The sequence below is a fragment of the Equus asinus genome, chromosome 22 (assembly GCF_041296235.1).
Source record: "Equus asinus isolate D_3611 breed Donkey chromosome 22, EquAss-T2T_v2, whole genome shotgun sequence".
Lineage (NCBI taxonomy): Eukaryota > Metazoa > Chordata > Mammalia > Perissodactyla > Equidae > Equus > Equus asinus.
In genome coordinates, this window is record NC_091811.1 from 32,695,601 (window position 1) to 32,839,779 (window position 144,179).

The window sequence follows — 144,179 nt, forward strand, 5'->3', positions numbered from 1 at the left end:
CAACAGAAAAAGTCAACCCCACAGAACAGAAATTCAATTTCCAGAGAAAAGTGTGAACTCAAAAAAACTCTCTTTATTCGTAATAGGCAAAAATGTCATCCATCTGTGGATGCATCCAGAAACCATTATATTAAGTGAAAATTACCAAGCACAAGATCCCATTTACACAGAAAGGGAAGTGGGCTGACTGAAAAGGAAACAGGAGAACTCTCTTGGGGTGAGGGAAATAAATGTTCCTTATCTTGGTTACACGATTGAATCTATTTGTCAAAACTCCTTGAACTGTACACTTACAATAAATTAGTTTTACTGAATGTAAATTACACCTCATTAGATTTTTAATATGTAGGGATACATACTAGGTTATTAACATGGATTGGGAAGGATGTGATGGGGAAGAAGAGAAAGTCAGGCAAAAAGGTAAAAAATAAAACCATTCTATTTAAAAATTGTATGATCCCATTTATGCATTTATGAAAAATGATATCCGTACGCATAAAAAAGCTTGTCAGCTATCCAATTCTGCAACACTGCAAGCCAATATTTGCATCCTTGGCATGTTCAAATTCAGTGGCAGAGCAGGAGATGAAAGCCAGATGGTAATGGATTATGGAAGAGGAGGAGGAGGAAGTGGGACAGGGAGCGTAGCAAATTCACAAAGTGTTGGTTAAATTGTGTAGTTTACCCTTTGGGGCAGCAATGAAGAATGAAAGAGATGTGAGGGATGCTGTAAATACTGCAAGTGGCCTCAGGATATTTCCAAGAGTAAGTCCCAGCCAGTGTGCTTAAAATGATCATGTTTCTGAGAGAATCCACACATAGGGGAACAGCAGCAGCTCTTGGGGCAACAGAGGGTGACACTGGTTTTTCTGGAAGAAGCCAGTCTTGACATGGGCTGATTGTGTTTCAAAGGCAGCCCGCAGGAACAAATGGCCCGTGTGAGCAGACAGACAGCAAGCCTGAGTGGTTAAAGAAACTCCAGCTTTTCTGGAAGTCAGCCTGGGCCACTGTTGAGTATACAACTGTTCGTACCAAAATGAAGATAGTGCCACCTGGCTAGTTTTAATTAGTAATAATGTATACGCACAGAATATGGCACAAAACACGTACTCAGTGAGTGATACAGTTATATAATTATGCCCCTGCCTAGATAGGACTCTGAATCATACTAGGCAATCACAAAATAGCTGTTGGATGGATGGACGGACGGATGAATAAAACTATGAACAAATAGTCAATTCCAGTGAACTATCTATTTTCCCTGGACAGAGCTTAAACATCCTTTCCTCTGGAAAGCTACCTTCATCCCAGGCTACAAGCATTTTCTCACTTAATAGTAGAGGTTTCAGAGCCAGATTGCCTGTGCTTGAATTTCCACTCGACCACTCCCTGTACCTTTGGGCAAATCGCATAAACTCTCTACTCAGCTTCCTCAACTATAAAATGGGGCTTTACAATAGTACCTATCTCACAGGGTTTCTGTACAGATTAAAAGGGTTAGCACAAAAATATATTTATTAGGCTGCCTGGCACATAGTAAGCATTCAATAAACATTAGCAATTGTTCTAATACTACATACCACATTTTACAAATTATTTACTTGTGTAGCCATTGAAAATAAGCTCCATGAGAGCAGGAACTTAGGCGTGTTCTGTTCACTGCCTATCACTGTGCCCTGGCATTCAATAAATGGTTGTTGAATGAATACCTACCTACCAAAATGCCACAATTACATATAAATATGTATCTTTTTTTTCCTCAAAATTAAGACAGGGCCTTGCAAACAGTAGCTACACCACAGACATTTGTTGACTGAAGGAATGAATGGAGATGAACAGATGGAAAGTGATTTCAGACTACAGACAGTACCACATCGAGGAGGCAAAAAAGCGATTTAGGTACATTCCACTTCATCTTTATAAACTTTTTATTTAAAAAATAAAATTATAAACAAAATACAGAAAAATATTGACACCTGTGATAACAAGGAAATGACTCCTAATCTTTAGAGCAGTTTGTTATCGTGGAAGAGCAAAACCATGAGTTTTATAAAGAAATTTTATTGTGCAAAGGAGGAATGTACTTTTCAAGGTTCATTTATAACAGGTATTTGGCATTGACCAAAAAAGTATTTCTAAGTATACATTCATCATTTTGTAGCATATTTACATTCAAGTTACGTTTTCAAATTCTATGCCAAATACAGTCTAACTCACCTTCAAAAATCCCTAAGATATTACTAGAATTCTGCTTATTTGATGGGAGTGCAGTATGATTTTATTAGAAAATAATTTTATATTCCTACCAGATCACTTATATTTTAACTACTTCAACAAAATTCACTGACCTTTTCTTCCCAGCTGAAGTCAAGCCTCTTCTAGACAATGAAACACTAACTGAAGTTTGGCCAGTAACAAAGTTACATGGTAATTTTTTTCTTGCCTCCTTAGAGACATTATTAAAACTTTGAACAGAGGGACACTGGCTCTGATAAATTACTTTTCCGTTTACAGTAGTTAGGACATATTACAGATATAAACTGCAGAATTTTCACTTCTTTTGCTGAACCACTTTCCCTTCCAGTTGTTACCAAATTCCTCATCAAAAGAAAACACGTTTGGAAACCCACATACTCTTCTGAAAACTTTTCTCCATTTTCCCCACACATTCCTCAAATCAGATTATTTATTTATTAACAATTTGTGAATTTCTTGCTTGGTTTGTCTAAATTACACTAGGGTAGCTATCCTAATTTGCTGATAATCTTACCATTTCATCTTTTAAATTAGGATGTTATTAAAATCAACATAAATTACAAATAGCTTCCATCTTTGCTATGGTTCTCTGAGAAATTTATCTGACCTTATCGCAGGGTCGAGATTCCATGGGGCCTGACTGTCTAGGCTTGGCAAAGAAAACATCAAGATTCGAAAATTCCATGCCTCCAAGAGATTCCAGACAAATCAAATCCACCCATAATTCTTTCTTAATTATCTCCAATTAAGTTCATTTTTTAAAGTCTAGTAAGAAAATTAATGACAAAACCATGGAGACAGATGGATTTCATTTAGCTGAGCTCTTTCTCATTTTCTTCAGGTCGTAACTTCTCCTCCGGTACACGCTGGCTGGCAGTTGGCAGCGGGCTGCTGCGTTGACACCACTTCTAACTCAGATTCACGAGCAAAGACCACTGCATCACCACTTACGTTTATCAGACACTGTGCCTATAAGAACGACAGGACATGTTCCGTCACAAACTCAACAATATGCTCGTATTCTTCTGTTAGACTAGGTGCGGTCCTGTATAGCCGTAAAAGCACAGGCTTATAAGTCATTAGAGAAAAGATAGACAAACCAATAGAAACAATGAGCAAAGGATTAGAAGGTAATTCATAGGAAAGAAAACTCAAAAAACCATTAATACAGTTATTTAATTGCGTAAAGGAATCTTTAACAATTTTAAGTAAGTTATTATGTTAACAAAACTGATAAAAGAAATGTATCCTAAAATTTAACCTAAGCAACACTCCTTTGCCCCCATTAACAGAATTATATTAATTAGAAATAAACAGTGTGGTCCCATCATGGCACTTGGAACTGGAGACCATCACAGTCCAAACTAGAGAGCATCTAACTCTCCTCGTCAGCCATCACTGCACAGTCAAGCATGGCTTAACCACGGGCACACGTTCTGAGAAATGTTTTGTTAGGTGACTTCACCATTGTGCAAACATTACAGAGTGTACTGAAGAGGAACAAAATTTGCCACCCCAAAATATGTCTCCTTAACATGAGGATTATTTTAGGCTGATTATTTTTAAGAAACAAAAGACTCACAAAGTTTTTCTTGTTACCTCCCCCTTAACTGCCTAAAAGAATTCAGATTAAAAAAAGTCTGTCTCAAGAAGTGAGCTATCACCTTAGCATACCAAGAACTAGATGGTACACAGGGAGGAACCTAGAGAAGCCTGTTTGTTGGGGCTCCCCTCTGTGTTCTTCTGTTTCTGTGTGGTCAAACACTTGTTTTCCAAAAGTCTGCTCCTTTTCACCTTCTGTGAATTGCCTTCCTTCCCTTTGAAGTCCTTGACTCTCCCCACTCCCAACATCTTTTGTCTTTAGAGAGGATGATATGTAAAGTGAGAGCTTCAGCCATTTTTGGAGAGTAACTCAGGTTTCCTGGGTTTCTCCCATGTACATATGTTATCAAACTTTTGTTGGTTTTCTCTTGTTAATCTGTCTCATGTCAATTTAATGCTTAGATGAGCCAGAAGAAACTAGAAGGGTAAAGGAAAATTTCTTCCTTTCCTACAGTACTTACACAAACTAGATGGTATAGCCTACTAAACACCTGGGCCTTATGGTACTAATCTTACGGGACCACTGTCACATACGTGGTCCGTCACTGCCCGAAAAGTTGTTGTGTGACGTATGACTGTATTCCAAAGACCCACCAAGAAGATGGTGGAAACAGTAACTTCCAGAGGCATTTAAGAATAATAACTAGTCACCTGGGATGTAAAAACAGCATCTGACCTATGTATGACCATGGTTATTAATAAATTCATTAACATGTTTTAAGAATCTAGAATCAAAGACCTCTGAAGAGTAATTCTCTTTTGGGACGGAGGGTGGAGGTGGAAAGAGCATGGGAGAAATTCAAAGCCTCCCCCACCAGAGATTTTTAACTACATCTCACCTGGTTTTTATTTGGATTCTCCATGAAGACACACTGCTTCATTATGTAGGAGACAACAGCATTCCCTCCTAATGCAGCGACATGAGCTCGCACCATTGCAAACACTTCAGCAATGAAAGCATGGAGAAACCCACTGACTCCTCCCTCCTAAACAGTAATGCACAAGAAAATCAAACTATGCACATGTGCACATGAATGTAGATAACATGTCAAAGAATATGTATTAAAACACCTTAAATGGTCTTAATATAATGGATGATAATTTTAATTTCCTTCATAATGGAGATTTGCTGCATGAATGAACAAACCAACCAAGCTTTACTGAGCAGGTATCTATGACACAGATTACTATCCTTACTCTACAGATGATGAAATTGAAGCTCAGAGAATCTGTAATACGCCCATGACTAGCTATGATCACAGAGCTAGTAAATAAACGGCAGGGGAAGAATTCAAACTGTTCCTCCATCTTCACCATCTCCCTCTATCAAATTGTTCCCATCATCATTCAGATAAACTGATGGTAAATATAAACAATGAAACTTCTCTGTATCCACATCTGCCATTCTGAACCATGTTCCAGTCACATTTGGTTCACTGTTTTTCAGAGGGAGAAAATGATAGAGCTAAATTACATAAACTATCCTCATAGACATCTATCTATAATATAGTCCCTTGCTGTTTATAAATGTAAACTTTTAAAAATTGCTACTTAAATATATCTCAGGCAAATAACTACTGAGAAAACAAAGCTGTTCTTTCAGGGCTATTTGAAACCTCGAATCAAACATAAATAAATCTGTTTTATTTACCATACGATAAGGATGTGGAATTTCTAATAATAAGTGGGTTTAAACCCAACATAATTCTTGTGATAATACTAGCTACTATATCAAATTTGATAAGTGTAATCTAGAATCAATCCAGATTACTGAAAAAAATTGCGTGTTACTTTTAGTAAAAACTAACAATTTGAAACCTGTTTGGTTTTGTTACTAATATCTTTAATCAGAGAAAATTCACAAAAACAATGAAATAACATGTATAAAATTACCTCACGAAGAGAAGTGGTTTCCCGAATAAAAAACATGTTGATTATTCCAAGATATTTAGTTATTTTTGCTCCCGGAATGAAAGAAAGAGGTGTCATCTTAACCACCCCAACTGTAGAATTTGCACAAGGTGCGGCAGAACGATTCCGGAAATTTCCTTCACCCATTGGACTTGTTTTTTCAACTGTCACAGCTAAAATCAGAGAAAGAGAGAAAAGCCTCAAGATCAGACGTGGATAACTCAGTTACTCCCTAAGGTTTCCAAAGAAGTGGTGACAACATTCAGCTCTCTGTGAGGCTAAGCCATGTCACGAAAGAAAAGAAATGCTCATGCACCGCATGCAATTAAAAAGAGAGAAAGAAAAACAGAAGAGGAGATGCTGGGATGGAAGTCTTTTGGAAGAAAAATGGCATTCCTGCAAAAGAAAATGTTGATGCGGTGTAGCCACACACACAATGATCGTTACAAAGTGAAGACAAAGAAAAAGCGGTACAGCATTCAAAATTATCTGCTGGAGGAACAAATTATTACAAAGAGAGTGTGAAAGTTGTTACATTTCCCAGTGCAGTTTTTTCCATCTTTTTCAGAAGACTTCATCATTGTCAACTTGTAGATAAACCTTATGTTAACTAGTTACAATAGGTTCCTTTCCCAAACCTTTTTGATCAAACTCATAATTTTAAAAACTTAACAAATGATCCTGGCTGTCTAAAAGTTGTTTATAAAATAACATAAATAATAATAGCTACTGCTTGTCAAATAACTACTATAAGCCAGAATATATATATCTAATTCTTACAACAACGCAGCAACATAGGTATTATCATCCCCATTTTGCACATGAGGAAACTGAGGGGCAGAGAAGTTAAATAACTTGCCCAAGGTCACACAGCTGTTAAAATGGCACTTCTAGGATTCAAAACCAGATCTGGCTGGTTCCATATCCTGTGAGTCTTTTCTCTAAAACATAGCTCCTTCCCTTTAATATACTGTAAACTCTTTCACTCAAATACGTTTACCTCAAAGTCTACCAAAACACATGGAGTATAAAGAACATATAAGTAATGATCCTGATTCTAGCCGTGAGATAAGAGTTAAGCACTTTCTCTCTGGAAATCTCTCGTTTTCTTAGCCCTCTGGTGTCACTCTCAGGAAACTGACATGCCATATACTACATGTACCTTGGGTCCTGGAAGTCTCTTCAACAAGATAGCTCATAATTTCCTTCCATTAGAAGGACATAATATCTATTTATATACTTTTAAGAATACCTTCACAAAAAGTAAAATTTTAGAACACAATTCTACCGTTAAAATGAACAAATCTAAAGGCATTTCAGTAACTTTTGCTAAGTGACCATTAGAATCTGCAGCTTTCACACTCCAATACATGGCTGATTGGCAATGTTATTACTGGGAGTAAGGTCTAGCCTTCCCCACTGGGAAATCAGGGATACGCTTCTCAGATCATAACGTGGTAGAAACATCCGCCTACTTGTCTTAATTGATCCGCGCCTTATGGTCTGAGCTTTCAGTTTAATGAGCTCTATCCAGCTGCTGCATCTGTCTGCAAAGGAACTGTAATCAACTGACGTTGCTGAAAACACAGACAGAAAACAAAAGAAAAAACAAAGAAAAAATATGGATGACGTCTCTTACTCGTCATAACACTCCTTTTGATGATGTAATTTAACTGTAACTTAGAAAAAGAATGGTCCTTTTCAAGTCAGGTAAGAGAGATAGTAAAGAGTCAAGCTTTAGACACTGATTTGTCCAAAACCAGGTTCTCAGTTAGTGGCTGAGCGCTTTTGGTGATGTCACAGTGGTGTGCTCTCTGACGGGGAATCAAAGTGGGGTCTAATGGAAATAGTGAAAGGACCATACACTGTATTTTAACCAACTTTATTTCCCATTCTTTGTACTTTAGAATGTTTTAGCTGCTTATATTTCAGGACTTTAACTTACAATCCAAACTTTGTGAATAATTCCCTTCCCTAGTTTTACCCTAAAATCAAAAATAAAAATAATGCGAATCAAATGTGGAAGAACATATGAAAAAAAAAACCACCAGTTGACTTATCTTTTTAAAAATACCTTCTTTCTACCATCAGTAACAGGAAAGCCAAAGGGTCCTTTTTTTCAATGTTCTGTTTCCATGCCAGACTGGCACCAAAGCTTCTGATAATATGGGGATGGGGAGGTGGGGGGTGAGCCTCATAAGTTTTCCTTTTAAAAAGAACTTTTACTACTACTAAGCTGAAAAAATAAAGAGCTAAATTTTATTTTTAGAAACTTTGAAACTATTAAAATCCTAAAAAATTTGAATATTACTTTAATAAATATTTTTAAGACACATTCTAACTACAATAAAGGCACAGTTTGGTGTCTATTCCACTGTCCAGTGCATTTCTCCAATGTCTGTATGTTTATGCACCACCACACTAGAATTTCACACCTTTGGTGACTATTTGCTTAATGAGACAAACTCACCTCTCTGTGCAGCTGGTATACCTGAGTTAGAACTTGCACTCTCCAGGTGTTCTAATAAGACAATATGAACAACATTAGCTTGGATGCTAAGGACAAGCCAGTATCTCTTCTTTGCTGTTTGTTAATACTCTCTATAACCCAGATGAACAGACGGAAATCTTTACAGCTTCATTATAAAAGCAAACCAAATAGAAGTATTTAGGTTTCAAATGCAGTTTCTATTGAAATACGACAACTAGCTCGGTTAACAAATACCATGCCAAGGAAGACTACTTGTTACTCTAACACAAAGAGAGTTTCAGAAACTTTACAGACACGAGAAAATATAAACACAGGAACAATTGTTAGTAGGATGAAAGCAGGATGTGGGAAAACTGAACAGAGAAAAGGGTCAATGTATTGGGAAGAAAATCTGAAATGAAACACGGAAGGGCAATACTTGTGGGGAGAAGAGCCAGTGAGATTAAAAATTAGACAAGGCAATAGCCTGTGTCTCAGAGATGAACACAAGCTGCTTACTAACTGTACCCTCCCCTCACCACCAACCTCTTCATTCAAGGACTTCACTACCAACAGCTCCCTCTGGTGGTATCAAGACTTTATGGAACTAAAAAGCGACTGCTCTCCACAGAAATAACCAGGAATCCCAACTAAATCACTCCCTCTCCAGCAACCTCATCAAAGCAGCATCCAGAATTTTCCCTGTATTTTATATTTTTATTATAGATACCTGAGGTATTGTACAAATTTAAACAGTACTATAAAAAAATTTCATAATCTATTTCTAATGCTCAGGCTCTACCCACACAAGCATATTTGAATGTTTGTTTCAAAGAATTTTTTAACTGAAGGAATAGTTACCAAGTTAGAAACAACTCATCAAAAACACTGAGAATAACTTGAGTCAGCCAGTTTTCTAAAAAATTTATCAACTAAGTAAATATATATTTTTGTCTCTGCCTAATGTGTTGATCTTTCGGTAATAGTCTTAAATGAATAAAAATTATACTTTTCAAAAATAAAATTTGTACAGAACGTTTCTGCTACTTGGGTACAACGGAAGTATGTCCCACACCCCCTCCCCATTTTTATAAAGCAAGTGACCATAAGCCAACACTGGAGAGAGTACGATGGTTAATATTCCTCTTACATACACAGAGTTGTTGAATAAAAAGGGATCACTAGGTAGTCCATAAAATGTAAGGGTACCATGCTGTGGACGTGCCCTGACCATCATGCCCTCACACTGTACATTTAGACGGGAGAGTCTTCCTAATTCAGGATCCTGAGGGGCACTGGAAGCCTAAAAGGAGATAGAACCTACAGGAAGAAGACCAAAAGAGAACCGACATTCCAAGGTTTATCAGATCTCTAGCAACCTCAGCACCGAAACAGACCCAGTGCAGAAGCTGGGAGAGCAAATGGCCTACCCTAGGCTTACAAATCCCAGGAGGGTCCCAGGGCTCTCCTGAGCAGTATTAGGCTTGGTGAGTACAGACTTATAGAAAATACAGTCAGCATTAGGAATTCTGTAAAAATTTAAAAAATGCAGGGATAGAAGGGAAAAGCTAAAAAAAAAAGTGAAAATTACTAAAATGAAATTATCTTCTACACTTCCATATTACCTAGATAACATGGAATTCCCCAGTAGCAGCTGTATATAATGGCGAATGCCCACAAAAAGAGCTGAAATATGTAGAAAGAATCTGCTCCCATGTATAAATATATCAAGTGAAAAAACAAAGGTACACAATGATCCACAAAATATTTGTATTTTGCTTGTTTGTTGTTTTTTATGGGTTTTTTTGGTGAAGAAGATTGGCCCTGAGCTAACATCTGCGCCAGTCTTCCTCTATTTTTTATGTGGGACACCTGCCACAGCATGGCTTGATGAGTGGTGTAGGTCCACACCTGTGATCTGAATCCACAAACCCAGGCCACCAAAGCAGAGTGTGTGAACTTGGCCACTACACCACCAGGTCAGCTCCAAATATCTGTGTTTTTTTAAAAAAAAAAAAAGGCTAAACAGACTATCTTTGCAGAGTAGACAATAAGCTGTTAAAAATAGCTCTTTCTTGGGAAGGGAAATGAAGGGAGCTTTATTTTGGACTATTTGATTTTTTTTGTAAGATTTGAATTTTTCATAATGTACATTTATTACTTTTCCCGAAAAATTTTACAAAGGGTGGAGCACAGAGGGGAAAAAGTGAGGGAAAATGTTTATCCCCTGCCCTCAAATATGAATGTATTGGAATTAAAATCCGAAAAAACCAAGTTTTTAAATTGGAGACATATTTAAGAGAAAGTTGAAGGGAGAAGATTTTTGACCTCACTTAAGGAGACCAGGGTCATCTTCTAACATGCCTGCTATAATCTCAACTTTCCTCTCAGAGAAAAGGCCCAAGATGAGCTGGTCCTGGCAGCAGATGAGCATCGGCACCTCAGACTCGTCTGAATACCTCAACCATCTAACGACCTCCGACTGTCAGCTCCTTCTGATTACTGTCTGGCTTCCCAGGTAATAGGCTTTTCAAAAGAGAAGGTACTACAGATACAAGCCGTCTAGCTCACTGACAAATTAGTAATTCCAGTTAAAAAGAAATAAACAAATGCAAACACAATCTCTAAGCCAATACTGAAAAAAAGACAACCTATTTCATACTCGAGGCAAAAAGCTCATTGAAAGTCTTTCGGGCTTCGTTGAGGAGCTAACGCTCAGTGTGGGCCATTTGCGTATCTATGCGGAAGAGTTCAAACACTTCTTATGGTAGGTCCCCATTCGGACTGCAAAGTATCTAGACCAAGCCACACAGCAGCCCACTCCTCTGACGATCTCCTTTCCCACTGAACACAGGAAAAAGACGATTGTGCTTTTTTAAGTCACCAGTAAGTGATAACCCTGTTATCCCCAAACAAAGAACCCTAGAAAGTGAGCGAGGCAAACAGAATATGCAGTTTATTCTCTTAGGATATTCTAGCAATACTTAACAAGTCCTAGTGGTGTGGGGAGATGGACTAACCTAGGTTAAAGTCAGTTTGGTGGCAATGAGCATATTGATGACAAACAGAAAAAAAATGTGGCAAGGATTCTTCCTCCCTCAATTATACATGCTCCTACGCTTCTAAAGTTTGAGACCTCTCCATTCTCCTAAATCATTTGTCATAACCAATGACAAAGGTATTATCAAGCTATGAGAAAGTTCTACACTGACCACTAACTCTTCTGACAACTTATTCACTGTGTAGCATTAGCATTTACAGATAATCTTTGCTCTGAACACAGTCATGCGACACATAATGACATTTCGGTCAATGATGGACTGCATATATGATGGTGGTCCTATAAGATTAGTACCATACAGCCTAGGTGTGTAGAAGGTTCTACCATTTAGGTTTGTGTAAGCACACTCTAGGATGTTCACACAACGAAGAAATCGCCCAACAAAGCATTTCTCAGAATGTATCCCCATTATTAAGCAACGCATGACTGTAAATAAAAAATATTTGAGACAATCTTATTTGGTCATCTTAAGAAAATTACTAAAACTAAAAAAATTCCTGCAAATTCTGAAAAGATTCTCTGGTAGATTAAAATACAATATTATAGTTAAAAATAATTAAGGCATAGATAAAAGATATAAATAGCTTCAATTTGGATAGTCTACTAGGGGAAAAAATTCAACTATAATACACAGATAATATATACCTTAGATGACAAAGACAATTAGCTTCTCTATTTGGATCATTAAAGCTTCCAACTAAAGGTGTACAACCTCCTAAGCCGCTTGTCTCTCTTCTTCAATCCCTACCTGTGTTTCCCTGTCTGGTTCCAGGCAGCCACTCCTCCTCTCACTCCCATTCTTTCTATCTTCTCTTTCAAATCATCCCTGTTTTCTCCCAGTAACCCCATTCAATTTTCTTTGCTTTTTACTCCCTCTTCCTCTGACTCTGGATTTCACTGTCTCCAAGCTGCCTTGGAGAAGCGAGGATTCCTTATTCCTACTTCCCCATCAATTCTCTTTCCCTCCTTCCTTCCCATTTCTTGGATGAGTTTTTCAATCATTTCCCACTCTTCAGTTTCTGTTTTCCTCTCATTCTCCTTCCCCTTGGCATCTCCCTCCTTTCAGGACCTCCTAGTGTTTGTTGTGGCCGTCAATAACATGGAGAACTTTAGCGTTTCTTATTGTCACTACCATTTGGCCATAGGACTAAATAAATATATTAAAACAAAAGAGAGAGAGAGAGAGAGAAAACAGACATGCAATGAACTGTTAATACACAAAGATATTTTTAGTCAGTATAAAGAATTATATATACTTGTAAGAATTCAGAATCATTAGTTGGCAGGAAAAAATAAAAACTAACTTTTGTAGTTTCTATAGATTTATATTTCTAATTGCTAGTTTAAAATTTGAGGCAAGTCACTGTAATTTAACAACTTAAACTATCTTTTAAAATCAAATTTGGTTTAACAAAAAGTAACTCATATCACCTACAATAAAAATAAAGATAAAAAACTTCAAATGTAGATACCTAATTATGTACTACAATGCATTGAGGGGATAAGCCAATTTGTTTTCTTTTATACTGAAACCCAGAATTTGACCTATGCTTGTCACATCAGTCAGCAGCTGCTTAATGAAAAGAGTACTCCTGCCAGCCTACAGCTTACGCCATTGAACATCAGGCTATCAGCCCAGTGTACAGCAAATGAAAGAGGAACAAGCTGGGTAAAAAAAACTTGTCTTCTATACAGTTTCATTCAACAGTATATAAAACTAAAATTGCCTTAACTAAGCCTTTTTAAAGCCTTAAATTCTCAGAATCTTAATGAAAACTATTATCCTATTATAGATTAGATTTATAAAGTATTTGATATATATTTATAAGGGTATATGATTGACACACCTTTGCCTAATATAAGTTCTTAAGCCCCACAATATGGTGTCTATTATCTCGAGATTTAGGTCTTTAGACATGTATCTAAAGTAATATACTAACCTTTTATAACAATTACATGCATAAAATCTATTTGGAAATTAACTACAGTCTATGAGAAAAATCACACTGATTTTCTTAATCAGATTATATTCACTCAGATTCCCTATTTTTACTATATTTGCTATATCTCTTTTGGTCTCTATTTTTTTTAAAGTCTCTTGAACACCACTTCAGAATAAAGTGGTAAATACTCAGAAAACTGAAGTGTAGACATTAATGATGAGGAAAAAACATGGAAGTGGTACATAAAGTCTATTATAGCCACCTTTTTTCTCATAACACAGCCTCATATGAAAATAAGTAATTTATGTTGATGCCACATCACCTATGTTCCTCATAGTATTCATCAAAGAATTTTGATGACCTTCACATGATACTGTTCTTTAAGAAATCACTCAGGCTCAGCATCTTTTAATATTTCAAATCAGAAAAATTAAGCTAACTAGCAAGGTAACACCAAACCAACCATAAATTTGAGACATACATCAAACTATTTTGTTACCTTGAGAAACAAAACCAAATATAACAAAAGATGGAAGGAAAAAATTGAACGTGGATGGACAATTCAGGCCCAGGCTTACTCTACACAGTTAATTAGGATTCATGTAATTGAAGCATCTTTTCTTCATGTAATAGTCATTCATTTTCAATAACATGAAAAGATAAGGAAAGGTTTATCTACAAGTGAAAAGATGGAAGTATTAAACATACTGTGCATAGCTCTTGAAACCTCTCTGTCAACATGAAAGGAAATGAAAAATTTTAATAAATCATCCTGCTTGTCATAAGAACATTAAAAAGAATTTGAATTCAAAGTTTTCAGAATTAAAAAAAGAAAAGGCTCTATCAACTTAGCTAACTGACCTAACAAAACTATAAAAACTATATATTTATTTACTTAGTATCAGTAGTTGACTTTTAAGCCTCTTGTGGTTGCATATAAGAAAGCAGAGAAGTTTTTTGAATATTTATTCCTAACACTCTTACCTTTCTCTCTCCTGTCTGTTGCCTCTAAAGTGCTAAGCTTAACTTTTTCCAAATATTTCTATTCTCTATTCACAGCCTCCCTTCATGTTACAATGCTTAATTACTACATTGATACTAAAACATTCTATTACTACATTCTTCAGACATTTTCAAAACCCATTCTATTGTCAAACCTTCTGAAACACTTTGAGATAACTTTTCATATATATTTAGTATAGCCCATGTCCTCCTGAAAAGACTTGAGGGAGCAAAGACAATAAATAAGCATGCAACATAAACAACAATTTACAAAACTATTTACGAAAAGGTACAGATAAACTGTTGAGTGTTCATGCAATAGTCAAGGAAAAGCACATAGGTTTTGTAGTTCAACACTTAGGATGAAAAGTTTCATATATATTAATATTAGATGTGATGATGTTGATCGTTATGAAGATGATGGTAATGATGATGATAAAGGTGGCATGATCTGATTCAGTGGTTTTCAAACTTTTTAAAATCCTTCCTTCCAACAAAATCACATACTGTATAGAGACCAACAAGTAAAAGCACACTGAATCGAAGCTGCTCTAGCTCTGAGGCAGGGGCCCAAAGACCTGTCCTATCACTTCCCCACCCTCCTCCGCTCCCTTCCCACCCTTCCTCCTAGAAGACCATGAGGCACCTCTGAAGAAACTCTATGGCTTGGAGGAGCAGAGTTTACAAATTATTGGTTTAACTGATTTGAAGCTATTGGGAAAATTTTATCAATTTAATTAACAGAAGCTCAGTATGTCTCAGGTATAATTTAGCTTTTATGTTTTTAATAACAGGAACATGTTAATAATTGAAGGACCATGAACTATAGAAACCCAAGGAACCAGAGAATTTTAAAGACCACAGAGAATCTTAATCCTTTTGAATTTTACAGATGAGGAACCGAGGCTTAACTGGCTTAATTAGAGGCTAATTGGGCCAAGTTCTCCGACTTTATCAGTAGTAGAACTGAGAAGAGAACCCAGGTCTGTTGCTTTATTACGCCAGCTCAGGGCCCCTCTCCACGCTCCTTCAATGAACTGCAAATATTTTACTATTGTTCACATACGACTTATTCCTCTCAAATTCTTCTTTCCTTGTTCCTCAGATCACAGAGTATCATTTGTACAAAATACACTCATGACCACAATAAGCACTTGTTATAATAACCTTGGAAAACATTTTGAAAGCTACTGGAGAAACTATAAGTTATCAACTGTAAGAGTTTAAATCTAATCTTCTACAGAATTCAGTAGCTATTAACAACACGGTAAAACTGAGCTAATAGGGGCTCCAAATCCACAAATACATATTCCTATGGCTTGGCAATTGACCAAATCTTTTTTGTTGCTAATTGGGTTTTTGGTTTTGACTTTTTCCCCCCTGCCTCCACCCTCAACCCTGACCTCCCCCTCCACCCAGCCCTGTCCCTTGCAGGGTAAGGACACATGCAATGATACCTAAAAGTGGTTTGGAACTAACTCTGTGTGAAACAGAAGTTTCTGTATAAAGCCGGTGTTTTAAAAAAGAAAAAAAATTCTGTCTAGTCAGTTCAAGGAAGATCTTGACAGTTCTGCTTTTTATTCTGGAAGTTATTGTTAATTCATAAATCTGAACTGAGATTATCTTTGGATTTGATTTTTCCTCTCTATTCATTCTTTCAAGGAATTGAGGTATGCTAAAGTTCTCTATGGAGTTCTAAACTAGAATTTTAACTCAGAAGAAAAGGAAAGAGGTTACCAAGTTAGAAAGCTCAGAATCTGAAAGTAGCTTATCTTTTCTTCTTGAAAACATGAAACAGGATCTTTATCTACACAGATGAGCCTTGCGCTGATTTAGTAAAGACTCTATTGACATATATGCAATGTGAATATAAAACAATTCTGTATTATAACTAATTTGGTTATAACTTAGAAAGATAAAATAATTAACAAGTAGAAATCATAATTTCACTTGTATTATAAAATGTAAAACTTAGAAAAGCTAATTTGATTTTAAATAACAAATACATCATTTCTCAGAATAAAGAATTTAGGAAAAAACACAAATTACATTTATTATATATGTGATGCTATAAAACAAGGTACAGCAATTCTGGAAATTTTCATAATAAAAACTGTACTGAAATAAGAAAAGAAATGGAAAAAACTACCTCCCATTTTTCTCGAAAGATTGTACAGATCTAAGTAAATTTACTGCTATTCAGTTAAGGGACAATTATTTTGCATTTGAAAAAAATGGCAGCATCCTGTAAGTACATAACAATGTTTCTCAATTATAACCAAGGCACCAAAAGACAGAAAGTTCATCCTTTTCTCATTGTACTGCCCCCACCCAAAACCTGTCTACATATCTTCTGAAGAAAATAAGTATTGTGTTGTCTACGAAAACCCAAAAATTTTTGTAAAGGTTTGATTGTTGCTGGAAAAAAATTTACTGAATAGAATATAAATATAAACTATACCATGTGGGAACAGGAACTTTGGGAAATCCAAACCTCTGAAAATAAAATTTAACACATTTGAGGAAGAAGAAGGGAATATCATATGAAAAATCACCTTATTATGATGAGATTACTCGAGAAATTAAAATGAGACGAACATTACTCTCCCCCCGTTATGAACATGAAGAAATATACAATGAGGAAATGAAGAAGAAATCCTCATCCCAAGATTAAGTAAGACTGCCTGCGATGAAGAAGCAAGTGCAAGGAACCAGACACTAGGATTTGTGTTTGCATTTCCCTTGCTTAACCAACCTTTAGCTGGTGGAAAAGGATGAGAAGGAAGTGAATCTGAACAGAGTTCCAGTGGAAACTGCAGAAGTTCTTCATTATCTGTAGAGGCTTGGGAGGCAAGAAAAACACTAGTTATTTAGTAATGATCTATTATTAATTTTTTAAAAATTAAGAATCTGGGATAACAGACATATTCCCCCCCAAATCCAATTTATTCTGGTTATTTTCTCTTTGGTCTCTCCATGGGGACCCCTCACCTGTATGGTGTTGAGAGTGATGCTATCTTCCCTGGCAAGACTGTTGTGAGATTTAGAAAGGATAATGTGTAAATCTCTTAGCACAGTGCCTTGCAAATAATAAGCACCCAATAATTATTATTATTATCCTACTCTTGGTACCATACTAGTTTCTATGATACTTAAATCAGTTATTATCTATCTTTTTTGATAAATATCCTAACACATAATCATTTAATACACCTATCTGACAGTAATTCAATGCTATACATCTAGAATGTAATCAACTTAAAAAATTTCAGATCAATCATGAATATTCTATTTAGCCAAATACACTATTTCCCTCTCCTTTTTTTCAAAACAGATACATGGTTCCTAATAATTTGGGTTTGTTTGGAATATATTAAGAATGGCACTTCCTAAATCTTACTGGATAAAGGACAACTCTGAGAATCTGCTGAATATTAAGGGAACTTTCCCGAGAAAAATACATGATACATTAGTAGGTTCTCAAATGCCTTAAGGACCTCCTCAGAGATCCTAGGATAGGAACCTCTAAATTACTGCAGAATTAAGCTATAACCTAAGTCTAAAAACCAGTAGCATTCTCTATGTAAATATACCAGTCAACTACGTATTCACGTGTGAAAAATATCGAGTCAGCCATATGCATATCCACACAGTTATTTTGACAAAGATAAGCAGAAAAGTGGCACTATCTCTTCAAGAAATAAGTCATTTATTTCCTCTATCTATCCTCTATATGTTATCACTGAACGATAAATGTAGATAGACATGAACTATGCTCCCAACCATCACAGGTTTACCTCTTTGCAGTGACTTCTCAACATGTGCTTTAGTGGTCTGTAAAGCCTGATTTTTGTCAAAAGTTATTGCAACTGCTGTGACCGTAACCTAGAATCAGAGAAACAATGATCAGCAAAACAACCATTGCCCAAAGAAGCTTCCCGCAAATCTTCTTCAGCACCATGGAACAACTTAGACTAATTGGCTAATTTGCCCTTCCTGCTTAAGATTCTCAAGAACGACACATAAACTCAGATATTCAGACTACAACTAAGTCCAACATTTACACCTGAATCTAGATATTCCAGAAAGAGCTCAAGAACCTTCTCTAAACAATGGGACTCGAGGAACCCCACAGGAGGACACATGCAGTTCTGTGTGTATACCTATGTATACATTCGCTAGAGCACACATGTGACTCCACCTTCAGATAACCGGAGTTCAGAAAGATGAAACACATACGGTCTGATTCACACTAATACAGTTAAAAAGATTTTGAAGTAAAACAGCTTATACTTATTTAATTACAGTAAATTTATAATATTAAAACAGATCAGATAAAAGCTAAAATCTTCCTTAATGGTAGACTGAATCTTAATTACCTGAATTAACTCATCTTCAGGCAGGGATACTGTAAAATTTACATGGCAAAGGCAGCAGGGGATCATCGACCGTAGTTTAAAATACAGGCTCTAGACAACAGAAAATATTAGTATCATCACTTCTGTTAATTTAAAAATTTATAAAAACTAATTTTTTAATGCACATTCTAGAAAATGGAAGTTGAAAAGATCAAAACAAAGCTGGTCCACTTCTGTTTTGTCTATTCTCATATTAAGAATACATTTTTCATATTTAAGCAGACAATAAGATTAAATCATATTTATCACTAAGTCATAAAAAATAATCTAAGAAAAAGGTTTTTTCATACATACATATGCAATAGATGTTTCTGAAGTTTAAAGCTATAACACTTAAAATATATTTCTTTTACAGTATGCTATATTAACATGGAGAGGACAATTTTAGCATTTTACCTGATAGCAGAGTTAAGATTGACATGTAAATAAAAATAATCCAGCCCACAACTCTGTAAGGTAGTCCAGACAATATATACACTTTTCTTCTTTTAATTTCATGATTCTTAGAGTTTTAACCAAAATATAGTTATTCAGAAGGTTCCTACCTTGAGCAAATTTTCACAGAGGTCATTAAAGTTCTTATTGAGGGCTTGATTAGTCAGGTTAAGGCTGCTTAACCGGATTACTCTTACTGATGTGAACATCTAAATACAGAGAGACATAATAGCAGTTATTTTATTATTTTTAACTGAAAACTGTAACAGTTAATAGAACTGCCAAGAACGAAAAATAATAACTAATGTGGTATGAAAAAGGATAACATTTCAATTGCAATAAGGAGGTCAAAAGGAAAACACATATTAAGAAGGAACTTGCTAAAGTCAAGTATGTTTTATTTGCTTAAAATTAAGAATGACATGTTTACCTGTATTTCAGATGTCCAATTATTTATACCAGGCATAATTTCTGTATTACAACTATAAAAGCCTGCCAAAATAAATTATAGTTAAAATATATGATAATATTTCATTTGGTTTTGAGTTAAAGAATAACATTTTTCAATTACTACATGAAGTTCTAACTGTAAGATCCATTCATTCTTTTTCCCTAAAACTCTATACCTTCAGGAAACTTTAGACCATCTTATTAAATTATCAGGTTTTTTTAAATGTATAAACAGAAAAGGATTTATTAAAAATCAGTTCATCTAAGTTCTAACATAAATATTTTTAAACTGTATGTTCTCAGCCTTGGAGCAGCAAAGCACCTAACAGGATGTGACACTGATAAAGTCTTTAAAGTCTATAAAGTAAGTACTATAATAATTATGAACTAAAATACTGATATGCAAAACTAGTCTCATCTCAAAGATAATTTTCTTCTGTTCACCTGAAGGAGGAGGAACATCAGTAAGTAGAGAATGTACATCTTCCATAGCATCTGTGTCATCAATCTGAAAATAAAAGGATTAAATCACTACATAAGTAGTAAATATATAATCATTTCAAGTTTTTAAAAATAATTTTTAGTTACTATATAGAAAACATAAGAGTCAAGGAAAAGTAGAGCCATTTTCCCCTAAGTTAAAGTATAAAACTTGAAAAAAATTTTTTTAACATCTGTACATTTCTCCACAGTAATAATTACAAACACTTCTAAATGAAATATTTTACATTATGAAGTATACTGAGTTGGAAAAAAAAAACCAAGCCTTTTCTCAAGCTGTTATGAGGGTATGTCTCAAAAGACTTAACAAAGATACCGTAAGCAATCAGTATCTCTATTTGTTAAATTAATGGCGTACAATTAAAAAAAACAATCTTTTGACTAAATACAGAACTGCTTTAAACTAGAATTGAGTAGGGATAAATTTAAAAGCATGTCTAAAAACGGTAAGTCCAAATCCTCTATTTCTTACATCACAATATTCCATCGTGAATAATAAATAGTGAAAATATCCAACTGGACATTATTGACATTCATCTGTACACTGGGGGTCTAAGTCCTGACTCACACACTCTAAGCATCCCCCCCACATCACCCTTGGATGTTCCAGAACCACTTCCACTTCACTTTAGCTACCCACAGTCACAGCCATACCTCAACCCACTATTCCCCAAAACACTCCACACCCAGATGTCAAGTATACTCAACTACAGTCCCTTCTCTTACTGAATGTACACCTTGCCCTCAGTCTTTCACCCACATCTGCAGCACTTCTGCTCTCTACTTAGCCAGGATCCCAGGATCAGAAATAACCAATAATGCTCTAGATCAAACTTCTGGTAATGCTAAAAATCACCTGGAGAGTTTGTCAAACAGATTCCTGGGCCCTACCCTGAAATTTTCATTTACTAGGTCTGAAGTAGGGGCCCCAGAATTTGCATTTCTTACAAGCTCCCAGACCGTGCTGAGGCTACAGGTAGTCACAGCACACTTTAAGTAGCCAAGTAACCCGGAACTCTTTACCTCCTGAACCTGACGTATTCTTTCCCCAACCTCCACTTCCTTCCATTCTCAGTCTGTAGAAAAACATGAGAAGGCACAAATCCGTACGGTTTGAGATTTTTTTACAAATTAACACCCTCATCTCAGGTAAGCCCTGTGTATCTCCCATGGCTGACATCCTGATCACATTCATGGGCACCGTTCTAGACTCTTCCAACCTCCAATCCCATCCCAATATAATTCTACCATTAGTTCCTGCTTTACTGAGATCAAAGCATCTGATTTCTTCTCTCAACTGCTACCTTACCACAACATTTCTGAGTATCCTCATTTATTTTCTTTTCCTTCAATATCAAAGGAAGATCATTTATCTCTTTCAAAGCTCACCATTCTACAGGGGAGGGCAGGGGAGCCGATCTGGGAGGGAGCAGGCAGGCTCCATAAACCTTTCATGCCACATTTCTTCTCCAGAGACGTTAGTTCTGAGTATGTTTTTATAATGCAAGTTCATTTATAGCTTCTGAATTCAGAAAACGTTACACCCAGAAGTCACAGTGCTTACATTATTATAATACATGTAAAAATGTTATAATTATAGTAACATGTTATAACATATAAAGCAGGTAATAATTATAGTAAGTGAAAGAAGCATACTTTAATTTATTTAAATTCATTCAGGCTTACGAAAATAGCTCCAAGAGTTTAACATTATTTTAATTTTGTTTCAACCCATACATTATTTTTTCCAGAACCATCTCCATTATTGTATCAGTAATCTGGTATTACTAATATTACAAAAAATTACTGGTATTACAAAAAAATATTACCAAGATCGATATTTTCAGGTTTGCTGTAATTTCTATAATAAAATATTCTTTGTTATTTATAGCAGTTATAATGATACAAAAGTATCACATCAATTTAGGATTTGATGGTAAAAATGTACACCTTATCTTCCAAAAACTCTAAGAAATTAGTCCAATGCAATAATACCTCCAAAACAAAAGCATCTTTTTTCCCATGTGAAAGGTCCAATTCCGTAACTTCATCAGAGCTTTCTGATTGAGATCTTAAAAGTCTTGAGCGTTGTCTAGGTTCTGGAATGGGCGATCCTATAATCTCTTCAGATATCTCCTGAAAGACATGTAACTGCTCTGTACCATATAAGACTGTCTTTTTTAGTTTGTTTTTTGGGGTTTTTCTTTTTGGTAAACTGCAATCTTTTCATATTTTTCATTGAGGTATAAGTGACATATAACATTATATTAGTTTCAGGTGTACAACAAAATGATTCGATATTTGTATACTTCAGTTTGGTTTTAAATTTTTATATTAATAGACAATTACCCGTGGGGGAAAAAAGTTTGTAAAATATATTCACAGTCTATAATGATACCCTTTATAACTCTAACTAACTTTTTATAGAGTACATAGGAACTTCCTTTGATTGATAATAGCAGCCTTGAAACACTAATCCAGAAACTTCATACTGTCACAGACACAGAACGCAATACTGACATCTAGTGTACAGAGAAGACACTAAAATGAATAGGGAATCGGCAGTCCTTCCAGCTCGGAAAGTATTTTCTACTCAGTGTTTAAAAGTCCTAATAGCTCATAAAGAACTAAAGATTTATGTCCCCAAATAGGATTCTACTCTTTTATATCTTTCCTTATCCAGTGGTAACTTTTCAAAGCTCCACACAGTAAAATATAGAATATGATAAATGTATGTATATGTATGTATACATAATACATATATTATGCATGTATTTGCTGTGCAACTTACTAAGCTAAACAAACTTTGGCAGTTACAATAACGATCTTTTAGAGGTAAGTGTATGATGAAATCTTATATGGGTCTGTGAGCTTTCCCCTATTCCACAGCCAAAGAGTAGAGCTAACTAGAGGTTCTAAATATCTGTTGGCCACAAGGAATATCGGGAGAATGTGGATATGTGAGCACAAATGCAAAAGGCATAGCCTATTGTTGGCGTAACAAAGCTATCTTTTTAAAAAACAAGGAAATTATAAGAAAACGTTTTTTAAAAACATAGCTTTAAATGTTCATTGCTAGTACATACATTACAAAAGACTACCACCAGTTTCATAACAGCTATCTATGCATTACTTTCACATCCATTTGTTTTATTTGCACTCCAAATTAACTTGCCCTACACAAATTTGACAGGGAGCCTACTATAATGACTATAAAATGAGAAAGAACTGCAGTTCAGAGGGAAAGCAGTTTGCTGGGTTTGAAAACTAGCAAGTGAGGAACCTGTCTAGAGCACTTCTTTTGACTCTGAGTGAAACGTCCTTCCCACTAGATTTCACCTTTCTTTTTGTAACTTTACAGTAGTTTAAAATTCAGTTATGCCTCTGTTGACTGTATCATGGACCTAATAAATTAACTTTCTGGCATTTAATATATTTTAGATTCATACCAAGGTTTTATCTCTGATACTGTTATTCTAAAAGTTCTGCACCTTATTTTGATACCTTTGCTTGACAGAATTATCTCCATTTAAGTGGTACTACACTACTGCATTAGAAACATCTTGGGGGGCTGGCCCCGTGGCCGAGTGGTTAAGTTTGCGTGCTCTGCTGCGGCGGCCCAGGGTTTCGCTGGTTCAGATCCTGGGTGTGGACATGGCACTGCTCGTCACGTTGAGGCGGCGTCCCACGTGCCACAACTGAAGGACCTACAACTAAGGTATACAACTATGTACCGGGGCTATTTGGGGAGATAAAGCAGGAAAAAAAAAAAAAGATTGGCAACAGTTGTTAGCTCAGGTGCCGATCTTTAAAAAAAAAAAAAAGAAATATCTTTCAATGTATTGAGAAAAATAATCAAGCAATAGCATTCACTCCAGCTGGGGCACCTTCCTAAGAGAAGGAACACTCTGACCCACATTTTCAAGGTGGGAATATGTTGTTTTAGAAAATTGAAAAGACAGAACTGTAATCTGAGTAGTGGCCTGGTACACTGACTTTGTCAAACAAATTCTGAGATGTTAAGCTAAAAGACTGTAATAAGTCAGTATCGAAATAAGGAAAGACAGTAGAAGGTTCATAAGTTGATTACTCCTTTTTGCGGAAATACAGTCATATAATCAACACATGAAATCCATATATGCTGAAATCTTAAAAATCATAACAGATTTATTCCCTCCTCTGAAATGTACTACTAAAATAGGAGAAGTTCAAATAAATTACTGGATGAAGTAATTTAACTCACATTCTGATTTAAATACGTCTCTGTCTTCAAGGGGCTCACATTATAGTAAAGGAAGACAGACATGTAAAAAACAAGCACAATAATATGTAATAGGCACTAAACAGAAGCACATACAGCTACAACAGCAACACAATGGAACAGGGTCAATTCTTCCTATGGGAGGCCAGGAGGGAAGAATAGAGCTGATAAATACTGTTGAGCAAAAGCATTCGGCTCATGTCAATAGAACAGATAAATGGAGCCCTAACACATAGCTTTGCAAATTCTTCTCCCCAACAGGCATAAACACTGTTAGTAGATGTTCAAATATCAAAACATAATTAAACAAGAAAAACAATGTATTGCAAACAACGTACTGCAAACAGTCTACTGTGTTGTGTGAAAAGCTTTTACAAAGGCTATTTAAGTATTAATATATTAACACATCAACTTTTTTTTTTTGAGGAAGATTAGCCCTGAGCTAACATCTGCTGCCAATCCTCCTCTTTTTGCTGAGGAAGACTGGCCCTGAGCTAACATCCATGCCCATCTTCCCCTATTTCATGTGGGACGCCTGCCACAGCATGGCTTGACAAGCAGTGCACAGGTCCACACCTGGGATCTGAACCAGCAAACCCTGGGTCGCCAAAGCAGAACGTGCACACTTAACCACTGCGCCACCAGGCCGGCCCCCACATCAACTTTTTCAGATGTTCTATATCAGCACAATAGAAATACAAAGCAAGCCTCATAAGTAATAAAATAAAAAAAGAAACAAATAGAATAAACTTCAATAAAATATTTCATTTAACTCAATATATCCAAAATATTACATTTTCAACATGTAATCAATATAAAAAATATTCATGTGGCATTTTACATTCTTTTTCATATTAAGTCTTCAAAATCCGGTGTATACAGTATTTTACTTACAGCACATCTCAATTGAGACCAGGCGCATATCGAGTGCTCAATAGCTACATGTAGCCAGTGTCTACCACACAGAACAGTGTAGCTCTAGGTTATATCCTTAAAATTCCTCCCAGCTTAACACTTTGCTAGAAAGCTATAAATCTGAAGCTAGAACTCAGATCCACTGTTCCAGAAGACCAAAATTCAATAGTATATATAAAATAAAATAAACAACGTTATTCAAACACTTTCCTTTTGTATAATATTTCCTTTTGAAATACTGTTTCAGAAGTACTTCATTATCAGAGACTCCTAAAACAAATAGTTTCTTTCTCACTCTAACACATCTTTCTTTCAATTCAGACCACACCTCTAAGGCATCCGTAGGGTAAGAGGCATTGTTATACCAACTGGACACTTGGGCAGAGACTGACTATGGAAATGACTGGTAGGAATATTGTAAGAAAGCAGCTGAAACTGAAAAACTCTGTATTCTATCACATTTTTACCATAGATAAGCAATCTTCCTTTTTACTAAAAAAGAACATTTTAAGCCATTTATTTAGTCATAGTATTTATCAAGAGGCTACTACTAAGAGGAACTGTTCTAGGCATTAGGAATATACAGCTTTGATGGAGCTTCATTCTACTGGGTGTAACAAGCAACAGACAAAAATCAAAAACATATCTCTGTGTACACACACATACAGAGATAAGAGAAACAGAAAATAATAAAACACTGAAGGGGGATAGGAAGTATCAAAAATTGATGGGAGAGTTACAACTTTTAAATAGGATGGTCAGAGTCAGTCTCCCTAAAAGAGACATTTGAGCACAGACGTAGAGGGAGGTGAGAGAATGAGTAATGAGAAGAGCAAATCTAAACAGTAAAAAAATATCTTTTATGTCCCAAATAAGATAAACTAAAAATACACTAACATCTAAACAATAACTTACGTATTCATAACGTAGACTTATCTTACTTACCGGAGGATTGATTTCATATAACTCTTTATTCTTAGCAATCGTGTCATTTATCTTCTTTTGCATATGAGATATATGCTGTTCATATGAACCATCATTAGGAGTCTTCCCAGCAATCTGAATACCACCAGGAGTTGGTAAAGCTGCTAAATAGACACCTGTAGCCGACTTGTAAAAATAATGGGGAAATAATCAGAAAAAATATCTGAAGAATAACAGTCCTGAAGTTTTCATATTTATTAATGTGGTCTTTGCCCTATAGGAAAAAGAGTTAGCATCAGTGTAAGCATAGGTCACATGTGGAAGGGCACAGAGAAACATTAACCAGGAACGGGGTTAGTTGCTTCCGGCTAGAAGCCCAGGTAGATTTACTTTTCACTGCATAGCCAACTGCACTTTAAAATGTTTACTCATGATTGTAAAAAATAAATTACATTGAAAAAACAGCTTAGAAAAAAAGATAAAAAGTTGTTAGAAAGTAAATTTTTCATGAATGAGTAATTTACCTTTAAAATGTAGAAGTAAAAGGGAAACTTTTTTTTTTTTTTTTGGAGTAAGATTAGCCCTCAGCTAACTACTGCCAGTCCTCCTCTTTTTGCTGAGGAAGCCTGGCTCTGAGCTGACATCCGTGCCCATCTTCCTCTAGTTTATACGTGGGACGCCTACCACAGCATGGCTGCCAAGCAGTGCCATGTCCGCACCCGGGATCCGAACCAGCGAACCCCGGGCCGCCGAGAAGCGGAACGTGCGAACTTCGCTGCGCCACCGGGCCGGCCCCATAAAAGGGAAACTTTTTGCAAAGCAAGTAAATAAACTGAAGTTCAGGAGATAGGAAACTTACTCAAGATCACACTGTCAGTAAAGGTGGAGAAGAGATGTGAACTTGTTTCTCACTCCAAAACACAAGAACTTTTCACTATCTCACCCTACCTCCATAATGACCAAGGAAGAAAACTTTACTTGATACAGATTTCTTTTAAATATTTAATCAAATGACTATTAATTTCTGACTCTGTAATAGTACTGCATGCCATTAGTGCTTGAAAACTATTAGGGGAAATACAAAACAAGATAACACACACATACACAGACTTATGTGCGCTTATGTATAAACATGTTTATCCCAGCAAAGCAAAAAATATATATAGAAGCATAAACATCAAATTGTGAACATCAAAGGAGTGGAACAGGGAAAAGAGAAGATGATTCTCCTAATTCTAGATATTTGTGTATTTTGAATTGAGTTATTATTATTTTTAAATTAATCAACTGCCAATTTTGTAAAAGTTCATCCTAAAAAGGGTATGATACTCTATGATGAAGTCTGCACAGTAGATGAAAGTGATCCTCAGACGCTCTCTCTTGGTTTGTTTTTTAGTGTCCCTGACTGCACCAATGACCCAGTCTCTGATGCCCATCCTCAGAATGCCCTCTGCACCACATGAAGCCTTAGTGCACCATCTCCAACACTTTCTTAACTGCATTCACTAGAGGCAACAACCCAGAATGGCTGAGAACACAGACTCTGGGACTAGATAAGCCTGGGTTTGAAATTAAGTTCCAGTACATGTAACCATATCACTCTGGACAGGTCTTAACCTGTCACAGCACCCATTTTCTCCTCTTGTAAAGTGAAGATATTATATTCCTTCCGAAGTAGCATGTGCCGGATACCCAGTGGGCACTCATCAGAGATTAACCATCATGGAAGCTACTCTTGGGACTCTGAGATTTAAGTGCACAAGCTAAAACAGAGCACAAAGATCCAAATCTCAAACAGCTGTAATTAGTGTCACTAGTGATCAAGAAGGAAAAGATTAGTAAGAATCAGAAAAGGTGGCATTTGAGGCAGGCAGGAAGAATTATACCAGGATCACAAACTAGCTTCCTGGGACTCAACCCTCAGAAGAGTTTGATACAGTTGGCACAGTGTTTTTTAAACCTCTGAGTTTGAATCAAGCTCTTAGTTCCCATAGACACCTACCAATAAGTATCATTTTATATTCATCCCAAATTACATATTTATATTATGTCCTCACTTAAGCAAGTTTTTAGATGAATGAATTATAATGAACACTATTTTCCCACAAGTTAATCTAAATATCAAATACCTTAATATAAATCAGATTACTTTCATTAATTATCACAAATTTCTCCTGTTAAAAAACTGTGATTACCAAATTAGTTTATCATCATCACACATATAGAAATTTACATATCTGCTCTTATAGAAAGAAACAGATGAAGCAGGAAACAATTTAGCATACCGAGAAAAATACTACATATTAGCATACTACAAATGCATACCGAGAAAAAGAATCCAAGTTCCATAAATTTTTTTGCTTTTTCTCCCCAAATCCCCCCAGTACACATTTGTATATTTTTTTTAGTTGTGGGTCCTTCTAGTTGTGGCATGTGGGACACCGCCTCAACATGACCTGATGAGCCGTGCTATGTCCTCGCCCAGGATCCAAACCGGCGAAATCCTGGGCCAAGGAAGCGGAGCCCGGGAACTTAACCACTCAGCCACGGGGCGGCTCCCTATAAATTTCTTAAAATGAAATTTCTACACATGTCTCAGAAAGATGGCAGAGAATTTCAAGAGGAAAAGTGCGAGTGACATAGACAAAAATGTTGGCTAGCAAAGTGTCTACAATATGAGATTTCCATAAATATTATTGATCAGATTTCATCTGATCGATATCTATTTTGCAGGCATCTAGTTCCCCAGGTTTCAGGCTACTTATAAAGGCAAATCTCACTTTCCCCATTGACAACTTTCTTAAGTCAGAACTTATTTTCTAACAAGCTAAGGTGAACATGGAGCTGAGATAAAGAGCTTTTCACTGCCTCACAATTTATCAGCACTTAAGAAACATGGTATCTCATTGCACATTCCATTACAGACCACAGGTGCCCGTTATGATGAAACTTAACTCTCTGTCCAACAGTAGACAGTGTCTCACATGTATTGCTTTATTTTCTCCATTAAAACTAAAGATTGTTTTAGCACAGTGGTCCACCCCCTCAGGAGTGATTTTGCCCCCTGAGGACATCTGGTAATGTCTGCAGACATTTTTGGTTGTCACACTGGAGGGAAGCTATTAGCACCCAGCGGACAGAGGCCAAGGATGCTGCTAAACATCCTACAATGAACAAGGCAGCCCCTACAACAAAGAGTTACCCAGCCCTAAATGTCAACAGTGCCAAGGAGAAACCCTGTCTTAGCAATGTATAAACAATAATCAAGTCCAGAACAATGGAGGTCAACTTACTAAACAAACCATACATGATAATTTTTAGAAATCTGACTATTGAGGTTACGGTCAGAATATAAAAATATAATAATAATATAAATGTAAATAAATAATTTCATATAATAATTAATTTAAAATAATATAATTGATAATACTTTTATAATAAATATAAAAATAAAATATCTGAAAGCCTATCATCAGATTTTTTACTTCCTAAAATGTCTCCAATCCTTAAAGGTCTTGATGCCAGTTTCTTTAGGTAAGTCTTTTGAAAACACTGTGAATTAAATGAAATCGAATCTACTACAACTACAGGAATTGCAAAACAAAACCGAAACATCTAAACTTACCGCTAAGCCCATCAACATATTTTCACCCACTGTGATCTGAATTCTCAGTCCAAATAAAGCGTTCATTCCTTTGAGTTTTAGTTTATTCATTAGCTGAGTATGCACTTCATATTCCATAAATGGCAACAGATTACTGATAGCTGTGGCATTTGCTTCTGCCTGTGCTTTCTTTTTTAAGCGACACAACCTGTTAAGGAAAATAATTTAGACAGTGAATGGTGTTCTTGGTACCATCTTAAGAAATGTCCAATTTATAAAGCTTTCCAAAAGTGTGCTTGATAAAACATTTCGTTATTTCAAATGGGCTTATTAAGTTATATCAACAATCTTCCATTTTTTTACTGTCTATACTTTTGCTAAAAGTTCTATTTCAATAAACAAAAAGGAAAAAAATCTCAAAATCTCTAGAAATGAAATAAATACTGATCAAAATTACTAGAGAATATAATTTAAAATCTTAGGTTTCATAACTCCATGTGATCATATAATGGATGGATAGCAGGAAAAAAAAGTTAATTTACTCATTAAAAGAATAGAAACTTACTTGAGCATCTACCACATGCCAGGCATGGTCTGGGTGGTGGGTACTAAGCAATGAACAAAACACCAAGTGCCTGTTCTCATGGTTACATTCCAGTGGAGGAGAGTGGGGTGGGAATGAACAAAGACACGAAGTAAGCTCAGAGTGTGTTTAAGAATCAGGTGTCTGAAGAAAATAAACCAGGAAAAGTGAGGGATAAACTAGCAAGAAGGCCTCACAGGTGAGCTGGGGTCTTAATGACATGATGGAACTGGGAGAGCTGGAGAAAGACAATTACAGAATGCAGCTCGCACATTAGAAGAACCAAAAGGAGACGTAGCTAAAGTGAAGAGAACAAGGGTGAGAGTGCAGCTAAGGGGCACGACCATGATAGGGTCATATGGGTCATGGTAAGCAGTTTGATCTTAATCTACCAGCAATGGGAAACCCCAGATAGGTTTCAAGTAGTAACATGATCCAATATACATCTTAGGACATCATTTATATTGCTACAAAGAGAATGAAATAAAATGACAAATATGGTATGGGGATGGTAGACAAGAGGCTATTTAGGTGAGAGACAATGAGAGCTAGTAGTAGTTCTCAAACTTTAGCTTACATCAGAATCACCCAGAGGGCTTGTTAAAAAACAATTACTGGGCACCATCCCCTGAATTTTTGATTCAATAGGTCTGAGGTGAGGCAGGAGAATTTGCATTTCTATAAATTCCCATGAGGATGGTGATGCTATTGGTCTAGGGACCACACTCTGAGAACCGCTGATGGAGCTAACCTCATCCTCCCTAAAACAAAAATAAATTAAATTAATTATATATTTTTAAAAATCTTCCCAAAAGCATCACAGACAAGGGCAAAGGGGTATAAACATAAGGAGGGAGTATGAGGAAGTTCTTTTGTGGTGGGGAACAGTTCTGTGTCTTGACTGTAGTGGTGGTTACACAAATCTATTTGTGGGATAAAACTGCATAGTACTATACATGTACACGCAAATACATAAATGAATGCAAATTTAAAAAATTGTAAAAACTGAATAAAGTCTGTAGTATAGTTAACAGAATTATACCAATGTCAATTTCTAGTTGATACTCAACTACAGCTGTATGAGATGTCACCAATGGGGAAAGCTGGGTGAAGGGTACATAGGACTCTTTGTACCATTTTTGCAACTTCCTGTGAGCCTATCAGAGTCAAAGGAAACAAAATGACAAACAAAAACCAGCAGAAACAACAGAAAACAAAGAGATTTCAGATATTAAAATCATCAGTTACAGAATCAGTCACATGATATTAGATTTGAAAAAGAACAAAATAAAACTTCTAGAAATAAAAAACAGATTGCCAAAAATTAAAAACCCCAATTATTAGGCTTAATAGCTTATTAGAAACAGCTGAAGAGAGAATTAAAGATTTGAAATATAGATATAAAGTATCCAAAATACAGCACAGAGAAACAAAAAGACAGAAAATACAGAAAAGAGAGTAACAGACATAGGGGAAGCAGTGAGAAAGTCTAACATATTTTAAATCGGAGTATCAAGAAGAGAGGACATGAAACACAGGAAAACTAATATATAAAAATTTCCTAAAACACATGAAAAATACCAATTTACAGATTTAAGAAACCTTCAATTATATATTCAAAGACTATTTAATTGTTATATATATTCAAATATATAACAATTAGGATAAAGAGAACTCCATACCTAACACTTCATAATGAAACTGCAGGAAACCAAAGACAAATAGAATAGCTCACACACAGCCTAAGGAAAAAAATAAGCTATCTTCAAAGGAACATCAGTTAGTCTAATAGGTTACTTTTCAACAGTAGCAAAGAAAGGCAAAAGGCAGTGGAAGCATATCTTCAACATGCTGAAAGAAAATAACTGCCAGCCCAAAATATCTTTTAAAGATAAAACAAATACATTTTCAGACAAGCAAAAATAGTTCACCACCAGCAGATCCACCAAAAGAAATACTAAAGAATATACCTCAGGCAAAAGAAAAACCACCCCAAATGGAAGGTCTAAGATGCAAGAGGGAATGAAAGCAAAATAAATGGATTAGAAATATATTTTTGAATAAAATTCAGTACGACTTTGTAATAGATTTGATGTGGGGAGGTTAGGAAAGAGGACAGTATCAAAGAATACCATATTTGGAATGAAGAACTGGATAAAGCAAGGTACTATTTATTAAAATAGAGAAGGCTAATATGAAAGAAGTGGGGAAAATCAGCAATTAGATTTGGAACAAGTATGACATGCCTATGACACATCAAAATGGGATATGAAATAGACAGGTAAGTATATGGGTCTGAAGCTCAGAAGAAAGTTCTAGACTGGAGTTATAAATTTGGGACTCACAGACATATAGATAGCAGACAGACCTATAGGAATTGATGAGTTCAACTAGGGAAAGAGCTTTGAGAAGAGGTCCAGATCCATGGCGCTCAAGGATCAAGAAATGAGGAGGAATCAACAGGGAGACTGAAGATTATACATAAAGGCAGGAAAAAGCAGAAAGTGTAGAATTTGAAGTCAAAGGAAGTTCAGGAAGGAGAAAACCATCAACTGTGTGACTACTGCTGAGATGCCAAGTAAGATGAGGACAGAAATACTCAATGGACTTGGTAACCTGGCAGTGGTTAGTGACCTAGACAGCTATAGCTGTTTCCTGTATGCCTACCACAATTTAGTGTTTCCTACTTTAGTACATTTTAAAAGGAACTCAACAGCTAAATGAAGTAGTAAAAGAAACACTACATAGCATTGTTCTTTAAAAGAAAAAAAGTCAATTTCCAAAACGTCTTGCGTATTCAATGTCATTAAAGCATACCGAGTCACATCCTAGCCTGCAATAGGTTAATTAATGATCCTCATAATAATAAACATTTGTACAGAATTTAAATGTTTAAAACTGCCTTTGTTATAAATTTGTTATAAACTTGAGTTTTATAAAGAGGATATTTTTCCTCCCAATTTTCCGTACAGTAAAATGTAAGGTTCAGCTGGAACTGTCCAACCTGCCCAGGGTCACAGGTAGGAAACTGTGGAGCAGATATTTGAAAATACGTCTGCTTGACTCCATTACCCATCCTCTTCCAGGGACCCCAAATGTTGCTTCCACAAACATACCTTGCTTGAATAAGACAACCTTTTCCAATAACTGTTGCATCTGTCGGAAGGTCTATAGTTGTAAAGAGAACATCAGGAACTTTTTGTTTCCTGCAGTTATAGCAATATGTGAGATGAGCTGGAAATGGCATGTTCAGTTCATCATATGGGATATGGCAAAATCCACAGCCTGCAGGCAAATTTTCTTCTAGCCTATATGAATACATGAAGAAAAAAAATACAGCATTCTTGAAAATTCTATGCATTTCTTCAAAAACAGAGATTGCGTATACAGTACTTGTATACAATTGACACAACTTCTACCACAGCAGGTTCTAAGAGTACTATTGTGACTGATAAAAATTACCAATGACCATCAGGGTCTGGCTCCATGGCCGAGTGGTTAAGTTCTCACACTCTGCTTTGGCAGCCTGGGGTTCACCAGTTTGGATCTTGGGCACAGACCTACACACCACTCATCAAGCCATGCTGTGGCAGCATCCCACATAAAAGAACTAGAATGACCTACAGCTAGAATATACAACTATGTACTGGGCTTTGGGGAAAAAAAAAAGAGAGAGAGAAAGATTGGAAACAGATGTTAGTTCAGGGCCAATCTTCCTTACCAAAAAAAGCATACTTTAAAAAAAAAAAAAAAAAGAATTACCAACGACCATAAAATCAGAACCATATGCTTTCCTATGAGAGAAAAGGCTTATACAAGGAGAAAGTCATCTTGCATCAATTCATATGTTTGATGACTTAGCACCTGATAAAAACTACTATTATCCCGGTTTTTTTCTTTGGGATATAACACAAAAAGAAATGGTTAGACAATAAGGGTGACATTTTCCTACTGTCTGACCAATATACCACAAATATAATCACAAAAAAATGCCCATGAAAAAAAATTTTTCAACTACACAACCTAACAATTTGAAAAAAATTTATCATTAAAAAAATAAATCCTTTAAGAATAAAAAAAAGTAAGTCAAATACAGATATACTCTAAAATTTCTAATTTCCAATGACTGTTTTAATAATTCTTAGAAACCAAAACACCTGTTTCATAAACGACACACATATCATAATTAAACCACAAATGAACAACCCACAACCTTCCCCTTCATTGTAAAATGTTTGTTGTTAACATGCTGTTCGTGAATTCCTTTTAGAATGATTAAGCATTTTTTCACTCATTAAATCTGAGGAAATCGGGAGAATAAGAATGCAAATAGAAGGAAGCTCCATGGAGAACTCCAGATTTTCACACAATCACAAGTCCTAGGGTTCTGGAAGATGTGGGTTCTCAGTTCTCTCTAACCTAAAGCAATCCTTTAGAAGCTGAAACACGGCAAGCAGACAAATTAAAGAGGAGAAAGGAAACTCACCCCATACCTACTAGGAGTCAGGCTTTCTGCAGAGTCTTTATATACATTATTTCACTGAATTTTCACAATAACCTTCTAAATCAAATTAAATTACTCCCAAATATTACTCTTTTATTGTTGAGATGGCATTCTGATATATTAGAAGTAACAGGGAAATCAGACAGATCTGAGTAGAGCTGTGTGACCCTGAGTAAGTTATTTAACCTCTCAGAGCCTCTTCTACAAAACTGGAATCACAATTTTATAGGGTTTTTTTGTGAGGTTAAGTAAGAAAACTATGGCTTAACACACACCCCCCTCCCAATCTAATGCCAGCAGACAACAACAAACACCAGGTCCACGTGACCTGAAACCAACCAGAGACACGAAGTAACTTGCTCAGTCACATTAAGTACTAAGTAGCACACCTCAGATCTTAATGCCAGTTTGTTTGAATCCAAAGCCCATGTGTTACAAGGGAGCACAAAAGGATGAAAACTGGGGCAATTTTTAACTAAACACCTCATGGAAATTTGAACGTAAGTGGTGCGACATCATAAGGCTTAAAAAATAAAAGTATTAAAATGTATGAAAGCATTCGAAATGTGAAATGTACAAAAGGGATTGCCTCTGAAGAGTGAGATCATAGGGAATTCTCTCTTCCTTCTACTCTCCTGTATTTTTCAAATTTTCTCTAGTAAGCCCTAATCATTTTACAGCAGGAAAAAAAAGGACATTTTCCTCTTTTACAAATAGGGATGATATCTGCGGCATCAGACTGCCATGGAAGAGAGTTCACTGTACCCATTCAAGCACAATACCAAAACAGCTGCCTGGGAAAGGTCATTTCTATCTACTCAAGAATGAAATCTACTGATATGGCTGAGACCTACATTGTGGCACCGGGGTAACTCACTGGCAAAGTCAGTTTTCTCAAGAGAACATTCCAATTGTTTAATATTCTTGAAAACGTCCCACCTTCGCTTTCCTATTCATGATGACTTTTAATGTTCTGGAATATATTATGATCAAAATCCACTTTTTAATACTGACAAAAGAAGAAACTGACCAATGTCTTCTATGTGCCTACCAGACCTAAAAGATCTTTTTTATATAGAGACTTGCAAACTTATACTAAATTTGATCACATAGAGAATTTTTTTTGCTTTCTTCCTTAATGTATATTAATATAGTAATACTGGAAAAAAAAGCAAACATGCATACTGTGGGATAAGGAGTAATTAAAATTTATATTATCTGGGTGGAGTCTTGTACCAAACTAATGGTTTTCTGTCTATATATTTGATAATTTCACCTGTTTATGGAAAGCATTTTTGACATTTATAGAAGCTAACAGATTAAAGGGACCAATAATCAATCAAAAAGTAATCTCATTTTATCTAATGCTTTCACTTTCTCGTTCTCTTTCCAAACATTAAAGTCACACTTCACTTTCCATGAAGCTTTTTATATGTCATTTCGGTACAAAATAGTGTTTTGATTGTTTTGCAAATTAAGAATTTTCCCTATAAAAATTGTTTCATGGGCTTTTTCTGTTTTGGAGGTAAGACAAAGGGAAAGGAAAGTAAGAGAAAAAGCAAATAAAAGAAATTATTTCTATAGTATAACAAACAAAAGATGTATACTTCAAATGCTTCAATTGGTAGTCATACATGTCACTTATCAAGATACCAGAAGTCAAACTGTGCCATACGGTGCAGAACCCAATCCGTCTCTGTTGCTGTGGGTTAGGTGAAAACCAGCAAAGCGCCTGGTCCTGATTTCTACCCTGCACCACTGGAACCCACCCTCCGAGAGAAGAACTAGCCCAGCTCTGGGAGAAAAACAGTCATCCTCTCCCTTCTCTGCTCTTATGGACAACAAGCCAGGCTGCCATGACAACCTCTGTTCCAAACAGCCCTCCACGGTGCCGTCCTGCAGGAATCTAGGGTTCAGGACCGCCGCTGTGCCGGACGCAGACAAAATACAGACCTCTTCACTACAAGAGAAAAAACGTAAACACGTTAACAATTTCAGGCAATCCAACTGTGGCAAATGTTAAATATCAAAGTGTTACAAGGGTGACAATTTAACTTCAAGTTAGACTGTACTAAATATTAATAATATCACAGGCTTACCTCCTAAACCTAGAAAATAGAAGTAATGTAACGTTATTAAAATGGGGAGGGTAAGAATTCTTTAGTACTTAAAAATTGTAAAAGATAAAGTATAATATTAATGACAATAGATTCCTTTAAAATTGGTAAAGCTGATAAAGACTGGAATGTTTCAAAATAACACTAGTTACAAACAACATTGTTGAATCCAGCAATAACCCATTTGATACTCATATTAAATTTTATTAAAATTATTCTAAAAGCACAACTATGCACTTATCTATATTGCTATAGCTGAATTTAAACAATAATGAAAAGGTAATCTGAAACAAATAATATCCAAAATATACTAAATGGAGTTTACGTTATTATATGTATGATAAAAACTGATTTTGAAAAGAATTCTTTGAAACTCTTTATGATATATCACCCAATCCGAAAGCCAAAAAATTAAACAATCAACACAATTATTGAATGAGATCACCCAAAGCAAATGAGAAAAGTAGGGGCCAAGGGATGAAATGCTGGAAACAAAGTGCAAATGGACCAGAAGCCTAAGAGGGCATGAAGGAAATGGACACTTGATCTGTAACTGAATAGAGAGAGGCCAGGCTGAAAATGTTTAAGTGGGCACTGAGAACATGAGGAGGAATAACAGGGAGCCACTGAAGGCGTGGAATCGAGGAGCTATAAGAGCAGAAGTGAATTTTAAGAAGTTTAATCCAGTAATAGTATGTAGGATGGGTTAGAACAGAAAAAAATAGTGAAGACTGGATTTAAAGACAAAGATTTTTTGAAGTCTAGAGGAAAAAAAGGAGTTTGTGTCAGATTAATTGACACTTCTAAGTGAAATTAATTGGATTCATCTCTGTGGACTCCTGCATCTGTGACCCATCTCCAGCCACACTGAACCTACAGCTCTGGCTGCTCCAGGTGCTATTCTTTTAGCCTTGACACTCTCCCTATGCCTCTTCCTTTATACATCCCGACTCATCCCCGAGACTCAGTTCAAGCTTCAGTTACTTCATTAATCCTTTCTTCCAACCTTACTTCTAACCTCCAACCCTCTGGGATCCCAAAACATCTTGGGATATCTCTATCATATAATGTATTACACTTGTCATAATTTTCCAGTAGAATGTGAATCTGATGGCCCATATCTCTAGGACCTGAAAGTGTATGACATTAAATCCATGAATGCGACCAGACTATGTACTGAGGATAAGCATAACAAAGGTGGTAGTTTAACAAGAGTAGAACAGCTACAATGGGAACAGAACAGTTCAAGAGTATAATACATGGTCTGCAAAGGAAACAAAGGGCCCTCAGAAGATGAAATAGCTTGGCTCTGTAATGTCCACATTTACTACAGTCAAATCATTTTTCTCTAACAATAATGATCAACACAAGTGCAAGAGAATTATCCATGTAATAGCTGGCAGTAAGAATTATCTTCTTACTGTTTCTAGATGACATCTGCTATAAACTTTTGAAGAGGCTGAAAGTAGGGTTCAAGGATGGCAGAGAGCAAATCAAGTCAGAACCCAAGTAAGGAACTGGGAAACCTCTTGGTTAAGTTAAGGGCCAAAACAAACCAACTGTAAATAAGCAAATAGGATGGGTGAAAAAATACTAAGTTGTGATCCGAGAGTGAAATTTCATAGTTCCAAATTTTTAAAGAGGAACAGTTATTTCAAGAAATAACGAAGTACAAAATATGGCTGAAAGTCAAGTGAGGACAGAGGACTTGAGAATGAGAAAGCACAATGCCAGGCTGTCAGAAGAGAATCGTGTAACTGGAGGAGATGGCAGAGAAGTAATTAAGGAAGGCAGGAGAATGTTTTGGAGGTAGAAAAGTCTGAACTGTGGAATGCATGGACTTTAAAGGCGGAGAGGGTGTTCAAATGAAAGGTAGGAAAAACAGGAGTCGAGAACTAAGAGTATGAGGTCTCTTCCTAATTTCACAAAGTTAGGAAGGATGACTTGTTGGCAGGAGAAAGTTAAGTTACAATTAGTAAAGGAAGGCAAAAAGAGTTTACAGACAAACTTTAAAGACACATGGCAATTCATTTACAGTAGATCAAGGGTTTTAAAGATCTGAAAGGAAGAAGTCAGAAGAGTCAGTATTATATTCTCACTTAATCCCTCAATAACCTTAATTGACAGGTGGCTATTATCTCCATTTCAATGTATACATTGAGGCTCAGAGAAGTAGACCAACTTTCCCAAAGTTTCACAGCAATTAAGTGGCAAAAATGGCGTATGAACCTCAGTCTGATGTACTTTAAAATCCATGCTCCTGGATCACTCTACTATTCTTCTTTTCTCTATATTTGCACAAAGCTTTTCCTCTTTCAGTTGACAATCTGTAAATTACACCATCTAGAAAATCAAGTTGTTATTATCATTTACCAGATGCTAGTTGATTCACTGTAGCCCACTACAGCATGACAGCCTAAAGCTTTAGCATGTGACTTTATTTCTTGTCTGATTTCTGCCCACCACGCATCTCGAGTTTCTGGTTCATCTGAAAAATAAATTTTAAATCAGTTCACTACTCAACAGCACATTGTCTGGATGAACAAGAAATGCTTAAAATAAATATACTCCGGAAGGCAAAGAAATACTGTTCTACAGCAGATTTTAAACTTCACAACTTTAAAATGCTCCTTCTCAAAAATTTCAACATCTTAATGTAATGCTACTTCTCAAAATGTTTAACGTTTTAAACTTGATTGCCAGAAAATAAATCACCTAGTTCTATTGGCTTTATTACTTTAAGGGACACCAACAGGGATGTATTTTAGTAAATACTACTTAAAATGGAGACCCAGAGTTTCCAGATTTTAAGCTTAAAGTGAGAGGATATCTTATGTCTCACCTCACTGAGTGAAGACTTTATGAGTCATATTCATAATTTAATTTAAATTCTGATTTCATTTCCTGGTACCTGTTTTTTATAACCCACTATATTCTGGGTTCTTTCCAAGGCAAAGATTTGTCGATGTTAAAGAAGAGAAGCCATCTATAGGACCCAACCTTCTAAAGAAATGTGGGTCCTAAAGCAAAGTGACAAGAAATAAAGGGACTAACCAATTCAAAATAAAGAAAGCAAATACATTTAAAAGATTAATACAAATATTTTGGTTAACGTATGTAAGGACAAATTTCAGATAGAAGACTATAACTCTATGTATGGCTCTGTAATGAAGAAAATGCCTTAGAATCACAGAATTGTATTAGATTATCATAGAGGAGTCCAATATTGCTTGTAATGGAGCATTATAAATGGAGCATCTGTCACATATACTTCCTAATCACTCGCATTTGGCTGCAAATTACTGGTGAACAGCAGCTGCAAATTATAGTAACTTTTTATGTGCAAAGATGCTAAAAAGAGAAGCAGTCTATAATCAGCATATCATAATTTGGTTTTTTTGTGGCCAATTCCGTCTGGGAAGAATCTGAGATTAAAAAAACTTACTCGACTCTATACAGGATGCTAAGTTCTTATTGTAAATTTTCCACATAAAAGGCACTATTAAAACTGAAAATCAATCCAAAAACTTCCTTTTTTGAATTTCAGTATATATCCACTTACAAATATGTTTTCCAAAATAAGTAGAATAAGTAGAATTATACTCACTAGGAAAATACTGCAGACAGCAAAGTAAAGAAAAGTTACAAGGCTTGTGATAGCTCACATTCCTATGATGTGATTTTGTTTCCCCCACAAGGAGGAGATCAGCAAAAGGGAGAAATGAGCAGATAAAAGCCAGAACTACAAATGACGCCAGCCAGTTCTTGAATTAAAGTTTTGGATCCAAGACAGAGCTACCCTAAAACTTTCTTTCAGAAGAAAAGAAAGAAATGCAGACTCCAGGAAACTGAGGAAAAGATCAAAGTATGAGATAAAATGAAGAGAGAGAAATAGAAAAGACTACAATACGGTGTTAGCAATCAATATTATGAATTAAGAAATGTGTGAGGCAATTAAGTGGCCCTATTTTGCACATACTCGCTCAAGTTAAAGCATTTCTTCATATTCCTAACTGAAATATAGACAGTAACAGCACAAATACACTTGCAAATCCATGCTCTCTGTTTCTTTTAGGACATATATGTTTCCAGACCAATTCGGACATCTATTTAACATCATCCTTTCCTAATAGGGAATTTTTATATCATAAAGCAAACTTTCATTTAAGTAGTTGCTAAATCTATCAAATTATTTATGATCCTTTGAAAAGAGACATAAAAAAATAATAGAAACATATCTCAGTTTAGAAAATAATTACTATCCTGAAAAACTGTAAAATAAGCAGTCTAACTTTTCTTAAATTCACTAGTAAAACCTGCTATTTACTTTTTACACTGTTCTGGAAGTTTAAAATAGTATTTGCTAAAGCAAATAACTGTATACTATGTTTATATAAAAGTAGATTTTTCTCACGTTAGGTCTGCCTACATCTGTGCCACAAGTAATACATGGTAGCTTTTCTGTTTTAAAACGAATTTTACAGGAAGTAATCCATAACATTATTTTTTAAGTTAGCAAAAAAATGGAGGAAGCTAGTTATTTTAAGTTCAAGATATACTTATTTAGAAATGGCCAGCATGTTCTAAATTGAAAAGTATGTAATAATAATTACTATGAGATACATGTAACCACATAGAATACAAAGTTTACTTACATCAAACTTACCTTGGTATAACACATAAAATAATCAGATAATTAAACCAAACACTATGAAAGAATAAGTGGCTGATTAAAAAAAAAAAAAGCTGAATGCAGCGCAAGTGGAGCATTCATATTCTTCTGACAAGTTCACAAGCAGCCTTTGACACGTGAGCCACACACCGCACATGGGGATGCCATCGTTATAGTAATAAAGTATTTACAAGATTAATAAAAGCTAAAGAGTTACATAACATGGCAGCTAGGGAAGCAAATGGCATATGTCCACACTCTGAAGAATTTCTTAAATTTGGTTTTTGGCTAAAGCAAAAGCTCAAAGAACAAAGGGTTTTGCAAAGCAGATTCAGCAGACAAGAGCCAGAAACAGTGGATATTCGGGCGCATGCTTGGATCAGGTGACAGTACAGACTGAAAACTATGGCAGCTCACTGAAATGAGTTACAGAAAGTAATGGCCCTAGATTCTAGGTGAAAGCAAGGCAAGCATACAGTAGGGAGCACTGGATCACAAACTAGGAATTGGATTAACAATAATTATCTACAACTGTAAGCAAGAAGCCAAAGGATGAATTTTTTGGCTATTAAATTTAGGGCTTAATTAAAAAAAATTAAGATTAATCAATTTATTTAATATTAAAGAAAAATTAAATTTATCTTCAAATCCTTATTATACTTAGGCCAGAGCTGAGCCAGAGAACATTCAAGTAGTAATTATGATTCAGACTAACTCGTTACAACTGAAAATTCAGAAATATCACAGCATTTAATCTCCATAATGGAACTTCTGAACCTTAAAAACTGCTAACCACATCTTACAGGAAACGCATGAGTGAATTTGAATTGTTTTATTCACCCTACAAAGTCAAAACTGAGGATCTACGACACTTACATAAAAGGCAAAACAAAGAGTCTGGCTTAAAAATTTATGGCAACAGTCCATGCCATAATGAAACTGGATACAATTTAGTCATTTGAAAGATAGACAGCTGAGATGTGAGGGTCCCAATTAATAAATATTTCAGAGATGTCAAGAAAAAAATATCTTCCCTTTAAAATACCAGGCTCCTCCCAATAACCTATAGAATTATTTATAATTATAAAAAGATATTTTAGGATAGATTAAAATTTATTTTATACAAATTATATTTCACACTATTTTATGTTTTTCTTCTATGGGTCAAAACTCTTCTTAGATAATATCACAAATCTTTTAATATATTCTTTTTAATTGTAGGCATGAACTGAGATCTCCATCAATACCTCACTGGTGCCTCTTTTAGGGGTAACATCAGCATGCTTGGGTTGACATCACAATTAACTTATTTTACTACTGTTACTTTTCTAGAGCATGGCCATAGCTTGATATCTTGCCATCTTTTTAGCATTTTATCTTGCTTCTGAAATACATGTAGAACTGGTAAAGATGCCTAAAAGAACTGTAATAGTCTATATCTCAGAAAGTAAAGAAGTAAACAACTCAACATAATATGCCTTTATAAAACTTAATCCCGTTGAGATTCTAGGCAATCACACACTTGTCACTAAGAAACACTGACTACCTGAAGTGTTAAATTTAGTTCTATTTTTAAATAGCTCTGGGAGAGAATAACTCTGCCCTTGAGAATCTGTAAATCTGTGAAAGAAAAAAAGGAAATGGATAGTTATTCAATCTAATTTTCAAAGGAACAAGGAGATAAAGTGTTAACCAGGATCAAATGAAGGTTTTTAACACAATGACAGTCTATCTAGTTAATGGACAGCATAAAAAGTTACATTCTCAAATACCTGAAAGTACTGTTCTAGCCCAAAACAACCTTTTGAAGAAGATAAATTTCCCCTAATGAAATAGAAATTAGACAGTTCAGGTTCAAGGGAGTATACAACCTCAAACTGGGTGGGGGTTCAGTACCAGAACCAGGAAGAAGAGCTTCATCACAGAGGGAGTGACGTGCAAATTCAGAACAGACATCAAGACAAAGTAATTTGGGACGTTAGGATGGTAGCTGGAATATAATCCACGTTGGATCAAACTGGAGTCTTCACTATTTAGGAAAAAAGTAAGATATGTAATCTACTCCTTAATTGTGAAATTTCACTCTTTATATATATATAATGTATCTGGAGACCAGTTACATGACAGAGAGAAAATTATATATTACATTTACATGTTACGTTATAATAATGCAATGAATATCCAGTTACATTTTATATATAATACATCAAGAGTGAAATTTCACAATTAAGAAGATTACATATCTGACTTCTTTGTACAGATAGTAAAGAATGGGTAGTAATGAATATCCAGTTACATTATATAAAGAAAGAAAATTATATATTACTTTTACATGTTATATTTTATAGAAAGAAAAGCTCACATATCATATATGCTACATTTATGCCTTCTTGAATTCTATGTATCTACTTCCTGAAAACCTTATTAAAATGCTGAAAACCAAAAACTGCTTAACTACTTTAGGCTTAGTTTTGCACATCTCTCATGAGTACCTCTCAGATGGAGTAAAAACAATTGCTGAGATCATCAGTAGAATTCAAGTTCCAAGGAAGCTTATATCCATTTAACTAATACACACACACAAACAGTGCAAAATCATGTAACAAATAGTCTAGACTGGGGATGTACACAGAGTGTCTGCCTGGCTGACCAGTGGTGTTCCCGATCCCCGACACTGTGCTCAACACATGGTAGGCATGCCACAAACATCCACCGAATAAAAGGTTTTTACTTAAAACTAGAAAAAAACCCCACCTTGGACATTCAGATTGATATGTATATTCTATAAATATTTCCTTACACATCACCTGACACATTTTGTTAAAATTAAATATTTTAAAGTAATAATTATACTCATTTTTCTAGGTTTTAGCTATTAATTTTTGTCCCCCAAATAATTTGAATTTTCTAAACAACTATAATTCTGATAACTAACTAAAAGGAGGAATATTTTCTAAATTCGGACCACTAATCTAAAGTTTGCTTTATCACTAGCAAAAGTTTATTATAAGATTGAGAAAATCTTAAGTACGTGTCATAAAATCTACAATCTGTCTAAAAAATATACAAAAACTTTTTAAAATACTCTCAAAAACAAAAGAAAAGTTATCCAGTTTTAAACAACCTGTTTTACTAACTTGGGACTTCAAACATTCACTCTTAAAAATATTGTCTGAGTTTGGAAGCTATTTCAAACCAGTGCTTTTCAAACTGTATTATATAACTACTTTATATTGCCCCTTGTCACTTCCTGAAAAAATATCTAAGTTGACAAGCATCCTATACAAAGAAAGAACAACAAATTTTCCTCAACTACACTGAGACTACTGCTAACTAAAAAATCTATGTACGAGCCATTCAGAAATATTTTTACTGATAAACTCAGGGAAAAAAAGAAGATCATAGCCATGTGGAAAACAATGAGCTAGCATTATTAAAATTTACTCTTAAAATATTTCTTACAACTCCACTTTCAAAGAGACTTGAGTTTCCAAAAGAGAGGACTCAATTGCTCGCTGGGATTTTAAACTTTTGAATACGTGGAATAATCATGATCTTTCTCTCTCTCTCAGCTCAAAGTTGCCAATAGCCTGTTTCACTCGCCACATTCCAGTAATTACCAAGTAATTACCTGTCGATTTTACATTCTAAATATTTTGTAAATTTATGGTTAAGACTGTAAGCCCTGAAGCCAGAGTAGTAAGGTTCAAATTTTGGCTCAGCCATTTCCTAATTTACCTTGGGAAAATTGCTGTTTTGTTTTGCTAATCTACAAAATAGGAACAGGGTGTACCTTAGAGTTGTGTTCTGACAATTAAATGACCTAGTACCACAGAACACTTAGAAAAGTGCCTGGCACACAGCAAGTGCTCTATAAACGTTAGCTCTCCTATCACCACCAAATCCTAGGTCACTTATCTGGCCAGGACTACTGCAGTCTACTAACTAGTCTCCTTGTCTCTAGTATTGCTGCCTTTAAATCCATTCTCTATCCTATAGTCAATGATCTAATGCAAATGTGACAACGGGCTATCGGTCTTATTCCTATGCCCCTCCAACGCCTGCCATGTCACACACGATATTTGTAAATGCTGCACCTGCACCCTCCTTCCTAGCAGCAAGACTCATCTTATCTTTCTCAAAGCCTGTCACCAGGCCTGAAACCTAAGAAGTAAGATAAGAAAAGGTTTAGAGTGAGATGTGTGTTAGTCAGATGATAGAACAATCTTGGAAAGTGGAAAAGGCAAAAGTTAAACCTTATAGACATAGTAAAGACTTTGTCCATGTAAGCAGAAGTACAGAATTTGGCAAGGAGAAACATAGTTGAGGAAGTAGTATATCTTGCCATCATTTAAAATAACAAGGTTTCAACTCCTTAAACTATTAATGATCAAGGTTTCAACTCCTTAAATTATTAATGATCAATCTGCCCTCAATGTCCTTTTTCTATATAATTACTTTTCTCTTCCCACTACAATAATCCGCCTATGTTTTAAAAGTATATTTATTTTTATTAAATGAATCCAGTAAGGTATTTTCAATTTATCACTAAAAATCAAGTATAAAGCATTACATTAAAAATGATTCTTTTGGGGCCGTCCCGGTGGTGCAGCGGTTAAGTGCGCACGTTCTGCTTTGGCGGCCGGGGGTTCATGGGTTCGGATCCCGGGTGAGGACATGGCGCCGTGTGGCAAGCCATGCTGTGGTAGGCGTCCCACATATAAAGTAGAGGAAGATGGGCACGGATGTTAGCTCAGTGGCAGTCTTCTTCAGCAAAAAGAGGAGGATTGGCAGATGTTGTTAGCTCACGGCTTATCTTCCTTGGAAAAAAAGGATTATTTTCCTTCTAAGCAATGTGATACACGCTGGCAAAAACTTGGATAGGAAATAGAGGTGATTTCCCTAAAGATTTACCAATTGATGTTGGTCTAAATCTGCCAAGTTGGGGCCTGATGCAAGTGTTTACTAGACTGAATTCAGGTAAATCTGCATGATGAACATGAGTTACTTCATAGTCAAGCATGCATTACTTACATCAGAACTTACATCCTGGACTCCTAAGAACAAAAAGTTTATAATATTGAAAAGATTATGAGATATTATCTAAAACGCAGAGCCTCTTGGAGTTTCTGTTCTTGTTTTTCTGTAAATAGATATACTTTCTGACACAAAGAACTGAAAAAGTTCTAAATTCTAAAATGCAAATAACGTAAAAGTTCAGACATTTATATTATTAAGAGAATATGCTTTTATCAAAAAAAGAATTGGCTTTGACTCTAAACCACATCATCAGCTGTAACATTATCTTAGTTTAGTTTCCTTAAAAGCTACAAACTATATCCATATGAAATTACTAAAAAAGAATAATTGTATTTTCGTGTGGAAGGGGAAGGAAGAAAGCTTATAAAAACTATTAATCTCCCAAAAGTCGTTTTTACTTACCAAATTTTGGAACACTTCTAGAATTATACACAAAATTCTAATAGTTATGCTTTTAGAGTATTTATAGAACACTAAATGCATTATATTCAAATCTAAAGTGAAGTTTAAGTATACTTTAAGATTATCAAACGAGTTATTTAATACTTATAATACATTTAACAACTAGTATTTCCTTAATCGTAAAGCTAATGCCTATGTCACTTTCCTGACACGAAAAAACTGTCCAAAACTATTTAAAATTATCATTCTGAAAGTTAATCATCTAACAAAAGCCATTTGTAATTTAGGATATTTCTATGGTTTTGATTAGTTCACTTTAGTTAACACATTTTAATATTTGCATTTCCATGGAAATTACAAATTACATGTATTGCAGAATGTAGCTGTATAACTGAATTGACATTAAAACTATTTAATCTACAACATTTCTAAAAACTTCACTGAGCTGCCATAATTTTTGTCAGCATATGTAGTACTGAATGACCATTAAAATACCTGAATTGAAACTATTCCAGTCTAGCAGTTTGTAAGATCTTGTGTTACTCATAATTCCGACAAAGGCTGAGTTCAAAACAGCAAATTAGTAGATCAGTTTTAGGTGCAGAATAGTAGGAAAAAAAACAAAAAGCACTACAAACAAGAACACAATTGACAACACCACTCGACAGGAACTGGAAAGACACAGACAGCAGAGTTAATAAGAAGTAGAAATAGAAAGGAAAGGAGGAGCATGCTATCATAATCTAACATTAACTAAAGTCTATTATTTAAGATAAATTACCTTGATTTTTAAAACTACCCCATTCTTTCCCTTATGATCCTGTTGGCTTAATACTTAACAAAAAAGGAAGTTCTAAAACAAATAACTCCAAAATAATAATCCATAGAGTTAGCAGGTGGTAGTGGTTTTAAAATAAGACTTTTTTCCTTCTACACTCAGTGTGAAATGAAAGTTTCCCATATTCAGTAGTCAAAAAATAGCTGTAAGATTCATTTGAAAGTGCAAATACAGCTCTTTTAACATTAGCACATGCATCTCAGTCCCTAAGTTTCTCTCAGCAGAGTTAACTCGGTGTCATAAAGTCAACACATTATCAGTATGGTAGATGCTAATCGAGAGCGTTGTTTTGTTTTAATGTTCAACTTTTCTCAACAAATTGAAATTTTTCCACAAATAATTTTTAAGGGGCTTGTAGATTAATAAAATGTCCTTAAGAAAATGTTCCTTTTTAATGCCTAATACATATATAAAACAATCTAAAGAATGTGATATTTATATCAAAATAATGCAATGTTGGAACCATTAGAACATATAAATTGATTTGTATTTAACTGAAAATAAAACAAAACTAAAATATAACTTATACACCATTACAAGCATTTACATGTATATGACCATAATCTTTTGGGAAATAGTCCATTAGTAACTGAGAATTTCTACAGGTGAAGTGAAAAAATATTCTGAAAGGGGAAGAAAGGAAGAGAATGGAAAAGCTGGTAATTACAATACACAAACGTAGTTTGTAATAAGGATTCCTATTTTCTTCCCAGGCCTGGATTCTTACATTTCTTACACAGCTAGAATAAACTGACAAATATGAATAACACCCAAAAGTCGCTTTTAAAAAAGTAAGGCAACTTTAAATACAGCTCTCTACTTAAACTTATTTAAGTAACCTTCACTTGTTCTCCCAGACTCTACAGCTTACTCAGAGTACATGGAAGCAACAATAAAAGTGAAATGCTTTCAGGAAACAGAAGACATCACCAACAATTGAATATATTTGTGAAACTATTGTTGGAGCTATTATACCAGTGGGTGTCATCTATCAAAATATTTGAGTCAATGGTCCATGGAAACATGGGTAACTAGCCTTGGGTCACACAGTTAATGTCAGGTATCTTAAAGCAGTATTTCCTTGCACTTTCCAAATAATTCAAGTTCCTAAACACAAAGCTGTGGAACTTGGTATAGCCTTCAAGGTCTCAATACATTAAACTGCTAACAGTCTAAATTTGTCTTTAATTACTACAGAATATACAAATACTACATGAAGAAAATATCTTAAATTGACCAGAAAAATAAGGAAGAGGGAAAAAAAATAATAAACCACAGAAGAAAAAGAGAAGACTGATGCTTACAAGATGCATTTGCTCAGCTTCAGTGAGATAATCCTAGCTAGTACTGCTTTTCTGAAATCCCATTCAGGGTCTAAAAAAATTCCATTCTGTTTCTCTGTAATTATTAACTCAAATGACATCAAACCACAGGGCATAGATTAAATTTTTTTAAGTCTTTTAAATGGTAACGCTCTGTAACCTCAAAATCACTATCCGCAATGTTTTGCATACAGTAATTTCAAAGCATTTTACTCTTCTTATAGCTGTTAGTACAAGCTTCAGGAAGAGGTTACTGGAAGTGACAATTTAAAATTTTAAAAACTATATATATATGTGTGTATATGTATATATGCCAAATAAGAATACTAATATAACTTCAGGTTTAAGGTATGTCATGAAAATAGTAAGTGACCGGAGCAAGTTACTGGGCATCTAATCAATGAGAGATACAAGAGCACATTCCATACAGCAAGTTCCTACTACACTTATCACGCTTATTTTAGATTTGGAAAAATCACCAAAGCATTTCTCATCCAAGGGCCTGAAATTATTGGGACTTTGATGCCTTTCCTCCTTTACAAACATGGCCCCATGTTTTAAAGAAGAGAGCCTGTTTTAAAGAAGAGAGCCACTATTTTTACTTGTCCACTTATATAGAACACACAGCTACATAAAAGAAACTGAGGAACCACAGACAGCAGCTTTTTAAAAAATTCTTTGATATTCTACACAATGTTTACAATTACATTTTAAAAGAATGCTTCTTTTAGGAACAAGGAAGTTACTCAAATAATCTATAAAGAGTTACTGCTAGCAAAACAAATTAACTTAACATCTTAATGGCCACAATGGTCAAATTATAATATTTGTTATCTGCCTGGGTCAAAGAAAACAGCTGACCCAAAAGTTTCTTAAGGATCCCTCAAAGTGATACCCTAGCCAAAAACGAATGAAAATTTGTTTTGTATAAAAAAGTAACTAAAATCTACTTCTACTTAGTTTATTTTTAATTACGATTACTGCAAATGTCTTAAAGCAACATGTGCCAGTTTATATCTTCTTTTTCATTTCTCTTTTCAGATAGATTTGGCTTAAAAAAACAACATTATAAAAATCATGTTTAATAATCACCATTTACGTAAATGAAACACGGAAAACAAACTTCTAAAGAACATACCAGGATTGTGGATACGATCCAAAAGCTTCACAGAGCGTGCACTAACAACGCCCCCAACGTGCACGAGAAATCCAGGGGGAAACGCCGTCAAGGTGAAAAATGGAAATTCCTAGTAGAAAGAACGAGGGAAAAATACAACTCACCATGTGCAGAGTACAAAAAATATGCTTATTAAAAACCTTGTCATAACGAAACGAATTCTATCCCTTAACAATAGGTGACCAATTACATATTATACATGCTCTGTAATTAAAAGTTTCTTTGGATGTTGAGAATTCTAAATCCATTTTCCCATATATAATCATGTTATTCAAAATCCGAACACTCTTTTCATCAATTCTCAATGAGAAAAAAAGTTCTCAGAGTTCCAGTTTGAGATATCTGAACACACTCCTCTTTCCTCTCTCAAAGTCCTACTCTGACGCAACTTAACAATGAGATGAGGGATTCCCAGCCCCCTACCCCATATCTACTTCTCAATGGGGTAGACTCCCCCTCACACACACACCCAACTCCAGGCTACTGGTAAAGACTCTGAAGGCCTGGGGCAAGAGACCTAAAAGAATGTGGGACTGAGGGAGTGAAGGGGAGAGGATGAGCACTGTGGGTTAGGAGATGTGCAGAAAGGTGAAGCTAAGGGCAAATACCAAGTTGAGGTGGGTAGAGAATCGCTGTGTGGATTATTTACTCTATCAACATCAGGCCAGCAGGAGAAAATGTAAGCACACAAATGTATATTAAGAAGGGGAGAGGGAATACAATTCCACAAGTTCTTCCAAGCTTATTCTCCCCTTTTCTCTCAAGGACATCAATCCCATCAATTTAAAGACAAAGACAAGCATGCAAGAGAGAAATGGTAGAGAAAGGAAATTTACTGAAATAGCAGCCAGGAAGAAAGGGGAGCTCCTGTGGCTGTACAAATATAGAGGCCTCTCAAATTACACAAATTGGGTGCAAGTAAGGGAAACTTAGTATCTGACTTGTCTGGCTGCAAGATTAATGTAGCCCACTTAACCAGAAGTCACTTACCAGTAGCCTCAGCTATTCAGAACATAACTGAGAACTGGAAAATAAGCAAAACAGGGCTCTCAGCAGTCAAAAGAACTGTTACAGTTCCAAGTACTAAAGTTTATGTACTTCATTCATAAAAGATCCCCACAGATCATATTCATACAATTATATATAGTAATTATAAATATATAGCTTTAGGAACATATTCTAAAATCTATCATTATCTTTTTTTCTGGACCACAGCAGATTAAATGCAGCAAATAAAAGCTGGGAGATAAAGAGATACTGAATAGTACTAGAAGCAGGCACATTAAAAGCAGCAAGATTACTGACTGGCTGCTTAAAGCATGGAGAATACGAACTCACCAAAGCATAGTTCACAAAGCATAGCAACTTGGAGCCATTTAACACAAAAGCAAACAGTCCTGCACACCTCAGTAACCCATGAAGATACACTATAAAATATATATATGTATATGTGTATAAATATATACACACACATATATTTAGAAATAAATTCAGTTAGAATTTAAAAGTAATCTTTAAATTAACAAGGGCAAGAAAAACCTAGGCTATGTGAAAAAAAGTAAAAAAGCAGTCTATGAAAGTGGATAGGCAGAGCCAGCCCTGATGGCCTAGTGGTTAAAGTTTGGTGCTGTAGCCCAGGTTTGGTTCCCAGTCACAGGACCACACCACTTGTCTGTCAGTAGCCATGCTGTGGTGGTGGCTCACAGAGAAGGACTTACAACTAGAATACACAACTATGCACTGGGGCTTTGGGGAGGAAAAGCCAAACAAAAAGAAAAATGAGGAAGATCGGCCACAGATGGTAGCTCAGGGTGAATCTTCCCCAGTTAAAAAAAAAAAAATGGTTAAGTTTGGTCCAGCTGATAGGCAGAGGGAAAGGAGGAGAAGGGAGAGGACGGGAGGGGAATTTCACTTAGATGTATTATAAAATGTTTAGTCAAAATGCCTCCTTATTTCCATCTAAACTTTTTAAATATAAGTTTTAAATGAGAAATGTACAGGTAAGCTTATCTTCTCAGAAAGTTAAGTATTAATAAGTCTGGTCTTTAAGTTTTTTTTCAATTTTAAGAACACAAGTTTTAAAAGTTCCTCAAAATACTGAAGCATACTATAAAAAAGCATTTTACATTTAATCTTTATACTTAACCATTTTAAATATTCTGGACAAAACTCACTGAAAATAAAACTCTTTAAAGCTAAATGGAAAGCAGTACCTCCTTCTAAAACTGAGAAATAAATTAGGTAAAATTAGATATTGGAAAATGTCCTCATATAAGACTTTAGGTAAGTATGAAAAATCAAATCTAAATGATCTCTCTATTGGGAATCCTTAACTCCTCTCCCCAAATCTGAGAAGATGGGATAAAGGGACGAGAGCGGAAGCATCCCACTGGGGGTAGAAGTAACAGAAAAAGAGCCAGCAGCCCACTCTGCCAACTTCAACTCTGTCCTACATGTCCCCAGTTTATCTAACAGCTCACCCACACACTTTAACACTCAAAATTTAACCTGGAGTAAATAAAAACAGCAGTTATTCAACCAAAACTACGGCTTCAGACAACGCTCTCAGAAGGGCTACTACCGACACCTACAGCCCACTGTTCAAACTCCTACCATCTCCACTATCAACACCAGCAACTACTATGGTGTACTTACAATGTGCCAGGCCCTGTGCAGTGTCTTGAAACTATCCTTCATAATCTTTACCATACGCTGAGAGGGAGGTACTATTATCTCCACGTTTTAGGTGAAAAAATGAGGTCAAGAGGGCCTAGAGTCTTTCTCAGCAATAAACTTATCATCTGGTGAAAACACTGAGTTAAGTCAATTTTAATCTCTAGTCTATTACTATCCCTGATGAATCCACAGGTTCTCTTCCATTGAAAAGGACAGCTTCCTTAAGATCAGCCCAAGCACACACTACTTTCAATGCCTAGATGAGAATTTCAGGAACTGTAGAAGACATTTTCTCTGGGAAGTCCTTATATTTAAAGTACCTTGCCTTCTGCTACCAAGGTAAGACTTCATAACTTGATGCTTTGACATTAAGCCAAGTGCATGCAGCATAAATCCATTTAATAGCATGTGCTCAGAGACAGGCTAGTTGAAAAATCTGAGGGGCTGGCCAGGTGGCACAGCAGTTAGGTTTGCACGTTCCGCTTTGGCAATCCAGGGGTTTGCTGGTTTGGATCCCGGGCGCGGACCTATACACCGCTTGGCAAGCCATGCTGTGGCAGGAGTCCCACATATAAAGTAGAGGAAGATGGGCAAGGATGTTAGCTGAGGGCCAGTCTTCCTTGGCAAAAAAGAGGAGGATTGGTGGCAGATGTTAGCTCAGAGCTAATCTTCCTCAAAAAAAAAAAAAAACAAAAATCTGAGAGCACAATGAGAATATTTTTTTTAAGGTTTAAATAGGATTTTTCTCAAAGATACTTAGTTTATTTTTTAATCAAATATTCTTTTTATTATCCCAAGAGACCAGAGTAAACTTCCTAGATAAGAAACTCCATGCCAGATTCCTACCATGATTTATTGTATAATTTTACCCCACTTCTAAAAAAGTTCATAATTTATCAAGAGTTTGCTTTACATCAATGTTTGCCAAAGTGTGTTCCTTACTAACAGGTTTTTTAAATGGAAAACTCCCTGGTAAAATACATTTGGAAAATACTAGATTAAATTATGTCAATTGGGTTTCTCTCTTGAAGAAAAATATACATCCCAGAATTTAAAAAGTAACTTCATTTTTCTTACAGGTGAAAGAAGAATCATTGAAAAGTAAATCTATTTGCTTTACATTAAATAGTTCATAGGCAGAACCTAAATCTAAATAAAACTTTTATCTCCATTCCTCATCTCCCAATAATCTAACACCTATTACCAAGATCTTGTCAATTTATTTTTTAATGTTTTTGTGAAAGAAAAAAAAAAATTTATTTTTGAGAACTGCTACGTGAATAACCCATTTAAATAAAAGATGTTGGACAAATAGTTTCTCTTTTCCTCAGGAAGAAAAAGCCAAAGAATTTTATTAAGGGTGACAAGGGGTAGAAATGAGTATTTTAAAAATGAATATGAATATTTAAAAAATTAATATAAATATTTTTAAATGATATAAGTAGATCATGTGTTCAGCTGGATCTAGTGTTCAACTTGGCAGAGATAAGGGATATCTGAATATATATGAGAAGAATTCTTCATAGTTCTGTACAAAATTTTTCCAAAACAAAGCCATACTAATGGCAGCCGTAGGCGAATGGGGAAGCCAAAGATGATAATGCTTTTTCCATTTATTATGTACACAGGGTAGAGAGGTGGTCCCAGAAACTCAGCTAACTGCTGCTGCAAGGTTAGGTAACTTACATGTATTGCCCACTCAGGTTTTACAAAGTTGTAAGTGGAAACTGTAGTTTGCCACACCTCTGCTGTTAATTCCATGAAGATTATCTGGTAATGCATGCCCAATGCGTTAACATGTCCAAACTTTTAAGAACGTTTAAAAGCATATTTGAAAGTATAAACTTTATCCATACTAAATCCAAAACAATTTCCACTGATTAGTATTTTTTCCTTTTAAAGCTAGATGCTTTTAAAAGTTCTTAGTACAGAGAGTAAAGTCACAGGCACAACATATAGGCAAAATCTCATTCTATCAAATGTTAAGACAACCCAAGTTTTCCTGTTCATGTGAATTCGAACAATCTAATTAGATTACAGGAAATATTCCTAGTGTAAGGGACTCTGTAGAAAATGTAAAACTGGGAGGAGGGAGGAGATAAGAGCATTCTGACCTAAAAAATAACTGGACACACACACTTTCACTCTACCCTCTTCTTCATGTTTTTAGTCTTTCTCTGTATTTGAGTTCAATGGAGGGTTTGAATGCTTAGCGGGGCTTTTTGATGGCAGTAGTTGGCATGCCTGCAAGTGCGAGAGCAGATGAAAGGCAGTTACTGCTTGATAGGGTCTAAAGCAAAGACCTGGGACCAGCTAAATCATCACTCTGCTGAGTTCAGCTCTGCTCTCCCCAGCCTTGTCTAGAAGGCCAGGAGTGCATACACAGACACTTTGAGCACAAGGAAAGAAAGTCTAATAAAAAAAATGGTTGTATTATTTATAATAATAGGATCTGAAAAACACTATTCTCAAAAGCCAACCTCTAGAAAAGAAATACTTTTGTTTTATAAAATGCCTTCTTTTACAGGTATTTGCTATGTTTCATCTTTTTTTGTAAATGCTAGTGTAAAATGCAACATGTAAAATAAAATTCTGTAAACGCTTATAACTTCCAAATGAGACATAATGAAAGCTATGGAACTGTGCCTTAAAATAACTAACATGACATATAAAATCATGCACTGTATTAGTTAAGTAGAAAAAAGAAAACGAGCCTCATAGAGCTACTAAATCAAAAAAAAAAAAACACATTACGAAAAGAAAAAAAGCTGGCAACATTTGTTAAAAGCTTAAATAAAACTTAAATGATCAAGATTAAAACTAGAAAAGCTACCAATACAATAGGCTTTCACACGTTCAGAAACATACCCGCCTTCTACAGAACCTATGAGGTGATCCTCCCTTAGCAATGAAGTTTATACAAAAAAAAAAAAGAAAAATCATCCAAAAACTTTATTCATTTCCCATGTAACATATTTAACTAAACATTAAACTTACAATAATTAAAAGAGATTTATTCACATACTGAATAACTATATTATTTATGTTAATCTGTAGAAATATGGAATCTGTGCACTTCTTGGCCAGTGATGAAAATAATCTCAGCAAATAAGTATATTAATAAAGTAAGGAATTATTTTTAATATATTACAACTAAAACGTTTTTCTGGAAAAAGTATCTCCTTTTATATAACATTAATGTAAAATTAGAAATGATTTTACTATGCAAAGGATATTTCCAAATAAACTGTTTCTAATAATAGATAATAGATAATAATAGATAATAAGATTGGAGGACAAAACAAAAATGATTATAGAATTATTCCAAATTAAAAATAATGATTCATAATAAAATATTCATCAATAAATAACACGGAAGCATGATAATAAAATCCTATTAACAGTGTAAGAATAAAGAAGGTTGAGAGACTCTTACCCTCTGTTCCAATGCTGACTGGGTCTGTTGTCTTAAAAGGGCTTTAAATGGCCCCCCTTCTTTTCCAGCACTACCACTTCCCATTCCTACAGAACATCAGTACATAAAGAACAACCAAAAAACAACTATAGAAACAAAGTTGAATTGCATTCATCTTCACATATATCATGAGTCAAAATCTGTTACTATAATCCAAACATTTAAAACATTCGGGATACAACTAAACACATATTTTACTCTATTTTATTCACAAAGTTTTCTTTAGAAGCAAGACGTCAAAGTCTTACTGATTGCAGCTAGTTTTAGACTTAGTCTAAAAGTTATTTTAAAAATTATGTTGTATATTATTTTTGTATAATATTCAGTTTTTGAAAGTTGAGTCTTCTAACAAAAAATAATCAAGATAACACCAATTACTTACTATGCTAACAATTTAAGAATAAGAGAAATATTAAATGTTCTTTTACAAGTAAATATAGAGAGGAAAACATTAATTGTGCTTTCTTAAAATATTCTAAAATTCTCTAAATAGCATGAATTTTAGGCAAGTGTGAAATATAGTCAAACCTATTTTCTGATAACTTCCCATCCCTACACGTAAGACTCATGAAAAACAGTATTCATTTTCATAGTTTTCAACACTCATTTGCAAAAATCAACATAAAATTTTTTTAAAAAACTAAAAGTCACGGACAGATAATAGACACACCACAAATGTACAAAGTTATGGATGAAAGAATTATATTTCCCAAGCTCTTAGATGTATTTTTTAAAGTCTTGATTTTAAATTTCTTTCCCTACCTTATTTTATTCTTTTGATAATACCAATAGACCAACTATGGTCAAAGGATTATAGAAAGCAGGGGACAGGTGAGAAGTCAGTGCTCCACAGACTAGAGTTAACAGTTCAATCCCACCCTTTCGAAACTGAAGCTACATACAGTCAGATTTACTACAGTGGCTTAAAAAAGGAACTAATTTACTTTTACATTTTTAGCTGTTCTTGGATAAGGAAACAAAGGTTAGCATGTGTATAGTCTCATTCTGTTCTTTAAAAATAAAAAATAAATTTTTCTTGTAGTAACCTACACATGATTTTTAGAGACTATACAATACTAAACAGAAATGAAACTAAGATCTTCATATGAAGCATATTGAAAGCCGTAAAATAAAACGTAGTTTCGCAGAGATAAATGAAATATCAGAAAATACAGCAGAATAATTTGTAAATTAAGGTAATGGGCATAAAAAAATGAATAATGAAAGAATATCACAAAAATGAGACTTAAACTGATTCAAACAGAATAATTTACTAATGTAACCATATGGTTTAGCAACATAATGGTACAGGTCCAACGTGAATGGAGCTGGTGTGAAGGGAAAGAAAGTAAAGTATCTAAAACAGAAACTCTAGTAATAAAAAGTTAATAATTAATGGAAATATACAGATTTATGTTCTCAGATATATAATTTTTTAATACATAAAATAATTTTAGCAAAATATTCATAATTATCCATCAAGTAATCCTCAATCATGTCTTCATGATAATTCTCATCATTTAACTCTGTCTGCCAATAAGAAAACAAGAAGTACATCTTGTGTAAAATACCCAATATTTCTTTATAGTATGAACTAATTAATTTCTTTTAAAATGACTTAAAATACAGGGATTAAAAAGCTGACATAATGTAATCCTACCAGAAGCAGCCAGGAACAGCTCTTCACTGAAAGAAACACTTTTCCTCAGAACTGGGCTGACAAGGCTAGAATGATGAGGGGGGAGGCTAGATTCCGAGAGGAGGAGACAGGACTTTTTAAGATGAAGGGACCCACAAGAGAGAGAGGGGGAGCTGGGACACAGGTAAATCCTAGGCCCTTGTGGGTAAGGTGCTGTGGAGGAAAGTAGCAGAGAAAAGATGCAGATTCAGAAGATGACCAGAAAATGCAGGATAAGGAAAGCAATGATGAAGCAAAACATAACAGTAAAAATGAATTTTAAAATGCATACACAAATTACACTAAGCATATGAAGTCATTAGCAAGACCATCTATTCAGCATAATATAAATAAAAGGCACAGTCTAAAATTCAACAAAACCTTTACAAATTTTACATTCATTAAAAATTTTTAAATTACTAAATAGGATTTTATTCAATTCTAATCACTTCCAGCTGATTTCTTAAAAACACTTAAATTACCCTCCTTTTTTTGCTTAAGAATGTGTAAGATTAAAATGTAACACATTTTACACATTTTTAAGGCTAGAAACTGGTTGCCTCAAATATCAACACTTATTTGAACTGGTAAAACACATATCACTTATGAGTATTTTAACTGAATATCCACAACAAAAAAACAAACAGTACCACATTAAGCAGTCGTTATTATTAATTTTAAATAAATAAAATAGTAACTTCTTTCTGTTCAGCTTCGAGATATATGTTAACACTTTTCTCTTTTCTCTAACATTTTCAATACTCAAATATGACACAGTACTGACTGCATTTTACATAGATTTGAGTACTTAAGGGTCAAATACCCTTTGGATCACAAAAACTATACATGGCTAAAAGCCTGACTAAAAAAAGTAAAAATTAGCTTGAGTCAGGTGTCAAAACAATATCCTAACATGAGCATTCTAAAATCCTACTTCTACTAGTTGAGTACTTGGGAAAAAAATAGCAAAGTAAAACCCTGTAAAATGTCAAAAACTAAAATCTACAGAAATAACTCAGTATGAAATTTTTTAAAAACGAGACCTAGTTAAAAAACAAGTGATAGTTTTAACTACAAATAGAAAAACTTTCTCAGTCTCAGCTTGATTAAGTTTATTCTATTTTTGGCTCCCCAGTTTACATATAATAAATCAATCATACACAGCTTCTCTAGTCTCAGGATTTCTCAAGAGACTGATTTCGTATACAGGTAAATTAGAAGGCAGAGAATCATGAAATATATGATGAATTAAAGTTTGAGAAATTTTAGAACAATCATAATTTTGCCATTTTAAATCTCCACGAGAAATAGGAATGCTGCTCAGGAGTATTCAAAGATATTTAGGGACTCATGACAAGGTCAAAGGACTAAAAATTGCTAATATCCTATAAATATGCTACTGAGGTAGTGAATAATTACAGGCAAAACAAAATAATTTATTTAGAGGCAGCTTATAAATACAGAAATACATGAGAATAATGCCTCTATTGTAAAGGAACTTTTCTTTTCTTTTTTTAGATTTTATTTTTCCTTTTTTCTCCCCAAAGCCCCCTGGTACATAGTTGTGTATTTTTAGTTGTGGGTCCTTCTAGTTGTGGCATGTGGGACGCCACCTCAGCATGGCCCAATGAGCAGCGCCATGTCCACACCCAGGATCCAAACCGGTGAAACCCTGGGCCACTGAAGCGGAGCGCGCAGACCTAACCACTCGGCCACAGGGCCAGCCCCCTAAAGGAATTTTTAAAAACTAAAACTCTGGAGCTACAAAATAAAATGCAAAGAAGTTTTCACTGATAATACAACTGATTGCCTACTAGAAAGCTAAGGGAAGAAACATCTGGTTGAGTTAATTTATTACTTGACAATCTTCTTTAGGTTTGGCCTTTTTGGTGAATTAAAGAAAAAGAAATAGAAAGACCAAGGAAATACTTTCAAAAATTTGTCTGTGCTATAGCAATGGAAAATAAAGACAAGAATATTGCAAAGTGGCCTGCAATATACAAATAAACAGCCAGTGCACAAAGTCTCAAAAATATTTTCAAGAAAAATTATTCTTCAAATACTATCCTGTCTTTCTTGTTTCGATTGTCATGAATTTCAAGGCCAGAATCTCATTCTTTATTTAAAAAAAAAAAACACTTCACTACAATTTGAATGGTTCAGTTTTTATGACATGAATATGGTTAAGATGCCACATTCCAAAGCATCCATTACTATCAAATATCACATTATTTTTAGATGTTATTCATAATCACGTATATGTAAAAATAAAGCTTTTCTCTTCAAAGAATTAGGTATTTATAATTATCTTCTTTATATTTTGTGACATTTATAAAAATAGATATTAAATCTACAGGCTTTTTTTTAACATCCTTTCTTTACTTTGGAAGTAACACTGGTTCTAGAATTAGATTTCTTTTTATTATTTTCATAAAATCTGGAGTCATTTTATAAACTTCTTGTCTAGCACAAAAATAAGGTTATTAAACATGATAAATTAAAAATAACACAAACAAGAACTATGCAAAGTGTTTTCATCAATCTGGAGAGGAAACTGCCAGACAAAATCATTTACAAAAATTGCAAACTATTAATTTTTAGACATTTTATTTATTTTTTCTTAAGAATAATAATTTATTGATTTAAATAAGCTAATTCTGCTTTCGGGAGTATGAAATTAATTTGACTTTTTTATCAATTTTTTTATCATAAAACATATAAAAACTCACAGAGATTATCAAAATACAAATAAGAAAGGGAAAATTATAAATTTAATACACTGAGAAATATGCAAGAATAAGTAAAAATGCTATTTTATAACCTAGAGAGTAAGCCTAGCAAAACCAAACATTTTAAATAACAAGAAGTTAGCAAATAAATAGATATATGTACTTCAATATAACCATTTCAGTAGTTCTTAAGATTTTTTTCATAATAAAATCTTAGAATTAAATTCAGAAATGGAAAGAAACAATGAACTCAAAAATGCTTATACTGTATGAGGAAGCAGATTGCAAGCTACTAGTGTTACTTTCTATTCAAATGCTTTAAGATGTTATTCCTTTTAATGTGAGCATGAAATGAAAAACGTCTACATGCAAAAAAACATCTTTGACTTTACATCTATCCTACCATTAAATCAACAAATGTAGATCTCTGAGCAAGGAAATTTCTGAACTGTACAAAATGTTCATATTTTAATTGTAGTAACTGAAAATGATCAGCATTTACATTATCTTTTAACTTAAATGCCAAAAACAGGAAGAAAGGCTTGGATGGAAAGCCAATAACGAACAGAAACAAATTTGAAAAGAAAAGACAAAAAAAAAGATGGGTGGAAGCGCCTTACCAGTTTTGGGTGTCAAACTCAAATCTGTGTCAGAAGAAGAGGACTGTCGACTGTAGGACTTGGAAGGTGAAAAGGAATAGGTTTGGTTTTTCAGAGGGGTTGAGGGTCCTGATGAGTGAGTATTGGGATTGGGATCTTCATTGAAGGGAATCCTGCCAGAAGAAGGTGGAGAAATATTAAGTAATCATGTGCCAAGGACTTGACAGAAGGCAGCATGATCCAAACACCAGGAAAGTATTGGGGCAGGGCCAGCAGTCATTTCTTAAGTGTGGAGCTGGGTCTGAGGCCAAAGACAACCAAATGCTGTTTAACCATTCATCATTCTCCAGATAAATAATTATCTGCATTGAAACAGTTAATAAGCCAAGTTAAAAAGCAAAAAAGCATGAAATGACAGACTAAGGGGGTAAAAAATATTAAAAGGAGAAATAAACGAAAAGAATAAATACGTGACTAAAAACATTTTCAAATAAACAATGCTCTTTTAAGTTACGAAAGAAAAAATGATGACTGTAAATGGTGTGTGTAAATATTCACAATCGTTTTTATATTTGCACACACACATAATCTTCCAAAGAAAAATATGTTTCCTTATCCTATAGCAACAAGAGTGCCACAGCTAAAAACAGAGCAGAGTGGAAAATGAATACAGCTACACAGAAACAACTGCATTTGATGCAGAATAGTCGCTTACCTGTTTTCCAATAGTTCTCTTCCACAGAATCAAACAGACCCTACTGTAACAGGTTTTGTACATAAAGAAAATGAGCAAATCAGAAGCTTTGGGATCTACTTCATTTAGAATCCAATGATCAATTTCATTTCTAGCCAAATGCAGAAATAATGGCAGAAACACACACTGGAGGAGCCTCCTAAAAACTCACAGTACATGTACACAAGATAGGGTCCTTAGAGGGTCTATGGAAGAGACTTTGGAAGCCAGAAGAACACTTTCACTTCCACGTAGTTAGAGCCTCTGTGGCGCCTAAATACAGTGTTTCTTCACTGCGGCTGGACTTCAAGTGAGAAAAGGAGGAAGCAAAGACTCATGGTATCTGCCTGCACTACCTGCCTGCCTGCCCTCGGCAGCCACTCTGCCCGTGGTCTGCCTTCCCCAGCTCGGGAGTCTGAGCAGTCTCGTACCAGTATAGATGAGAGTGGGAACAGACACAGAGAAGTTCTGAGTAAGTCGTGAGCCAGTAGCAGTGTGAATTGGGCTGTTGTGAGTCGAGCGGCATCCATGGCTTGGAGGGTGAACCAGCGGAGACCTGAGGGAATTTGTGGTCAAAGTGGAAGAAAAGAACACAATACATACAACAGAGAGCAAAGTTATGTTAAAATAATTTCAAAGGACCTTTAGTTAAGGAAGAGGAATTATTTCTCAATCCCTAGCATGCAAAAAACAAGTTGCAATTAAAAAAGAATAGCTCAATATTAATTTGTTAGGATAGAGTTATAGTTTTAAAGGACCAGATTAATAAATTAGGACTGTAAGAAAAAGAGCAAGCAGAATAGTCAGTGGAATTAAATAAGAAAAAGACTAAGATTCGGATTTTAAGTTGCTTTAAAATGTTATTATTTTGATCACCATAGAGCTTCTAGATGGTATTTTAGAGAGAAAACACTCATAAAAGGGAAAAGCCACATATAAAGTTCTTATATTACCTTTGAAACTGAGATATGAATAATTGCTGATATAATTAATTACATTTTTCAACGAAGAAAGTTTAACTAACAGGACTGTTTCTGTCTAGAATCTCAACACAGGGGCACTTAACAATATGAAAAATGACAGCATAAAGAGAGATGAGTGAACTGAATGGATATAAGCAGACAGAAACATTCCAGTATTTCCGGACACCAAGTACTTAGCTCAAAACCAGGTTACACTGGGAACAAAACAAAGCAAGGGGACACTGCTTTAAAAACACACCAATACCAATGTACATGTTTTTTGTCCAGCTCTCAAACAGAATATATTATTTAAACATAAACAGAACTTACCATTTAAACTACATTCTGAACTGAAATTTTGTAAGATACAACTTACACATCCTACAAGGACCATATCTACGCACATGTAGATATATTTGGATCAGATACACTAATAAATATTCATACACAACATTTAAATTTTTCACAAAGAAATCTGGCTAAAGGGCATAGTTACATTGGAGGGAAAAAAAAAGGTCAATTATATAACTAAGAATCCTGGACTTCATATTAGCAGTTATTTCACTGTGCAATGCCTTTGCTTACACACAAGGAGGGGGAAAGAATCACATGTGAATACATTCTGAAAAACTACCATTTTTTTTAGAATTCAAATTAAAAGCAGGCCAAGAGCCCAACTCTTCTTGTCCTTTTCTTTTCTATTCCCAGTGGCCATTTCCAACAATCACAATTGGTCAAGGTTCAAACATAAGCTATCATTAATTGGCAGTAATGGTCTTTCATAGAGTCCACAGACTACTTTCTGAAAATATCACTGATTTTACATAGGACAAATGTTTCTGCTTTTGCTGCTAGTTTAAATTAAAAATGTGCTTAATATAACTGATGAAAGTCAAATATCTCATTGGTGACTTATTAATATTCAAACAACTGAGTGAGGTTTTCATTTTTGGTTTTTCTTTCTCTGTTGAAGTGACTAATGGAGTTTCTAAAAAGTCTAAGGACCAATGCTGTAGAAAAGAGAAATTACACCTAATGTCTATTAGAAAGAACTTTTCTTTTTAAAGTAGAGAAGCAATAAATCATATTTAAAAGCACTTCTACCATCAAGATAGTTCAGCTACAAAACACCCAAGAGATTTATACTATGCATTACTAAACATCTAAAAGAAAAAAAACAAACTAATAGAGTAGAACGTACCATTAATAAAGGTAAAATAAAATGAACATTGTAAATTGTTCACATTATGATATCAAATTAAAATCCAAATACACTGGAGCATCACCATAATGAATTCTTGGAGTTCTAGTTCTCATCAACCTTGCAGGAAAGGTTGCCTTACCATAATACCTTAGTGGTATTTCTAATATTAAATCCATTCAGATGGGAACATAATCCAGACTACCTTTTATCAAATCTCTGTCTAGAATCAACAATGTTATAATTAAATACCAGAATAATTATAATCAGCTGAATCATAAAACAATTTTAAACTAGCACCCAAATTGATTCATTATCAACAATACAAAGAAGCTGGTTGAAATAAAGCAGCCTGAGTATTGAGGGTTTGTTTTTTTTTAATAACATGACTTAGATAGTAAGATGCCATTCAGAAAATCTTAATGAAGCAACTTAAATGCTTCACGGTGTGAATCTTTGACAGTTTAAGGCAATGGCTACAACAAAATGAAAAAGGAGAAAACTTACACAATCCCAGAAGATTTACATTAATGGAACTCTTCCTGAATGCAGGCAAAATGTATTCCCCTACTATCCACACAGCATTCTGAGACACCAACACGTAATATAGCTTTCTCGTTCCGCTAAGTAATTTTGTGAAAAGAGGAAAACTTCAGACAACACAGCTGCAAAAGCCAGGCCCCTTGAGGCAGTGCAGATAAAGCTGGAGGGGGGCAGGAGAAGGAGGAACCCAGGCCTTTACTTAAATTTGCTATGCTAAGAGAAAAAAAATCTGAATCCCTCAAAAAGTTACCTGCAATCTGACTTTACCCACAGCAGCAGGCAGTTCATATCTTTTTAAGACATATTTTAAATGGAATATAAAGCAAATTCACTCTTCAATTTATTTAAAAAATTATTTCACTTGTCAATGTATTTCCAAATAAAATTAGGCAATATATGTAACCCTGTACTCCTTCTTGCGACTAAAATTTAATCCAAATAACTAAAGCCAGCAGAAAGGAAATAATTAAACAAAAACAAAAAGCTTAAGACAAACAGAAAAAATTCATTCTAAAAAAGATTGTTTAATGGGACCGGCCCCGTGGCGGAGTGGTTAAGTTTGCATGCTCTGCTTCGGCAGCCCAGGGTTTCACTGGTTCGGATCCTGGGCGCAGACATGGCACTGCTCATCAGGCCACACTGAGTCGGCGTCCCACATGCCACAACTACAGCGACCCACAACTAAAATATACAACTGTGTACTGGGGCGATTTGGGGAGAAAAAAGCAGGGAAAAAAAAAAGATTGGTAACAGTTGTTAGCTCAGATGTCAATCTTTTTTTTAAAAAAAAAAAAGGGTTGTCTTGTAAACATTCCATGGCCAAGAATCCTGTATTTCCTTTGTTAATTAAGATCACTGGTTTAGTGCTATTAAAAAAAAAAAAGATTGTTTTAAAAAAAAGATGGTGATTGCTTTCTAGTCAACCTCTCCTGACTACTGCTGAAGTGGGAAACATTTCTGGTTTTCTGACTACAGAATTCTGACTCTCTGATGATACAGAGCAGGGGTCAGCAAACTACACAGTACAGGCCAAATCCATCCTGCCATGTTTTGTAAATAAGTCTTACTGGAACACAGCCACACTCTTATTTGCATACTTCTGATGGCTGCTTTCACACAACAGCAGAGTTGAGTAGTTGCTGTTAGCAAAGACAATTATTTTACCTGTACCTTCTAGTCATTTACAGAATGTTTGTTGACTTCTGATCTAGAAGAATCTCTAGATCAATGGTTCTTAATGAAAGTATTAATGGCACTGAGTGTGGAACAAGTCGTCTTATGCAGTCAAGCATCACTTAACCACAGGGATACGTTCCCAGAAATGTCATTAGACTATATCGTCATTGTGTGAACATCACAGAGTGTACTTACACAAACCGAGATGGTATAGCCTACTACACACCTAGGCTTTATGGTACTAATCTTATGGGACCACCATTGTATACACGGTCCATCGTTGACTAAAATGTTGCTATGCGGTGCATGACCATACAGAGTTGTCCCTTGCTGTATAGGATAGTCAGCACTTCCAGTCCCCAACAGGATTGTCCCTCTCATCTCACTCATGACAGAAAATTTTCGTTTCAAACATTCCCTGTTGACAGTACCACCACGTTTAGAATTCCTGCCTTAGACACAAATGATGACACATAAGCCAAATCCAGTCAACAGAAGTGTTCTGTTGGATCACACATACTTTTTAAAAAAATGTATGAGTCAGGGGCCACCCCTGTGGCCGAGTAGTTAAAGTTCTGTGTGCTCCACTTCGAGGGCCCAGGTTTGGATCCTGGGTGCAGACCTATACCACTCATCAGCCATGCTGTGGAGGCATCCCACATACAAAGCACAGGAAGATTGCCACAGATGTTAGCTCAGGGCTAATCTTCCTCAAGCAAAAAAAAGAGGATTGGCAATGGATGTTAGCTAAGGGTAACTCTTCCTCACAAAATAAATAAATAAGTAAATAAATAAAAATAAAAAATGTATGAGTCTAAATTCCTTTAGATCAAGAGTAGCAAACTGCTTATTTTAGTCAACAGAGATAGAGATTATATATATGATCAGTACCTGAAATATTTACCATCTGGCCTTTTATAGAAAAGTCTGTAAAACCAGCTTTACTCAGTCTCCAGTATTCCCTATTTAATTATACCCCACTATTTTATTTATATAAACAGCTTGGCCTCTGTAGACATCTGAGAATGAAACCCCTGCACAAGTCAATCTTTCCGGCCTTCTATACTATGTTGCTAATAATAAGCCTAACTGGATTATCAGGTATAGAGTTTTAAGCATTCTCCAAGAGAATTAGTAAAATTCCACACAATGCATAAACATTCATTTATGCCTTAGATATACAGTTCTAAAGATCTGGAATGAGTTTAATTTTACATTGCTTAATTTGAATTTCATTATCAAGACAGTATAAATAAAATATTAGGAATATCTAAATAATTTTAAGCTTTCAGTTTTGACAGTCATCTCTGATAAGAACAATCACCAGAGAACCAAATGTACATTGAACAAATCTACTAAAATGTTTCAAATCCAATGAAAATGTATAGGTTAAAAGATAAAAAGCTCCATAAGAACAATTCATTGATTCATACTTACTCCTTCATTTCTTTGGATGGGGAATTACATGCAGGAAGAAACGCTGCTGGGCTACTTAATTTATCCAGTGTACACGCTGTTCCTATGGCTCGTACCACTAACCCAGATTCGCCTTCCAGATCAAAACACTGTAAGTACCCAACAACCGCATTTCCTCTCATTTCAAGCACTTTCAAGCCAATCTTCCTCTGCAGTTCACCTGCAAAAAAGGGAAGAAAACTCATTCTGCTTCATATTGCCACATAACATAATACAAAGCTGGAAATGGCAGTAACAGAAAAGAGTCCAAAAAATCATAGGTTTTTAGAACATGAAGGGAAGCTAAAAGATGATCTGCCTTCTACTTTTAGGGAGGTAAGACTATTAGCAACATTTTACCAATGTGGCAAGTAAGGTTCACTCATTCATGCATTCATTTACCAAGTAATTTTTGGATGTGTACTTTGTACCTGGCATTCTTCCTTTCTAAGTGCTAGAGATGCAGAGATGAACAAGAAAGATAAAGCCCCAATTCTAGTGGAGTTTACATAACAGTTGGAGAAACAGACAAAAAACAAGTAAACAATATAAATAGTACATATAATATAAATATAACATATAGAATATATAGCATATAATATATTCTAATTGTAATATATAATACATTATATATGATATCACATAATACAAATATGTAGACTACAAACATAACATATAATTAAATATACTATATTAAATGACATTTAAACTTATATTAAATATAATTAATATAAGTATTAAGATATTTATATTTTTCTATTTAAAATATATAAATTTATTATATATAAATACATTTATACTTATTAAATATAACATTTACACTTATTTATTGTCTGATACATATGTGTGAGAGTGTGTGTTCATATATACACACTCACATATATATAAATATAAATTTTAGACAGTAAATAAGTTCTTCAAAGACAAACAAAGAAAAGTAATGAGGTAAGAGTGGCGGGAAGGGTAGAAGGAGCTACAACTTGTCAGAGAAGGACCATGAAAAGACAACATTAGAACAAAAAGCATTAGAGTGATGACCTGAGTTCTGATCACAAATAAATGCTAGAGAGGAGAAAACTAGAGCCCGTTTCCAACCTCCTTGCTCTGGGCACTTTCCACTAGGCCACTTCATGAGCACAACTTCCTTTACTACCTAGTTAAGAAGAACTATAAGATGCTGATTCAGATTTCTTCTTGTTCTAAAATGGCAATTCAGGGGGATGGGGCCAGAAGTAAGGAATCAGTCGCTTACAATTCAGTCTTCGTTGTCAAATTTCAGGTGGCATGTCAAAAGGAAGCGAAAAATTTGGGAACATTAAGTCATCAGTAATGACACTATCTTTTTTAAATACCTGACATTAAAGAAATGAGTCTCTGTCTGGCCTCATTTGACGCCCTTGGTGTACGAATTCGATCAATCCATTGATATTCCGGGTCTTCATTGACTACAAGTTCTTCTACAAACCCATGAATTATCACAGCTCTATAGCACTTTGGAATAGATGTTGCTGTTAAAAAAAAAAAGTCTGTTATGCTTCTACTTATCACAAGGTGAAATTCAATTTTTAAGAAATGTACAATTAAGCTCTTACCTTTAGGATACAAGTTACAAGAACATCTTTTACTGTGATAATCTCAATATAATTATAATACTTCCAATCAAACAGTCGTCTAAGTTCCATTTTATTCTTAGAAATAATCATTTTCTCTCATGGAGACTCTCACCTTTCTCATGTAAGCATAGTAGACATAAATTGCATGTTTATAATTTAGAAAACAGCTATAGACTATGTTAAAAACCTTTCAACACAAAGTTTAAGAAATCAGTCAGCTAGATGATTATTACATAAATAGGTAGAAGGCAGATAATGCATACAAAAAACTTTAATTATTCAAAGGGCTTTGAAAAAGTTCTTCGGTACACCACGTACTGCAGCCTCAAAAATCAAATGACCTTTCTGACATATCTGAGGAGCCATACAGCCCTCAGTTTCTAATAATCCATGGTATATGGCCAACTGGTTCAGCCGTTACTACTTAACAGACTCATTTAACACAAAAAAACCCCAAATGTCACTGGATTTATATAAGATCTGGTCAGATTCAAAAAGAGGAGAACCTGAGAACACCTACACCAAACTAGTCTCTTATAATAGACATTCGTGCCTTGAAGCTAACTCAACTACCTAGGAGTCTGCAACCCTATTAATCCAGGCTGGCTATGAATTGCCCAGATCTGCCCAATTCTGACCCGTAGCATTTCACAGTATTCTCGGGACTCCATACCTGTAGGAGCCTATGTCATTTTGGATAGCACCACAGTGCCTGGCTATCATGCTCTGCTCCTACCTTTCAGTGTCCTATACTAGAGGATATACCACTGGATTTTTCTCTCTTTTTTTGATAGCCACACAAAGTTTAATATAGTTACATCTTTTACATATTTGACAAAAGTAGTTTGTTCTAATTTATGAACGAAAAATTTAATAGTAATAAAATATTAATCTCTGTGAAAGTAATACGACAAATATGTGAAAATTGTCTTAGAGCTTGTTTTTCATTGCTGTTGATCTACTGGTACAGAAGTGAAGTCTGCATTAGATGAGTAAAGCTTCTCCATAAGTTGGTGCCCAATAATTCTGCTTTTTTAAGGCCACCGGAGACTTCTGCAAGTTACAAACCCATCCACCACAAACGGCTCCACACCTGTACTGTCTGGTTTTAGACAGCCCACTTGAATTAAGTCTAAATTTGCTACAAACGTAGCCTCATCAAATCTGTTTCCCCAAATGTAGACATTAGAGAGTGTGGGATTTGTTTCCGTTGATTAAGAAAGTGCAACAAGTCCTCCTCCCTCTCTGTTGTGGCTGATGACTGACGACCAGCTGACATCAAGATAGTGCCCGCCACTGTTCAGATACAGGACATCACCTGTTTCGTACCACAATTTTTTATATCATGCTTACACACGTGTAGCTCCACAAGGCAGTGATTTTCTTTCAACATGTGGCCTAGATGAACACTGGGCTCTTCTTGTTTGCCACATAGTATAGGTCGGTTAGGTTTATGCCCTTAATTGTTTGGTTTTGAGTTAGGACTGTAGCAAATGCTATCACACTTTCCATTCCCAGATCACAGTCACCCAGACACGTCATTTCTCTAAGGATGAATTAATTTGTAGCACTACAGGAAAAAAAATCCCACCTTTATTTTTCATTTTGTTTCCAGTCATTCATGGGTATTTCAGAATGGTATTCTTAAGGAATGCTTTAATTTTTAATCAATTCTCCAGCTTCAGACCCAATAATATTAAACAGAAGGTTTAAGTAAATGAGATTAAGTTGTTTTATTAATATACAGACTCTTCTATAAAAGCCTGGAAAGAATCCAAAAATCGCCACTTCTTACTCTTTCTACTGGCATTAAGCGACTGCTACCAGCAACGTTTCATGGGATTCTTTCCGGTCACGTTCATAGGTGGGATGGAGGCTGCAGCAGGGGCTGGAGAAGGGGCAGCACCAGGGGCAGGAGGGGGAAAGGCCAGCCTGGCACAGCCTCCTCCTGGCCTCTGGTGGTGTTGTCATGATAACCACATGCATGCATGCCCCATTGGATTTTTCTAAGAAAAATTTCTATAAACTTGTAAAAAATTAGATATCATTTACTTTAAAATCAGATAAATGGTCCCTAGAGCTACAGTAATTGTTTCTGAAAAATTAACAATTTTCTCTTTGGCATTAAAACCAAAGTATAATAGGTTTTCCATTAGCCTTCTGAAATATTAATTTGATTTTCCATATTTAACAATTATTAAATTTCTAAGTAAGTAATAAAATGTATTTACTTACTGCAAAAGAATTTGACTCCACAGGACGACTGCCTAAATCGATTTAAATCATTAAAGAGGTCTACTTTGACAACTACATTGATTTCTCCACGGATACCTATAATTACAAAAGGAAAATCAAGTTTCTACTGTTAGAAAATAAAGTACAATTAAATAATCAAGCAAATAAGTGCCAATTAATGATTTCAAAATAATGGATCAATCATAACAGCAATGCTCAACTTGCTTCCCAGTTACTTTGATTCTAAGTGGGTTTCTTTATTACATTTTCTGAAGAACATGTATGCATTAGAGAATGAATAATTTTCATTTTTACAACAAGTCTCCAATTATTTGAACCAAGACTAACCGGAAAGGAGTCCCATTGAAATTGAGGAGGATGATGATGACGATGACAATGACATTTGCTGAGCACTGATAACGTTCTAAGTGCTTTACACGTGGTAGCGCACAGTGCTCACACAACCCAGTAAGGGAACTTCTGTAGTAGTATCATCCCCATTTTATAGAGGAAGAAATTAAAGTTTAATAAAAGATAACTAATTTACATAGTATCATTAGCTAGTAAGTGGTGGAGCCAGGATTAAAAGTCAGATCTTTATTATCCCAGAGTAAATATTCTTCACAAGTAATGTAAGAACCCAATTTAACACAAAAGAGGTTTTATTCTTTACAACAAATATAATCAGTTAAAGTAAGCTAACTAAGAAATTCCAAGAATAAAAGTTTATCAGAAAATATCCTAACAAATAAAAATGACCCAGGCCCTATCTCTAAACATTTACTAAATATTTTCGCTTGACCATCCTGACTTCATGTCAGATTCATGCTTATGAAGGAAGATCTTATAAGAAGAGTGACCTGTTCATTTACCCACTGAAATAATACAAGAAAATTATGTTACTAACAAGGGGCCCATATAACATATTAAACCAACTATAAACAATATTTAATATAAAAGGTTCAGAAAATTCATTCACTCTTATAGCCACTGCCTTTAATCCAAGCCCAGATTAATTCTCCAGTGGCTTTTTTTTACTGGTAATGTAACATTTGACTGGATTTTATTTCCTGATTACAAAGATAATACATATATTATAATACATATACCATAGAAAATATGGAAAAAAGCAAAAGAGGAAAATTAGTATTACAGTCCAGAAATGAAACTATCCAAGGATAAACATCTCAGTATGTGTTCTGCCCATTTACCCAATAACATCATATACATGCAATTCTTTTGTTTCTAAACCATTCGGGATCATCTTATGATGTTTTATAATCTGAATTTTGCAATTCTTAATTTATCATGCACATTTCCTGATGCCACTGTATTCTGAAAATATGCTTTTTGCTCTGGCTGTATAATTTATGGTCAATATATGCTCTAATGTAAGTAAATCTTGCTTTCCATTTTAGACATTAGTAAATAATAACAGAAGGTAAATAATGTCACAATAAATATACATAAATCTCAGCAAATATCTTATTTTCTTATAAAAAACTACTATCAATGGAATTGCCAGGTCAAAAATGTAAAATAGGCAGAAAGATGCAAGACTGTAGAGAGAAGCGCCTGCCAGTTCCTTATGGGTCCATGTGCCATTCTAAAGAGACAGCATATTTTTAGACTAGCTGTTCTCAAACGTTTTGATCGCAGGACCCCTTTACAATCCTAAAAATGCCTGAGGACTTCAAAGAGTTTTTGTTTATGTGGATGATATGTATCAATATTTACCATATTATAAATTAAAATTGAAATTGAAAAAAATATTTACTTACTAAATTTAAATAATAAATCCATTTATGTTAATATAAATAATATTTTTTAATAAAAACTATTTTGAAAAACAAAAAGAAATTTAGTGATAACAGTGATAAGAGTGGCACTGTGTTACCTTTTTGCAAATCTCTATAATGTCTAGCTTAATGGAATACAGTTAGATTCTCATTTCTGTTCTACATTCAGTGTATGGTAACATACATCATAAAAGTTCTAGAAAACTCCATTGTACACTTGTAAGAGTGGCAAATGACATATAAGTATTCTGCTGAAAACAGTTCTCATTTCACCTCACAGAATCTGTGAAAGTATCTCAGGGACCCATAGGTATCCCCAGACCACACTTTGAAAACCCTGCTTCAGGTAACAAAAAGCCTTTGAAGAATTTTAAGCAGAGAAATATCAATATTGTCTATTTGAAAATGTGTTTTACAAACACAGAGTACCAATACTAGATCATTTTTAAATAATGGATTCACTTACTATATTGTACAAATTTAGCAGGCATTATTTCAAATTATGTTGAGAAGTGTAACAATTCTACCAATGATATTTTACTACTACGTGTCTATTAAAAAGACGACATCTTTTAAAGATACATACTTCAAAACCACTAAGCATAACACAAAAGTCTTAGGATAAATTTAAAAGGTGGTGATTTATCTTCTTAAAATACACTCCTTACCATGTATGGTGTCATAAATTGGAAACCATCCCGAGATGACTGTTGCAGCTTCACTGTAGAGTAAAGGGTCGATATCAATGTAGACTTTACCAATGGCATCATTCGCACTGTAGGTATCATGGTCAAGAACTGTGATCTGTAGAGGTTCGTCCTGTAAATCTTCATCATCCACCTAAAAGTATACCTTAACATTAAATCTTATCATTCAAAAATCTTCGCTACCATAAATGTATACACACACCAAATGTAAAGGATTACTTATTTCTGGAAAAAAGAAAACCTTATAGATTTATCTCTAAGCACAAAGGTAGAGGGATTAATATACATAGAAAAAGTTATAACTCTTTGCTACAGTTAAAGCTATAAAAAAAAAAGCTATAGTTTACCTCCAAGCACAAAATTAAGATGATGAACACACAAAAAGTATTAGGTTTTAATTCCTTTTTCTACATATAATCCTGTGTTTTACTACCCTACCAATGGTATCCAGCAAAAATGCTTAAGGAATGTCATAATAGAGTCCACATATCATATACAGAGAATAAGGATGCTAATAAGCACAATGACACCATAATTTCTAAGGACAATGTCAGAGAATAAAACTGTAAGCAAAACTAACATACTATTTGTAAGAGAAAACAATTTAAGTCCATGAAATAAATGTCTACCCTCTCTCCTTTTATTTACTTATTATCAAGTACTTACCATGTGCCAAGCACTGTGCAAAAGAGAGACTGCAATGGACTGAATGTCTGTGTCCCCCCAAAATTCATATATTGAAGCCCTAATCCGCAATAGGATGGTATTTGGAGACGGAGCCTTTAAGAGGTAATTAGGTCATGAAGCTGGAGACCTCATGAACGGGATTAGTATCCTTTAAGAAGAGACAGGGCGAGATAATCTCTCTTCTCACCATGTGAGGACACAGCAAGAAGACAGCCGTCTGCAAACCAAAAAGAGGGTCCTCACCAGAACCCAACCATGATGGTACCCTGATCTCAGACTTCCTAGCATCCGGAACAGTGAGAAATAAATTGCTATTATTTAAGCCACCAGTCTCTGGTATTCTGTTACAGCAACCCAAATTGACTGAGACAAAGAACAAGGCAAAAAAAAGATTGCTCCCTCATGGAAGACACGTTCACTATTTTGGCGGCCATCCTCTGCATACCATGCCATCCTCTAATTTGCCAGTTCTCCTTATCAAATATAACGGCTAGATGGAACACAACATGATAGACAGCAATAAGACGAGGACAGAATACAAAAGGATTATTTTTTCTTCTAACTAAAATATTATACTTTTTAAATGCAGTCTATGAATGTTTGCCATTACAGCAGACATACCACACTGTTAACTAAGACTGAGTTTGTAGTTAACTAAAATCTCTCTATCTTCCTTACATATGCTTTGGTCAAGTGGTATCTCTGTAATCCTTACACTTTGGTTAAATTTTTTTAACTGAATTTTGAAACATTATGCCTTTCCCCATTCCCTGTTTAATTTCTTGTTGATTTTAGGCTAACAACCAGCCTCTGAAGAATTTTTTTTTTTAAAGACTGGCACCTGAGCTAACATCCGTTGCCAATCTTCTTTTTTTTCCCTTCTTCTTCTTCTTCTCCCCAGAGCCCCCCAGTACATAGTTGTATATTCTAGTTGTAGGTCCTTCTGGTTGTGCTGTGTGGGACGCCGCCTCAGCATGGCTTGATGAGAGGTGCCATGTCTACACCCAGGATCTGAACTAGTGAAACCCTGGGCCGCCGAAGCAGAGCATGCAAACTTAACTACTTGGCCATGGGGCCAGCCCCCTGAAGATTATTTTAAGAATTAAAGTGCATAACGGAATTATTGTTGATATCATTGATGTGATAACATAATGGATGATTTAAAAAAGGGGTCTTTCTCTATAAAAGAGATATAATTAAAATTTTCTAGATAAAATTACATAGTATCTTTACTTTGCCTTAAAATATTCCTGCCTCTCCCCACAAAAAATGTGGGATAGGGTAGCAGATGAAACAAGCGCAGAAGAATGTAAACAACTTTGGGAGGTAAAGGTAAAAAGTAGGTAACAGATCCATGAGATGGTTCAACATACTCATCTGTCTACTTGCGTGCATTTTTTAAAATTTCCATAATGAAATGTTAAAATAAAACAATTCTTTTGAATTCCAATCCATTCTGAATCATCCGTCATCAACGGCATTCTACCACTACTGCACTACTATATGCTTAACAAAAGGGGGTCACAAACTAAGCCATTAACCATGCCTCCAAAGATGTCCCTCCAATTTCTAACTCCATTAATAATATTTTTGTGTACATTTATTCAGCCACTACACATCCACCTATGAGTACTACCATTCTTATCTCATGAGACACTACGGTATCCCTTCCCTGATATTATAGGGCTCCATACCGATTGGGTGACTAGAAATAGTTCATGATACATGTAGATAACTAATTATATGAAAAATCTGAATAGAGAAGTTTAGGAATTAATTTTAATTATGAATATTTGAGGAGCCAGCCCAGTGGCATAGTGGTTAGGTTCACGCATTCCACTTCAGCAGCCTGGGGTTCATGGGTTCGGATCCCAGGCACGGACCTATATACCGCTCATCAAACCATGCTGTGGCAGCATCCCACATACAAAAGAGAGGAAGACTGACACAGATGTTGTTAGCTCAGGGACAGTCTTCCTCAAGGAAAAGGGGAGGATTGCCAACAGACATAAGCTCAGGGCCAATCTTCCTCAAAAAATATACATAGACATCTAATAGAGTAAATGAACCAATTTCAAACCAATAAACTGAACCAATTTCAATCATAAAATATTATAAATTAAGAGTCTCAGAGATGTTTCAAGTGTTTAAAAATTTTAGCTGCACAGCAAGATGCCCAGCTAAAAGACTACATTTCCTAGCCTCCTTTGCAACTAATGAGATACAAGTGTAAGTCATTACGTAGCTAGATAGGGTGGGGAAAAACTTAAACAGGGCTTGCTTAGCTGAAAAGTGTATGTTAATTCACCACCATTCCTCCTATACCCCCCTTCACTCCAGCTCCTTCTTCAGCCTGGAACACTGACGTGAACTATAACTCCAGCTGTTAACTTGGAGGCTAAAGTGACCTTGAGTATGGAAACCATAGGCTATGGATGACACAGGAGAAAGACAGAAGGATCTTGTGTCCCAAATGACTGCATGGAGCTACCAAAAGACCCTTACACTGCCTTGCTCAACATTTCTTCTACATGAAAGAAAACTAAACATCTATTTCGTTTAAGATATTATTTGAGAGTTTACAACATATATAACTAAATGCAACTGACAGCTGATAAACAGGGTCAAAAAAGAAGTATATAATTACTGTTAACTCTAAACATAAAATTTCAGAACATTTTTCACACAATATATAGTGCTATTAGAAGTACTAGCCAAAATAGTAAATTTTAAGGGAAATGGCTGGTAACTTTAGTTAATAAAGTTCATTAATATTATAAAAATCTCATTTCAGAGAAGTACAAATATATTATTTTTTAAAGTTATTTAAGCTACTTGAGTACTTTGTAGCTTTCAAACTTATCAGTATTGTGTCATCAATAAAATGAAATATCCATTTTCTTAAATAGTAATGTCCTATTACCATGAAAATTACTAATTCATAAAGCCTGCCCCTCCTACCATTCCAATAACAATGTAATTGACCAAGAGCATTCGTTTTTAGCCATTTCTAGGTTATGGAAAAAAGAAAAAGCCATGAAAATGAAGCTATATAAGTATTTAAATGTTTTGCTTGGGTAATGAAGATGTACTTCATAATTCTAATTCCATCTGAAATGAGCTAAGCAAGTTACTTTAATTACATGCGTGACTCATATATTTCACATTTTTACACTAACAGCACAATAGATTTAACACATGTGCATAATTTATGGGTCTTTCAAAATACATGTCCTTTTGGAAACAACTAAAAAAAAGTCTATATATACACAAAAGAAAACAAAAAGGGAATCGAAATGCCCCATGACAAAAAAATCAACACAAAAGAACAAAGTTGTAGGATTCACACTTCCTGATTTCAAAACTTACTATAAAGTTACAGTAATCAAGAAGTATGGTAATGGCATAAGGATAGACATATAGACCAATGGAATAGAATTGAGAGTCCAGAAATTAACCCATACATCTATGTCTAACTGACTACTGACAAGGGTGCCAAGACGATTCAGTGGGGAAAAAACAAGTCTCTTCAACAAACAGTACTGAAACAACTGGATTTCCACATGCAAAAGAATGAAGGTGGATGCTTACCTCAAACCATTACAAAAATTAGGCCAAAATGGATCTATGACCTAAAGGTAAGAGCTAAAACCATAAAACTCTTAGAAGAAAACACAGGCGTAAATCTTCATGACCTCAGATTTGGCAATGGATTCTCTGAATTGACACAAAAAGCATGAGAAGTAAAAGAAAAATTGATAAACTGGATTTCAACAAAATTAAAAAGTTTTGTGTATCAAAGGAAATTATCAAGAAAGTAAAGACAACCTACTGAACTCGAGAAAATATTTGTAAATCATATATCTGATAAGGGTTTAACATTCAGAATATATAAAAAGAACTTGTACAACTCAACAACAAAAAGATAAACAACCCAACTTAAAAATGGGCAAAGGACTTGAACAGATAGTTTTCTAAAGAAGATATACAAATGGCCAATAAGCACATAAAAAGATACTCAACATTATTAATTAGGGGAACACAAATTGAAACCAATGAGATACCACCTCACATCTACTTTCTTCGTATTAAGCTGGCCACCAAGTCGTGGTAAGTCTACCACCATAATGTCATCTCTAAATGTCTTCTTTGGAAGGTTAAAATACGAGGAGATAGTTCAAAGTAAAAGAAATGCAAATGGTCCTTAGCCACAGAAGTCATAAGTTGTCTCATTCAAAACAAAAACGCCTCATTCATAATTAAAATTATACATGACTATCACTTCAGACCTACTAGGATGGCTTACATATTTTAAAAAAACATAAAATAACAAGTGTTGACTAGGATATGGAAAAATTGGAACTCTCATACATGCCAGTGGGAATGCACAATGGTAAAGCCACTTGCAGAAAACAGTTTGGCAGTTTCTCAAAAAGTTAAACATAGAATTTGCCATAACACCCAGCCATTCCACTTGTAGGTACACACCCAAAAGAAGTGAAAACAGGACTCAAACCGATACCTGTATAGCAATGTTCATTGCAGCATTATTCACAATAGCCAAAAGGCAGAAACAACCCAAGTGTCCATCAATAGATAAATACGATAAACAAAATGTGGTATATACAAAGGAATATTATTCAATCATAAAAAGGAATGAAATTCTGATACATGCTACAACATGGATGAACCTTGCAAATGTTATGCTAAATGAAAGAAACCAAACACAAAAGGACAAATACTTATAATTCCACTTATATGAAATACTTAACATAGGTAAATTCAAAGATATACAAAGTAGATTAAAGGTTTCAAGGGGCTGGGGAGAGGAGAGAGTGGGGACTTACTGCTGAATGAATAGTTTCTGTTTGGAGTGATAAAAAAATTTTGGAAATAGGGGCCGGCCCAGTGGCACAGTGGTTAAGTGCACACATTCCACTCTGGTGGCCCAGGGTCCGCCGGTTCAGATCCCGGGTGCGGACATGGCACTGCTTGGCAAGCCATGCTGTGGTAGGGGTCCCACATATAAAGTAGAGGAAGATGGGCATGGATGTTATCTCAGGGCCAGTCTTCCTCAGCAAAAAGAGGAGGATTGGCAGCAGACGTTAGCTCAGGGCTAATCTTCCTCAAAAATAAATAAATAAATAAATAATTTTTAAAAAATTTTAAAAAACCATTTAGTACAGTGATATCAAAAAAAAAATTGGAAATAGTGGTGATTGCACAACATTATAAATGTAATTAATGCTACTGAATTGTACACTTAAAAATGGTTGAGCCAGCCCTGATGGCCTAGTGGTTAAAGTTTGGTGTGCTCTGCTTCAGCAGCCCAGATTTGGTTCTAGGGTGCAGAACCACACCATTCTTCTGTCAGTAGCCATGCTATGGTGGTGGCTCACACAGAAGAACTAGACGGACTTACAACTAGAATGTACAACTATGTTCTGGGGCTTTGGGGAGGCAAAAAAAGAAAGAAGACTGGCAACCGCTGTTTGCTAAGAGTAAATCTTTAGAAAAGAAAAAAAAGGTTAAAATGGCAATATTTATGATATATATTTTTTACCACAATTAAAAAAATTTTTTTAAATCTGTACATTGTTCTTAAGCGATTTTTGGTATAAGTAAGCCCAGAGAAAATTGCTATAGTAATAATATAATACTTTTGAGGAATTCTATTTTTTTTAATCTGGGTTCCCATATTCATATATTATACTTTCTTAACTGCAACACAATTTCTTAAAAACTCAATATTCCTAGGAAATATTTTTATGTTGTAGAAAAACTCCTATACTTGAAATAAAAGGTACTCATCATTCCTGGGGAAAAGGGTCACTCAAAGAAATACACTCACAAATGCTGACATTTAAAAACTTACCTCAAATTTAAACCATTCAGAGTTCCACTGAGGGTTGAGGGATTTCGGATACACGTCTGTTTTAAAGGTGGTATTACCAAATTTTACCTAAAAACAAATAAGAAACAATTCAAATATAAATATCCAAAATGTGAATAAAAATAAAATTTAATGTCAGCCACCAATGGGAGGATTAGCCACGGAGGAGGAAAAAGACAACTATTCTGAGACCAAAGGGAAGAAACTATGGATGGGTCCAGGTAAGTTTATAGAATACATCTGGAACAAGAGATTACCCACTGTTATGCTTCACTAGCTCCACAGGGAAATTAAAAACAGAGACCATTATGTCAGCACGGAGGAAGGAGTTGGTATGGCCTTTACTAAACACAACCTCAAACGAAAGCAGAAAGTCTTAAGAGCAGATGACCAGCAAAAACAAAATCAGAAGGTAAAAGGTCAGCTGACTCTTACTCTACTCTTACAGTGCACGGTGACCAGCAAGAAACTAGGATCATTAGCGGTTTTATGTTTCTACCTTCGGGGGCAATGAAAGGGGATGGATGGGCAGACTATCTTATTTCATAGCCAGTCTTGGCAAGCACTAAATCATGAAGACCCAAAACTACGTAAATCAGAAAGAAAGAAAGAGGGCAGAGAGCAGGCTAATCCCTGGGACTCGCTTCCAACAGCGAATGGAGATTGTGAAACCTCAGACTCGATTTGAGAAGTGGTCAGGAAGCTTAAGAGCTAAGTTCCTCCATTTCTAACAAGTTCGTACAAAGCAATAAGAAAAAGATCAACAAACCAACAAAATAAAGGGCAAAAGCCATGAACAGACAATTCAAAGAAATGGAAATAAAGATGTCTTTTAAATATAGTGAGAAATGATCGACCTCATTCATGGCAAGAGAAATGCAAATTAAACCAACATTTTTACTTATCAGGTTGGCAAAGATCAACAAGTTTGAAACCACAATGTTAGGGAAGTACTTTCATACTCTGTTGGTAGGAGTGTAAATTAGAACAATTTCTATAGAGTGCAGTTTGACAACACATATTAAAATTTTAAATGCCTATATCTCTTAAGTTCATACAGAGATGGTCAAGACATATATAAGCAGCATTATGGTAGCAAAAGACTGGAAACAACCCAGATGTCCATCAGTTTGGAACTGGTTAAATACAGTAAATAAAGCCACACAATGCAGTGCTAAAGAGAAGACTGAAGCAGTTCTCCATGCACTGGGGTGGAACAGCATCCAAGATACATCTTTCTACTACAGAACAGTGTGTATGCCATTCTTCGTGGCAAAAAAAAAAAAGGACAAAATGTTATAAGGTATATAACAAATGCCTATATATGCACAGATTATTTGTAGAAGGATATACAAGAAATTTTTTTTTGGTCACGAAAATTGGCCCTGAGCTAACATCTGTTGCAAATCTTCCTCTGTTTTTTTTTCTTTCTTTCCTCTTCTCCCCAAAGCCCCAGTACATAATTGTATATCCTAGTTAGAGGTCATTCTAGTTCTTCTATGTGGGATGCTGCCACAACGTGGTTTGATGAACAGTGTATAGGTCTGCTCTCAGGATCCGAACCAGCAAACCCCAGGCCGCCAATGCGGAGCAAGGAAACTTGACCACTCGGGCATGGGGCTGGCCCCCACAAGAACTGTTAACAGTGGCCATGACAAAGAACAGAACAGCTTGGTTAAAGGAAAGGCCATGAGAGCCTGATTCATTTTATACCTTTTGAATTTTGAACCATGCATATATATTAACTATTTTTTAAATATATTATTTTAAAATTCAAAAACATCAAAAACTAAAACAAAATTCAAATGGCAAAAACTTTATTTTGATTCAAATTATAAAATTCTCAATCTACTTCTGGGAATTTATCCTAAGAAAAGCACTTTCACATAAGGCCCCCTCCCCAAAAATATACAAAAACCAAAATAGTCATTCAACAGGAAAGTGAATAAATGACATGCTCCTACTAAAGAAGGAAGTCAGTCAGACGTACTGTTAGGGGAAGATCTCAGTGACATAATAGCTGAAAACACCAAGTAGCAGAATATATAATGTAAGATTACATCTGTTTCTAAAAATATGATATGCAAATTTTTTTTTTAAAAGAGGGGAGAAAGAGTAGATGAACACACGCCAAGAAACTGACAATTGTCTCTGAAGAAGACTGACAGGGTTAAGCAATACCATACAGTGTAGAAAGTAAGAAGTGGGGTTTTCAAGTTATATTTCTAAGTATTCAAATCTTTTGTAATGGGAGCTATTCATGGATTACTTGTATAATTTTTTTATTTTCTTTAAAGATCGGCCCTGAGCTAACATCTGTTGCCAATCTTTTATTTTTCTTCTTCTTGTTCTTCTTCTTCATCTCCCCACAGCCCCCCAGGACATAGTTGTATATTCTAGCTGTAGGTCCTTCTGGCTCTGCCATGCGGGACGCCGCCTCAGTACGGCTTGATGAGCAGTGCTAGGTCCACATCCAGGATCCAAACCCGCGAAACCCTGGGCTGCAGAAGCGGAGCAAGCGAACTTAACCACTTGGTCACAGGGTCAGCCCCATTTCTTTTTATTTTAAATCATAAATGTTAAAGAAACAAAATTTAGGGGCCAGCCCAATGGCGCAGCAGTCAAGTGCGCAGGTTCCGCTTCGGCGGCCCCGGGTTCACCGGTTCGGATCCCAGGTGTGGACATAGCACCAGTTGGCACACCATGCTGTGGTAGGCATCCCACATATAAAGTAGAGGAAGACGGGCACGGATGTTAGCTCAGGGCCAGTCTTCCTCAGCAAAAAGAGGAGGATTGGCAGCAATTAGCTCAGGGCTAATCTTCCTTAAAAAAAAAGAAAATAAGAAAATTTAATGAGGGAAAAGAAATTTGAGAATAGAGGCTACTGCTCATTTACTAACCTAATTTTCACTACATTTCAATATTCAAAGTATCAAAGAAATACTGTTTAATTTACCTAAAAATTGCCTAATTTGAAGTAAAATATTGTTAGTATTTATAAAACTTAAAACCGTTCAAAAGCCAAATGTACTTAAGGGTTTTGGCTCAATTGCTAAAAACAGCATACCATTTTTCAAGTTATGATTTCAGAGCCCTCTTCAGTTTTGTCCCACTATATTGCAGTGCCATACTGTGCCTTTTTTTCTTTTTTTGGTCAACTGTCCATTCTAGATAGAGTAAACACCTGATAGTCTCCACACTGCATTAAACAAAGAGAAACAAGATTTTAGAAAAAGAAAAAGGCTGGAGTGTGTATTTTGCCAACACTGTGGTGATTCTCCTTCTAAACAAGAGTCACTGTTCATTTAGTCTGATTTAATTCAAAGGAGATTTTATTACTCAGCAATTAAATGAATGCCTTACAACTTTGTTAAACACCAGGGATTTTAACGAGATTCCCTAGTAAAGTAAAAGCATTCTTGCTCCCCACTCATTAGCTAAATTACCTTGAGAAAGTTATTTAACCTGTTATTTAAGGCTGCTTCCTCTCTGAAGAGCAGGGCTGCTGTGAGCCTTACAAGAGATTAATGCATGTAGAGACCCAGCAAAATGGCTGGTACATAGAAAATACTCATTAAATATTAATTTCTTTTCCTCTCCCCGTTCCCTCAAAGGCTCCCGGATAAACACAAAATGAAAATGTAGGTTAGCGGCAAGAGTTTGTAACATGCACATTAATATGGAGATATATTGCCATTAGTACTTCCCTTGTACGGAATCCCATCCCATTCATCCCGGAGATTCCTGCAAGAATAAGCATCTTCAAATACCACTTGGTCATCTTCAATGGCTTCCTAAACGCCTCACATCACATACAGTAGAAATTCCCTCAACCAATGCAATCAGGACCAGTATTTGATCAGATAATCAAGTCATTTGGTTAAATCAGAGAAATCATTAAAAATGATACAAACAGTAAATATTTTAAGATAAAAGATATAAACAAATATTGATCCCTCTATCTTTTAATGAAAGACTAAGGCCTCTTCTTTGAGTAAAGGGGCACTCTGTAGAGTGCTGCATCATCTTTTTTGTGTAAACCACACGCCCATAATGTATCATCTGTGATTGCCACTTTGGGTTTCTTTAAAATGTGGTGGCAGAACTCAAAATCACTTGTAAAAAACTATGAACATAGAATCCTAGATTTTTTACAATCTTCATCTAATTGAAGAGTCATTTTTAGTGAGTGTATCCAAAAGTCTTTACATAGTATTATCAACTTCAGTTTCATGCTTATTTCACCAACTTATATAAGGTTTAAACAAATTACAGTAACAAACAGTTGGCATAAACAAGTTCGGAATAAACACAACTGCCTCTTGGTGAAGTATAATGGCCAACTGACAGGAGAAGCAGCCACTCAGGCACACTGGAAAATAATCTAAAGATATGAGGAATTCAGGACTGTGCTGAGGGAAGGAATGCAGAACCCCAGGGACTGTAACAAGTCAGTTAATGAAAGTTGGTTAAGAGCTCCTACTGTACAGACTTCTCCCCCTGCTTTTCAGACCACTTGGTAATCTGTAACGCCCCCTTACCTAGTCAAATTTTGCTTCCCACTTCTATTCAACAAGAACCCTCCCTTCAATTACAAATGCTCTATCCTTTCTCTTGCTTTTACCAAGTTTGTCCTATTCATCTGAAAAATGCCCCTTTTTCCTCTCTGCCTATGGAACTGTTACCATCCTTCAAGCTTGGCACAAAGATTTCTCCTGACTAGCCCAGGCTTCACCATGTCCCTCTCCTGTGAGCCTCCACAGTACTCACCGTCTCCATCACACAATTTATCCCTTGTTATATTGTAATCCTCCATTATGCCCTTTTTCCTGCATCAATCTTTCCCTTTCTGCTGGATTATTCCTATTAGCACACAAATATGTTCTAATAGCTTCTAACATATTTTTTTAAAGCACTAAAAGCTACATATTCCCCAAACACCACACTATTTCTCCCCTGCCCTTCAGAGCCCTATTTCCTGAAACAGCTATTCCTGCGGTTCCTCGCCTCCCGAGTACTTTAACGCTCTTTAACTCACTCCTATGGGCCTCTGTCCTTATCACTCCTCTCCTCAAGATCAGTAACAACTTCCATGTTGCCCAATACAGAGATTCTTCTGTCCTCTTACTTGACCTTTCAGTGTCATTTTATAGTTGAGGGTTTCCTCTTTCTAGAAACTTCCTCTCTTGCCTTCAGAGAAATTACTTTCCTGATTTTTCTGCCCCCTTTTAGCTGACAATCTCAGTTTCCTTCCCCTCTTCCTCTAACAGACCTCTTACTGTCAAGTTTTTTCAAGGATCCATCCCTCTTCTCTCTCTCCCCCTAAGCCAGAGGTTTGCAGAAAGGAAAGAAGCAGGTCCTAAGCAAGCTTTAGAAATTTCTAGGGGCGTTTTTTGGGGGAATCGTAGTAGTATTTAGTGAGGAAGGGCCAGAGATGCTAGGTGTCCTGCAATGCGAGAGACAGGCCCCAGCAATGCAAAGTTATCCCATGTCATGACTTTCAAAAGTCCGACCAGTCACATGGGTAAAAAACCTACCTAGAACTTAACTCAGTTTTACAGACAAAAGTGTTGTGATGGGGTTTTAAAATACATAATTGTCAAGAAATGCAACCATTATGTAAAGTAAGGGGCAACTCTGTTTCTTTCCCGTAAGTTGACTATATTGGACAATCAGATAGCCGATGGCAATGAGGACCCACCTGAGATGCCAGAACTACTGGCTCCCTTTGTGTAAGACTAGTCGTATTCACGTGATTTGACAGCTAGGTGAGGCACTCCCTACCCCAGTCCCCTGCTTTATTTTCTCCCCAGAGAGCACTTCTCACCATCTAGTATACTTTATCTTTTACTTAATTTTCTTCTTTATGAACTCCCTCCTCGCATGAAAATCTAAGTTCCATAACTACAGAAATCTTTGTTTTATTCATTGCTATATGCCCAGCATACTGTACTATATCCAGTACAGTGCCTGACATGCACAAAGGCTGAATACGTATGCATGGATTCAATCTGATTACTTCATATCTTCTACTACGGTCATGAGCAAGTGCTTCCATACTGAAATACATATTAAAAAAATACTTGCAGGGCCAGCCCAGGGGCATGGTGGTTAAGTTCAAGTGCTCCGCTTTGGCAGCCTGGGGTTCACAGGTTCAGATCCCGGGTGCAGTCCTAGCACCACTTGCCAAGCTACACTGTGGTGGCATCCCACATAAAATAGAGGATGACTGGCACAGATGTTACCTCAGGGCCAACATTACTCACCAAAAAAATAAATAAATAAAACTTTAAAAAATTTCCTTTCTCTGCCTTATTACAATTAGAGTATTTGATTTTGTTTTTTTTCAGGAAGATTAGCCCTGAGCTAACATCCACCACCAATCCTCCTCTTTTTGCTGAGGAAGATTGGCCCTGAGCTAACATCTGTGCCCATCTTCCTCTACTTTATACGTGGCACGCCTGCCACAGCATGGCTTGATAAACGGTGCATAGGTCTGCTCCCAGGATCTGAACTGGCAAACCCCAGGCCACTGAAGCGGAGAATGCGAACTCAACCGCTACACCACCAGGCCAGCCCCTAGAGTATTTGATTTTTTTAAACTGTGAGTATAGATGGTTTATATTAGCTATGAGTAACATGCCAAGATAGTAGAGGGTAGACTTCAAAATATCTGCTATACAAAGGGGACACTGGGTCTCACAAAGTTGAGAAGCACTGGCCTGTAGGAGTTCATTTTTAACTCACACCCCATTTCTGAACACCATACTCACAAACCAAACTTCCTCCTTGCCAACTCCAATTAAAGGTCCTAAAGACATCTTAAACTTAACATGCCCAAATGGAAACTCATTCTCCACCTACTCAATCAATGTCTGTCACTCCCATGGAGTCTCAGAAATTACCCCAAAGACTCCAGAAAACTAAGAGTCATCTTTTAGTCTCCCTTTCCCTGGTCCCCTATCCCAAACTACCAACGAATCCCCTCGAGTCTATATGCAAAGTGCATCTGGAATCATCCACTTCTCTCCATTACCAAAACCATGACCTTGGCCCTCACCACCTCTTTTTTGAATCTCATAACCAGCTGCCTGCTTCAGCTCTTGCCCCTCTTCAGTCCATTCTCCAGAGAGCAACAGAGGTGCTCATCTTAACTGCTTCCCTCTCAATTCAGAATAAAACCCAAACTCCTAATCAAGGCCTCTGAGGTCCTGCACGACTGGCTCCGTGACTAACTCTCCCACTTTATCTTACACCACTTCACTCACTACCTGCCAGCCACACACGTCTTCTTTCTCTTCCTAAAACAGAGCCAATCTCCTCGGGATCTGCCCTCTGCTGAGACTCCTCCTCTTCCAGCCTCTCGTCTGCCCCACCCCTGGCCTACACACACAAATACACTCCCTGAGCAGCCAGGTCCTTCTTGTCCAACAGGTCTTTCCTTCACTGACACTTCGTCAGAGGCCTCCCCTGATTACTCAACCTAAAGTAAATATTCCCTGTTACTCTCTTTCTACTGTTTTCTTTCATGGCACTCACCACAATTTGTAATTATATATTTAATCATTTCTTTACATTTTAAGGTCTGTCTCACCCATCAAAATATAAACTCCATAAAAGTGAGAACCAAGTCTATTTTGTTCACCATTGTATATGCATGGCTAGACCAGTGACTAGCACTGGGCCTGGCAAATAGCAGACATTCAGTAACTATTTGTTCAAAGAAGGAATTAATGAGTTACTCTTGAATCCGACCCCTCCTTCACCAGCAAAAACCATCTGATACCAAGGTCTAACAATTTTACCTAAGAAACGTCCCTCAAATTTTTCTCCTCTCAACCGTTGCCAACGCCACTGCTCAATGTGCACATATCACCTGCATAATTTTACCACCTTCTGAAGTGATCTCTCTGTCGGATCTCTCACCTGTCCAGCCCGTCAATAATGTCACCATTCAAGTAATCCTATAAAGAAACAGCCTAATACAAACACCACTTATTTCATTTCTACTTAAAAAGCTCCCCAGTCTTACTCCTGCTTATAGAAGGAGAAATTCTTTAGCACAGAAAACGAGGTTTGGTTCCAACCTACATTTCCAGCCTTATCCCCTACAACCTCCACTACCCACACATCCCCTTTGACTCCAGACACATCCCAAACTAACATGGTTTCCTAAATATACCATGTATTCCCTTCTGCGCCTTTGATGTTCCCTCTGCCTGATAAAACCCTGGCTGTTCTTCGAGGCCCAGCTCAAATATCACTTTTTTAGGAAGCCTCCCTAAACCTTCAGAGACAGAATTAAGCTTCCATATTCTACAACACCATTCATCCTCTTGTCTGGCAAGGCAGTATTAGCACAGTGGTTAAGAAAACAGACCACAAGGCTATAGAAATTTACAAGGTTAAGTAACCTGAGGCAAATTATTTACTGTTCCTAGGCCTCAGTTACGTCAAGTGTAATACTGGATAATAACATCACAATAGCAAAACTGTTGTGGAGACTAAGATTTACAAAGTACTTAGTACATACCTGGCAATAATGAGAACCAAGGCACGCTGGCTATTAGTTATTAACCTAACCTGTGTGGTCAGTCTCTGATCTACCTGAACGCAAAGACTATGCTTTGGTAATCTCTGTGTCCACATTACCTAACATCTGGTCCAGGAACCCACCCAGTAACTGTTTCTCAACTGACAATGAACTTGTGACTAAGAATTACCATGGAAATGTTTGGGGGGAAAACTTCAGTTTTTAGGTCAGAGAACCCTTAGGGAACATAAAGAATATTCTATATTGAGATGAAATCTGGCTATATCTTATCACGTATCTATCAACTTTAAGCATTAACAGCCCAAATGATTATTGTTCTAATGCTCTGACTCATGTCAATTTTTACTACAATTTTTACCTGGCTTCTTTAAGACCACATTATTACTTTCCGGGCCCTAGGCATGCGCTAATTTGCATGAGTCTTAAACTAATCATTAGATTTAAAAAGCAATTTTGCAATTTAAATCCATGGCACTTAATTGGCTTTCTACCGCAAGGGACTAAATTACACTGAAACAGCTCATCAGACCCACCAGTCAATACAAGAGCAGAAAGTGTTACAGTTGCCTTTTAGAACTTGCACTGATGATTCAGAAAACATCATCCTAGAGCGTGGATCTCCTCGCCTTGTAGGTTTCCAACTGCCCATAACGGACTGGATCTACATTCTTAAACATCTCCATCACTCTAGCGTGAAGCGCCGCCCCTCCCCAAAAGAAGGGCGTGTGGATGTGTGTGTGTTTCAGTGGCCGCGTGGCCACGCCTTGGGATCTCCTGACTGGCAGGCGGCCTGTTAAGAGTCCTGACACCAGGGTCACCCCAGCATGCAGAGCAGTAACAGCCTCCCCGCGGGCGGACAGTGCCACGGACGCCTGCGAGCCGTGCACCCATCGCATGGGCTGCAGTGTCGGCAGGCAGCCCTCGAGGGACGACCGGACAAGCACCACATACAGGGGGCGGTCAAGGGGAATGGGCTGAGGGGCTGGGGCCAGGTGGGTAGGATCCTTCACAGGGCTTGGCGCTCCTGGTGTTTTGAGGGGCAGGACTTTGCACCAACCTCCACGAAGGCATCAGTCAGGTCACTAGCTCGGTCCATCACGGGCAAATGGCGCCCGGCCACGATTTTCACCTTCAGCTTCCCGGGCATCGTCTCGGCTTTGGCCTCTCCTTGGGCTCCTGCAGAAACAAACAAGCGAGTCTGCGCCGAGCGCCAGGCGGGCGGGGGAGGGGCGGGAGCGCGCGGAGAGCGGCGCGCGCCGGCGGGAGCGCGCGGGGTAACTGACAGCGGATGGCGCGCGGGGGCGCGCCGCGCCGGCGGCGGCCACTCACCCTCGGAGGAGGAAGGGGGACGTCCGGCGCGGGAGCCGAGGCCTCATTCCGGAGAGGCAGCCGGACGAGTGGCCCTGGTGGATTCTTCTGCCCCGGTCCCACAATGCTGGCAAGAGAAGCAAAAGCCAGTCAACATTCCCGTTCAGCGTCTGCCGCCCCGACAAGTGTTTCTCCTCCCCCCAAGATGGCGGCTCTCGGGGCGTGGAGGAAGCATCGATCATTCGGCGCTCGGCCCCCTTCGCGGGGGAGAAATGAAATGCGCAGAGAAAAGAGCTAGGGGGCGGGGCGGACTTCGAGGAAGCTGGAGGACAGGGAAATGGGTCGAGCCCTGCATCATCCACCGAGTCGGGGCTGTAGCTTAGTCTCCTGCTGCCCTGCAGAAAACGTGCTCCGTCCTCCCGGGACCAGGCGCTGGTGTGGCTCAGTGATTTCTCCGCGGGCCGCTGCCACGCCACCCGCCAGCGACGCGTTTCCGAAGGGCTGTGACAGAAGGAGCAGCCGTGGAGACTGCTAGAGGACCTATTTCAATCTGCCTTTCACGACCCATTAGTGGTTATTAAAATCAATTTAGCTTTTCTACCTGGAAGGAGTGGAGTTTTTCTTTTATATGAAATAGAGGAAGAAATTTCAGGGACATCTCGGATGGTCGAATAAGTGCTCTAGAGTAACATTTTGCATTCGGTCGTATACACGTGTACTGTGCACTGGGTTACAGATGTTGCTGTAGGGCTTGGGCAAAACAAAAACTTTGAAATTTCAGAGCCACCGCTTAAAGGAGTTTGCCCTGTGCTCTTAGGCGGTCTCTGTGTGCTTATTAAGCGTCTACAAGCTTTATCTTTAGTTAAAAACCAGCGGTGCTGGCAGGAGTTCAGGATCTCCTACTACAGGAAATTATAGTCAACTACAAGAAATGGACCAGATGAGCTAAATTAAACATCTTGAAGAATCGACCCAAGTATATATATATACATAAAAGTGCTAAAATGAGGCATAATCTGTAGGCTCAGGCCGTGAGAAAAAGATTAGGGAAACTGAGGCACACACACGGGACGTAACACAAATCGCTCCATACCAAATATCAAAAACAGCATTAACAATACATGACATATCAAATACCAAAATCAGCATTAAAATTCCGGTGGAAAGATTATGCCACTGGATTCATCAGGAATGGAAAATTCCCGAATGAAGGTATCAGGATGATCTTTTTAACTCTAACAGTGACTCAGCAGGTTAAGTGGTCCAGGCACTGGTGACGCAGAATTCTCTTTTCAAGGCAAAAATTCCTTCTCCTGTGGAAGTCTTGTTCACATAAGTGAGAAGTTGGGTTCCCAAAAAGAAAAGAAAAAGGCTACCTCAAAATAAGAATTTAAAATATAAACCGCTGACTTGTTGGACTAGAGAAAGCTTTATCCATTCAAACTATGACAAAAGGAAAGAAGCCACTAAAGTTCCCATGCAAATTTCCTTAGATCCACCTGCAGCTGTTTGTGGAGGCAGACTCTTAGCCAAACTCTCAAGGTCAGCCACACTATGTTATCAGCTAATTCCGGTGTGCTTTGTTTTGTTTTGTTTTGGTGGTAGAGTTAAAATAGCATTTTTACTGAAGTCAAAGTATTACCATACTAGCAGTTCTTTTTTTTTGATACCGAAACATAAAAAAATCAGAAAATTGAAGTTTAGCAACAGTCAATAGGAAGTAATGCACTGTATTACAAGATGTTGTTACGTAAAAAAATTTGCAAATTGCACAATTAGAGGTTAGCAGTTGGGCTCCTAATTAGTAGCCTGTAAAGTACTTGTACATACCTGTTGCCTTAGGCTTCATCAGCAGGAGATTATAATTAAAATGCTTCCTGAAGACTTTTTTTAGTAGAATTAAGCCTGACCAGTTTGCTTTCTAATAATTGTACTAGTTTATTTTAATTAATGCTGGGAACAATGCTGGCTTTCCTGACAAATCTGTCATGATCTGGTTCTTGATTTTCTTCTTTAGCTTAAGACCTTGCCACTCTTTTTGCATTTTAGAGCCTACAGTAATAACAAGAGTTAACATGTATTGAGTACTTGCTGTGTATCAGCTACTGAATTCAGTGCTTCACAGCTTTTAAGCCTCCCTAAAATCCTACAAGATAGGAATTACCAGCCTTCATTTTATAAATGAGGAAATCAAGGCTTGGCAAAGATATGGTGATTACCCAAAGTCATGGAACTGGTAAGATTGAAGTCAGGTTTTGTATCTAGACAATGTGATTGGAAGAACCCATGGTCTTTAAAGGCTACGTGTAGTTTTCCAATAAACTCTGTTTTTCTCTCTGCCTGGAATGGCATTCCCATAGTCATCCTAGCAAACACTTAAGAATTCATAACTCAGCTTAACTGTCACTTCTATTGTGCTCCCTGATCTCATTACTAATAAACATACATACTCTCCACTCTCACCTCTATGCTACCGCTGAATCTAGTAAGTACATCTGTTACTGCATTGACCATATACATAATTATTGATCCATCTCTCTCTCCTCTATTAAACTTTGAGCACCTTGAGTGGGGGGACCTTTTCCTACTCATCTCTCACTTCTCAGTTCCTTGCCCTGTACCCTTCATGTGATCCACAAATGCTTGAGGCCTCAAATTTGAGTAACGTTTAACGCCCGTACTATCACTTTACTCTCGTCTTTCTTGGCTTGCTTTCTTGGCTTCCTAAAATGTTCCTTTTATCTCTCTCCATCCCTTCAAGGTTAAACTTGTCAGGGGTTATCTGTATTTGGTGCCCTCTCCTCACCTCCCAGGCACTCCTAAAACTATTTCTGTCTGGGCTTAGTTACCATCACTCTACCAAAACAGCTTTCTCCAAGGCCAGCAGTAACCTTTGAGTGCTTAATTCAGTGGACAGTTTTCATTTTACATGACTCTCAGTAGCATTTGACCCTGTTGGTCATGCTTTCCTTGAAATACTCTTTCTCTTGGTATTCAGCTACCATGCTTCTCTTACCTATTCTGCTGTATACGTCTGTCTTCTCAGCCTGTTCACGGTCCTTAACAAATATGTGTTTTTCTCGGGGTTCAGCTCTTGGCCCTTTTCTCTTCTAACTATAGTCTCTCCCTAGGTGAGCTCATTCATGTCCGTAATTTCAATTTCTATTTCTATCTGTTTAGCAAAGGATTCTCACATTTTTATCTTTTTTTTTTAAGATTTTATTTTTCCTTTTTCTCCCCAAAGCCCCCCGGTACATAGTTGTATGTTTTTAGTTATGGGTCCTTCTAGTTGTGGCATGTGGGATGCCGCCTCAGCATGGCTTGATGAGCGGTGCCATGTCCGTGCCCAAGATTCAAACCGGTGAAACCCTGGGCCGTCGCAGCAGAGCACACGAACTTAACCACTCGGCCACGGGGCCGGCCCCTGTCACATTTTTATCTTTAGCCCACAACTTTCTTCTAGGATCTGTGCCCATAGGCAACTGCCTAGTTCCTATTTCCACTTAGAATATCAAAGTGACCTTAAAGTCAACATATCCAAAACTAAACTTATTTTCTTTACGTCTCCGCAGCTACAACAGCAATTTCAACAACAGAATAAAAAGCCAGGTCCTCCTCCACTATGTTCCCTATCTCAAACAGTAGCAATCCCAGCTACTGAGTCAAGTGCCCAAGCCAGAAGCTCACTGGTTTAAGTTTGGGGGTGGATACAGATAACTGCTCGAACTCAGTTCAGTTATATTTGTTTTGATTTACTTCTAAAGCAGCAAATCAGTTGAGTAAAGGGTAAAAATGAACCAAATAGGCAGCTAGGTAGGATCATCTTCCGGTTGTTTCCCTCACATTTCATAAAGGCATGCCTAATGTACAGTGGGCATAGTGGCCACATTGAGTACAGTGTTCTCCAGATTGGAAGATTCTTGAAACAAAACACATTGCTTTGTATCAGTTCCTGTCAACGCACTCAGTGAGCCATGTCACCCCCATGTAATGACCAGGTTTTAGGCCTTGCCTTTCTTATGGTGCCAGCACCTGCACAAGCTCCCTTTATTAGTACCTGTACTGCAAATCCTGCAAGTTTTCCATTTATGTCTACTTAAGGCCTTTGTGGAAAACTAGCCACAATTGACCATTATGGTTGAATCTTCCTCTTCCTTACCCTTGACATCCGACTAACCACCAAGTCTTCTTGTTTATAACTCCTACGGATCTCTCAAATCCGTCTGCTTTCCTGCATTATTTATCACCTGGAAGACTGGTATCCCCACTTCTACACTTCTTGCTTCTAATCCATTCATCGTAAAGCAGCCCACGTGATCTTTTTAAATAGCAAATGTGTTTGTATTGCTCTGTTTTAGGGAAATTTTTTGTCCAAGATCAGGAGACACTCCGTTATTCTTGTCAGACACTTTTCTTTATAAGAAAGTAAAAATGTTCAGAACTTAAAGGGAGAGACCTCAGTCAAAAGTGGGTTTTTATCTTATTTTTGCCTTGCTGGGTTTGTTTAAAGTCAAACTATAACTCTTCACCATGGTAATCTATCACCTTATGCTGGATTATTTCAACGGAATTGTTGTTTGAATGAATTATTCAATTTCAGTATCTACAAACTGAAGTAGGTCCCAATTCACCTCAGTTCATGGGATCCAAGTTACATACTTGACCCTTAGAAGTTTAAACTCGACACTGTCTTTCCTGTTATGCACACCATTTTTCCTTGACCAATTAGGTAGCACTAATAGAGTTTTTATGATCCTATAAGCCATTATCTTCACAGAGACACTAACTGTAACATTAGTTGAATTAATTACTTTGATACTTATTTTCCCGACCCCTTTGTTAACTTCCATTCTTTTCCTGTTGTTAGTGGACTGGTCCAGTAATGTATCTAGTGTACCTTGCAAAGCAAAGCTAGATACATATATTTACTAAATTTGTCAAGAGCAAGATTTAACTTCCAAACTGAACTCACTGTGGGCTAGTGTTATTTAAAGGAGGAGTGCTAACAAGTGTGGCAGTAATTATTAATTACTGCAATTGATGGGAAGAGCAAAAGCGAGCTGAATCTATGGCTAGTGTCCCTGCATAGCCCACTGTGAGATGATGCGTATTCATTCTATTCCAGACAGCTGCCTAAGGGATTTCTAAACCTGCTGTAGGTTCTGTTGCTTCCCACAGGAGGAATTAGTTTCACACATTACAGCTACCGTACATGTAGACAGCTATTGCAATTCAGATGAAGTGGGTTGAAATTTTAGCAATACTTATGGGAACCATATTGGACCAAGAAAAGTCAATTACATGTCTTTTAATACTAAAGATGTTGGGGCTTGAATACATATTCCAAGTATAAATTCAGCACATACCCTGGGACCTAACTCACTACTTCTCCCCTGTGGCTTTGTCTTTCCTCCCATTTGGGTAAAGAAACTGACCCACCACCACTAGCCCCAGCTAAGGGAGGTTTGCTCAAACATCCCCTGACACATACTACTCTTCAGTGTTTGTCTACTGCTATGAAGATAAAAACCAAAATTTCTCATCTGTACTATGAGATTCTATGTGATCTGGTCCCTGCCAACTTTACTAGCTTTATTTTTCATTGACCCTGCCACTGACTTATTCCAACTGCATTCGTCTCTTTTCAACTGCAAAGCAACACCATGTTCCATTTCTTAATAATTGATGTTGGGATAACTGAAAGCTGTATGGAAAAAAGGAAAAGTTGAATGTATTCCTCACAAGATAATAATTGAAATTTATATCACAGAAAAAAATTAACATCTTTGATATATAAAGAGCTTCTAAAAGAGCTTTTGAAAAATAGATAAGAAGAGTAAACAAATGGTTCACAGAAAAAGAAAATCAAATGGTCCTTGACCATATAAAAAGATGCTCATAATAAGAAACATGCAAATTAATACCATAATGAGTTGTTGTTTCTTGCACATTGGATAGGGAAAAATCCAAAAGTTTGACAACATACTCTGTTGGCAAGGCTGTGGGGAAATGGGCATCATACATTGCTGGTGGGAATGCAGAGTCGTATAACCTATATGGAGAAGAATTTGGCAATATTCAGCAAAGTTTCAAATTGACCCAGTCATCTCACTTCCAGGACCCTATGCCAAAGAAACAATAACAAAAGCACAAAAAGTTGAGTGCACAAGGCTATTAATGGCAGCACTCTTTGTAACAGCAAAAGACTAAGAACAACATATATGCCCATCATAAAAAAGACTGGTTGAATAAACTATGTTATTTTGCATAGTTAAATAATATGCTACTATAAAATGAATGAAGACCATGTCTATATACTACTGTGGAGTAATCACCGGGATATACTGGGCAAGCATTAAAAAGAAGCATGTTTAGGAAAAAAAGCAAATCTCTTTTTTTTTTTGAGGAAGATTAACCCTGAGCTCACTGCTGCCAATCCTCCTCTTTTTGCTGAGGAAGACTGGCCCTGAGCTAACATCCGTGCCCATCTTCCTCCACTTTATATGTGGGATGCCTGCCACAGAATGGCTTGATGAGTGGTGCCATGTCCACACCTGGGATCCAAACCGGCAAAACCCAGGCTGCCAAAGCAGAATGTGTGAACTTAACTGCTGCACCACCGGGCTGGCCCCCAAATATCTTTTATCTAAGAAAGGGGAGGAATAATAATATGGAGAAACATATTTGCATATATTATTTTTAAATGAAGGGTAAACAAAAACTAATAAAAATGGATACCTATTGGGGCATAGAGAAGATAGGATGGGTGAGATAGGAAAGCTAAACTTTTCAGAAAAGTACCTTGTTTTATAGCATAGACTTTGGAAACATGTAAATGTTTTACATAATTATAAAGCAAAAAAAACCCAAAACATTTTAGTTGAAAGCAAAATGAAATAAATAAAATTAAATATGTAGAGAAATGGCACATTAGCCACATAGAAAAGAATTATTCCAAGTGCCAGTAGAACCATGAATTTATCTATACATCCCTACTGAGAAATATCCTAAGGAAAAAAATAACTGCAAAGAAATCTTTTTTTTTTTTAAAGATTGTCACCCGCGCTAACATCTGTTGCCAATCTTTTTCTTTTCTTCTTCTTCCCCCCAAAGCCTCCCGGTGCATTGTTGTATATTTTAGTTGTGGATCCCTCTGGTCGTGCTATATGGGATGCCACCTCAGCATGGCCTGGAGAGCAGTGCAATGTCCCCGCCCAGGATCCGAACCAGCGAAATCCTGGGCCACCGAAGTGGAGCCCGCCAACTTAACCACTTGGCCACAGGGCTGGCCCTGCAAAGAAATATTAATCTGTTTTGGTAATCATATTTTAGTAATATTGGTGCTGTATATCTGAAATTATATTTATATACATACATATTATCAGAATACATCAAATTTAATAATACATATTTTTTTACAGGAACACAAACAATTTGTAAAAATCCAGAGTCCATAATGATATTTAGAACAGCAGGGGAAAAAAAACCTCATTGATCCCTTTGGAGAATGCTAGGAAACCAACACATTATTCTGAAAACAGAAACTAAATAAAGAGAATGAATGGAGCACTTACCCTGCCTTTCCTCAGAGAACTGCACCTCAGTGTAACCTGATGTAATAATTTATGAAAGAAAGTTTCTCTATATAGAAATTTTCCAGTTAATAAATGAAGAAGAAATGGTAAAATTAAAACATTGCCCATCTGTCGTCCCTCATGAAATCCTGGATTCAGGCAATGGAGATCAATGGCTGCTGACATCACAAAGGAGAGACAGTTAAGTTAATATGTCCCCTGATATGATACAAGAGGATGTATGAAACACCTATGAAATATTCCTGTCAAAAAAGTGGAACCTGAGTCTGTGAAAGATGACATGAGTGGAGCCATATTAAAAGAGAGCCAGAACTGCCATTCCAGAGGAATTGACTTGAAAGTATTGTTTTTTTTATCTTCTGAACTGGACCAAACCACCAACATTCCAAGAAATCAGTAAGGGCAAGAATATCCTGTCTATAAGGACTGATGGAACTGGACCTTGCTGGTGACTGGATTGTTAACCAATCGATGAAGTACAAGTCCAGCCTTTTGCCTGGTGATTAGAACTCAGACCAATCTATGAAGTACAAATCTAGGCCCCACCTCATCTAGTAGCAATGATCTCTTCTTTAATACAACTCACCTTATCTTCCCATTTTCCCATAAAAAACAGCAAGACCCTCTCCTGTAATTGGGACACTGTTTGGGTCTCTACATGAATCTGTGCTCCTGAATTGTAATTCTTTGATCCCAAGTAAACACTTTGCCTCTTAAACTGGTTTCTGTTTTTGTAAGTTGACAAATCTGATTAAATCTCTATACCTAATTACCAGTTTCACAGAAAATACAGGAGACAGAGGAACATGTTAAATAACACCATGCGGATGCAATCAGGACAGTCCAAAATAAGGGCAATTCTATAAAACAAATGACCCAATTTCTTCAACAAATATATTGCAAGAAAACAAAAGAGATGGTGAAATGGTATATATTTTAAAAGATTTAAAACACAATTCTACTAAATGTAGTGTATGAATCCTGATTGGATCCTTGTGTTAAAAAATCAACATTTCTGAAACAATCACAAAAATTTTAATTTTGACTGGATATTTGATAATATTTATTATCAAGTTTCTTAGACATAATAACAGGATTATAGATAGTTTAACTCTGTATGTTAGAGTGAAGGGGAGCAGAATATGCCACCCTAAAATGTGCCACTCTGGCATGTGGGTTATTTTGAACTGAAGGTAATCAAGACCCAACAGACTCAGGGAAAACTTACCTCTCCCTTAACTGCCTAAAAAAATGTAGATGGGGGCCTGGCCCAGAAAGCGAGCTGTTGCCAGAGATAACTTTTTATCTGAAAGACTTACCTGCATGGCAGGGCAAACATCTGGTTACCAAACATCTGCTTTTCTTATCTTTTTGTGAATTGCCCTACAGCCCTTTGAAGCCCCTATCCCATTCCTTAGTTCAGGATGGCACGTAAGCCTCAATTGCCTGACTGCCTTTTGAGTCTCCCTGTCTTTGTGGGGCACCCATACATACGTAATTAAATTTGTTTTTCTCCTGTTAATCTGTCTTATATCAAAGTAGTTATTAGACCAGCCAAAGAACCTAGAAGGGAAGAAGGGAAAATTTTTCCATCCCTACAAGAGATACATACAATAATAAAAGTTTTCTTTTTTTTTTAAAGATTTTATTTTTTTCCTCTTTCTCCCCAAAGACCCCCAGTACATAGTTGTATATTCTTCGTTGTGGGTCCTTCTAGTTGTGGCATGTGGGACGCTGCCTCAGCGTGGTTTGATGAGCAGTGCCATGTCCGCGCCCAGGATTCGAACCAACGAAACACTGGGCCGCCTGCAGCAGAGTGCGCAAACTTAACCACTCGGCCACGGGGCCAGCCCCATAAAAGTTTTCTTTTAAAGTTTCTTCTACCATGAGGTATTTTACTCACCCTGTGTCTAGGACGCTCATGACATTTAGGTTAAAATCTGAAAGACGATTAGAAATCAATTTCAACGCAAATGGGACTTCCTCAAAGAAACCTTTCCTGAATCCCCAGACTAGGTCAGTTTCTCCTGTTATGTACTTTTATAGAACTTTAAGTTGTCCCTGCTGATACTAAAATAATTGTAACTAAATAATTAATTATGTAGGTAGTTATTTAATTCTTCTGCCATAATGGTATATAAGACCCGTGAAATCAGGCACTGTCCATTTCTGCCTCACCATTGCATCTCTGGCACGTTGCACACAGTAAGTATTTTAATGCACTTTTATTGAATGAATAAAATGTCACATCTCTCTGTAAGATGAGCCTATGGTGGATTCCCAAGTCCAGTGGAATTTCAAGGACTCGTGAGTCAAGATCCCTGGATTCAAATCTTGACTGGCATTTGCTAACTGTGTGAGATTCAGTTACTTACCCGTTTCTGTCAAATAAACGATTGTTGGGAGAATTAAGATAATGCATTTAAAGTTTCGAGTACACAGAATTGTCCAACAATTATTTTCTATTGTTTAGTTATTCTAATTCAACAAACATTTTTATGTAGCAGGAAATGTTCAGGGAACCAGAAATTTTATGGTGAATGAGAAAAATGATGTCCCTGCCCTCATGGAATACATTTTAGTAAACGAGAAGTTAATAAACAAGTAAATGAATACTATAACTTTGGGCAAATATATATATACAATAAAGAATGATAGAGAGGGGCCGGCCCGGTGGCGCAGCGGTTAAGTTCGCATGTTCTGCTTCTTGGCAGCCCAGGGTTCACCAGTTCAGATCCTGGGTGCGGACATGGCACCGCTTGGCACGCCATGCTGTGGTAGGCGTCCCACATATAAAGTAGAGGGAGATGGGCATAGATGTTAGCTCAGGGCCAGGCTTCCTCAGCAAAAAGAGGAGGACTGGCAGTACTTAGCTCAGGGCTGAGCTTCCTCAAAAAAACAAAAAAGAATGATAGGGAAACAGTAAATAGAATAACTTGAAAATAACTCTCTAAGGAGATAATAACTGAAAAAAAGGAAGGGACTATGCAATGCAAAGATGTAAGGAGAAAAGGGATGGTAAAGAAATTAGCTTCTCCATAATAATCTGCTATGATTGTGGATGTATTTATTTTCATTATTGTTCTGTCAATCTTTTTACTTTATAATTATTGAGGCTATTATTCAGAGCATACAGAAATAAAGTTGTGACATCTTCCTGATGAACTGGATGTTTCAAGACTACAAAGTGACCTGCTAGTAACATTTTTGCCTTAAAGTGTATTTCTTTTATGTTAATATAGCTAAACCAGCATTCTTTTGGTCACTATTGTCATAGACTGTTTTTTTCCTAATTTTTCAACTTTTGCATAAATAATTTTTGTTTCTTGTCAGGCATATTTCCCCCAAAATCGTGCCTATCTCATAATGGGCACTCAGTGTATTTGTTGAATAAATGAGTTTGTTGTCTGACAGCACTATGTGTCAGTTGTTAGAGGAAGTTAAGGTCTCACATAAATAGTAGTTCCACAGGGTTTTACTGGACCAACTATAAGAGTCTTTCAAATATATGCAAACAGCACCCATTTTAAAGAGCTCTTAGGAACTTTTGACTACGGGGCTCTCCCTTCCCCCATCCTTCTGGGTGTTAGAAGGCATTTCCTCCCTCGCTAACCGCAAGGCAACTCTGGGGAGATGGAGGAGGGGCATAGGTATAAAATAGATCCTGTAATTTCATATGTTAAGGAACTGGGGTATGGTGGTAATTTGCCTACGGTTAGTGAACACGCCCCCTCTTTCCTTCCTGTAAGACAGTTCTTGCAAACAACAAAGTAATTTTAAAATTCTATTTTGGTGATCATATTTTCCACCACAAGTGTAAAAGTCCTGAGGCAAAAATGAGCACCATTGTGCCTTGGAGAAAAGTAAGCCAGGGGAGGAACATAGCTGAATGCTGCTTTTGTTGTTGTTGTTATTATTGTTAGGGAATTAAATTGACCCTTTATTTGATGTTATCTTTCCCATCTCTGGAACAAACCATGCATTTTCTCACTTTGTTCCTCTTCTTCCAGAATGCTCCTTCTCTCCCTACCTTCCCAAATCTTACTGCCTCCTTGAACAGCAATTAATATTTACTGACAATACTTTATACTTATACAAAGCATAAGATATGGATCTTCGTCTCCAGAAGGATGCAGTTTAGGTGTGTGGCTAAAACATTATTATTCATAAAAAACGTAACTATAATAAATGACTATATACTGGGTGTTAACTGAATGGCTTGGACGATAAAATATTAAAGGAGTTCAAAAATTAATCTGGGAATGGTCAGGAAAGCAGCCTCACATAGAAGGCAGAATTTGAGTTGGACATTTTTGGATGAGCAAGATCTAGATAGTGGGGATTCTTTTGAGGGAAAAAAGCCAAGATCAAATGCATTAAAGAAAGAATGCTTATAATATAGTCTAGAAACAATAACTAGGCGAATGTGGCTGGAATTGGGGTTTTTGGAGAAAAGTGATAATTTACAAAAACAAAAACCAGATTAAGAAGCAAAGCATTTATTTCAGATCAAAGAATTGCAATTTGGGGAGAACAGATTCGAGTAGAAATCCAAATAGTGTCCTGCTAGGGGGTAAAAAAAAGCCAGGGGCTTTTAAAGTCAAAGAAAAGAGGTTGTATTACAAAGAATTTTAACTGGAGTTGGACTCAGAGAGCTAGTCTTGGTTAAACATTGATTGACTATTGATTCTGTCTTCAGAAAGTCCACAATCCTCAGTCTTTGTGATCTCGATGCTCATTCTCCTGCTGGCTTCTCAAATAATTGCTTGTAAAACAGATGTTGTTTTGGCCCAGTCCAAGGTTCAAGACAGCATGGCAGTTTCTCTGGAAAGACGTCTCCGAGTCCATTTTAAAAAATGCTCTGCTGAAGTCAATTCTGACAGTGATAACTCAGAAGAAAGATAGCTTATGCCTGGAAAGTTACATCACAAGCAGAATTCGGAGGAGGTGATTCAACCGATAAGGCTAAGGAGCAAGAACATTATTGTGTAGGCAAAGGAAGCCATTTAAGGACTTTTGCTGGAAAGGAGCATAATTAGAGCAACACTTTACTACAATGACAGTTTCATGAGGATTCAGGATGAATTGAACTGCTGAAGACCAAAAGCAGAGAATCATTGCTGTACTTTAGTTATTAAATAAACATGAACATAGTGACAGCATTAATAGAAGGGAGCATTGAGAAGGAAATCATTAAGGAAGAATTGATGAGATTTAGATACTGTATATCATGGAGGGAAATAGAGAAAACAAAGAAAAAACATGCCTCTGTTTCAGAACAGAGTAAAAGAAATGGTGGCACTGTTACTAGAAAAAGTGAAGTCTGCAAGTCAAGAAAAATGAGGCTAGTTCTGTACATGTTGAGTTCCATGAAGTCTTCCTCAGCTATTCCAATCTGTTTTGACAACCCCAAAACTTGGTGATTTAACAAGAATTTATTATGCTCAGAGTTCTGTGGGTTCCTTGGATGGTTCCTCCGTTGGTTTTGCTGGGCCCACTCATGTAGCTGCATATAGGTTGGCTAGGATGGAATGTGGCCCTACAGGTCTGGCACTTTGGCACTGGCTGTCAGCTTGGGGCTCAGGTCTCCTCTGCATGGCCTGCTATCCTGGGGTAGGACAGATTGGGTCTAACACAGTGGTTTCAGGCAGCATTCCAATAGGGCAAAAGCTATCTGCTGGTGAAATTTCTTGCCTTAATTATTTCCAAAGTTTGAAAAGTGTATCTACAGTCAGGACCCATTGTTATATCTAGTCACATCTTTCCTCGCAAAGTGACCTTCATGTCTAAAATGACATCAGATTAAAACATTTTATTTTTTATATTTAGGGTCTTGAAAGGTGGGCTTCCTTTAACTGATGTGTTACATGCATTTGTTACCAAACCAGGTTCGTTTTTGCCCACCGCTGAGAAACACCAAGATGATGAGATCGCAGCAGAAAAAGAGTTTAATCACAAGGCAGCCAGGTGAGGAAGCGAGAGCATGACCCTCAAATTCATTTCCCTGAAAACAGGGACTCAGGGATATTTATGGGATGGGGGCAAGGTGGTCTGAAATGTGGAGGTAGGTGATTGGAGATGAGGAGAGGTGAGGTAATTGATGATCTGCACAAGCATAGTCAGATTTCATGCCTCTTCATAGGACCCATGTTCACAAAATGGCAGCATTAGCATGATCTGAGGGTGGAGTTTTTAGCCTCTTGATGTCAAAAGGTCACCTGTCAGACATCTGTGTAGGCCCAGTTGATGAGTTGGTGGTCTCAACTGGCGTGCAGTGGACAAGGAGTTCTAATTCCTGAAAAACAGCTCACACAGCCATTACCATGGTGACCAAGAGTCCAGGGAGATGTTATCTATAGGAGCCTAGAGGGAATCAGAGAGCATATCGCCTAAGCAGCAAGTTAACAATGGGTGTGTTAAATAGCTAAAAGCTATAATTGGTAATTGCAAAAAGGAAAAACCTTTAGTACCTAGATACTTAATCATCAATGACTGATTTCTGGTTTCAATCCCCCCTATTCTTTGGCCATTCCTCATTCTTGAAGGATTCGGGGTAATGACTGAGCTAGCTACTTCCTGCTGAATTGTGGCATAGATCTGGGTTAATGGAATGAATCTGTTTAGCACTCATTTTGAAATAGTCTCTTATTCCTGGCTTAACAGAAGCATAAGAAGTATAGAACATCTAAATTTTAAAAGTCCCTGAAAAATAGACCTAATCCCAGTGAGGCCTCCATCTGATCTCCAGGTAGGGGCAGACATCTGGTCTCAGTTCCTGATAGTCTTTTGTTTTACTGCATATGCATCAGAGACCAGAGCAACGGCCTATACCCTGATCTTTCAGTTGTCGTTGATGATGGCCATCAGCACAGACTCTCTGCCTGGGGGTCATCACATTCCTAAGGAACTCAAAAAAACAAAGTCATCAACTCATAGCAGCTGAGAGGGTCCATAAAATCTACAGTGCTTCTCTGGGTTAGTTAATCAGAAGTCATTCAAAGTTACAACATGGTTTCTTTTTTACAATATGGCTTCCCTTATGTCAACCTTGTGTTGACTGGTATCAATCACCCCTTTTGTTGTTCATCTTCAATCTTGAGGGGTTATCCTGTTGATGAGGGGCATAGGTTGTTGCATCTCATTGAACCATTCTCTTAGGAAGATGGTGATGCAGGTGGGCTCCCAAAGTTCAGCCTATATTGTGTTAGCAAGTAACCAGGTATTTAATAAGAAGTATTTCTAGAGAGACAAAAAGAAAAAGTTAATGGTGGGAGCAAATTATAAACCTTTCTGAGCCCAGGTGGGAGCCAGTCAAAAGATTTCTAGGTGTCAGGATCAAAGCATCTTTGGCAGTTTGAAATGTCTCTGATGATGTCATTAGGTGTTCAGGTATCTTACTGAGTGTCTTACACAGCAACAGACATGAGTCTCTATTAAGTTTATATCAAATTGTCCAGCTTCAGTTTGCAAGGCTTCAGGAAAAGGGCAGGTTCAGTTCTCAATGATTCCAAATGAAAATGATATGGAAAAAAATTGAAAACGTTAATTTGGAGATTGGTAGCCAGATATTTCAAGACGCCAGAAGAATTCAGGATCCAGTCAAGTTAACAGATATAAAATAGAAACCTCAAAGACAATTATCAGAACTAGAACTTAATATCCGTGAATGTGTTCTATAGTTTTTATTGAAACATAATTTTTCACTCTAAAATCACCCACATTTTTACCAAAGATAGCCAAATTAAGACTAATCGGTTTGCAAAATAAGTTTAGTTTCAATAAATTTGGCCCAATTATTTACATAAGTACAGCAAGAATAGCAATTGATTATATAGGTTCTTTCAAATCTGCTTTGCTGGAACTCTTTCTGAGGAATCTCAGATTGAACTTTAAAGGCTTCTTGAAGCCAGGAAAGCCAAGCCAAGGACTTGTCATCATATTTTGCCTGCAATACCTACAGATTTGGGTGGGTTCCTCTCTTCTCTTGAGGTTCCCCAAAGTATTTCAAGGTTTCAGGCAACTGCCAGATAAGTGATCTTCCTTACTTACCCAGGTTGCTGGAATCCTTGTAAACAAGGTACCAGGCCAATATTTCCAAGTGGCTTTATTCCAGGAAGTCAACCTTTATTCCTCAAAATCTGTCTTGTCCTATCTGAGTCTGTATATTTCTCTCAAATATGACATTCTAGGCAAAGCTTTGGTAAGATAACCAGTATTTCCAATTGTGTCCTGTTATAAGGAGAACAGATCCTTATTGAACTTATGCAAATAACCATATTGCCATGAAAACAATACTCGGGGGCCAGCCCTGTGGTTAAGTTAGCACACTCTACTTCAGCACCCCAGGGTTTCACCAGTTCAGGTCCTGGACACAGACATGGCACCACTCATCAGGCCATGTTGAGGTGGTGTCCCACATGCCACAACTAGAAGGACCCACAACTAAAATATACAGCTATGTACTGGGGGGGTTTGGGGGAAAAAAGCAAAGAAAAAAAAAAAGAAGAAGATTGGCCACAGGTTTTAGCTCAGGTGCCAATCTTTAAAAAGAAAAACCACAATACTCACTCATTAAGAGTTTTCAAATCCTGGAGGGATCAGGTAGGGAGAGAAATAAATGTTTCAAATCTGCTTAAAAAGGTATAATTTATCAAATTGATGTAAGTTATGGTTAGCATGAGAGAAAAAGACTTCCTTAAATCTGGAAACAAAACAGAACATCAAACAATCAGCAATATCTCAAATGAAAAGTCATATAAATCATAATCATCCTCATCAGTTCATTCAGTTGTATGTAATCAATTCTTGATCTTAATGTTCTGTTGGCAGTTTTATGAGGTCATCAGTTTCTCTGTTAGAGCTCTATAATTTCTTACCCAGTTCAGTTTTAAAATCTGAAAGTTTATCAGAAACCTGTAGAGTGTCAGAGTCCTTTCCAAAAATTTCTCTGAAGATGAAACATATTTTGCAAAAGCATCAGAGTAAAACATCAACTGTCTGTAAACAACAAGATTCCAAAATGGCAACTGACAAAGAAACTTGGTTAATTTTTTGACATATAATACTTTGAAATAATAACCAGAATTATGGCTGACAATCAGGACTGATCAGAATCTTAGGAATGTTATATAATTTTTAAAACATTTATATCAATGACATTTATCCACATAGTACCACCTAAGAAAGTTTATCATCACTTATTTGACAATGCTTCCCATGTAATTTAACATACCAAATAAGCCTAATTAGCTTAGTGTCTTCCTCCTTAGAGGAAGAGAGAGCAGATCTCTTTGAGAATTCTCAAGGGCCCTCTGAAAATCCTCAGAGAAATTCTCTTCCTTCTTCCAGGCCAAAAGAAAGCCTTTATTCAGGATTTGAATGTTTTGGCGGGGGGAGGGGGGAGCTTGTCAAAAATATGAAAAGGTTTTAAAACTCTTGCTCAGATAGGAAACAATGCTCAGTTATCTATTCAAAGTGACAATAGAAACAGTCAAGGGCAAACAGTTAAAACAGTCAAAAAATCTTAATAGAGAGACCTTAGTCTTTCTGAACATAGGAAATTATTTTAACAAAACAGATTTTCTGTCTTTTAGGTAGACTTTCTCAAAAATAAAGGAAAAAACCTTTTGTAACCTCTTTATCAAGAGCAGACCAAAAGTTCAAGAAAATTATCCTTTTAAGAGAGAAAACCAAATTTTAATTTTTGCACCAGCTCATATTTTTTTTTTTTTTACATTAAAACTCATTTACTTAATTTGATTTACTTTAATCTTAGCCAACTTGTCCAGGCATAAAACTCCTTTCAGAATTTCTCTTTCACAAACCTTCTATAACTTTCTTTTTACATTCAGAATTTGTCCCATGCTTGCTTTCTTCCTCCTAGTACTTAAGGACAAATTTATCTTTCTTAATCCAACAAACAAAAATACTGCCATTCTTTATACTTTCTTAGTGAAAAAATACATTTTAATTTCCTCGTATACAGAGCTGTTTGCCTCATTAATTTTTAGTAGCTTTAATTACATATATTAATTAGAATTTTTAATCCTTACAGGTCCTAGTAAAGACTAAAAACTAAGCAATTATGAACTGTCCTTTACATGAGCGTCTTGTGGCTTGGCAAATTTATAAATATGTTTTATAATTTCTAGAAACATGCTACTTCATGGTACGATCTTAATAAAATACAAGACATGTTTACTAATAGACCCAAACATCTTTTAGTTTCTTTGTAATAAGAAGCCAAAAGTAGATAAACCTAGATGTGTCTAATGATAATGTTTCAGTATTTTATCTTATTTGAAAAATGACCCAGTGAGTTTTTTGTCATTCAATTTTACCTAGCAACACTTCAAAGTTTCAAGTTACCAGAAAGATTTTGGAAGTTATTTTAAATATACATATCATAAGACATATTTATCTTAAAAAGTCCACCCAGCACTTTTATCTTTTTCACATCTATTTAGTTTACTCATTCCCAATAATTATTTAGATTGCCTATAAAATTTCACGAGACATTAGACAAAATTAGCCATCATTTTAAATTATTATTTTTGCTAACCAGTTTTATAATAGAGATAGCATCATCTTATTTGACCAATCAATGTAGAATAAAGGCTGTATGTCAGCATCATATCCAGTGCTAACTCTGGAGGACATGTCCATTTTAATCAAACCAACTAATTTAAATAAGCTTTGATTTACCAAAGATTAATTTTATGTCATGTTAACTTAAAAGACATTTGCGTTAATTTCTTTTCCATTTAGAAATAACTTAGGTAAGTGCTTACTTTAAGCCAATTAAACAGAGCTCTTAATTTTTGGCCATACCTCGCGAGGTAAAAATATCACACACGTATAACATACACATAGACACACATACACAGAGACTGCACAGCTATTGTTTTAAAATTACTGCCATGAATCAGGTACAAGGCTCCCTAGTTATGAATCCAAATTTTGTTTTGAGCCTTTTTACTAATATTTGTGGAGAAAACACTCAAGATGCTAGATTTTTGGTGAGGGCACTCTCCTGGCCATTTTTTTGGCCTTTTTCCTTTTAATTTTCCTTCAATCTTAGGAATTAGTCATGGGCTAGATAGTCCGCAGAGGATTTTCAAGCTCTCAGAGGTAAGGGAAATGGGTGGAACTGCCTCTAAAGCTGCATTTCCAGTCTTACAAGGATTTTCCTAGGACACTTGATCTTGATTTCTCATAAGTTGGGTTGTAACTCAAATGACATTATGGGTTGATCTACCTGTTTAACCATACATAAAAGCACAGAGAAACCACTCAAGTTTTCTCCAAGATGGAGTTTCTGGGTCATAATCCATCCAATGTTGAAGGTGTTTCCAATTATTTAAAATGCACCCAATGGGTGAATCTCAGGATGCTTGGTGTCTGGGTGACAGTGGGCTGGAGAAGGGTGCAGAACCCAACTGCAGGTGTCAACATAGTTATAAGATTTAGTCAAGTCCCATTCAGCCCAGGCACTTAGTCCCTGAGCCAGCACAAGGCAAGCCAGGGAGGCAAGAGGCAAAGGCCTGGAGCTGGCCGGGGTGGGCTCCCAATACCAGGGTTGAGAGTTAAGTCCCTAGCAGAAAGTTTTTCAAGTTTTGATTTTACAGAAGGTCTAGGTTCTGCTCAGGTCCAGCCTGAACTGAACCCCAACTTGATGACAACAGAGAAGGTGATAAACGAGACAGACAAAGAAGGGAAAGAGGTGATCAGACCTCGCGCTGCCAGCCTCTTCCCAAGAGTTATCAAGATAAAGGGCAAACAAACAACAGTTCCTGGGCAAGATAGTTTACAGAATAAGTTACCAGTCTCCTATCCCCACAACTGACTTAGTAGGTGCCTAAAATCCTCAACAAGCTCTTTTTTTTTTTAAGATTTTTTTTCTTTTTCTCCCCAAAGTCCCCCAGTACATAGTTGTATATTCTTAGTTGTGGGTCCTTCTAGTTGTGGCATGTGGGATGCCACCTCAGCATAGCATGATGAGCAGTGCCATGTCCATGCCCAGGGTTCAAACCGGCGAGACCGTGAGCCTCTGCAGTGGAGTGTGCAAACTCAACCACTTGGCCACGGGGTTGGCCCCTCAACAAGTTCTTCACAGGAGCCAAAAGAGAGTTCCAGATTGTCAGTCAAAGAATTGACCAAAGGGCCAACCTGGAATCACTCCAGGTGCCCAAAAACCAGAGGAGAGCTCCCCAGGGGTGGAATGAGGACTCTCTGAACCCAGGCAGAGGAGAGCTCCCAGGGGTGGAATGAGGACTCAGTGAAACCAGGAGAGGAGAGCTCCTTGGGTGGAATGAGGACTCTTCAAAACCAGGCAAAGGCGGGATGGGGGTGAGGTGTGGAGCTTTCATTAGCATCTGTAAGACCAGGAGCGGAAGCTGAGATTTCAAATTTGATTAAGTTCTTAAGACTAGTCATTTTAAGAGCTCTCTGATTGTGGCCATGTCGTGTTACAGAAAAATACCATCTTTTTCTTTTTCATGGACTCGTAATACAAAGTTGTCCCATTTTCAAGAGTGCAGCCTAGGGGGCTGCAGGTGGGAATCAAATTAGCATAATTTAGACACGGCTGGTCAGAGTATACTTATGCTGCAGTTAGAACCAGATCTCAAAACCAAACCAAACCAAGCCAAGAGCACTTCTGCGAGTGGATCCCCTAATTCTTCCTTATTATCCAGCGTCCTCGAAACCAAGACCCTCACAATGAAGGCCAGACCAAGGCTTCCTTTTGGAAGTCAGGCTTAAAGGAAGAAGAAATAAGAATGCAGTCACTTGTACCGAAGTTACTCACCAAAAAGACATCTTCCAAACCCAGAAACCATCTCTCTACTGCAAAGTGAAAATATGTGCCAAGCAGTCAGCAGTGCCAAACCGGGAAAGAATCCAGGAACAGTCCCAGGAGAAACACTCCTGGCAGCTGCTGGACTTGCCAACAGGTCCTTCGCCCTGGCAAGGGGCTCACGAATCTCGGGCAAAAAGGTCCATCTGGACTTAGCTCCTGGCTGGCTCGCCATTTGTTACCGAAGGCTCGTTTTTGCCTGCCACCCAGAAAGCTAAACACCGAGATGACAAGATTGCAGCAGAGAGAGAGTTTACTCACAAGGCAGCCACAAGAGGAAGCAAGAACATGAGCCTCAAATTCGCTTCCCTGAAAATAGGGACTCAGGGATATTTACGGGATGGGAGGCAAGGTGGTCTAAAGTATAGAGAACGGCAGTTGGAGGTGAGGAGAGGTGAGGTAATTGATGATCTGCACAAGCATAGTCAGACTCCATGCCTCTTCAAAGGACCCATGTTCACAAATGGTGACATTAGCCTGAGGGTGGAGTTTTTAGCCTCTTGACTTCAAAAGGTCGCCTATCAGATATCTGCCTGGGCCCAGTTGATGAGTTGGTGGTCTCAACCAGCTTGAAGTGGACAAGGAGTTCTAATTGCTGAAAAACAGCTTACATACCCATTACCGTGGTGGCCCAGAGTCCAGGGAGATGTTATCTATAGGAGCCTAGAGGGAATCAGAGAGCATATTGCCTAAGCAGCACAGTTAACAATGGGTGGGTTAAACAGCTAAAAGCTATAATTGGTAATTGCAAAAAGGAAAAAACTTTAGTACCTCAATATTTAATCATCAATGGCTGTTTGCTAGTTTCACATACAAAAATTCTCAAGACATAGGGAAAGATACAAAGGGGCTGGCCCAGTGGCGGAGCAGTTAAGTGCATGTGTTCTGCTTCATCGGCCCGGGGTTCACAAGTTCGGATCTCGGGTGCGGACAAGGCACCACTTGGCAAGCCATGCTGTGGTAAGCGTCCCACATATAAAGTAGAGGGAGATGGGCACAGATGTTAGCTCAGGGCCAGTGTTCCTCAGCAAAAAGAGGAGGATTGGCAGCAGATGTTAGCTCAGGGCTAATCTTCCTCAAAAAAACAAAAAAGGAAACAAAGATACAAAGACAAAACCATCCTTCATACTGTTTCCCCAGACCTTGTCTTAGTTTTAAAAGTTACACATGGAGAATCAAATAATCCTAGCTTTGGGGCACCTTCAACTTCTAATGACAGTGTATCAAATCTATTTCTTTCCAGGTAAAATAGAGATTGTCACATGGCCCATGTTGAAGGTTAATGTTCCAGGAGTCCTTGTCATCTGCAACTTTCTCCACTTTTTGTTTTTCTGATTCAGAAATAGGAATGATGATTTCAGATATTCCCTGAAGTTTAGTAATTTTATGAAAAATAAGCAGAGATTAGCAGAGTGAGGACACTTTAGTCAATGACCTCAATTATTACAGGCTTGGAGTAACGATGCGTGTGGATTTAATAACTAAGATGTAAGGAAAAAGCTGATGGGTGGCATCTGGAACTTGCCTGAAAAGTTTTTGCTTGGGGTCAAATAGAAAAAATGTTATGCAGATTGAAATCAGTCTTAGAATATGCTACTTTTATTTCGATGTTTCATTATGTAACAAAATTTAATAGTTTAAATACATTTCGTAGTAGAAATCATAATTGACTGAATCAAAGGCTCATTTCAGCTCTCATCTCACCTTGCCCAGAGTGTAACCTATCCACAGAGAAGGACACATTGATGGGCTTCCTCTGTCACACGGTAATGGTGACTGGAGTCAGAGAAGTAGTGTCCAGGAGAAAATAGGCATGTTGTTCCTTGGGGGCTTTAAAAGTTTTTTCTTGTCTTTCTCTATTAAGTGGTCACAAAGGTTACAATATTTTTGCTTAAAATATCTGGTTCTCTGCATAATATAATAGAAACTTAGAAAAGCTTTGGATTTCTAATCTTCTAAACAATGCACAAATTCCAAAAAATGAATAGTCAATTTACCTACTCTGTAAAATCTGGAGACTGCCAAGTCAACTGAAGAAGAGGCTGTCTAGAACTTTTGCTCATCTTTCATTGAGCTCTTATCAGATTCCTCACTTAGGGTGTTACAAACCCTCTTTCCACTCCTCAAGCTTCCAATTCTATCCTGCCTCCATTCATGCTTCTTTTTTTCTGGAAAGAGAAAAACCAATGCCTGCATTCCAGATATCTGACATGTGGCACCTGGATCTAATGTGTCACTAGAAACCAGATATTTTTCAAATTAAACTTTTAATTTTGAGATGAAATTTGTAGATTCACGTGCAGGTGTAAGAAGTAATATATAGAGAAATCCCATGTACCCTTTACCCAGTTTCCCCCAGTAGTAACATCTTGCAAAACTCTAGTCCAATAACACAACCATCACCTGATATTGTTAGTTCTCCCAAAAAATGTTTTGTTGTTGTTTTATGGATTAGCTAACTCATGTGAACTCATCAGCCAGCAGGGGTAGCCTGCATAGGCTACTTACCTGCCACCATCATTGTGTAATCAATTGAAGTTAAGAGTCTTGCTGGAAGAATTAGATTAGTCACACCGAGTGAAACTAATTATATAATTGTAAGTTCAAGTTTAATTCTATTAAAGGAGTGGTTCTCTATGGGAATGTGGGGAAAAGTATTAAGAAAAACCTTAGGTGTTTTTTGTTTGTTTATTTGTTTTCAAAATACACCCCCTTTCCTCATCCTGATAAACTTTCATGGCTAGTGGTATGGTGGGCACAATTCTAAAATGGCCCCCAAATTTTCCACTCACATGTTGTGCATGCCCTGATAATCCCTGGGATAGGGAATAGGATTAATTTTCCTCTTGTAATTATGTTTTTACATGGGAGAGGTGCCCTTCAGATAAGGAGATAATCTAGGTGGGCCTGACCTAATCTTATGAGCTCTTTAAAAGTAAAGAGTATTCCCTGGCTAGTCGAAGAAGGGGAAGTTCAAGAATTGTGCTCTGACTGCCTAGAAGAAAGCAGACGTTGATGTTGTGAAGTGACAATGGTGGCCACGGGGAAAGGACCTATGAGCAGCCTTTATTTGCTGAGAGCAGCTCCCAGCTGACAGCCAGCGAGTAAACAGGACTTCAGTCCTACAACTGCAAGGAACTGAATTCTGCAAACTACCCAATGAACTTGGAAGTGAATTTTTCCCAAGAGCCTCCAGACAAAACTCCATCCAGCTGACACTTTGATTTCAGCCTTGAGCAGAGATCCCAGCCACACCATGCCAGACTTCTCAACAATTTGACAAGAGATTTTCACATATTGAGGTGTATGGGGTAGCTATTCTGGTTCAAAACAGATTTGACTTGAACTAAAGAACCCTGACTTGTGGCCAATCAAACATACACTATACATCTGCTTTTACCATTAAAGTAAAGAATGCCTAAACATTATCTCAAAGTAAAAGATTGTACTCTTTTAGATAAGAATGTCTACTTCTCCTACTTTGGCCAGTATCAGGTACTAGTCCTCCTGAAGATAGATTCCCTTTCCTGGAATTCAGTGTTATGTTGGCCTGCTAATTTGCAGCTGAATATCTCTTTGAAACTTTGATGAATATGTATCCTGAGTGTGTTTAATGTACGTTCTTTGTTCTAAAACAATATAAAACTGTACTGAAAACCATGCTTCTCCAGAACATTTTCTTCCTTTGTGGAGACTGCCTTCCTGGGTTATAATCCTCAGGTTGGCTCAAGTAAAACTCACCTTCTCTCTCATCTATAGAATGGTCATTGGTTATTTTGCAGTGACAGATTGGTGCGGTAGAGGATGGGAGAGAAACTCAGGTGACTCTCTCATGACCCCTCACAATTCTGTAATGACCTCTCCCTTTGAAAATCAACATACTTAAATTACATCATAAAACCAGAGCATAGCAAGGATTTACAACAAAATGAAAATAGGAATAAAGTGTCCTGTGGCCCTGACTCATGTTGGAGTCATATCCAATAGTAGCAAGCCCAGCACAGCCACATTCAGTTCACCATTATCCTGAATAAAAACTTCTGGTAGAGGGCACGTATGTCAGGTCTAAGTACGTGTCTTATTCTGTAAAAAACATAAAAGGCCCTGTTAAACCTCAAAATTTCTTAATTATTTCCCTCTCTCTTGCTTTGCTGCTTCATAGGTTTCTCTGAGAAAAGCAGGTCTCTCATTGGTGTCAAGGTAACCACTCCACCTGTGTTCCTGGGGCATTTGGGAAAAGCTCACTCCATGCCTTTTTTATTTTTATTTTTTCTTGCCAAGAAGACAAGTTCAGTTGCGTTTTAAACTTAATAGCCACTACACGTGATTTTAGCATGAACACAGTCTCAGCCCTCTTTGATTGAGAAGTCACATTTATTCACTCACCCAGCAGATGTCTATTGAGGGGCAGCTGTGTATCTTTAAGTTAGACTCTGGGAAGACAGAGGACCGACATGATCCCTGTCAAAGGAACGTACAGTCTAGAGGCAGAGCTAGGCTTCTAACTGAGAAATGCAATGCAGCAAGGCAGGTACTACGAGAGAGGCGAGGCCAGGGCGTTGGGGCAGCATGGAGGAGGAGCATCTAACCCAGTTTGGGGGGATCAGAAAGGCTTCCCTGAGAAAGTGTTTCCCATTGCTGCTGTAGCAAATTGCCACAAAGTTAGTGGCTTAAAACAACACACATTTGTACCGCATGGTGACTATAGTTAACGATACTGTATTGTATATTTAAAGTTGTTAAGAGAGATCACAAAAAAAAAAAATTTTTAACTGTGTGTGGTGATAGATGTTAACCAGACTTATTGTGGTCATCATTTCACAACATCTAAAAATATTGAAGCATTATGTTGTACACTTGAAACTAGTATAACGTTATGCCGATTATACCTCAATTTAAAAAACACACAAATTTATTATCTTGCAGTTCTGAATGTTGGAGGTCCAAAATCAAGATGTCACAGGGTTGTGCTCCTTCCAGATGCTCCAGGGGACAATCCATTCCTTGTCCTTTCCTACTTTTTTTTAAAAAAAAATTTTATTGTTGTCTAAATAGTTTATAACACTGTGAAATTTCAGTTGTACATTAATATTTGTCAAACACTATATAAATGTGCCCCAGCACCCCTTGTGCCCACCCTCCCCCCCCTTCCCTCTGGTAACCACTAAATTGTTCTCTTTGTCCGTTAGTGTTTATATTCCACATATAACTGAAATCATGTGATGTTTGTCTTTCTCTGTCTGGCTTATTTTGCTTAACATGATGCCCTCAAGGTCCATCCCTGTGCCTGTGAAGGCAACGATTACGTCTTTTCTTATGGCTGAGTAGTATTCCACTTTCTATGTATACTATATCTTCTTTATCCAGTCTTCAGTCGATGGGCACTTGGGTTGCTTCCACATCTCGCCTATAGTGAATAATACTGCCATGAACACAGGGATAAGTGTCTCTTTGTACTGTTGATTTCAAGTTCTTTGGATGAATACCCAGTAGTGGGATGCCCTTTCCTACTTTTGTAGGCCTCCAGCATTCCTTGGCTCATGCCACCTTCCAGCAATAGCAACACTTTGACCTCTACTTCCATGTCACAACTTCTCTCTCACTCTGATCTTCCTGCCTCCCTCTTGTAAGGGCCTCTGTGATTATATTGGACCCAGCCAGATAATGCAGGATAATCTCCCCATCTCAAAATTCTTAACCTAATCACATCTATTAAGTCTCTTTTACCATGTAAGGTAACAGGTTCCAGGTTCAGAGGATTAGGATGTGAACATCTTTGGGGAGACATTATTCAGCCTACCACAGAAAGTAACCACAGAAGAGATTGGAGAATCTTCCAGGCAGTGGAAACATGTGGAAAACTCTGAGACCTAGAGGAGGGGAATTGTGAAACTTTATAGCTCAGTGTCTTGGCTATAAAATAATACAGAAATAAAAAAATATTATTTACCCCATCTAATAATAGTATTTACTCCACTTCGTCATATATGAGATAATACATGTAAATCTCTAAGAACAGTGTGCTCATTCTGTGCTCATACATAATATTAGTCATGGATGATGAGTAAAGGAGGAGGAGGAAATCTAGAAAAGAGGCTAAACTAGTAACCAGGGACTGGAAAAAGGCTGATCTTATTGAGGTCTTGTTGAATTAGCCTGAAAGGGATCCATTGAGGAATTTTAAACGGAAGTATGGCATGATTACACCTGTATGTTATTTATTTATTTATTTATTATTTTATTTTATTTTATTTTTTTTGAGGAAGATTAGCCCTGAGCTAATGTCTGCTGCCAATGCTCCTCTTTTTGCTGAGGAAGACTGGCCCTGAGCTAACATCCATGCCCATCTTCCTCTACTTTCTACGTGGGACGCCCACCACAGCATGGCGTGCCAAGAGGTGCCATGTCCGCACCCGGGATCCCTGGGCCGCTGAAGTGGAACGTGCACACTTAATGGCTGCACCACTGGGCCAGCCCCTACACCTGTATTTTAGTTGATTGCCCTCCCTGAATGGAAAACTAACTACAGGAAATAAGACTAGAGGTAGTAAATAGGGCTGGGACAAGGGTGAAATGAGTGAGGCACTTCTTTATGCACAATTTAAGGAGGCACCAAAAGACTCAGTAAACAAGATAAATGATAGCTTAATGCAATATTTTAAAAAATCAAAAGTAATGCAAAAAAATCCACAATGCACGACTTATGAAAATTTTAAATAAAGGCAGGATTATTAGGGAGATCATTGAAAAGATGTTATAATCATCCAGGTGAGAGAATAGAGAGCCTGAAGCAAAGGAGTAGCACTGATATGAAGACAGGTGGATGGATCAAGGAAACCAACGAAAGGAGCAGCAGCAGGGGGAGGGTTGGTGATCTGTTTTACTAAGAGAATATAATCAACAGGAGGGAAAAATTTAGATGGGGGAGATGGTAGACTGTGTAAAGGAGGACATTAAGTTCTGTTTTGGACGTAGTGAGTTTAAGAAGCCTCTGACACGTTCAACTGTAGATTCCAGTAGGCAATTGAAATATATGAATAGGATGAAGCAAAAATTGTTACTGCAACTTTTCTACTCCCTCGCCTGTTGGCTTTTGAGTTTCTTCACTATTGTTTCCTGCCAGACCAGTGCTTTGGGAAGAAAGAAAATGATCTTGAAGGACCTAATTCTTTGGGGTGTAGGAGCAAAAAGTTGGAAGCTAATTTTTGGAAAGGAGATGACCAAGGAGTGTCAAGCGTGTGTTAGAGTGACTAATGGATCCTCCCTCTGTCCCTGAACCATTTTCAGATCATTACACCTTCACCCTCTCTGTTCCTTTATTGTTCATGTTGTCAGCTGTATCAACCTCTAACCTTTGTCATCCTGTCACTTATCGACAACTTTATCATTCCCTCTTTCTCACCAAAGACTTTGACCCCTAAATGAGCCAAACACGTCCTGTTTTTATTACCTGGAACTCCTCCACTCTAAAAATCTTAAATTCAAACACACCACTCTAAGACTTTAATCTTCCCTCCCAACTCTTCCTTCAGTCACTCCTATTATGTCAGTTCCTTGAGCTCATTAAGACTTAATGGTCCTTGACCCGCTCAACTGGGTATCTATCATCCCCTTTCTATCTTCACTTCTATTCCTATCCAGCTGACACTGCAGTAGCACATCACTTCAGCCATTTTTGTGCCAACATCCTCAATTCCCATGCTTTGTTTCCTGTTGTCATCTCATCTGATAGACTCTAACTCTATGAGAATCATCCCTTACATAAGTGCATGTTGTGCACTGCACAAGAGCACCCTGCAGAGGTAACACATGGAAAGCAATCCAGGTTCCACTCAGAGTCCTGGATTGGTTCTTCCCAGAAAGTACAACTTTTTCTAATCTGCCACATAGTCTAGTGCGGAGGTTCACAAACTATGGGTCCCAAAGACCAAATTCACCCGCTGCCTGTTTTCGTATGGCCCACAAGCTAATAATTATTTTTACATTTTAAACGGTTGAGAAAAATCAAAAGTAGAGTAATGTTTTGCAACACATGAAAATTGTATTAAATTCAAATTTTAGTGTCCGTAAATAAAGTTTTATTGGAATAGAGTCATACTTATTCATTTCCATATCATCTATGGTTGATTTCACACTACAGAGACAGAGTCGAATAGCTGTGGTAGAAACTGGATGACCCACAAATCCTAAAATATGTACTGTCCGGCTCTTTAAAGAAAAACTTGCCTGCTCCTGGTCCAGCAGATCTGTTGTCTGTCTTCCCTGTACCAACACCTGGGCTGTTAAATATTTGCTAGAGAAAATCCATCAATTTTATAGACTGCTGCACTGGATCATACATTTATGATTCCTAACCCCACCTAGAAACTCAACATTACCTGAATATCCTCTAATTTCTGTAGGCTGCTCTTTCTTGTCTCCTTTCAATTTTTTCTCTCTTCTAAACCTCCACACACTTCACCCACTTACCTCAAAAGATGCCTCACCTACTTCTCAGTAAAAATAGAAGCCATCAGATTGGCACTCCCTCAGTTTCCTGCTCTTGCATGTACAAATTTGCCTACAGTTGCCCTTGTCCTGTGTTTACTACCTCTTCTTTCAGTAGAAGTGAGGACTTTTCACTCATTTAAAGCAAATTCTTCAACCAGTGCTCTGGATGCCACCACCTTCCTCTTTTCCAGTGTCCTACTGCAAATGATCAGCCCTCCTTTCCCTCGAAGCTCTGTCTCCCTGTTGGTCCTTTGCCATTAGCACGTTGACAACACTGTTATCAGTTGACACAGTTAACTTCACAGCGTCCTCCTTGAAGCAACTTCTTCACTTGGCTGTCAGGACATGACTTTCCAGTTTTCTTGCTTCTTCATGAACTGGTCCTCTTCTGTTTCATCTGCTGGTTCCTTCTCCTGTCTCCAACTTCTAAACCAGTAGTTCTCAAACTTTTTGGACTCCGTTTGCACTCTTAAAATTATTGAGAACCTCAAAGAGCTTTTGGTTATGTAGCTTATATCTATTCATATTTATTCCACTGGAAATTAAAATTGAGGGTTTAAAAAATTATCTATTAATTCATTAAAAAAATAATAATTATAAACCCATTAGATGTTAACACAAATACTATTTTTAAAATTTTTAGATTTTTTTATTGAGATATAAATGACATATAACATCATATTAGTTTCAGGTATACAACAAAATGATTTGATGTTTGTATATATTGAAAAATGGTCACCACAATAAGTCTAGTTAACATCCGGCACCATACATAGTTATAATTTTTTTTTCTTGAGATGAGAACTTTCTCTCTTAGCAACTTTCAAGTATGTAATACAGTATTATTAACTATAGTCACCATGCTGTACATTACATCTCCATGAGGTCACATGGAAGTTTGTACCTTTTGACCCCCTTCACTCATTTTGTCCCCCCACCCCCTGCCTCTGGCAAACACCAATCTGTTCTCTGTACTTATGAGCTTGGTTTTTGTTTTAGATTCCACATATAAGTGAGATCATATGATATTTGTCTCTTTATGTTTGACATTTCACTTAGTGTAATGCTTTCCTCACTGTCCATTCATATGGTCACAAATGACAAGATTTCTTTCTTTTTTTGTGGCTGAATAATATTCCATTATATATATATATATACACACACACACACACACACACCACATTTTCTTTATCCATTCATCCATTGATGAGCACTTAGGTTGTTTCCAGATCTTGGGTATTGTAAATAATGCTGTGATGAACAGGAGGGTGCATATATCTTTTTGAGTTAGTGTTTTTGGGGTTTTATTGGATAAATACCCAGAAGTGGAATGGTAGTTCTATTTTTAATTTTTTTTAAAGATTTTATTTTTCCTTTTTCTCCCCAAGCCCCCTGGTACACAGTTGTGTATTTTCAGTTGTGGGTCCTTCTAGTTGTGGCATGTGGGATGCCACCTCAGCATGGCTTGATGAGCAGTGCTATGTCTGCGCCCAGGATTCGAACCGGCGAAACCCTGGGCCGCCAAAGCAGAGCAGGCGAACTTAACCACTCAGCCACGGGGCCGGCCCCATCTATTTTTAATGTTTTGAGGACCCTCCATGCTGTCTTCCATAGTGGCTGTACCAATTTACCTTCCCCCCAACAGTAAACAAGGGCGTAAATAATATTGTTATGAAAGAATCCAACTGATGTTGTTTTACATTTTTGAAAAATCTCTTCACCCTCCAGTTTAGAGGTCCAGGGGGCAACAAACTGTGGCCTACAGGCCAAATTCAGTCCACTGCTTATTTTTGTAAATGCAGATTTATTGGAACACAGCCATACATACTCATTCACTTTCATACTGTTTATGGCAGCTTTCTCATTACAGTGGAAGAGTTGCCTTTTTTGTGACAGAGACCATATGGCCTGCAAATTCTAAAATATTAGCTATCTGGACTTTTATAGAAAATGTTTGCCTACTCCTGGTCTAGTTTAATGGAAGACAGCTGGATTCTCATTTCTGCTTCTCATTCAATGTATTGTAATATGTCGTTTTGATTGAAGCATATGAAAAAAATCTGACCTCATACAGATGTGTATTTGGAAAAGGAAGGAGTATTTTAATGGCCTTTCGAGCTAATTCTGGATCTTCTCCTTTGATCCTATGTCTGAACTCCAAGTGGTAGTTTCTTGAAGATTAGTTGTAAAGTACAATCTGAAACTTTATCAATAAACTTTTTATACTCAATTACATTGAAATCTATTGGTCTATCTTGCACTTGGAATGGCTCTCTTACCATTGTAACATTATGCATTGGTCATTTAGAAAATATTGTTTCCCTGAATTATGCAGATATTCCAAATGTTAACATATCTCATTATATGATACCATATTTGCTATTATCACCACTGATCTCATCAAACAAGTATTGGAAATGCATCAAGCTCACAGGGGCAGATATAAGTTTTCCAAAATTCTAATTTTTGCTTGAAAGCTCAAATTTTATCCCGGCAACAAATGCTGCCAGTTGTTTTCCTCAAATTGACAAGGTCACTTGGTTCATTTTCAAGAAAATGTCTGTCAGAAATCCCAGTCTGAATAAGCATAGTTTTTTCTTAGTCATTTTTTCAAGTACAAATTTTGTTCCATGATAAAAAGCAGTTAGTCCAACTTGCAATTCAAACAATGGTACAAGTGTCTTTCCTCAAGGCAACCATAGATCTTGGTTTATAGCAAAAATGCTTCATAAGGACTTTCTATGTTGATAGAATGTTAAATAAATGTGTACTGAAAGGTCAAGATTTAATAAAGTCAGTAATGTTTGCTCTCTCCTTGAGGACATTCTTAAGTGAAACTGGCACTCTTTTTTTTAACTACAGGAGCAGGGGTGAATGGGGCCAGCCCCATGGCATAGTGGTTAAGTTCAGAGTGCTCCGCTTCAGCAGCCCAGGTTCATGGGTTCGGATCCTGGGCACAGACCTACACCACTCCTCAGCCATGCTGTGGCAGCGACTCACATATAAATTGGAGGAAGATTGGCACAGACGTTAGCTCAGGACTAATCTTCCTCAGCAAAAAGAAAAGAGCAATGGTGAAGGCAACAATAATTTCTAACAGAGTTTGATGCCACTGTCTTGATTTGTGCTAAAGTGACGGCAGATTTACTCACCACTGTTTTTGTATTTTCAGTGCAACTGTAAACACAATAAAAAGGCAGGTAATGTCTGTGTATTATTACAAAAATAGTTTTGACCTCCAGGACCCCATGAAGGAGTCTCAGGGAATGTCATAGGGCTACAGACCATACTTTGAGAACAGCTCCTCTAAACATTGAAGTGTCCCAAAACTTAATCCTTGGATCTCCTTTTCTCAATTTACTCTCAATCCCTAAAAAATTCAATCTAGTCTCAAACTTTAACTGTTGTCTATACCCTCACAGCTCCTAAATATGTATCTCTAGCCTGAATCTTTCTCCTGTAGACTCGATGTGTATAGGTATTTCAAGCTAAGCATTTTAAAAAAGAATTCTTAATCTTACTAGGTCCTTCCCCAAATTGCTATTTCCATTTTTCCCCATCTCATCTGGTGATCTCATCATCTCTCCACTTGCTCAGGCAAAGAATCCTTGAGCCATTTTATTTTGTACTGAATATTCGGTTTGTCAGCAACCCTTGTTTGTAAATTCAGAAACCCAGTTCTTACCATTTCTCATCATCTGCACAGCTACTACCCAAGTGGTCCAAGCCATCATCATATCTCATCTAGATTATTCCACCACCTTTCTAACCGGTCTCCCTGTTTCTTTCCTTGGCTACCTATGGTTTTGTTTTTTTCAACATAGAAGCCAGAATAATCCTTTGAAAGTCCAGATCATGTCATTCCTTGGCTCAAAACCTTCTACTGTGCTCTTTTCTGTATTAATTAGCTTGGGCCACCATAAAAAATACCATAGACTAGGTGGCTTAAACAACAGAAATTTATTTTCTCACAGTTTTGGAGACTAGAAGTCCAAGATCAGGGTGCCAGCATGGTTGGGTTCTGGTGAGAGCCCTCTTCCTGGCTTAAAAACGGCTGCCTTCTCCCTGTGTCCTCACCAGAGAGAACAAGCAAGCCCTCTTGTGTCTCTTCTTTTTTTTTTTTTTTTTTAAGATTGGCGCCTGAGCTAACAACTGCTGCCAATCTTCTTTTTCTTCTTCTTCTTCTTCTTCTCCACAAAGCTACCCAGTACATAGTTGTATATTTTAGCTGTAGGTCCTCTGGTTGTGCTATGTGGGATACCTCCTCAGCATGGCTTGATGAGTGGTGTTAGGTCTGTGCCCAGGATCTGAACTAGTAAAACACTGGGCCGCCAAACAGAGCACACAAACTTAACCACTTGGCCACAGGGCTGGCACCTGATGTCTCTTCTTATAGGGACACTAATTGTATTGGATTAGAGTCCAACCTTTATGACCTCATTTAACCTTGATTACGTTTAGAAAGTCCCTACCTCCAATACAGTCACATGGTAGATTAGGACTTCAACATATGAGTTTGGGCAGGGGGACACAATTCAGCCCATAGCACCATCTCACTCAGAGTATAAGCCAAAATTCTTACAATGGTACTCTAGTTGTCTATTGCTGCATAAAAATCAACCCCAAAACTTAGCAGCTTAAAACAACATCCATTTTATTTGCTTATGATTCATGGATCAGGACAATTTGGGCTCGGGTTAAGTGGAAGATCACTCTGATGCTCTTTTTGTGTGTGTCTGAGGAAGATAGGCCCTGAGCAAACATCTGTGCCAATATTCCTCTATTTTGTATGTGGGAGACCACCACAGCATGGCCTGATGAGTGGTGTGTAGGTCTGTGCCCGGATGCAAAGCCGAGAACCCTGGGCAGCCAAAGGGGAGTACGTGACCTTAACCACTAGGCCACAGGGCCAACCCCTCTTCGGTGGTCTTGCCTGGGGTTACTCACATGTCTGCAGTCATCTGGTAGCCTACCTAGAGGTGAAGTATAAGAAGACCTTACTCTCATATCTGGTTGGCCATATCTATTGGTTGGCTACAGGATCCCGCATGCAGCAGACTAGCCCAGACTTCTTCACATGGCAATCTCAAGACTATAAAAGAGAGCTAGCCTCAATGTGCAAAGGCTTTTCTAAGCCTCTGTTTGTGTCATGATTAATAATGTACCATTGGCCAAAGCAAATCATCGAGTCGAGCCTAGAGTCAGTGTAGAAGGGGACTATGCAAGGGTGTAGATCCGTGGTGTGCCGAGGGTGGGACGGTGGGTGCAGGCTACCCTGGGAGCAGGCACAAAGTGGGTATTTTAAAACAATGCTAAAATCTACTGCCAGTTGGTTTGATTTGATTTTTTTATATGCCCCATGACGGTAGCAATGACAAAATACTCCTCCCTGAAAAATTCTTGTTGTTTTACAATTTAAACTGTTGTTATAGATACTGTTGAGATGTAACAATGCATATGTAAGCTTTGAATATCACATTTTCATCACTTTTTAATTAATCGTTTTTTCTACATGGTAGTAAGTGAAGAGAACTTCCAATTATATCGTCACCTCCAATGCACGTGGACTCATGGATTAGTTTTCTAAAGCTGAAATAACAGAGTACCACAAACTGGGTGGCTTAAACAGAGAAATTTATTCTCTCTCAGTTCTGGAGGCTAGAAGTCCAAGATCAAGGTCTTGGTAGGTAGGGTTCTTCTGAGGGCTGTGAGGGAAAATCTGTTCCACGCCGCTCCTCCAGCTTCTGGTGGTTTGCTGGCTGTCTTTGGAAGTTGTTGGCTGGTAGAAGCGTCGCCTCGATCTCCGCCTTCATCTTCACATGGCATTCTCCCTGTGTGCGTTTCTATATCCAAATTAACCCTTTTTATAAGGACGTCAGCCATATTGGATTAGGGGCCCACCCTACTCCAGTGGGGCCTCATCTTAACAAATTAAATCTGCAACAACCCTATTCCCAAATAAGGTCACATTCCGAGGTGCTGCGGGCTAGGACTTCAGCCTATATGAATTTTGGAGGGGAACACAGCTCAGTTCAACCCATAACATACATGTTTATTGAGAAATTAAGTATTATTTTTCCATTTCTTAAGAATATTGATCATAGAAGTATAATTGGCACATTTGCCACTATTTAGATCCACCATGGGACCATAGTGATGGCACTGACTACTGAAAATCCAGAGGACACAAATTAGTTGAAACAGCATTGGCTTCTACTTCAAATGCGAGTACTTATTTAAAAAGAACTATGTCCAAAGACAAAAACTCAACATGTGCAGGTGTGGAAAGTCCATTTGCATATCACTTTGTGATTCACTAAATCAAATGACTATTTCAATTAATTTCACTCAGTTCTTTTTTTTTGGTGAGAAAGATTCACCTTGAACTAACATCTGTTGCCAGTCTTCCTCTGTTTGCTTTAGGAAGATTCATCCCAAGCTAACATCTGTGCCAATCTTCCCCTATTTTGTATGTGTGTTGCTGCCACAGCATGGCTGACAAGGGTGTAGGTCCCTGCCTGGGGTTGGAATCTGTGAACCCGGGCTGCTGAAGTGAAGCTGAACCCAACCACTAGGCCATGGGGCCAGCCCCTAATTTCACTCAATTTTTTGTTGAAGCTTTTCTTGTTCACTTACAAAAAGGGGAGTAATAGCTATTAATGTGTTGGCTCCATTAACAGAACAAGAGCTTTACACACCGTTAAATGATGCCTATTTTTATGTCAGCGTTATCAGTGCTTCAAAGCAAAAATCAGTTCATTTCAATAATAGTTTTTTTCATCCAATTCCTAGAATCAAAATAAAGTTTTTGGAAGGTCATTCTGTCTAAGGTGAAATTTCTAAATATCTAACAAGATTGTAAAAACTGTTGTGAATACCATTTAAAAATCTCAGCATTGGAACCTAATTTTTGTGAATATTACTCAAACAAATACTGATGAATCACAGAATCATGGCAAAAACAATGACCTTAAATTAAGAAATCTGTGGAGCAAAAAGTGGTTTTGGTACACTAATATTTATAATTATGTGCAAACACATATTTCACAAGAAGAGCTGGGAATGTCAAATAAGTACGTGAAAAGAGGTTCAATCTCGTTAATCACTAGGGAAATGCAGATTAAAACCACAATGAGATTCCACTATACACTTGTATTGGTCTGTTCCGGCTGCCACAACAGAATGCCACAGACTGGATGGCTTAAACGACAGAAATTTATTTTCTTACAGTCCTGGAGGCTGGCAGGGTTGGTTTCTTGTGAGATCTCTCTTCCTGGCTTGCAGATGGCTGCCATGTATTACTGTGTCCTCGCTAGGCTTTTCCTCTGTGTGCCTGCACTCCACTCCTGGCATCTCTTCCTCTTCTTAGAAGGACACCAGTCCTGCTGGATTAGGCCCCCACCCTTATGACCTCATTTAGCCTTAATTACCTCCTTAAAAGCTCTATCTCTAAACACAGTCTCATTGGGGCTCAGGGCTTCCACATAAAAATTTGGGGGGCGGGTGTACAATTCAGTCCACAATAATACCTATCAGAAACGTTACATTTATTTAAAAATGACAATACCAAATGCCGGCTAGGATACAGAGCAACTGGGACTCTCATACATTGCTAGTAGGAATGCAAATTGTTCAGCCATTTTAGAAAACAGTTTGGCAGTTTCTTATAAAGTTAATTAATTTCACAAATAACATACTCTTAACACATAACCCAGCAATCCCACTCCTAGATGTTTTCCCAAGAGAGATGAAAACTTGTGTCCATACAAAGACTTTTGCATGAATATTTATAGTAGCTTTATTTATAATTGTCCCAAATCAGAAACAACTCAAGTATCTATTAGCTAATGAATAGAAAACAAATAATGGTACGTACATACAATGGAATACTACTTAGCAATAAAAAGAAATGTATTTGCTTATTCATTCACTTATAGATGGACATTTAGGTTGGATCCAGTTTATGAGCTACTATGAATAAAGTTGCTATAAATATTCATGGTCAAGTCCTTGTGTAGAAGTGTTTTCATTTCCTTTGGATCAAAATGGAGGAGCAGCATTCCTGGGCTGTACAGTGTGTATGTTTAACTTTATAAGAAACTGCCAAACTGTTTTCCAAAATGCCCACACTATTTGCATTCCCCTCAGCAATCTATGATTTCCAGTTGCTTTATTTTCTCCCCAACACTTGATGTTTTCAGGTCTTTTAAATTCTAACTACTCTAATGGATGGGCAATGGTATCTTATTGTGGTTTCAATTTGCATTTCCCTGATGACTTATCATCTTGAGCATTTTTTTCAGCTCTCATTTTTTTAAATAGACTTTTTTTTTTAGAGCAGTGATAGGCTCACAGCCTTCCCTGGACTCTGGGCATCCTCCTCCTATCCCTTTCATATTGAATTTCTGAGGCTCTCCCTAGGCCTCTTCTTCCAACTGTCTTTCCAGATCAAGCTCCTTTGCCGGCTGGGCTTCAGGTACCATCTAGATGCTAATGATTTTGTAGTGTTTAATAGTAATAACTCTGAATACTTAATAAACAACATGTCTCATCTCTGCTACTACATAATGATACTTCTGAAACTAGGAAGAATGTTCACCTTAGAATCCTGACGTTGCCTAGCAAAGGATAGGCAGATGTCCTCTCAGCATGTGAAACTGAATACCATGTGCTTCCTCCCTTCAATATGTGACTTTATACTATATTTAAAAAATACAGTTGACCTAACGAAATAGCAAAACGCATGAGCTAAATAATCATATGACCAGTAGATGCTTTCAGACTAAAGAAGACTTCAGATGGGGTGTTCAGTGAAAGCTCTAGGAGGTAATAACTCTTGAACACGGCCTTACAGGGAAGGTGCAATTTCAACAGGCAGAGGAGAGAGCAGTGTATCCCATGCACAGGGGATGCTGTGTGTTCGGTATTATGGAACTGTAATTAAGTGATGAGTACAGTAGTACCTCTCCTGTGAACTTTAGAGATCCTTTCGCATCCACTTGTTCAGCTAAGCTACGAAATAACTTTATCAGGTTGGCTGAGTGAGCTGTACTATGTAGACTTAGGAGGGGCTAAAGTGTAGTCACATACCAGGTAAAAGGCAGAGCCAGGACCCAGGACCAGTACCCACTCTCTTTAGTTTTCTTTCTAAAACTGCTTATCATCCAGGGCATTTGTAGAAACCAAAGCCCGTATACTTAGATGGTTTTGTTTCCGGCTCGAGATAGGTTTACTCTTGAAAACCTTGTATTTAATAATAAAGACAAGCTAATTGCATAAACGAAAAAGGGTTATCTAGTGCAAAAACACCTAATTTGCAGCAATAACCACTTTTATTCCTAAGATATTTTTCAGATCTGTCATAATTTGCTGATAAGAACAACAATTTCTAATTTAATTATCTTTCTAAGTCTCTCATATTCCCTTTACACATAATTGTGACTGCAGGGCTATAGCTTACGCTTCCATTGTATTTGATCAGGATAAAATTTCAAATTAATTCCCTCATAGCTGCGTTTGAAAGAGATGTAAAGTAATAGCACTGAGTTGCAACACAAACAGTAGAACCTGAGATGAAGACGGTAAAAGTGCGTTCCACCAGGTCACGTGGTGTGGTTAAGGAAGAAGATTTATTTGGTAAATAAAAACAAAAAGTCAGCAAAAGGAGACATATAAACTTCAGGCCCCACAAAACCTAGATCCACCGCTTCCTAGAGATCTTGGGACCCATGGGAAAGTGTAATCCTCTGGCTTGGTAGAAGAGGCCACCAGCTAGCGGATAGCTGGGTTCAATTACAGTCCTGTCCCCTGGGAGATAGAGCTGCTTATTGTCTGGGAAACCAACAGTGAGTTCTCTGGGCCACTTTTGAAGAATTCTGCTCCTTGCAGTACTCAAAAAAGAAAAAACAAAATCTTTCTCTTAGCAGTTTATTACTTAAAATATTTAAGTATTGAAATAAAAATTTTAGCCATTAAATTAAACAAATAGAAAAACAAAGAAAAAGAACGCACACACATACATGATAGCATTTTATTCCCTTTCAACAAAAGCTATATGTAACATTGATGAACTCTTGATCCATTTTATGTTAATGAGAATATTTTGATGTCCTTGACAATGACACAAGAAAAGATTAGTGGAGGTTATTAAAATTAATGTTTGATTTATTAATGTTAAAAATTTAAAAACATTTCTTCTGAAGCTTTTAACTTCACTTATAGATCAAATTATTAATTTATAAATCTGCAAATTTTTAATATTTACTTTTAAGAGAACTTTGATTAATATTTGGTCCCATTTACAATTTTGGTTAAATATTTCAACTGTCGATTGGCAAAACTTCCCAAGTATTTAAGTAACTCATAAATCTAGAAAATTAAATATGTATATATATTTATATTGAATCTCAAATTACTTTAAAAGTTATAATGGTATTTATAAACCTAATAACATTTTCTAATGCCTTTCAACGTGTCTTATGTCTTAAAATTGCAAAGCGAAATCAATGAAACTTTTTATACCGGAATTATAAGGATAATCTGTAAAATGTTAAATATACCAAACTCCTTAAAGCATTAAAACATAAAACATTAAAATATACCAATGAAAAATAGCTTATTCCAAAACTTCGTAAAAATATTAATACTACAATTGTGGTTTGTTTCATTATCTTAATATGTATTTCTTAGCGGAATTCTGCACTCCCATCATGGAAGAACTATATATGTTAAAATGACATTCTAATAAACGTTAGTACATTTGTCAGAATGTGACTTATGACTTACATCTATTGTAAGATATCACTGATATCAAGGCTGTTGGGAATGGGGGTGGGGAGGGGAGTAGGGAAATAGCCCACCTACCTCTAATCGCTAGAAATTACCAATATTTACAGAAATATTCTGAAAATTGCTAACTGGCCAAATTAACTCGTCATCTTGAAACACATTGCCTTTCAACTCCTAGCACAGTGGCTGGCACGTAACAGATTATCTGTAAACAGTTGTTGAATAAATCAATGCTTAAAGTATTATATAAACATACAATCCTGTTTAACTCTTCTGAAAGGTGTTATCAATTTGACAGCAACACATTTCTGTTTGTATATCCCACTCTGATCTCAAATTCCACATATTTGAGCCCTTAATTATTAAATCATTCTCTATTTCCCTAAATGTATTCCACCATCCCAAAAATGTTCTCAAGCGCCCTGTTTTACTTATTGTTGTTGCGTAGTAAACCACTCCAATGATTAGGGGCTTTTAAAAATAATTAGGGGCATTTATTTGTTCATGATTCTATAGTTTTTTGCAGGGCTTGGTGGCAATGGCATATCGCTGTTTCATATGGTGTCAGCTGAAGTCGTTCATGCATCTGGGATCTAAGCTGGGCTGAAATATCCAGGCTGGCTTCCCTCACATGTCTGGGGCTTGGCAGGGAGCTCTGGAAGCCAGGACTTCTCTTTTGAAGTCTCTGCTCTCTCACTATTTAGTAGTATAGCCCAAGCTTATTTATACAGCAGCTGGATCCCAAAAAAGCAGAAGCTTCTTAAAACCTGTGGTTGGGTGTTCTAGAATGTCACTTCTAACACATTCTATAGGTCAAAGCAAGTCACAATCCAGCCCAAATTCTGGGGCCAGGGGAATTACATTCTACCTTTTGATTGGTGGAGTGACATGCACCTGCAGAGATGGGAAGAACTGTTGGCAGCTATCTTTATAAACAATCTACCACAGTCTATTCTCTAGAATCTATCTTCCCCTTACATGGGAAATACATTCATCTCTCCTTCTCCCCCTCAAATCTCATGCCATTACTCTGCTAGCTCAAAGTCCAAGATCTTGTAATGCATATGAGGTCCAGATGTGGAGGAGATTCTTAGGTTCATTCAGTTCATCTTTTTTTTGGGGGGGGGGGATTAGCCCTAAGCTATCTGCTGCCAATCCTCCTCTTTTTGCTGGCCCTGAGCTAACATCCATGCCCATTTTCCTCTACTTTATATGTGGGACGCCTACCACAGCATGATGTGCCAAGCGGTGCCATGTCCGTACCCGGGATCCGAACTGACAAACCCCAGGCTGCCAAAGCAGAATGTGCACACTTAACCGCTGCACCACTGGGCCAGCCTCATTCAGTTCATCTTTATCTAGAGAGCTGTGAGTTGAAACGAGCTGTCTCCCCACCACACCTGACCATACCCAGTATACAATAGTAAGAAAAGGATAGGATAATTGCAAGAGAAACTCATTTGTTCTAAAAGTTGGACACGAAAGACACATAGTAGTCACCGGGTCATAGCAATCTGAAATCTGGCCAGTGCGTGTGGCCCATTCCTCAAACTCCAGAGAAAGGTCCCAGTTCTGTTCTCTGGGAGATTTCCAAATTCATTGTTCTATCGATTCTTGGTTTTGGCTTCTGTGGGATCTTTGTCCCGTCTAAGTCATCCTTCCTTTTTCCGTAAGTAATTCTCACAACCTGCTTTCTTCCATTAGAAATTGGGGGCCCAGAGGCTTCTTTCAATGTTAACTGTCTTTGTCTCTCAGTGTAAGATGATGTCACTTTTTTGCCGGGGCAATTCTCTTAACAACTTTGGAAGCTTTAGATAAATCTTTTTGGGGTTTGCTCTATGCCTCAAAAGATATATTGATAATTTTTTCCAAGACAACCCTCTCTGTATTTGGAGCGTGTTAGGCTGCTATGGGACAATGCCCTTAGGATTCTTAGAGGCCATTCCCTGTAACTCTAAGGATCCGCAAGACACTTCAATAAATTGTTCTGAGGTCTTGATAAAGGGTCTTATAGCTGCACCCTTGACTTGATCTTGACTATGTTTTACTGGGAGAATTCTGGATTTTAACTTTGGCCTGAGGATATTTCTGACTTTTGAGAAGTTTTGCTTGCTAGAAAGACTGTCCTAGGCCCTCTATGTGTCCTCTACCTTCTGCTTGGAAACTGAACAGTCCCTTTTTTACCCTCATCCTTCTCTTTTAATGCCTTATCACATGTTGTTGCTGAAAGAAACCAATTGACAGTTTCAGCGTTCTCCCTGGAAATCTCTGTAAAGAAACCTACAGGTTCACTGAGAACTTCTTCTCTTCCAAGTTACTGCAGATGGCAGGCTTGCTAATTACCGCTAGGTGCTTTGGGTTCCTCTTTCCTATTCTCCAACAATAATTTCCTTGTTGCCTTTCCGGTCTCACTAAATGTTATTTTTTCTATTTCTTCAGTCTTTATCAACAGCCTCCTCACTGCTTTTCCAGCCTTCCCTAACAGTCTCCTTGCATCCTTGCATTCTCTTCCCGCTACCCAGTCCAAAAGCCAAGGCTGCATATTTTAAGATTTTTGTTGTGACTGAACTCTGTGCCCAATACCAATTTCTCTCTGAGTTATCCATTACTGAGTACCAAGCCATCCCCAGACTTAATGACTTAAAACAACAACTATTTATAATTTCTCCTGACTCTGTAAGTTGACTAGGCTCAGCTGAATGGTAACTCTGCCAACATGAGGTGGACTTGGGTCACTCTTATGGCTACATCCAGTTGGGAGCTCATCTGGGACTGCAATGTTCAAAATGACCCCAAAGAAAGGTCTGTAACTGCGCAGTATAACGTAAACCATATTTCATTGGTCAAAACAAGTCACAAAGCAATCTGAATGAGAAGAGCTGCGTGTGTTGCACAAGATGGAGAGGAAATGCCAGCAGTCATTTTTGGAGATTAAGATTCTACATTCAATTCCAATGTGTGGGAATTTCCCCCCATCAAGCAATTCTCCAACACCAGCTGAACATCCTACAATTTAGCACAATTCAGTTCAATTCTGACACTCTCTACCGGCAGACAGCATCAGATCCCACAGCTTAAGTCCCACAAGACTGCCCCCACCCCACTTCACATGGCAATCTCAAGTCCAGATTTTCACCTGTGCTTCTGACCAATGGTTCTGATCTGAGATTCCCATGATCCCCTGCTCAGTGATTAATTTGCTAGAGCTGCTCATAGAACTCAGAGAAATACTTACTTACATTTAGCAGTTTACTAAAGTTTATAATAAAGGATACCAATGAACAGGCAGATGAAGAGATAGGTAGGGCAAGGTGTGGGAGGGTCCTGAGCACAGGAACTTCTGTCTCTGTGGAGTTAGGAGTATGTCATCCTCCCAGTACATGGATGTGTTCACCAACCTGGAAGCTCTCCAAACCCCATACTATTGGGATTTTATGGAAGCTTCCTCAAGCAGGCATGATTAATTATTAACATTTCTAACCTCTCTCCCATCTCTGGAGAATGGGGTGTGGGGCTGAAAATTCCACGCTTGTAATTGTGGCTTGATCTTCCTGGTGACCAGCTCTCATCCAGGAACCACCCAAGATCCCAATCAGAGTTGCCTCATTAAAACAAAAGATCCTCCTAATGCTCTCATCACTTAGGAAATTATAAGAATTTCAGAAGCTCTGTGCCAGGAATGGGAGAAAGATCAAATATATTTCTTATGATAAATCACAATATCACAGAGATTCTCTCTCAGACTTCTCCCAACTTACTCGCTTCTGTAGATTGTACGATTTGAGAAGTCACATAAGCTGTGTACAGAAATATCTTGGATTCATCCATCACCTTTAAACCTAATCCAATTATTTACTACCTTCTGTTCATAGTTTCTGCAAAATAGCTTTTAAGTATGTTCTTTGATTTCTATTCTCTTAGCTTCCACCCTAGTTTAGAGCATGCATCTGTCTAATCATGAGCAAAAAATCAGATTGCATGATAAAAATCTATAAATACTCAGTACCTACACTTTTCTACTATAACTAAAATAACAGTTTGACATATTTGATGATATTTGTGGTAGCTACTGTACCTAGAGATTGTGAATCATAAAAGGCAAGCAGCTCACACAAATAGCTGTAATTCATCATATATAATCACATAAAATTTCTAAAAAATGAAAGAAAGAAAAAAAAACAACAGAAGTTTTAATTTTTCCTCTTATTTAATTCTTTATCTCTCTCACCAGCATCAATGTCTATGATTTTTTGTGATACCTTGTAGCATTTCGTCATTATTATCATCACATACACTGCCATAGGTCCTCCATATTACTTCCTGATAGGTGGTGTTTTGGGGGGAGGGGGCGCTATTCCTCCTTTTCCATCTCCAAACTTGGCCAGAAGTAAGCTCTTCTGTGCCTTACCCTGGGGAGCCTATCCTCTTTACCCTCTTCTGTGTCCTTCTTCATGGAAATCTTGGTGTAATAGGTTAACGTTACACAAATATTCACTCAGCTCCCCTTCTAACTTGGAATGGATTATATTTCTCTGCTCCACTGACTTGGGGTGTGGACATGTGATTTACTCTGGTCAAAAGAATATGATATGACAGGAAATTATATGAGCACTAGCTATAAATGTGCTCATAAAGTTTGTCTTGTCTTCTTGTGCTTTGCCGATTTGATGTGGGCGGCTGCTGTAGAGACACATGGAGTGTACCTGAACCCAAACTGCAACGTGGAACTTGGAACCCAGAGGCCAGAGATAAGAATCTTGCCTAGCATAGCCAAGGAGCAAGCAACCCACAGACCTATGAAAGAAAAATGAGTGCTTGTATTTTTAAGTCACTGAATTTGGCGGTAGTTTATTCTACAGTATTATTGCAACAATAGCTGACTGAAACATTTGGACACTTACTGCCTTCACCCCAGTCATAATCCAGGAGTCTTGAGACCAAACGTTTGAAGGACCAGAACCTTTGTGCCTAGAGGTTGTATATTGGTGCTTCAGGGGTGAATACGTAACACCAATGCTGCAGGAGAAATGGTGAATTGGGGCAACCAGGCTAAGGCACTGGAGAGGGGAGATGGTGCATTGGTAATGATACCTGAGTCTGACATGTGGGAATCTCAGAGCTGAAAAATATGAAAGGATTGAAGGCTAGGATTAAGTGAATACCAGTCCTGGGCCTATCGTATAGCAGATTCTCAATAAAGATGATTATCTTCTTATTGAAACTATTTATCACCCATGATGGCAGAGACCATGTCTATCTTAATTATATGTCCCCAGCACATATTAGCTAATCAATAAACATTGGTAGAATCTAGAAAATCTTGAAAAATTGAAAAGAAATCAAAGGGGTCAATTGTGTTCTAAGGTGGGAACAGGGAGTCCCAGAATACCCTGTCATCCACCCCTTCCTGTCTAAAGTCACTAAGCCGATATACTCTCAGCACCAGCATTAGGTCTAATTTAATGTTAAGTATGAAAGATCCACTTAATTACATGGAAAAAACGAACAAGTTTTCTTCCCTCTTTCCCTTGTGGTAATTGGATACAAAGCATTTTATTCCACAAGCAGAAACAGTTCTAGAAAAACACAGATATTATTAGATACAAAGGACTTTCTTTTAAAATTGAAAAGATCTATTACCAAACTAAAAGATGCATATTAGAAAAAAAACTAGCTATATAAAACATTTTTGAAATGATTGGGAAATTTTAATATGGAATGCATGTTAGATGATATTAGAGAATGGTTAATTTTCTTAAGATTGGTAATATATTGTAGTTATGTGGGGAACATCCTAATTCTTAGGAGATATGTGCTGAAGTATCTAGGGATGAAGTTCCATGATATCTGTAACTTACATTCAAATTGTTCAGAAATATATATATAAATGTAAAATAAAGAGAGAGAAAGCAAATGTTAACAATTATTGAATCTAGGTGGGGAGTATATAGGTATTTATTCAGTATTTTTCAACTTTTCTATATGTTTGAAAATTTTCAAAATAAAATGTTTGAAATGAAGACTGAAAGATGCAGATTCATAAAATGGGAGAGAAGAGGAAAGGATGTTTTAAAAAATGGATAGGAATGAAAATGTCGTAAAGACTGAAATAAATTTTATCTAATTCACAACTATGTGGTAAGCTAATTCCCTAGTTCCACTCTAGCTTTGGTTATTTGCTTTCGGTTTGCAATTTAAAAGTGTATTTCATCTTACACAGCAAAATGCTTAGGAGGTTTACACATCTAAGGAAAGCTCAGGGAAATCCACCTCTTGTTTATCTGTTCTAAAAGTTAAAATTTATTTAAAACGTATTTTTTCTTATAAGAATGTGGAGGAGACTGCTGATTATTTACTAAAATTCATGTAATGCAATTATATTTGGACATATGATCACTCAGTCAAAGACTACATATCCTAGTTGATGTTGTCACTAAATGTGGCCACTGACTAAATCCTCATGAACAGAAGTAATACATGTCACTTCCAGAGCAGAACTTTAAAACACTGAGTGTGCACTTCTTCACGCTCTTCCCCTTTCTGTAAGCGAGAACACTGAGTGGCCTAGGCCTCGGCTTCAAGCCAAAGAGACACTTTAGGGCAGCAGTTTCTACTCTTAGGTTCATGAACTTGGATGGGAAAATATTACATCCTTATCTTCCCTAGCCCCCAGCTGAAATTAATATTTTCTTCAACTATGAATGTAGACAACAAACCACCACATAATATTAGCAATACCTATGAATTTGCCACCCAAAAGAATATTTTCATATCACATTACAATTTCTTCAGATCTCTCTAAATATCATTTATGCTCCACCCTACTTCAAAGTTATGGATGTTACTATACCCATTGCTAGATTGTATTGTTCAATGAACTAAGAACTTTATTATTGTATCACAATTTAGAAAACTATTTTGATAACTGTAATGCAGTATAATCAGTTTCCTTTGAATCCAAATGTATTTCATTTTAGACGTTAAAAATGTTATTATAAGAGAAGGTCCATATGCTTGAATAGAGGGCTAAAGAAGTTCAGGTTGGGGCCGGCCCTGTGGCCAGGTGGTTAAGTCTGCTCCCTCTGCTTTGACAGCCCAGGGTTTTGCTGGTTTGGATCCTGGGTATGGACATAGCACCACTCATCAAGCCATGCTGAGATGGCGTCCCAATAGCACAACCAGAGGCACTCATAACTAGAATATACAACTACGTACTGGGGGGCTTTGGGGAGAAGAAGAAGAAAAAAATAAACAGGCAATGATGGAGACACAGGATGGAAGGAACTAGGTCCATTTAATGACTGTGTGGAGCAGAATCAGCCTGAAAACTTGGCCCAATCACCTCAGGATTGTAACATGTGAGAGCACTAAACAATGACATTTTTAAGTCACCGTATGTTGGGATGTCTTCTTTTATAAAAGCTTACCTTAAGAAATACATAGAACATAGGTTTTGCTACTAAATGTAAAATGATACATCTGCAATTTTGATATCTATGTGATTAAATGGCATAATAAGTAAGCAATTGTAGGAGTTTCAGAAAAAGAGATGGTAGGGTGGGACCTAGTATTTGAAGAGATAATAAATAGAATATTCCAGAATTAAAGAAAGTCAGAAATCTTAAAAATCAAGATGTACACCAAAGTTCTAATAAGATATTATAAAATAAATTTAAAAAATAATCTACACCTAAACTCATCATAGTGAATGCAATAATAGATCATCTTAGAAGTAAAAAAGGAATTTGATATGGCTGTTAAAAAAAAAAGCTTTCTCTATTGATATAGAACAATCTCCAAGATATATCATTAATGAAAAAAGAAAGGTCAAAATAGTGCACAAAACATGCTACCATTTGTGTAGTGTGTACGTGTGTGTGTAGATGTGTTTAACAACTAGCCCATGTATTTCATGAAAGTTAACAAATGGCTCTTCTGAGCCATATAAGCTGGCTCCAGCATACCCCGGATTATAACCCTTAAAAGAAAATACAGGGCCAGCCCTGTGGTATAGTGGTTAAGTTTGCTGCATTTTGCTTCAAAAGCCTGAGTTCACGGGTTCAGTTCCCAGGCATGACATACACCACTTGTCAGCCATGCTGTGGTGGTGACCCACGTATAAAGTGGAGGACGATTGGCACAGATGTTAGCTCAGGGCTAATCTTCCTCAAACAAAAAACAAGCAAACAAATCCACACTGGTGGTGAGAAGTTTTTCCTCCTGACAATAAATACATGGTATCTTTCCGAACACCATTTTTCCAACTCTATGATATCAACTAGGTGTGCTACAATTCGATTCAATTCAGACACTAACTACCCAGTATTTGTGTCAGACTCCACAGGTTTAAGAGCTCAGCCCAAGACTTCCCTCACTTCAGATGCCAGTCACACTTCTGTCCGACTTGGCTACAAATTTAGGAGTTCCCTGAAACCCCCCCCTCCCACCACCTCAGGCTTGATAATTTGCTAAAACAACTTGCAGAACTGAAGAAAATGCTATAGTTACTATTACAGTTTATTATAAAGGATACAAATGACTAGCCAGATGAAGAAGTACATAGGGCAAGGTCTGGAAGTATCCTGAGCCCAAGAGCCTCTATCCCTGTGGGGCTGGGGTGTACCACCCTCCTTGTGTATGAACGTATTTGCCAACTCAGGAACTCCCCAAACCTTGTCATTTAAGAGTGTTTATGGAAGTTTAATTATGTAGGTATGATGGTGGCCACTAGTGATTAATTCAATCTTCAACCTCTCTCCCTTCCCCAGAGGTTGGTGGGGGGTGGGGCTGAAAGTTCCAAGCTTCTAATCAAGGTTTGGTCTTTCTGGCAATCAGCCCTTGTCCTGAAACTATCTAGGGGCCTGCAAAGAGTCACTTTACTAGAACCAAAGATTCTCCTAGCACACATCGCTGAGGAAATTTCAAGTTTTAGGAGCTGTGTGCCAGGAACCTGGGAAAAAGACCAAATATCTTTCTTCTTATTCCACAGGGAGAGATGGAAAGCTCTTCTTTACAGTAAAATATGAATCAAACAGACTAATAATTAGAAATGATATAGAACACTTGAGTAATACAATTGAACAAGTTTGATTCATTTTTATATATACCTACACACAGCAATCAGAGAATATGTATATTTTTAAAGCTCATATGGAATATTTACAAAAGGAATAATAGAGCAACGCCAAAGAAAATAGAAAGAAATAATGAGTAGAAAATAATGGAAAAGGAGGAAAAATGAGACAATAAGTAAATTGAGAAACTAGTTATTTGAAGGAATTAATAAAATAGTTATACCATTAGTAAAAAAAATACAGAAAAGCCATAAATAAATAATATTTGGCTTAAAAGAGACTATAACTGTAGATATGTTAATGCAAAAAATCCATTATCAACCTATAACTCAAAATTGAGTGAGTTTATTATAAGCCAGATCTGAGAACTAGTCCAGAGCCTTCATTCTCCAAGGAAGGAGGGCATTGGAGAAGTAGGATGTACAGAGTGATTATATACCATCTTGGAACAAAGAGAATACGTCACATATGATAGGAATGTCCCTTTTACAACAGTCACAAGATTACTTTGCTGACCCAGCAGATTGATGAACACAGCAGGTCTGTGGTCACAAGGTCACAAGGAGGTGAGTAACCAATCCTTAGTTTAGGAAGAGATGCTTATCCTAAAGGAAATGCCAATTTGGGGGAAGGTACATTCCTATCATTAAAGGCATAATTCTTGTCTTTAGGACATACTAAGTACTTAAAGCAGATGTACAATGCATGCTCAATAAGCCATGTCAGGTCCTTTTGGAAGAACAAGGTCAAGTCAAATTAGTTTTAAACCAAATGGCTTCCTCATGTACTCCAATATATACTATTGCTTTACGTTTATTTGTCAGGTACAATTTAGATTGTTAAAATCATATGGAAAATATTATGAACAATTTACATCAATGAATACAAAAATATTGGTGAAATGGGTAATGTTCTGGAAAAATCAGCATCCTAATATTTATTGAAAAAAGCATTCAATCAATCGAAAAATATCAACAAAGCAAAGAATATTACAAAGTTTTTGAAGTGCGAGATAAATTCTGTTGTAATCAAATTGTTTAAAAAATAGTAATAAAGAGAAAACTCATCAACTCATTTTATGAAGCTGTATAACTTTGGTACCAAAGTTAAGTAAGGACACTACAAGAAAATATCATACAAAAACCTCACTTATGAATACAGAGCTAAAGATCATAAATCAAATTTTTTTCAAATCCAGTGATTGAAAAAAGAGTCACGACCAAATAAGGTTTTTTCCATGAATATAAGCATAGTCCAACACCAGAAAATCTGTAGCACTTTATCATATTAATGTTATTTCATGTTCAAATATTTACAGTAAAAGAGATTCTCACACATGTCAACTCATGTATAAAGATATTCACAGCAGCTATTTTGGTGTAATTTCAAAAAAATTGGAAATAAATGCTTTTTAATAAACAAATAAATAAGCAAATCATATATTATTCACTCTGCAGAATCTTATGCAGCAATTAAAATAAATCTATTAGAGAGGAGTGATGTCAGCAACATGGCAGACTGCATTGTTCCCTTCGTCTCTCCTGCTTTGAACAAAAACTAAATGGACGTTCATTGACCAACATAGAGTACCCACACAGCACAATAGGATGCCTGAGAGACCCATGCAGCTAAACATCTGAAGGTGGATGGGCTGAGCCTCCAGTAAGTAGTGGAGATAGGTGAGCACTCCCTGACCCTTCTCCAGTAGCCCTGTGCATGCCAATGCTTTCCCAGCTGGGAGTCCCATAGTGCCACTGTGGCCTCTCAAGTGGGAATGTGCTTCAGTGTGACTGTAAGAAGTGGCATTGGCAGCCCTGAGCCTGCATATGAACACTTTCCCAACTGGCAGGAGAGCCCACCATGCTGCTTTGGTCCCAATCAGTGGCCCAGGCATGGAGCCTGAACCAAGCACAGCAGCTGGCATGACCATAAGATGTGGTTGCAGATCCACACACATGTGCAAAAGCTTTTTTGGCCAGTGGAAGCACCCATAGTACTACTGCAGCCCCACAGGTGGGAATGTGCATCAGCACAACTGTAAGAAGAGACAGCAGCAGCCCTGAGCCCATGCATGAACGCTTTCCTGGCTGGTGGGAGCACCCACCATGCCCCCACAACTTTCAGCAGATGGGGTGGCATCAGAAGCACAGATCCTGCTCCCCCCCCAGCAGTAGGAGGTGGAATCTGTGACCTGATACTACCACAAATGCTCCAGCAAAGGATTAGCTCATCAAACACCAAGAGAAACTACAGCAACAATTATGAGCATAAGGAAAATGACAGGCTCCAGAATCCAACCTGGAAGTCACAAAAATTTGCAATCTAAATGATAGGGAATACAAAATAGCTGTCAAGAAGAAACTCACGAGTTACCAAAGAACTCAGTAAGACAGTTCAATGAGCTCAGGAATAAAATTAATAAGAAGAAGGGGTACTTCACCAAAGAGATTGAAACTAAAAAAAAAAAAAAAAAAAAAACAAGCAAAATTTCTGGAAATGAAGAACACAATTAATGAGATAAAAATAATCTAGAATCCTTATGAAATAGAGCTGATTTTATGTAGGAAAGAATTAGTGACTTAGAGGATAGAAATACGGAAATGCTTCAGGTGGAGGAGGAGAGAGAACTAAGATTTTAAAAAATTGAAGGAATTCTTTGAGAAATATCCAACTGAATTAAGAAAAGCAACATAGTATTATAGGTATCTCAGAGGGAGAGGAGAGGAAGAAAGGAACAGAGAACTTGTTCAAATAAATCACAGCTGAGAACTTCCCAAACCTAGGGAAGGAACCGGAATTACAAATACTTGAAGTCGACAGAACTCCTAATTACATCAATGCTAAAAGACCTACTTAAAGCATATAATAGTAAAATTGGCAAAAGTGAATGACAAAAAAAAATTAAGGGCAGCAAGGAAGAAGAAAATAACCTATAAAAGAACCCATATCAGGCTTTCAGCAAATTTCTCAGAGAAAACCTATAGGCTAGGAGAGAATGGAATTTTATATTCAAAATACTGACAGACAAAACCTTTCAGCAAAGAATACTCTATCCAGCGAAACTATCCTTCAGAAATAATGGAGAAATAAAAGCTTTCCCAGATAAATAAAAGTTGACAGAATTCATCATCACTAGACCTCCCCTACAAGAAATGATTAAGGATGTCCTCAGACCTGAGACAAAAAAGGCAAAGGTCTACAAAGCTTTGAGCAAGGAGATGAAATGACAGAAAAAAATCAGAAAACTGTAGCTGTCTTTCAGAACAGGGTAGCAAACACTTAATTATAACATATAGGATAAAGGGAAGGAAAGCATCAAAAGGAACTATAAACACTTTAATTTAGTCACAAACTCACAACACAAAACAGAATAATTTGTGACAACAATAACTCAGAAGGGGAAGAGGAATGGGATGGAAACTGCTTAGGCTAAGGAGATAAGAGGCTCTCAGAAAATGGACTATCTCATCTATGAGATGTTTTATATGATCCTCACAGTAACCACTAAGCAAAAAATCAGAACAGAGCCACAATTCATAAAAAAAGAGAAACCTGAGAAAACCACCACAGAAAACCACCAAAATGAAATGGCAGTCAGAAATACAAAAGAAGAGAAATAATGGAAATATGAAACAACTGGAAAACAAGAAATAAAATGGCAGTATTAAGACCTCACATATCAATAATCACTTTGAATGTAAATGGATTGAATTCCCCAATCAAAAGACACAGAGTAGCTGGATGAATTAAAAAAACAAGATGCAATAATATGCTGCCCCCAGGAAACACATCTCAGCTCTAAGGACAGACACAAGGTCAGAGTGAAGAGATGGAAGACGATACTCCAAGCTAATGGAAAATGAAAGAAAGCAGGTGTTTCCGTATTTATTTTATTTTTTTATTATTATTTTTTTTTTATTAATGTTATGATGGATTACAAGCTTGTGAAATTTCAGTTGTACATTTTTGTTAGTCATGTTGTGGGTACACCACTTCCCCCTCCGTACCCTCCCCCCACCCCCCCTTTTCCCTGGTAACCACCGATCAGATCTCCTTCTCAATATACTAATTTCCACCTATGAGTGGAGTCATATAGAGTTCGTCTTTCTCTGACTGACTTATTTCGCTTAACATAATGCCCTCGAGGTCCATCCACATTGTTGTGAATGGGCCAATTTCGTCTTTTTTTATGGCTGAGTAGTATTCCATTGTGTATATATACCACATCTTCTTTATCCAATCATCAGTTTCTGGGCATGTAGGCTGGTTCCACGTCTTGGCTATTGTAAATAATGCTGCGATGAACATAGGGGTGCAACAGACTCTTGAGATATCTGATATCAGGTTCTTAGGATAGATACCCAGTAATGGGATGGCTGGGTCATAGGGTATTTCTATTTTTAACTTTTTGAGAAATCTCCATACTGTTTTCCATAGTGGCTGTACCAGTTTGCATTCCCACCAACAGTGTATGAGGGTTCCTCTTTCTCCACAACCTCTCCAACATTTGTCGTTCTTGGTTTTGGATGTTTTTGCCAATCTAACGGGGGTAAGGTGATATCTTAGTGTAGTTTTGATTTGCATTTCCCTGATTATTAGCGATGATGAACATCTTTTCATGTGTCTATTGGCCATATTCATATCTTCTTTTGAGAAATGTCTGTTCATGTCCTCTGCCCATTTTTTGATCGGGTTGTTTGTTTTTTTGTTGTTAAGCAGTGTGAGTTCTTTGTATATTATGGAGATTAACCCTTTGTCGGATAAGTGGCTTGTAAATATTTTTTCCCAATTAGTGAGCTGTTTTTTTTGTTTCAATTCTGTTTTCCCTTGCCTTGAAGAAGCTCTTTAGTCTGATGAAGTCCCATTTGTTTATTCTTTCTATTGTTTCCCTCAACTGAGGAGTTACAGTGTCCGAAAAGATTCTTTTGAAACTGATGTCAAAGAG

General features: G+C 37.0%; 1 protein-coding gene and 1 pseudogene across 23 annotated transcripts; both read right to left on the reverse strand.

Moving 5' to 3' along the window:
- Nucleotides 1-1,910: 1,910 nt before the first annotated feature.
- C2CD5 (C2 calcium dependent domain containing 5) lies at nucleotides 1,911-90,656 on the reverse strand. Of its 23 annotated transcripts, none has more exons than XM_070493891.1 (30): nucleotides 90,453-90,638; nucleotides 90,181-90,299; nucleotides 80,552-80,638; nucleotides 73,951-74,122; nucleotides 71,484-71,579; nucleotides 68,988-69,143; nucleotides 67,618-67,816; nucleotides 61,587-61,738; nucleotides 58,220-58,411; nucleotides 56,521-56,606; nucleotides 55,953-55,985; nucleotides 50,370-50,478; nucleotides 47,567-47,632; nucleotides 39,331-39,445; nucleotides 36,705-36,800; nucleotides 33,453-33,644; nucleotides 29,775-29,961; nucleotides 26,171-26,335; nucleotides 22,045-22,182; nucleotides 19,993-20,056; nucleotides 19,529-19,590; nucleotides 19,209-19,307; nucleotides 18,625-18,714; nucleotides 18,043-18,130; nucleotides 17,001-17,087; nucleotides 8,240-8,290; nucleotides 7,245-7,346; nucleotides 5,752-5,942; nucleotides 4,698-4,844; nucleotides 1,911-3,225 (listed from the first exon to the last, which is right to left on the reverse strand). In XM_070493891.1, exons 2-30 carry the CDS (start codon nucleotides 90,268-90,270, stop codon nucleotides 3,094-3,096), a joined length of 3,444 nt encoding a protein of 1,147 aa, XP_070349992.1. In that variant the 5' UTR covers nucleotides 90,271-90,299; nucleotides 90,453-90,638; the 3' UTR covers nucleotides 1,911-3,093. The 23 variants fall into 23 exon arrangements, with proteins under 23 accessions (XP_070349992.1, XP_070349993.1, XP_070349991.1 ...); XM_070493892.1 differs by having other exon boundaries at nucleotides 7,245-7,316; nucleotides 22,045-22,185; XM_070493890.1 differs by having other exon boundaries at nucleotides 22,045-22,185.
- On the reverse strand, nucleotides 70,045-71,079 carry LOC123288473 (leucine-rich repeat-containing protein 34-like; annotated as a pseudogene).
- Nucleotides 90,657-144,179: the final 53,523 nt, after the last annotated feature.

What these genes read in the sequence shown, in the direction of transcription:
- C2CD5 (XM_070493890.1), bottom strand. Translation starts at nt 90,270, where the DNA reads ATGCCCGGGAAGCTGAAGGTGAAAATCGTGGCCGGGCGCCATTTGCCC. An exon ending in GAGGGCTGTTTGGAACAGAG is followed by an intron (nt 33,645 to 36,704) that starts GTTGTCATGGCA and finishes GTATTCATATAG; the next exon opens with GCTAGAAGAAAATTTGCCTG. An exon ending in TCCTTTTCCACCAGCTAAAG is followed by an intron (nt 8,291 to 17,000) that starts GTTGGTTAAGCA and finishes TTGTCTTATTAG; the next exon opens with AACACCTGGAGAGTGCAAGT.